This window comes from Sphaeramia orbicularis, chromosome 24 (genome assembly GCF_902148855.1).
Source record: "Sphaeramia orbicularis chromosome 24, fSphaOr1.1, whole genome shotgun sequence".
Taxonomy (NCBI): Eukaryota; Metazoa; Chordata; class Actinopteri; order Kurtiformes; family Apogonidae; genus Sphaeramia; species Sphaeramia orbicularis.
In genome coordinates, this window is record NC_043979.1 from 34181321 (window position 1) to 34305936 (window position 124616).

Sequence of the window (124616 nt, forward strand, 5' to 3'; positions counted from 1 at the left end):
TTTTTTGGCTTAATTCAAGATTTTTTGCTAAATTTGAGATTTTTTTTGGCTTAACTGAAGATTTTTTTTTACTTAATTGAAGATTTTCTTTTGGCTTAATTCAAGATTTTTTTTCCTTAATTCAAGCTTTTTTTTTTTTTTTTTTTTGCCAAATTCAATTCAAGACTGTGGAATTTTTGCACTTGGCAAAAACATCCCAGGGGCTGAACTGGACCCTTTTTGGCGGGCTGCATTTGGCCCCCAGGCCGCATGTTTGACACCCCTGCCCTAAGCAATACAATGAACAAAAGCTAGGGTTTACTGTTCACATTTGGACAAGAGTTTCACAGCTTTATACAAGCAAACAAAACCAAACAAAACTGTCCACCGCAAACATTCCATAAAAAAAAAAAAAAAAAAAGCATCAGAAAAAATTGCTGCATCATGATGTTTTCAATATAAGCAATTATTTAATTAAAAGTTCAAGTTTTGGCTTTTTTAAATTAAATTTAAAAAAGCCCAAACTTATACTTTCCTGGGTCTCAGGAGGTTAACCCTCTGATGCATGATTTATGAGAACCTTAATCAAGATTTTTTTTTTTTTTTTTTCCGGAGTGTTTTTATTCCTCTTTAGGCATGAAAAAAAAAAAAAAAAAAGGAAAAATGCAATTTAATTTTTTTTCATTAACCTATTTTTCATGGAGTTACAAAAATGCCCACTCGGCTGGACACTTTGTGTTTAATTTTAAAACCAAAGAAACATACATTTACTGATATACTGTGTGAAAACTCTTAAATAAAAACATTTTTAATGCTGCTAATTTGATGTTTTCTCACATTTTAACATACTCTAATACTAGTTATTACTTGCTTCATTGAAATAATATGCAAAAAAAAAAAATTCTTGTTAATTACAATCTAATAACAATTTGCTTTTTTTTTTTTGCACTCAAACATGTTACTGCAGATCAGGTTTATCTAGAACAGTAAAGTTACAGTAATGGTATGAATTACAGTGTATAGGAGGATGCATAAGTGTCCACTGTGTTGGCTGATATGGAACTAAAACAACAAAACCCATGAATATACAAGAGAACAGCTGGAGAATAACTGTCCACCGGAGTGACCAGTATGCATGAAAGGGTTAAATATCTTCTTAATAAAACCATATATTTAGAAAATTTAAAATGCATTTCAACTTTAGCCTAATTTTGAGAAATAAAATCAATCTGAAAAAAAAATCTAGATCCTTTTTTTCCTAATTCATGCATGAAAGGGTTAAACATCATCCTGTGTGTGAACTGTTATTGTTATCATGTGTCTAATGCAGAGCAGCTTTTGAGTATAAGTGTTTTCCTTTTCGACTGTCTTATGTTGTTGTGTGAGCTTGTCTGTACACAAATAAGGCCTAGAAATAATCTAAGCATTTCTTCTTCAAGTACCTCATCTCCCATCCAAGTTTAAAACAAAAATTCAGGGAAAAAAAAAAAAAATTCTACAGAGTTAAGTGTAAAGTATGTAGTATGACGTCTCTATAAACTTAACATACCTTGAATGCTTCTGTTTGGATGATGTGAGATTTACTGCACTGAGCTGCTGGTGTTTTACAGTAGGTGTCATCTGTTCTGTTTTGTTTTGGCTGCTTTTTGTCAAAGGAACAGAGGTCAGATTTAACACTGACTTTTGCCTGTGGAAGCCAGTAGAGTGATTGTGATTTTTTTATGTGTTTTTAATCCTGGGCCCATATGTCCTGTATTGTCCCCACTGCCTTCACAGATATAACCCTCAAAGACCTGAACAGCCACCAAAAGTATCTACTATTCTAAAATGTTTAACCTATAACAACCCAAACATCCATTAGCAACCAAAATATCTCACTGATGTAAACTGTTTAATATCTGTTATTTGTTAATGTGGTCTATATTTGGTCTATAGTTAGTCCACATTTGGTCCATATTTGGTCCACATTTGGTCAATATTTGGTCCACATTTGGCCCATATTTGGTCTACATTCGATCCACATTTGATCTACATTTGGTTCACATTTGGTCCATATTTGGACCAAATTTGGTCCACATTTGGTCAACATTTAGTCCACATTCAGTCCATATTCGATCCATATTTGATCTATATTTGGTCCACATTTGGTCTACATTTGGTGCATATTTGGTCTACATTCGATCCACATTTGGTCTACGTTTGGTCCACATTTAGTCCATATTTAGTCTACATTTGGTGCATATTTGGTCAATATTTAGTCCACATTTGGTCCATATTTAGTCTACATTTGGCGCATATTTGGTCTATATTTAGTCCGCATTTGGTCCATATTTTGTCTACATTTGGTGCATATTTGGTCTACATTCAATCCATATTTGATCTACATTTGGTCCACATTTGGTGCATATTTGATCTACATTTGGTCTGCATTTGGCGCATATTTGATCTACATTTGGTCCGCATTTGGTGCATATTTGGTCTACATTTAGTCCACATTTGGTCCATTTTTGGTCTACATTTGGCACACATTTGGTCTACATTTAGTCCACATTTGGTCCATATTTGATCTACATTTGGTGCATATTTGGTCAACATTTAGTCCACATTTGGTCCATATTTGGTCTACATTTGGTGCATATTTGGTCTATATTTATTCCACATTTGGTCCATATTTGGTCTACATTTGGCGCACATTTGGTCTACATTCGATCCATATTTGATCTACATTTGGTGCATATTTGGTCCACATTTGGTGCATATTTGATCTACATTTGGTCCACATTTGGTGCATATTTGGTCCATATTTGATCCACATTTGGTGCATATTTGGTCTACATTTGGTCCACATTGGTCCACCCTCTGCAGACCTCCACTGTGCTGCTTTGCTCCCCTCCTGCGATGGACACTTGTAGGTACATGTTCCACTGAGCATGCGCAGAGGCTGTATTTGTTCCCAGACATCGCAGGTTGACACATCCTCCACCACAAAGACGCATCTCTTCTTCTTCTTCTTCTTCTTCTTTTTCTTCTTCTTCTTCTGCTGCTGCTGCCACTCGTCTCTTCTTCTTCTTCGCTGGCACGCTGCTGCGGTGTAAAACAACAGCACGGAGGGAGCAGAAGCCATAAGATGAAGAAACGTTATGTGGACGCGAACAGGCTACGGAAAATGAAAAAACTGAAAATAACGGAGAAGCTGTCTGAAAGGTATAGCGTTGCGCTCGCGCTCCTCCTCCTCCGCCGCCGCCGCTCGCGCTCGGCGGAGGCTGCTTTTGTTGTTATGCTCGTCTTTGTGTTCATTTCAGCCGTCGTCATCCTCCTCACCTGTCTGCCTCTCATCCCACCACTTCATCCATTTATTTTTACATAATATATTCACAAGTCTGGAGCGGTGGTGGGCTCCAAAAAAAAAAAAAAAAGAAAAAGAAAAAAAAAAAAAAAAAAAAAGCCCCCTGGTGTAAGCGGAGGCAGGGGCGCAGGTCTGTTATGCTAGTTACTTCATCCTACATTGTTTACAGAAAAACAGAAATAACAAGCTGTGCAACTTAACATCGACCTCCTTCTCATTCCGCTGTCTCTTTTATTAAATTAAAAATGAACACACTGATGCTCTATCAAATTTTTTTTTTTCCATTTTACCTTCAAGAAATCCTGCAAAAATGTCATTTAAAAGCGTCTAGACAGATCGACATTTGCACACAGGAGCAAGAAACCACTTGTTCTATTTGTGCATTTCTTTACATCAACTGTGCAAACTGAAATTAAACAAATGCATTCAAATTATAGAGGGAAAATACCCTTCTTTATGGAGAATTTGCAGGTGTTAAAATGCATAATATGATATTGTATGCTCAGTTTTTAGGAGTTATAATTAAAACACCTATTAGTTATTTAAAAATACACCTTTGGCAGTTACATATTAAGGCACAGCTTTACTTGTGAGGTGAATGCATGATGCTGGAATGTTCTCCCTTCCATCCCTGCTCTTTATGTGAAATATTGCTATTATTATTATTATTATCATTATTATTATTAGTTTAATATCTGTCAGAAAATAAGAGTAAGACTGATAAACATGTGCGCTGTATTCGAAACATTACAAGAAAGATGTGAAGTTGTTTGTGTAAAAGGATGCTGTGGTGCTCCCTCTCTCCTCCAGATGAAATATTGCCATGGTTACCAAACAAAGAAGGGTTGATGTGATAGCAGCCTATGGATGGGCAGAACAAAGGAGAAAACCACAGCTCCTGTTTGGCTCGTGGTCTCTTAATAAAACGCTGAACACTGAATGAGAGAGCAGTCATTGTTCTGGAGCCCGTCTGCTTAAAGGGATGGACTGCGGGTTTTAAAACGCAGCTGCTCAATTATAGGTTTGGCCTTTGCATCTGGTTTTTAAGTCTTGTGTCGGGTTGTAGTTAGTGCCTGGTGGAAGATGGTATTTGACGGGTACATGTGTGTCAGGATTTTTAAGAAAACCACTTTGTTTCACATCAGTCCAAAGTGATTACGTCATTTTACTGTTATTTAATGCTTGAAAATACAGCCTTTTTTTTTTTTTTTTTTTTTTTTTTTTTTTTAATAAAAATGCCTCTAAATGTGCTTTCCAGTGCGTACACCTTCCTGAAGTTTATGGTGATGTGGACACTGGTGCTGCTGGCAGACTTCATACTGGAATTCAGACTGGAGTACCTGTGGCCCTGCTGGCTCTTCTTCGGGAGCGTCTACACCACTTTCCACTGCCATGGGCTGGTGAGAGCTCCCACTGTGTGTGATTCAGATGATGACTTTGTATCAGACTGTTGACATTTTCAGACTGGGAAAAACACTCGGAGAGCGCAGACCTCCACCAAGGCAGATCAGTCCCCTCCCCAATACCACCAAAATTGAATCATTTGTACCTTGTGCCAGTATCAACATTTCCTGAAAATTTCATATAAATCCAACCCCCCATCTCCCCCTCCCCCCAATTACCACCAAAATTTCATCATTTCTTCCTTGTGCCACTATCAACATTTCCTGAGAATTTCATCCAAATCCGTCCATAACTTTTTGAGTTATTTTGCTAACAGACAAACAGAGAGACAGACAAACCCCAATGAAAACACAAGTGTTCAGAGAATGCAAACCTCCACCAAGCACCCCGAATGGTGTGCATGTGTGGATTGACTATTTCTTTTTAAATTAAACAATTTCAAGGTTGTTTCATACAATTTCATACAATTCATAAAATTTGTGGTCAAACATGGTAATACATTTTTATAGGTTTTAAATTTTAGTTGAGTTAAAAATGAAAAATGTGTCGTAAATGGGATTTTCAATGTTAAACTGAAATGTCCACAGAGTCCACATTCCACAGTGGATGTGGACAATATTGTGTCAGATGTAAGATATTGTTATAAGCTATAGGTGGATCAAATTGGAGGCTAATTGGAGTTGTTCTGAATTTTTTCGAAAATTGCTCAATGATGAGAGATAGGAAAAGCTGAGATTTTGTGACCTTGCTGTGACCTTAAACTTTGGCCTACTTGGCCCAAAATTTAATGGGTTGATCCCAGGGCCTAGGCCTATCTGTGGGTAAAATTTGGTGAAGATGGTTGTAATAGTTTTCCCGTAAAGTTGCTAACAAACAAACAAACAAGAAAAGCACTCATAGAGCGCAGACCTCCACCAAGACAGATCAGTGGGTCCCTGTGGCCCCCCACTCCCGATCACCACCAAAATTTAATCATTTCTTTCTTGTGCCAGTATCAACATTTCCTGAAAATTTTATGAAAATCCGTCCATAACTTTTTGAGTTATCTTGCTAACAAACAAACAAACATGCACGCACACATGCACGCAAACACACAAAGCAAAGTGATCACAGTACCTCCTGGTGAAGGTAACTAGAAAAGCACCTGGAGAGCACAGACCTCCGCCAAGGCAGATCAGCCCCCCCCCCCACACACACACACACACATCATCACCAAAATTTAATCATTTGTTCCTTGTGCCAGTATCAACATTTCCTGAAAATTTCATCCAAATCCATCTATTGAACAGGCCAGTAACAGTAAATCTCAAAAACCACAATTAATTTCAGTTATTGAATTCAGATATCTTTATAATTCATACACCAGGTACTCTTTTCGCTTTGCTCTGACTTAAACTGCGTGCCCATGCGAAACACATGACCGCTGGTGTTTCTCCACCTTACTCCAATACTTCCATAAAAATGGCTGTCTGGTTAAATCCGGGCTGCCCCAGAGGGGGGTCACGTAATTTAAATTAACTCACCAGTTATGTTTCGGATGGAAGGACCAAACCAGAAGAAATGAAGAATTCACCAAAAAGAAGGGTTGAGGTTTTAAAAAGTTAAAACAAAACTTGATTTATTGCTTCAGGCATAATAGAAAAAGTTATAAAAAAAAAGAAAGAAGTCCGTTTTCAATTAGTCTAGCATCAAACACACTATTCGTCTCTGACTTTGTCTCTTCTGTCTCATCGACATGAAAATCTTCTTCATCACATTTTATAGTCTTCAGTCACTTGGAAGACTTCCATATTTGGTTCATAATCTCAACATTCACATATTGACAGTTGTTGCTGGGTAAAACATGTCACAGCTTATGTCAATAACTCCATGTAAGCTAATTCTAAGAAAAAACCCATTTGAAAATTCACTTGAGTTAGTCACACCTTGGTTTAACATTTGCACCAACAATTTAGCTTACACTGCATAGTTAAACCACAGAGTTTCCGTAAGTACGTCTAGTTCTTACACTTGTGCCATTCTTGACCACAGAAAGTCCCTTAGTTCATAATCAATATTAACTCTTTTACCACAAAGCTGCAAGATAAGATCTTTTTCTTAGAATCTAACCTTTTCTCCAAGTTCAGCACACACGAACCAAACCTGACACTAACTGTTCAGCACAAATAAGGATGCATCTGCAAAAATAAACGATTCTTCAAGCAAAACAACTTGTAACATTACATTTTTTCTTCTCCATTTTGGTTCATGATGTATGATGTCCATCCGACATTTTAGAACTAGTCAAAGTCACACATTCAACTTCCATTTAACATAGGATACGTTTTACACATCCATAACTTTTTGAGTTATCTTGCTAACAGACAGACGAACAAACAACACCCCCCCCCCCATCACCACCAAAATTTAATCATTACCTCTTCCAGGAGGTATTGTGATCACTTTGCTTTGTGTGTGTGTGTGCGTGCGTGTTTGTTTGTTTGTTTTTTTGTTAGCAAGATAAGTCAAAAAGTTATGGACAGATTTTCATGAAATTTTCAGGAAATATTGATGCTGGCACAAGGAAGAAATGATTAAATTTTGGTGGTGATGGGGGGGGGGGCAGACCCGTCTTGGCGGTGGTCTGCGCTCTCTGAGTGCTTTTCTTGTTTGTTACTTGTGCCACTATCAACATTTCCTAAAAATTTCATAAAAATCCCCCTGTCCCCCCAATCACCACCAAAATATAATAATTTCTTCCTTGTGCCAGTATCAACATTTCCTGAAAATTTCATCCAAATCCATCCATAACTTTTTTAGTTATCTTGCTAACAGACAGACAGACCCAAATGAAAACATAACCTCCGCTGTTACACTTGGCGGAGGTAAAAATACCTTTCTTATATTTTCTGAACAGTGCGTCTTAGTAAAACAAATGCACTCTTTGTTTTGTGTTGCAGGTTATTTGTGTTGTTTTTGTGTGCGCTGCCTTCACTTTGGACATCTTTTGCTTAATTTTTGTACCATTGCACTGGCTGTTCTTTGTGGCGAGCACCTATGTATTATTCAATTACATATGGCACACAGGTGAGTAACCGGTTTATTTTTGTGCTATTTATTCCAGGGTCAAAACACGGTATTTGAAATCTCTCTGACGGGACATTTTAGAGACAATTTGGCAGATTAGTGTTGCTAAATTATCCACATTTTTACTTTTAAATTCATTTTTGCTTTAGCTGGACCATAAGGGATTATTCAAAACAAGGAGCTACTTTATACTGAAATAAATGTTGGAATGACAATCGATTAAAGTTTGCTGTCTGACGGGACATTACTGTGATTTGACCCTCCAGCAGATAAATGCATATGTTTTCAGATGAGTCCCTGTTTGTTGCTTCTTTACTTATATGAATGTCTCCACAGAAAAGGGCATCTGTATATCCACAGTGTCCCTGTGGCTGCTGCTGGTTTACACAGAGGCATCACTTCGACTTAAAGACCTGAAAACCTCTCATGCCAATCTGTCTCATCTTTTTGCTGCGCACTGGTATGCTTATTTTGTACATTTCTTTTAGCCCTCATGAAACAGCTAATTAAATGCTATTTGCTTTTCCAATCCAGTCCAATCCAACTTTGTTTGTAAAGCACTTTAAAATAACCACAGTGAACCAAAGTGCTGTACAGAAAAAAAAACCCAAAAACTAAAATAACAGAGTAAAATACAAGAATAGATTAAAAATAAATAAACAAATATATAGAAGAATAGATAAAACCTGAATAAAAGAATACAATGCAAGAATAGATAAAATACATAAAAAGCTGTACAATTAAAAACAACAACAAATAAGAACAATAAAACAATACCAAATAAAACAACTGAATAAAAATAATACATTCAAACATCTCACGTGGTTTCAAAGGCCAAAGAGAAAAGATGGGTTTTAAGAAGGGATTTAAAAAACAGACAGAGAGGCTTTTGGATATTTTGATGGTGTCTGGCTCACAGGATGCACATTCTCGAATCATCCTTAAGCCATTTTGCAACGACAGTCGTGGAAAAAATTATTAAACCATTAGATGTTGACAGTTCTAGGTCTCAAAGGGTGTAGAGTCTGAACTGGTGACAATAATATTCTCCATGAGTCTGAGTTTGTGAAATAAGCTGATCCATACTGTAGCCATACTGTATATAACAAAAAACAAAACAAAACAAAAAAAAAAACTTGTGGCATGGAATACAGTGTGTCAGCTTTTCATCATCAGATATGATTCACCCATAAAAAGCAATAAAAAAATATAGTTTAACATATTAAAGTGGTTAGAGACACTATTTTTATGCTCACTTAATGATATATTTTACTTAATAGTCACTTTTCCTTCAGTTTTCTCTGTTTTTGATATAACAACTTTGGATTTTACTCTGAGCTTTTAGGAACAGTGAGTTAAATATAGGAAAATACCAAATTTTCACTGAAAAATGCAATTATAATAAATGGCGATAAATCCCTTGGGAATGGTTAAATGTAAAGAAAAATTCAATTGGACATCACCACAAATACAGTTGCGGAAAAAATGGTTAGACCACCCTTGTTTTCTTCAGTTTCTTGTTCATTTTAATGCCTGGTACAACTAAAGGTACGTTTGTTTGGACAAATATAATGATAACAAAAATAGCTCATAAGAGTTTAATTTCAGAGCTGATATCCAGACATTTTCCATGGTTTTCTTGATAATAACCAAAATCACTTTAGTTCTTACATCAGTAGCTGTGGCACTGTACTGACAAAAACAGTGCTTTTAGACATTCCATGTTTACTCTTCTGTCTGTTTTAGTCACATGATACTCACAGGAGTTAGTACTTGATTGAATAACCATTGTTTCTGATGACTTTTGATGGTCTAATAATTTTTCCGCGACTGTATTTCAGTCAGCGTTCTCCTCCCTTATGCTAAGTGGCGCTGTTCTTAAAATCTCCTCAACCTCAGAGTTACTCCTTAAAACATTGAACATGACATTTTGACAGACATCTTTTCATGTGGCATTTTCTTTTGCAAGGATTTAGCTCTCGTATTACCACAGTTTGCTTCCTCACATGCAAATATTCCCAAAAACCAAGTTCTCTCTGACACTGTTTTCCAATGCATCCTGCTCAAAATGAGTGTGATTTCAAGAAATACAAAGTTGCCAGACAAATCCCCAGCACTGGCAAGCACTAACAAAGTGTGAAGATGGGTCTGGCAATGCAAGAGTATTTTTTTCTTAAAAAAAAAAAAAAAAACACACTTTAGGGAGGTTGCCCCCTCCTGATGTCAACTCCACCTGAGGAACATCAACCCGTAATGACTCAGTGACTCATTGGCAATCCCTCCACAGGGGATGTAAGAATTTGAGAAAGTGTTTCATTGGATTCAGAATTGGTTCAGACTCCTGAGTGGAGGATGAGTCATCAGAATTCTTTATTGTTTTCCAGGAAATGACTCAATAATTCAGTCATTTAGAGTACCTACAAAACTAAATAGCTGGTTCAGATACTGGTATATGGAATCAAAGCTCTACAAAATCACATTCATAGGAACTTAATACCAAATTCTTTTTTATTCAATGAACCTGACTATGAAATTCTGAGCTGAGAGACTAGTCGCTTTTCCATTGGACATCTGCGCAAAACTTTACCGATATTTACTAACTGTCGAAAAAACAGAAGTGCGTAATGTCGGTTTTTCCATTAAATCACAAATGCAATGTTTTATTTATTTATTATCGCGAGGTGACACGAGAAGTCATTCCATAAACATGTTGATGAACATAAATATGGTGTTGATTTACAGATATATTCATTATTATTATATATTCCCCCTCTATCTCGTACTAAATTAAAAGATGATTGGGTTTCCTGGTGTGTGCACACATACCGCGACATGTTTCTTCTTCTTTTTCGCATGTTGTAACGAACATCAACATCCAGTTTTTTTAATTCACCTGACTTTAGTTACAAAAAAAGGTCTTTCCATTGCAGTTTTGCGTGATATACCATTTGCACTATGGCTGAAAAACCACCTCTTGCCGACGCAAAAACTTTTAATCAAAAAATGCGACTTTTGGCGAAATTGTCGTTTTTCCATTAGGTACATTTTTATGCGCAAGTTATATTTGCGCAATTTGAGGGTCAAAGAAATAACGACTAATATCTGTTTATTTTATTTTGTTGTTATTTATTCCCCCTTTGCACCAAGGAACAGAGAAATCTCCATTATAAAAGTGAATTTCATATATTCATTCATTCAAATTTATGAAACAACCTTTAACTCTTTATAGGGCACTCATCGAAATACCCTGAAATTAAAATTTTCAACCTTTTTATGTTATTGGAAATCATCGTTTCCCTCCTCTTGCCCTAAAATATTCTGAGCAGCACTTGCTAAAAAGTAAACACATGAAATAAAACAACAGTTATATGGTCATAAACTGACAAAAATCACTCATATTCACTATTTACAGCTTCAAAATGTCTATAAAATCTGTCTGAATCGCGGTATAATGTTAGAAAAACCAACATGCTTCTGGACCTCACTGAGGCATGGGATTGGCCCCACATTTAATGTTTGTGTAAATTACCAAAAATAGTCACTTGCATGATAAAGGGTTAATATAACAGACAGAAGGAGATCATTGTACTTTAATAGCCCTTGATTGGTTCCATAGTTTGACACCAATAACAGAAACACTGATATTTAACGTTTGTTCTTGCTTTACATGTTTCAAACACAAACATTCCTCTTAAAATTATAATTTTCTTCCCTTAACTTAAAAATTTTCTGAACACAAACAAGAAGACTTTTGCTTTTAGCACGAAACATAATTTCCATTGTTTTTAAATACACAATATCAAAAAATTTTAACATACCAGATCCTACAAAAAATGGATTACTTGATTAATAGCCAGCTTAATTTATTACTCTAATAGTTTTTTTTTTTTTTTGGAGTTTCATTATAGGGTCTATGTTAATTTTATACACATTACCCCAAGTTTCCACACAGTATCACACATATATTACAAGTGAACAATACAATATTTGCAAACATTTCTTGTTTAACAAATCTTGAGTTTTATAAAGAATCACAAACAGCCTTGGACATTTTACATTTGATATATTCTATTTGTGGTTTCCAACAGAGTTTATACTCATGTTTCATACACCCTTTTAATTTCAATCCCATTTTCAGTTTTATATCACAATTTGCCTAAACACCACCAAAAATCCTAAATTTTGTTTTATCTTCATTAAATAATAACTTATTTACGTCAAACCATTTTTTTAAAAATTCAAATGTTTATTGCGAACAGTCTTATTAGATATTATACAAGGCATCAACAATACAAAGTACACTGTTCTCTTTTTTTTTTAAAGAAGAAAAAAAAGGGTATCAATAATGATCATTAAAAGGAGGAGTGACAGAGAGAGAAAAAAAAGAAAAGGGTGTATAAGTAAATTAAATAAGTATGTAAAAAATGGATGGTAAAAAATGATATTAACAAGCCTGTACATTTGACCAACCGCACTTTCAGGAAACAAGACAAGAAAAAAAAAAAATTAATAAAAAAAAAAATTAAAATAAATAAATAAATAAAAAAAGAGATGCATAAATACACTTATATGTATACACACAAGGCAAGGCGTCATTCATAGTCATAATACAAAGAGAGAGAGAAAAAAAAAAGAGCCTAACAGTGCACATGTACGTTCAATATTAAGATATTCAGGTGCAAAAGGCAACCACGTAAGAGTAGCACAGAAAAAAAAAAAATACTTGAGGGGAGAGAGTTAGTACCATCCTCTATGTTCGGTCAAAGTCAGATTTGCTAAGGTTATATATGTAATCCAAGGCGCCCAACAATTTTTTAAATTTCTCTTGTTAAAGTCGTAAAGAAAATGTGAGTTTTACCATCATAAAAATTTCGTGGATCACAGTTATTCAGTTTTCGAGTGTAGGAGCTTCAGTAGACGTCAAACCATTTTTGAAACTTGATCAATTCCTTTTCTACAGTTTCTAATGTTTGTTTCATATTTGTTCCCGAATAAAGGAAATTAGTATTATATCGATGCATCTGAGCCCCAGTTAAAGAAGTGAAGGCCCAGACTGTGAAAATATCTTGCCAATACAGTTCTCATATTCAGTTTTTTGTTCTCTGTGTGTTTACCTTCAGCATTGGTTATCCTGTGGTATATCTGGGGTTTGATGCCACCTGCTACTTCACCAACATTTTTAAGCTGCGCATACAGAAAGCAGTGCAGAGTGAGAATGACTTCCACATGCACCTGCTGCAGCACTCCCTCCCTCCAGGCCTGCAGGTTTACCCCAAGACCGGCACAGATGGCAGCAGCAGTAAGTCTGTGCACCTACACCACCCATTTATTTAATCTGGGTACTTTAGCATTCTCACAATCTGCAGGTTTTCAATATATGTAGTCATTTGTCTTTTCGCCAGCAGCACTTTGAGATCATTTAATGTTTAAGAATGATGCATACAAGTAAAACTGGTGGTGATAGAATAGAACATGATGCTGTTTTTAAGCTTAATTTGAATAAAATGCACATAAAGAATAAGCTGTTGACATGCATTGGTGGCGTATGCAAATCCTTTACTGAAGATTGAGAAAAAAAGTCATGAAATATGAAAATAAAACACTATTTCTTGATTCTGTCACAGCAGTTATATTCCAGAAAACACAAACACATGTCTACTTTTGCTAAGTCCTGTAGCCAAAGCATGTTTCCCTATTTCTGCTGTGTGTATTGTTGACAGGTCTGAAAGGTCGGTGAGTATATGTGTGCGGTTTGCCAAAAGTGCTGGAAAACAGATATCACTTTGTGTTTACATTGTTAAAACCTGACACCCTAAAATATCTGACATACAGCAAAAAAAGGGGGTGATTGAAGAGAATTATTATGAATTAATCTATTTTTTAAAAGAAAATGTTATATACTTTGGCTTTAAGTAAAAGTACTGGTATCAAATTTTGAAAATCATCTACTACAAGTAAAAGTGCTGTATTTAAAGTAGAGCCCGACCAATATGGGATTTTTGAGGCCGATGCCGATATTGGGGGCTAAAAAAAAGCAGATATCCAATATCTGATATATCAGTTGATAACCGATATACTGGCCGATATATGAAATAAGAACACTGATATAGACAGAATATAATAGTCTTATATTAGATAATGGTGGACATGTGAACTAACATTTGCATCTTTGTTTCTCTTATTGAACACGCCAGTAACAGTAATTCTCAAAAACCACATTTAATTTCAGTTAATGAATTTACCACGTCAGACATCTTTATAATTTATACACCGGGTACTCTTTTCGCTTTGCTCTGACTTAAACTGTGTGCCCATGCGAAACACATGACTGCTGGTGTTTCTCCACCTTACTCCAATACTCCGTAAAATGGAGTCCGGCTCAAATCTGGACTGCCCCAGAGGGGGGCTGCATTTTTTAAGTTGTTAACTCACCAGTTATGTTTCAGATGGAGGGACCAAACCAGCAGACATGAAGAATTCACCAAAAAAGAAAAAAATGTACAAATATATCAAAATGCAGTGAGCATTCCTTTACTATTGTAGAAACAGTTGTAGATGACTGAATAAGTATCAGCCTGTTTTTATTTCAGATTCAAAGTGGAAGATAAAGCCTGAGTTCAGCCAGTACCAGTGTCAGTTGGTGGCTCATGACGAGGCCCATACCATCGACTGCCTCCAGATTCACAGTGAGGACAGAGCAGCAGAGCGGGGGTCGCAGGAGGTCAGGTCGTCTGACTCCAACCGGCGACCGCCTTCATCCAAACCCAGTGTGGTCGAGTCCAGAGATCAGCTCCACAGCGGGGCGGGAGGACCTGAACCCTCCATGACCCCGGATAATCTACCTCAGGAGGAGCAGGGAAGCAAAGCCACGCGGCCAGCCAAGACCTCCTCGCCAAAGACCCGCAGAGGCAGCCCAAATACTCCTTCACCACCTCCGGGCAGGACGGAGAAAAAACAGAGGTCCAGCTCAAAAACGGTCAGCCCCAACCGGGACATGACGGACAGGAGCGCTGCAGCTGCTCAGAACCACCACATGGAGCAGATGAACAAGTAAGAAGTCACGTACAGCCCAATGTGACCGACCTCGAGTGGGTCAGACCAGTAAAATAACAACATAATAACCTACAAATAATGTCAACTCTGATACCTCCTTTATGTTTCACAGTGAAAAAAGTAAAATTACGTAATGAAAATGTTTACCTTCACAAACTATCCCTTGAAATTTCTTAAGAAACTTCAGTGTAATTTTAACAATATTATGTCTCAACTTATCATTTGTAAAATTTCATATTGTTTTTTTTTTTATCTTATTTTTAGTTTTTGTAGTTTTACATTCGTTCTATTCTTATTTTCTGAAGTTTTTTTTTTTTAAATTGTTGCACTGACTGGAGCAGCACTACTAATTTCATTGTATACCCAATGACAATGAAGGCTATTCTATTCTAGTCTAGTCTAGTCTAGTCTATTTTGTTCTATTCTGTTCTGTTGTATTCTGTTCTATTCTATTCTATTCTGCTCTGTTCTATTATGTTCTGTTCTATTCTGTTCTATGCTGTTCTATTAGGTTCTGTTCTTTTAGGTTCTGTTCTATTAGGTTCTGTTCTGTTCTATTGTATTCTGTTCTATTTTATTCTATTCTATTTTGTTCTATTCTGTTCTGTTGTATTCTATTCTACTGTTCTATTCTGTTCTGTTCTGTTCTGCTCTGTTCTATTAGGTGCTTTTCTGTTCTAATCTATTCTGCTCTCTTCTATTAGGTTTTGTTCTATTCTATTCTATTCTATTCTATTCTATTCTATTCTATTTAAATGTATATTAGAACTTACAGATCACAGTGGATCTACAAAGGTACAAAACATTTAATAACAGGCCTAATATTGTTAAAACTGCACTGACTTCTATTAAAACATTTCAGGTTGTTCATATTTGTTCAGGTTATTCACATTTTTTTGCAAAAGGACAGTTTCATGTCATTTAACTTATTTACACTTAAGCAAAAGCTTTGTAGCTGTCATTATTTAAAGGTTATTATGATACTATTTTTTTCCTGGTCTGACACATTTGGGATCCAATTGGTCTGTATGTGCCCCCCTAAAATAAAATTATTTTGACACCCGTGGCTTAAAATGTCAAATTGGTGCCGAAACACATTTGTCACTCAGGCTGTTTTCCGCTTCAGGCTGGAGCAGGAGCTGAGGAGGCTGAAAGGCGAGTTGCAGACAAGCAGGCAGAGCGAACAGGAGCTGAGAAGTCACATTTGTAATCTGACAAACAGCGAACGGAGCCTAAGACCCGAGGTGTCCCTGCTCAGACAGTCCAACATGCTGCTCCAGAGCAAGTAAGTGAACGCCACATCCTCTGGGAAAAGCTCCTCTTTGGCTCCTCCTATGGGCTACTTTACACATTACACCGGTCTATAAATACATACGAGGCAAGACGTGGATAAACTGGAGCAGAAATGGAGCTGTGAAAGCATCAGGCATGACAGTAGACGTTTTAATCCTCCAAAAGACAACTTGGTTTATTTTTATTATTGGTATTACTCACATTTAGAGCATGTAGTGTTTGGTTATCTGTTGAATTTTGCAGCGTCACATCTTAAATACAATCCAAAATATTTTCTCATGTGTCTTTTTTTTTTTTTTTTAGTGAGGATTGGAAGGGGGATGAACGTGCTGTTTTTATTTCAGTAAATATTAGAAGTGTTATATAATTATCTCCACATTAACACCCATTCTCTCACATCCACCCACTGTCTTTGCCTGCAGATTTATTCGGATATTATTTACCTAGACAGCTAATATAAATAATCTTGCTTTGCATTTGGCTAATATGAGGCTTGGATCAATAGGACAGCTGCAGACATTTGCATACTATTGATCGAAATGTTAATACAGCAGATTTCTTTCCTTTTTGAAGTCTGATTTTTGGCCTGAATGAAGGTTGAAGAAACCAGATGTTTGTTTGTGGTTTTAAACTCTTCTTTATGATCAGAACATTTCATTAATCTAGAGGTAGAGAGTTAACCTTTTATAGGGTACTCATTGAAATACTCTGAAATTCAAATTTTTAACCTTAGTGTGTTATTAGACATCGTCATCTGTCTCCTCTTGCCTTAAAACATCTGAGCAGCACTTGCTAAAAACTAAACACATGAAATAAAACAACTGTTATAAAGTCAAGAACTGACAAAAATCACTCATATTCACTATTTACAGTTTCAGAATGTCTATAAAATCTGTCTGAATTACTGTATAGTGTTATAAAAAACCAACATGCTTCTGCGCCTCACTGAGTCATGGGATTGGCCCCATATTTAACATTTGAGGAAATTACCAAAAATAGTCACTTGCCCAATAAAAGGCCAAGAACAATTGTAATTTTAACCCAGACTCAAACAGTCACAGACAACCAACAGGATCTACTCATCTGTAATGTTTTATACCTGTTGATCCATTAATCCTATCAATACATGTAAATAATTGGTGTAAAATGCAATTTATCATCTTTTCATGGTCATCACATATGACCCATTTGGACGTTCAGAGGCTCCATAGTTACCATGGAAACACCGTGATCTTCTACAACAGGGGTGTCAAACTCATTTTCTGTCAGGGGCCATATTCAGCCCAATTTGATCTCCAGTGGGCCGGAACAGTAAAATAATAACAGAATAGTCTACAAATAATGACAACTCCAAATTTTTTGTGCAAAAAGTAACATTAGATGATGAAGCTATTTCTATCCAAAACAAAAAAGATGTGAATAACTGGAAAAAAACGAAATTTCTGAAGAAGTACAATTTTATCAATATTCTGCCTCAACTTACATTTGCATTACAGATCAGATCTACCAAGGCACAAAACAGGCAGAATATTGTTAAAATTGCACTTATTTTTCTTTAGACATTCCAGGTCGTTCATATTTGTTCAGGTTATTGACATTTTAGTGTTAAAGGATATCAGAATTTAATGTTCTTTGCAATTTGCAAAGAGAAAAAATTGGTGTTGCCATTATTTATAGGCATGATGTCATTTTATTTTTTTCACATTAAACCAAGAAGAAAATTTGGAATCATTATTTCTAGGTTATTATGCTGTTATTTTTGAGTTTGATGCCCTTGACTGTTAACAACTTCAAGGTAATTTTTGCATTTTGCACTTTGTAAATTCATCCCGCGGGCCAGATTGGAACCTTTGGCGGGCCGGTTTTGGCCCCCAGGCCACATGTTTGACACCTGTGTTCTACAGCATTGATTCAGTAAAACCCATGGAGTTGGATCAATAACAGAAGTTGTAGATGCTTGTTTTTTTTTGTTTTGTTTTGTTTTTTGTTTTTTTTATTAAATTCGATGTCCAGAGGCATTTAAAAAAATTAATAAATTTGATGGAAAAAAAAACCCATTGTTATTCATGATGTATTTTGATTATGTAAGCATTTAGTAATTTTGATCAGAAGTATAGTGTGATGATTGACAGGCGGAACCCTTTAATTGCCTATTGTTGGAAAAATGGGAAAATGCAAGTTTCAGCAGAAGTGATTGGAGGAGGAATTATTCAGAACCTATTAAAGCCTGTCGACGATAAACCGACATAAAACTACATATAAAGCTGTATCTGCAGTTAAACATGGGCATTAAATGCATTTAAAGTGGCATTAAAAAGAGCATTAAAAAGCATGAAATTAGATTTGCTGATACCTGCAGAAACCCTGACAGAGCACCTCCTGTCCTAGCACTTTCCTGCACCTCCCTACCCCATGCACTCCTCTATCTCCTTCTGCACTTGCCTCCACTTCTGCACCCTCACCCTTCTGGAACCCCTGCTTTTCCTAACCAGTGGTTTCTTTTCAAGAGTTCCTTTATGTAGCTTAATTGTTAATCCTCCCCTTGTGAGTCGCTTTGGAAAAAAGCGTCTGCCAAATGTATAAATGTTATGTAACATTTTAGCATAACAGAAATGGGAATGAGTGAAGCCTCCAACAGTCATTCATGGCTGGAGGGGTTCAGGTATGAGCAGCAGCATGAACATTAGTCATGGAGAAATGGAAATGGAGTTAAACGTACACTGAGCAAAAATATAAACGCACCACGTGACATTTTAACTTTTTAATAGCAATAGGTGTTGCATAATATATTAAATGGCACACAGTTTATCCTGTTGATCAATGTGGTACAGATTATTGTCCGTTAGAACATGATAGTGGCATCTGGCATTCAGGGACATTCATGTGGACACGGTGGGGGCCGGTTGAAAAAAATCACACCTCCATATCTCATGTGTCCACCATTGGCTTCCTGTAGATCAGTGGTTCCCAACCTTTTTTGGCTGGTGACCCCATTTTAACATCATAAATTTCTGGCAACCCCAGACATTCAAAACAGAAGCTGTTTTTTTTTATTTTTTTTAATTTGTTTTTGATCATGTAATACTTTGCTATACTACGTTGCAAATAAACATTAATTTTAGATGACATTTAGTCTATATAATGTATATTATTATGGACGGAGGCAGAAAAGCCAGGTGTAGATTACTGCACAAAGTGAGAATTTGATTTTCCTTGGTCAGGTTATGTACAGTCAGTCCAGCTTGGATTTACAAGGCTGACAATTAATACTGAACATTCAAGAACTCAAACTATGAATTATGAAAGAGCTGCAGCATCTGAAACCGACCACAGTGAACATTTGAAAGATAAACAGAACCACAGTGCTTTAGTTTCAGACTCACAGTTTGTCTTTTATGTACTGAGATTATCTCTGTCAACTCACCATATATTTTTTATTAGTAAGTTTTTTATTTTTTGTTTTTTATCAATTGCTAGAAATTCCAGGCAACCCCACGTGGGGTCCCGACCCCAAGATTGAAGAACACACACATCGTCTTCTCATCGAATTGACAATATTGTCAACTGTGGCCTGTGGAATGTTATTCCACTCCTCTTTGAGAGCCACACAGAGCTATGGGATATTATCCGGAACCATTCCTACATGATTTGTTAAATCTGTGGCATGGTGACATCTGAGGAAATATAACATTTTGAGGTGTCCTTTTATTGTCCCCAGTATAAGGAGGGTCTGAATACTGTTAATGCTGTTTGAGCAGCATCTGGACATGCTACACCTGTGTTGTGGGTGGAATCACTACACCACTGAGCAAGTGCTCACTCACAGAGATGGACACAAAGTTTGTTTATAAGTCAAGAGAATTAACCATGTCTAACAATTCTAAAACATCTTGAGCTCGTTTTGGGCCGTGCATCTCGAGTTACACAAATAATGTACGTGGAGTGTTTACGTTTTTGCTCAGTATTGTTGAAATATTGGTAAGACTGGTTCACGGAAATAACGATGTGAATATAAGGTCCAAATTTGACCAAAGGCACCTTGAAAAAAGTCTTTAAAAGTCACAAATGTGCCTTCCTCAACCCATCAGATAACCTGTAATCTGAACATGTACTTTATGTCGTATGATGTTCTCTTATTTACTGAACCAGTCCACAAAATGTGACACCTCATTTTTATTAATGGAAAAACTTAAATGAGTTACTCTGAGCAGAATCAGATTAGAAATGTGAAGACGGGGCCGTCCATCTGATCAAACATGAACACGCACATTTATATTTACCACATCAAAGCTCCATCCAGCAGCTGCGGGCTTTAAATCCTGTTTGAGTTGAGCATGTTATGCAAAGTTTTGATAAGACATGCTCCAGTTTTTCGCTCCCTGGTGACTCAACAACTACACGGACCAAGAGACACATTCAGGCTCTTACGTCTATTTTTGACGCCTGCTGAAGTTAATCTCAGACAAGCCTGTTTAGATGTCGCAATAATCCATTTATTTATTATTTTGCATGTTATTTCAAGTGTTTATTGCTGTTCCATTAGGATTCTGTGTCTGAGCAAAACCAAGCAGAGGGACAAACAGACCAGTGCGATGCTGGAGAAGAAAACCAGAGCAGAGACAGAGGCCAGACTCTCCATCGAGAAGCATTTGGCTGAGCTTCAGGCGCAGAAACTGGAGGAGGCGGCGAGTACAGCACGGAGTCTAACAAACAGGTAAAAAATAACACCTAACGCTGGTGTTTTTAAAGTGGATTTGTGCTTGGAAAGTAAATCTGAATCTGCATCAAAGTGAAACGCTTTTTACTCTTTTTAATGTGTAGAACTTAAGTTTTATGATGATGTTTGGACTAGTGATGGGAAGTTCGCTATTTTGGCTCAGATCCCAAAGAAGAGCCGGCTCTTTTGGCTCCCAAATAGCTTTTAATTTACTATCAATTGTAACCTAATATTTTAGCCTAACCTAGCAATTATGAATGGTTTACATGTTAATAAACCCTTTGGCATTCAGTGTTTTTATGAGAAGCCTTATAAATGCATTTATTCTGTCACATAAAAATTCTTACTTTTGTTTAATATTTTAATAAAACTTTTAATTGCACATAAACAAATTAACAAAACACTGCCAACAAATCCACAGAACAGAACCAGAACAGGATCAGACCTAAAAACAGAACCAAACTGTTCTGATGTGTCTGTTTGTGGTTGAACCTGCTCTTGCAGTGAAGGAACATTGCTCTGTTATTTCCAACGTCTTTAAACTGCAGACACATTTAATGATCCATATCCTCACATGTGATTGGCAGCATGGCAGCCATGTTGCCAATCACATGTGATAGGGATCTTAAAGGGGTCATATTTTGCTAAACCCACTTTTATTAGTCTTTGGTACATTTATTTGTGTATTTGGACCCTAATAGTTCATAAAGTTTGAATTTGAACCCTCCAGGTGGATTTCTACAACCTGTTTTAATTCCTGCTTAATTTGTTGCGTCTATAACTAGTTATGTCATGACATTTGCACATATAAGGTCAAGACTTCCGATGAACATTTCTCCAAGTATGGAGAAACAGGACAGAGCAGCATGGTCAACAACCTGGAGGGGGTGGGGTGTGAAGTGGCTCATTTGCATTTAAAGGGCCAGAGCTCAAAACAACCTTTCTGGTGTCATTACTCAGAAACAGGGTTGAAGAAGGACCTGTGGAGTTGAATTAATGGAGAATTCAGACCCAAACATAGCATTTACAGTTTATGTACTACGGTGGCCAACAAGGGCCAAACACACTGCAACAGCCCAATGCATCTCAGTTAAATGAAAACCACTGCAAATACAGAAACAATACAAATTCACAAACTCAAACACAAGTCTAAAAGAGGTACAAAAAGAGGAATGTGGTGCAAGTGAAAAAATGCGCACCAAGAAACAAAAACAAATGCATAACCATCAAATGCTCTGCAAATAAAGAAACAATGCAAAGCAAGAAAACATCAGCAAAGGAAATTGCAATGTATTTGGCCCTTGTCGGCCACTGTAATGTAGACCACAGGGAAATGTTTTAAAATGCATAATTCCATTTAAACTAGAAGCACTCGGAGAGCGCAGACCTCTGCCAAGGCTGATCAGTGGCCCCCCCTGTGGGCCCCCCCCACGCCAAGGAGGTTATGTTTTTGCCAGGGTTTGTTTGTTTGTTTGTTTGTTTGTTTGTCTGTCTGTCTGTCTGTTTGTCTGTCCGTTAATGTGGAACATAACTCAAAAGTTATGGACAGATTTTGATGAAATTTTCAGGGTTTGTTGGAAATGGGCCCCCCCGATCACCACCAAAATTTAATCATTTCTTCCTTATCCCATTTCCAACAAACCCTGAAAATTTCATCAAAATCTGTCCATAACTTTTTGAGTTATGTTGCACACTAACGGACAGACAAACAGACAGACAGACAAACAAACAAACAAACAAACAAACAAACAAACAAACCCTGGCAAAAACATAACCTCCTTGGTGGAGGTAAAAAGCAAAATATCACTGCTTTAACCCTTTCATGTATAGCGGTCACTGCAGAGGACAGTTATTCTCCAGCTGTTCTCTTGTATATTCATGGGTTTTGTTGTTTTAGTTCCATATCAACCAACACAGTGGATACTTATGCACCATCCCATAATACACTGCAGTTCATACTGTTACTGTAACTTTGCAGCTCTTGAGAAACCTGATCTGTAGCAACATATTTGAATGTAAATCAATTGCTAATTGTTATTAGACTGTAATTAACAGTTAAAAAAAAAAAGTTGTTGTGTTTTGTTGTTTTTTTGAATATTATTTGAGTGAGTAATAACTACTATTACAGTATGTTAAAATGTGAGAAAAGATCAGATTAGCGACATTAAAAAAACATTTATTTCATAGTTTTCACACATGCATGTTTCTTTGCTTCAAAAATTAAACGCATGGTGTCCAGCTGAGTGGATATTTTTGTTAATCCATGAAAAATATGTTCATAAAAAAATTAAATTTCAATAACAGTGTTTTTTCATGCCTAAAAAGGAATAAAAACAATCAGGAAAAAAAACTTGATGAAGGTTCTCATAATTCATGCATGAAAGGGTTAACCCTTTGCATAAATGCATAGTGGTTTCTATAGTGGACAGTTATTCTACAGCTGTCCTCTTATATATTTATGGATTTGGTTGTTTTAGTTCCATATCAGCCAACACAGTGGACGCTTATGCATCATCCCAAACACTGTAATTCATACCATAACTGTATCTTTGCTATTCTTGATGAATCTGATCTGCACTAACATGTTTTAGTGTAAATCAATTGTTAGTTGTTATTAGACTGTAATTAACGGTTTTCTTAAACAAAAATGGTTTCTTTGCATATTATCTCCATGAAATGAATAGTAACTAGTCTCAGAGTATGTTAAAATGTGAGAAAACATCAAATTAGCAGCATTAAAAATGTTATTTCATAGTTTTCACACAGTATATCACTTTCTGATATTGCACTTTAAATACATGTTTCTTTGCTTCAGAAATTAAACACATGTTGTCTAGCTGAGTGGACATTTTTATAACTCCATGAAAAATAGTTTATAAAAAAATTCTCAATCTTATTCTTTTTTTCATGTCTAAAAATGAATAAGAACAGTCAGGAAAAAAATCTTGACTAAGGTTCTAGTAATTCATGCATGAAAGGGTTAACTTGAATTTAAATTTAACTTGAAGAAACCTGTAGGAACCATGATGTGAGGATATGGACATGTGACCAATCAAAACAAAGTTCTACAGTGAGCCGTGCTAAGACACTGAGAGCAAGAGAGCTGAGCAGTGACAGGGGGAAACATTGGGGATCTGACTCTTAAGAGAAACGACCCATCACTAGTTTGGACCAATTCTGTGAAATGAAATGTCATGTTTCCTTCTGTGTGAACTGGTCTTCATTTTGATGTAAACCTACTCTCTTACCGCTCAAAAACTCTTATCTTTTCCATCTCCTACACCAGGCAGGAACACTCTGAAACCCAAATGTTAAGGAAAAGAGTTAAAGATCTAGAGACAGAGTACAAACAACTACAGCTGGAGTATCAAGTGAAAGAGAGTCGTGTGGTAGATCTAGAGAGTGATGTTGAGGTATTCTTTTACTCTATTTGGGAATGAAGTGTCTGTGAGTCTGAAGTGGTCCAGTACTTGGTCGTCCTCAGTTTGGTCATGTGGTAGTTTTTACTGTTTGCGTTGTCATTTCTGATTTTTGTCTGTAATGTTTTGTGTCTGTAAGAAAGTTTATAACATGGCAAAAACAAAGCATCTTTTTTTTTTTTTTTTTTTTTCCCCGTTTGGTTTTTTGGCCTGCAGTCGACATATCGTCATCACATGGATATGCAGTATTTTTGTATGGTTCTTTTTGTCTGACATCAGGTTGTAATGTGCACATTGTTGTACTGTGTGGTATTTAATTTCATCTAAGTGGAACTCTACATGAAGCATGCAGAAGCCAGATCTGTCATAAAAACATTACATTACAATGAAAAAAAAACCATCTGACAGCACAGGTGAGCTCACTGAAAATGACTCTTCAGAGTAAATACAAGTTATGTTTTTTGATCGGCTGGCCATTTCATCATCCATGTGTGTTTTCTCTGTGACACTTTGGTTCCCATAGTTCACTAAAATAACCAACAAAACATCATTATCACCAAAACAATTGATTCTGACATATAAAAAAGGAACTTGGGGAACCAAAGTGTGGTCACATCATAAAGTCACAGGGTTGTTTTCTGCTCCAGCTGTTGTTAATGTCGACACGTTCTCCGATTCAGGCTTTGGGAAAGTACCGCTGTGTGGAGAAAGAGACGGACATGCTGCTGTCCACTCTGTCAGCCATGCAGGAGAAAGCTCAGCATCTGGAGTACAACCTGAGCGCTGAGACTCGCATCAAACTGGACCTGTTCTCGGCTCTGGGAGACGCTCGCAGGCAGCTGGAAATCGCTCAAGGTTTGCCTCTTTTTATGAACACGACATGTAGTTTGGATATTTAGTCACTGGTAGAAGTATTAGATCCTCTTAAGTGGGGTACACACATAAGGATTTTCTAAATATGAAGAGATTTTTATGTTACAGACCCCACACATGAAGACAAAAAATCAGGCATTGAACAGTTTTGATCGTACTGTGTGTGATGTGTGGTGTGCTCCGAGTATCTCAACACACCACACACATAACGATTCTGTTCCACCACCGATCTACGGGGTGTATCAAAAAACTATACAGTTTGAAAAATTACCCCCAGTTCCGCATTTGATCATTTTTGGAATTTTCTTTTATGGACGTTGGTAGGTAGAGGATTGGTGGATATTTGTCCAAATTTACAGACCCAGGTTTTCATGCATGAGTGAGCAGGGGCAAATTGTGCAATCCAAGTTAAAACTGGTTTGCGCCAAGTAGCGGTGGGATTTAAATCCAATCAAAGGTCATGGGAGGGGACAATGGGCATCCATCTTGTTTTCCACAACATTGCAAGGTTACAGCATTAACACTTTGGCCACCATGTCATTTTCATTTCTTTACCCATGGCAGCTGTTCCTGCCTTTCAAAGTTAATTCAACTTGTTTAGGCCTGAAAATGTCACTGAGGACAGGACAAGTTAGGGTTAGGGTTAACCTCTGCTCACTCATGCGTGAAAACCAGGGTCTGTAAATTTGGACAAATATCCACCAATCCCCTACCTACTGACGCCCATAAAAGAAAATTCCAAAAATTATCAAATGCAGAACTGGGGGTAATTTTTCAAAATGTATAGTTTTTTTGATACATCCTGTAGAATCGAGTCCTCCAAGCCAGAAATCTCACATGATCAAACGTGATCTAACAAAAACGAAGAAGAAGAAACATAGCGTGACACGGGAGCAGAGTCCTGCATCGGGTTGGGTCGGGTCAGGTACCCCCCCCCCCCCCCCAAAAAAAAAAAAACAAAAAAAAAAAAACAAAAACAAACAAACAAAAACACTAGAAGCACGCGGAGAGCGCAGACCTCCGCCAAGGCAGATCAGTGCCCCGGATTTGGATGAAAATTTCAGGAGATGTTGACACTGGCACAAGGAAGAAATGATTACATTTTGGTGGTGATCGGGGGTGGGGGTGGGGGGGCACTGATCTGCCTTGGCAAAGGTCTGCGCTGTCTTTTCTAGAAAAGCACTCGTAGAGCGCAGACCTCTGCCAAGGCAGATCAGTGGCCCCTCCACCCCCACCCCCGATCACCACCAAAATGTAATCATTTCTTCCTTGTGCCAGTGTCAACATTTCCTGAAATTTTCACCCAATTCTGTCCATAACTTTTTGAGTTATCTTGCACAGACAGACAAACAGACAAACCAGCACTGACAAAAACATAACCTCCTTGGCGGAGGTAAAAAAAAACAAAAAGTGTGGGTGGGTAGCGGGCAAGGAAGTGAAAAAATAAAAATTCGTGGATGAAAATAATTTGCAGGACATTTAATGATGATGATCATCTAATTTCACCATGGCTGATCCACTTGTGGGTTGTTTTATTTTGAAGTGAGCTTCACATCTGTTTACATCTGCCCACAGATGTCATTGAGCAGCACATACTAGAGATTTAATGATGGCATGCATTTTAGGCAAAAATGAAGCCCTTAAAAGTGAGTTACTGTGTAGACAATGTGTTTAATCACGGGTCGGGTCAGGTTGCCGGTCTAATGTACATGGGTATGGGCGGGTGCAGGTTTGGAAAAGTGGACCCGTGCAGGACTCTGTTCTGCTCATAAATATTGAACAAGTTTAATATTTACGATTGTCAGGCCCGACCTGTTTCAGAGCCGATTATCGGGACAAATTCACTCTTAACACACCTCAGACCACAGGAGAATCTGATAGGACAATCTTATAAAACATAAAATAATCTGGTGTTGTGTTTTCCCCCTTCCTGACCAAGGATGGCAAACACCAAAACTTGTAAATAGGTTCATATTTTGCTCTTCATTACTTTACATATTGTCTTATATTTGTACACACATTAAAAAAAAGAACAACTGTTAATCCTTACTTTTAATATTACTATCTTATCTTATCTTATCATGTACAATATTTGCCCCTGTGATGTCTTGGAGTTGAAGTATAAAGCTGCATACAATGGAAAATATTCTAGTAAAATACCTCAAAGTAGTAGTTAAGTTCAGAACTTGAGAAAATTACTTTAAACACTGGATTTATCACAGTATCACAAAAGCAGATCTGACTCAGTTTAGTGTAGCTCTGCTCAACAGCTCCACCATGTGGCCAGAAATCATTTTACACTTGTATCATTTTAAAGGGGTCATATTTTGCTAAACCCACTCTTACTAGTCTGTGGTTCATTTATTTGTGTATTTGGACCCTAGTAGTTCATAAAGTTTGAATTTGAACTCTCCAGGTGCTGCAAAGCTGTCTTTATATTCATTTTGGCAAAAACCGAGTGGATTTCTACAACCTGTTTTAATTCCTGATTAATTAGTTGCATCTATAACTAGTTACATCACAACATTTGCACATATAAGGTCAAGATTTCCGATGAACTCCCTGCCTCTGATTGGCTCCTCAGTCTTCATGCCTAAAGTTAACCAATCTAATCAGTGAAGGTGCCAAGTACTGACCAATTAGAGGCAGAGTAGGGCGGGTCATGGCTTCACCATCCTAGGGGAAAAAATGAGCAATTTGGCTCAGATACTACTGAATGATGCGCATCAGGGGGCTTTAGAAGTGGGTATAGGCGATACTGACTGAAAAATAAGTGGGTATACAGTGGTTCCTCGTTTACGTTCTAAAAATAACCCCCAATAGGCAAAATCCGCGAAGTAGTCAGCTTTATTTTTTACAATTATTATACATGTTTTAAGGCTGTAAAACCCCTCACCACACACTTTAAACACTTTTCTCAGACAGGCATTAATATTTTCTCACGTTTCTCTCTTGTTTAAACACTCTCACAGTTCAAACCTACATAGATTTTAAAAAATAAGTACAGTATTATACAGCTGCGTAACTTCTACCTTCCTTCAGCATGTCCAGAAGTCCAACTTTTTGTGCAAGGGTTAGCATCTTCCTCTGCCTTTTGGGTGCAACCGCAGGTGCCTTTGTCGGCGCAGAAAGTTTCGTCGACATTGTGGGTTTTGTCGAGGAGAAAACTTGCAAACATACAGCACTTCAGAGTCACACTGCTAGCGATCGAACATTCATGTAAATTTGGCAAGCTGAACGCATTCTGTACTGTACAGGAGACACGGCACGGAGGAGACCGACTGACAATGGTTTAATAATAAAATAATAATAATAATACATCGGTTTTATATAGCGCTTTTCTAAGTTCTCAAAGACGCTTTACAATAAACAACCAAGGGACAAACATACATCCAACGGGTAAACAGATACAGTTACAGTCCCTTAGCCAATCAGGGTGCAGAACACAATGCGCGGGTTCTCCCTTAGCCAATCAGGATGCAGAACACAATGCACGTTCATACGCTGTAAAAAAAATGTATGCAAAATTACACAAAAAAAATCCGCAAAACAGCAAGGCCGCGAAAGGTGAACCACGTTATAGTGAGGGACAACTGTACGCCGTATACCCCCGTATACCCTGGACCACACCACTGCTACTGTATCTGGATGATTTTCTTTTGTGAAATGCAAAGATATTTAAAAAAAAAAAAAAAAAAAAGCATAATTCCATTTAAAAAAAAGCTAAATATCACTCTTTTAAAATGAATTTTGTGACTGTATTTCCACAGTGGGTTGCTTCTTATTTTAGGGAACTTAAAAGTTTAATTGAAATATGGCCTTGTTGCTTGTGTTTGTTTGCGTGCACAGATAAGCTGATGAAGCAGGACAGGGAGATCAGTGAGATGAAGCAGAAGATCGCCGAAGTGATGGCGGTCAGTCCCGGGGTTTCCTACATGGCCCCTCGGCCCCCGGTGCCGCAGTATCTCACCAAACTCCTCACCTCCGAGCGTTACGTCCTGAATCCACGAGCGCTCATGTACCAGTGTCTGAAGAAGTAACGGACACCACGTCACCTGATCGCACCTCCAGCGTCAAATACAAAGTAGGAGGAGCTAATGGAAACGAGCTACACGACATCTTCTTCCAGCCATGAGCGAAACAAGACGAGCCTCCACAAGCCGGATGCCTTTTGCCGCACTGTTGGTGCTAATGTTATTCTGAACATTTCCTGTTTCCTCCCACATCGAGGGTGAGAAATTTGGCATCCGACGCCGAGCTGCAGAGGCCAAGTCAGGATGCTCCAGTAAAAGCACAACATTCCTGTACATTATGATCATCTGGTGCTGGAAAAAACAAGGGAAGGAAGGAGGAAAATTAAAAAAAAAAAAAAAGTTTCTGGAAACCAATTCAACCCAAATGTTCTGCCCCGTTTGACTCTTCGGCCCAGATGAGTTGATATTAACGAGGCGTTTACTGACATCAGGTGATTTCCAGACCTGTTGTCGGGTCAGTAAAGCTGATTTTGGCAAGATTTCATTCAGTCTAATTTTTTTTAAAGATCTCTTGGCAAGAATTTTGTCTTAAAATGTTCATATGAAAGAGGTAATCGGCGCATATTACGCATAAATCTCTCTGCTCTATTTATTAAGTTCCACTTGCAAGCGAAGAACGATTCATTTACAATTGTCTCTCTTCAGAATCGGCCATGTTTGAAACTTTTCAGGCAAGTATGCAAACACTAAACATGTTAATGTCTGTGCCTGTAAATAGTGGATTAGAAATGTGATTATTGAGAAGTTCAGATAAACCCTGTGGGCTCAGCAGATTTTTTGTCAGAAGATGCCACTTTGGAGTTTTTTTAGGGAACAGTTTGTGTGACGTTCGTGGACCTGATTGAATAACAGGTGACTCTCACAGCAAACTGAAGTGAAAGAAGTGAGAGGAAATTGACACTGACTTTAGTGGCTCCAGATTTTTTCCATGAGCTCAAGCGGAGTTGTGAATAACTTGGAATGATTTTGACCAAACCTGGTTTCTGAATTTAATTACTGTGCCTATATACATTACTTTCAACTTGGGAAGTAAAACTCTAAATTAATGTTAAAGAGTAATGTGTTTGAATTGAAGTGCTATGTACTGTTTTTGTAGTTTTTTTTTGTTTTTCGTTCTTTTTTTAATCTCACGATGTACAGAATTGAAAAATACCCACGCAGCTGAAAAACACTCATGAAGTGGATGTCGCCATTTTGGTAGCTTTTTATTTAGAGTGTGTTTCTAGGGTGTTTTATATCAAAAAATATTTTTTAGTCTTGCTGTACTTTTATTATACTGCTGTAATTTTGTACGGCATAATGTGTTTGTCAGCATGAAATGTGTTTTATCCAACTGTTATTCGAGCACACATTGTGACTTACGGTATGTACATGAATATATTTGTACAAGGGCTACAATTTCTTAAAAATTTTGATCAAATGATAATTTCAAACACTGATGCTCTAAGGATTGAGAGCGTGTTCCCAGTGTATGGATCTAAAGGTTTTGTATAAATACTTGAAATTTGTTGCATTTGTGCGTCTGTGTGCGTTATTTCATTGAAGCTCGACGAAGAATCCAGTTAGAACTACATTTATTGACAGGAAAATTGAAAAAAGAAATATTTAGGTAGAAATAGGGTCAAAACACAGTAATGTTCCGTCAGAAAGCGAACTTTAATTGACTGTCATTCCAATATTTATTTTAATATAAAGTAGCTCCTTGTTTTGGATAATCCCTTATTAGGGCTGTGTATTCGCAAGAATCGGGCGATACGATACAAATCATGATACTGGGATCATGATACGATATATCATGATACTGTTAAAAAGGCAATTTTTTGTTTGTTTCTTTTTTTAAAATGATTATTTCCTGGAAGAACTTATTTACATCAGAAATATGCACAAATACTAAACACATTTTTATTTGATCAGAACAGGATCTAATGCTATATCACAAAATGTTCCTGCGTTAAAACTTAAATTCTGTTTTACAGACATTACAGTTTAAGATCCTGTTCAAATGTTCATATTCTATTAGTTCAGAAATAACATCAGAACATTATTTTTGTGCAATCGCAACAAAGGAACTGACATTATTTAATAAAAGAGTGTTAAATAATAATAAGGTATAAACAATGAAGAAAAATAAAAAACAAATATGAACCTTCACCATATCTTCATTTGAATAAATACCTAAAAATATTGATACAGTACTTTTTAATATCGATACAGTATTGTGAAATGAAATATCGCGACATATTGCAGAACCGATATTCTCTAACACTTCTATCCCTTATGGTCCAACTAAAGCAAAAATGAATTTAAAAGTAAAAATGTGGGTCATTTAGCAACACTAATCTGTCAAATTGTCTCTAAAATGTCCCATTAGAGAGATTTCGAATAGGTGTTTTGACCCAATACAACTAATTTTCTATAATTAAAAAGATGAAATTGCACTAATTATTATTGTTTTGGTATAGAAAAGTGTTTTTCAACCTTGGGGTCGCCTGAAATTTCTAGTAATTGATAATAAAAAATAAATAAATGAATAAAAATATTTTTTAAGGATTCAATATATATATGTCATTATAATTAAAACACCACACATTTTTCCTAATAAAAATCAAGTTCAAATAAAATGCAGAATATAATATCTGAGAGGGCATATCTTGATTGACTGGATCATGTGACCACGTGCGTTACTACGCTTAAACTTGCCCGGACACAGTCAGTCTGAAAACTGGACCGAACAGAGAATGGAAAAATTTCTTCACCCGCCTAGCCCCGATAAGACATCTTCAAGAGAAAAATGTCTCTGTTTTGAATGTCTGGGGTCACAAGAAATTTGTGACGTTAAAATGGGGCCAAGAGCCAAAAAAGGTTGGGAACCACTGGTATAGAAACAGTTAAAAGTTAATGTAAATGCAGCTTCTTACACAATATGCAAACACCTCCAGGTCTACAATGAAGAAAACAAAAAAAATATTATTGCTGCTACTATTTTCTATAATATAAAAGTGAGGATTTCTAAAAAATAATCATACAATATAAGGAAGTGTTTTATGATGTTTGGAGCTGTGACGTTAACAAACATCTGATAATTATTTGGCAGCATAAAACCATACAGACTCAGAATGAAACTAGAATAGCACTCTGAGAGCACAGACCTCCACCAAGGCAGATCAGCCCCCCGATTACCACCAAAATTTTATCATTTGTTCCTTGTGCCAGTATCAACATTTCCTGAAAATTTCATCCAAATCCATCTATAACTTTTTGAGTTATCTTGCTAACAGACAAACAAATCTGTCCCCAAACCACCCTGCCCCCCCCGATCACCACCAAAATTTAATCATTTGTTCCTTGTGCCAGTATCAACATTACCTGAAGATTTCATCAAAATCTGTCCATAACTTTTTGAATTGTCTTGCTAACAGACAAACAAACCCCGATGAAAAAATAACCTCCTTGGCAGAGGTAAATATATACTGAAAAACACTGACAAAATACCAGAGCCGAAGAAACATATGCTAAACAAAGGGTAGATATACACAACGCCCCCCCCCCCCCCCCCCCCCATCACCACCAAAATGTAATCATTTGTTCCTTGTGCCAGTATCAACATTTCCTGAAAATTTCATCCAAATCAATCTAACTTTTTGAGTTATCTTGCTAACAGACAAACAAATCTGTCCCCAAACCACCCCGCCCCCCTGATCACCATCAAAATTTAATCATTTGTTCCTTGTGACAGTATCAACATTACCTGAAAATTTCATCAAAATCTGTCCATAACTTTTTGAATTATCTTGCTAACAGACAAACCCCCAAGAAAAAATAACCTCCTTGGCAGAGGGAAATATATACTGAAAAATACCAGAGTAGAAGAAACATATGCTAAACATCAAGGGTATATATACACAAGCCCCCCCCCCCCCCCCCCATCACCACCAAAATGTAATAATTTCTTCCTTGTGCCAGTATCAACATTTCCTGAAAATTTCATCCAAATCCATCCATAACTTTTTGAGTAATCTTGCTAACAGACAAACAAACAAACAGACAGACAAACCCCGATGAAAACATAACCTCCGCCGTTACACTTGGCGGAGGTAATAAAGTCTTGAGTATGAAATATGCAGGAAACTAAACTAAATGACCACAACGTCCAATACTTGAAGTGGTGATAGTGTAAATTTTTATTTCAGGAAGTGAAAAAAGGGGGTAAATGCATTGCAGAAACAGAGCACAGTGTCCAGCATACAGTGCACAAGATGTTTACGAGCATGCCGGGCAGTCCCACACTTGTATGTCGCAGTATCTACAGACACCACTGGATCACTGACCGAATTTTAATAACGACGCCAAATCGCTGAAGGTCCTCCTGTTGGTGTGAATGAGCCAAGAGGCTACGGGACATTTCCAACCGGAGTTAAATGATATAAAAGTGTACAGTAGTGCAAACTAGCAGAGAGAGACAGTAAACCGAATGTTTTCGATAGTGGAAACTAATGCTTCACGACTGCAGGACTGAGTACGAACATGCGGATAAACCTTAAGTCAGCGCCTGATAAATGACTCTGATCTATCTGCAGCGTCTTCAAACGAGAACTGAACCACCTCCAGGAGCTTATTGTGTGCATCAGTTTCCAATTTCACGCAGACAGGCAGTTGAAAAAATGCTCCGAGGTGGAAGCACCTTTGCATAAATATGCTGTCTGAATAGAGCTTCTCTTTTCGCCGGTTGCCCTCATCAGTACATGCTGTGACGGGCTGAAACAGAAGCTACAGTAGTAGTTGGACCACAGTCAAGTGACGACACCCTTTTCATAGAAAATAACAGCACGATTTAACGAAGAGCAAGTAGAAGCATACATTCAAACAAACAACCAGCGGCCTTAGTGCTGAAAGTGAAGTACAGCATACACTCGAAAAAGATACACAAATAAATAGCTGATTTTTTTATATTTCATCTGTAGCTGTTACCCCTCAGATTGTTTCACGACTGCATGTTTTATCACTATTTTGTATAATTACAGGGTTTACTTTTTTTGAAGTGACATTGCATGTTGCATTACTAGCTTGACGCATTCAAGAGTCTTCGAAAAACCGATACAAGGAGGATGCTTCACTCGCTGCTCAGGAGGAAGTAAAAAGGACCAGACAACCAGACTTAACCTTACAACACCAGAATACACACACACCTCAGTATGCTGGGACAGATTTCTTTCCATACAGACAACTATTAAACAGTTTTAAGTAAAAATATTTAAAATACAGTTTTAATACTGACTTAAGGAAAATACTGCTGTTATCCAGTTTTATTCTGCTTGAATCCAACAATTCATCACTACCTCAGAACTGACAGAATTAAGCCAAAAGTGAAAACATTTGTATTTTCCTTGAAGTTGCGACTAGATTTCCTCTTTTAAAAGAGAAGCAGATGGCTGTATTGGGTGGGAGGGAAAAAAATAATAGAAAGCGATGACCACTTAGTGGCAGCTTTTCCCACCAGAAGAAAGGAGGACAGGATGCAGGATCTGCAATCAGACCAAGGCTTCCTCCTCTGTCCCCGCAAAGCTTTCCTGCAACTTGGAGGCGGAGCCAAAGCTAGTCCTGTCGTAGAGGACGAGGAGTGCTGGCAGAAGGCCTGGGGGAGTCCTCCGCTACGAAGAAACTGTAACTGGATTCAGAGAACCGTTACGGCTGTAGAACTTTGAGAAGGCCTCTTCAAGAACGGATGTGAGTCTGGGCTGGTCACCCTGAAAAAAATGGACACAGGCGGGTTAAAAGGTTATCTCTGAGTTGGATTTACAGAAAATGTCGTCACCGCTGAGATCAGTGGAGAGCGAACGCTTCGTACCTCACTGATGAATCCCAGCTGAACGAGCTCTACAGCCAACTCCTGCACGTTCTCATCTGCACAAAAACACAAGCGTGACGTTCAGATTCTGATGCAGATTATCATCATGTATGTGAACATTAAGAAAATAAAGCTTCATTGTCACTGTTACAGGAACAATGAAAATCTGTTCTGTTTGGATCATTCCATATAATTTCATCAAGTGGTCCCCACCTGACCCTCTCAGATTTTTCTAAATTTTTACATACTTCTACTACATTATATATGATGGAAAAATCCAAAATTTTAAGGCTTAATTGTAAATAGTTCCAAAGTTATGACCATTTGAAGTAGGTAGGGGGTACCCTAAAATTGCAACCAAAATTAAGACTTGAAATTTTTGGCTATTTTCAGCCTTCTATAACTTCTGAACAACAAGACCTAGAGGTCTGAAATCCCCCCCCGATCACCACCAAAATTTAATCATTTGCTCCTTGTGCCAGTATCAACATTTCCTCAAAATTTCATCCAAATCCTTCCATAACTTTTTGAATTATCTTGCTAAAAGACAAACAAACCCCGATGAAAACATAACCTCCTCTGCAGAGGTACACATATATATATATATACATATATATACATATATATATATATATACATATATATATATATATATATATATATATATACACACACACACACTAAAAAATACCCCAGAGTAGGAGAAACATATGCTAAATATAAAGGGTATATACACACAAGGCTAAACATAAATGATGATAAACTCCAGAAAGGTCAGAATGGGGCTGCTACACTGGCTCTTGGGTGTCCGTTTGGAACTAATATCAATGCAATGCATCAAAGACTGTCATGAATGAAAGTTCAGGACAGATTGGCATTTAGTTCTGTGTTGTCTTTGCATAAAATCTAGACCTCACACAAACCCCTTAGCCTGTTCTCTAAACTACAGTACACCTGTTACAGACATGGGCTGAACATGAGACTAGCCTCTAATGCTGCTTTTACTTTGCCTTTGCCAAGAACTAATGCACTTAAAAAAATGTTTACAGAGCCATTTCATATTGGAATGTTACCTCCAGAAATGATGTTAATAAGTAATGTTTTTAAAAGACACCTAAGAAATCTATAATCAATAATGAAACAATGCTATAGTAGTAGTAGTGGTAGTAGTAGTAGTAGTAGTTTTATTTTGAGCACACAGAATCATCAGATAACACAGAACCATACCACATGGTCAAACAAAATTTTCTGCGCTCGAAAAGGAGTGGGAAGAAGGATAACTTATTGACTCCCACCCCTTTTTACAAACTAATAATTAAATTAAATCCGCTTCCTTTGCTTTGTTAACACACTTTTTTTCTGTATATTTTTATAACAACACAAAACCTCCATTCAAACCATTCACATACACTTTTTTGGTCACCTCACACACAATCAGATTTGCATAATCAACCATTTTTAATATAAACTATAATATTTATATGCACTTTAAATATTTACAAATACAGTGATCAATAAATGTGATCATATCTTCTTATCATGATAAATAATTAATTACAATAATATCTTATTTGATGCGTCCCTCTATGTTATAACTCGATATTCACTTACTCAGATAATGTTCTATATTTTGTTATTTTGTTATTATGTCTTGTTTTCAGTCTATGTGCTTTGTAAATGTAAAAATTGTAATACTTTAATATTGGGAATGGATCCCAGGAAGAATAGTTTCTACTTTGGTAGAGATTAATGGGGATCCTTAAATAAAGAAAGAAAGAAATACAAGATAAAGACAAAAGTAACAGTAGCATTTAAGCACTTGTATGCAGATTCAACTTTCAATACATTTCCACAAATTTCCACTCCATCCCTTCAAACACAGAATAGAAGAGAATAAAGACACTCACTTGGTAACAAATCACAGCTCAAATGCCTGTTCAGTTTATCCTCAAGTTTCAACAGCAAGGTCAACTGGGAAGAGACGTTTGAAGCAAAAGTGTCAAAGCAAACTTCCAAACAGGAGCAGAATAACACGTCTAAATATTGATCAGACAGACAGAGAAGACCCTTACATGATGCTTGGTGCCTTCGTCCACAGGCTCAATATTACACTGCATCTGAAGGACCTGAGCAGACCATATTAGAATTAGCAAATGAAAGGAACATTCAGTATGTGGTATTTCTGTTTTCTATTTCAGCGCAGTGAGCTCGTACCTTCCTGGTCTCGAGCTCTGCAGGTTCAGGGGTCGGGGTTTTGACTGAGGGGGGCACTATGGGTGACTTCACAGCCTCCTGCTGAGGTTGTTGAGGACAGGGTATCCCGAATGCAGTCAGTGGATAGATCCCATTCCTGATTAGAAAAAATACAACAAACGAGAAGCATTACACAACCCATTTTCTCTTCATCCAAATGTATTATTGGTCTTGTACTCAAATAACAATGGTTTTTATTTTACTTTTCTATTGCAAACTCCAAGGCTTTGGTTTAAATCTTGTCACTTTAGCCACTTTAACAAACTTGTTTATATTTTTATCTCTTCAATTTTCTATTGTATTGATGCATACTGTCTTGCACTGCTGTACACACTTGAATTTCCCCCTTGGATGATCAATAAAGTATATTCAGTTCAATTTACTAAATTCTAGGACGAGCGTTTCCTTCATCCTTCAAGCTATTGGTGTCACATCAAACTTTAATCAATGCACAAAAACGAATTCAGGGTGTTTGCTCTTTATCCAAATAAAAATTCCAGACTTTTAAAAACCTTCCTGTTTCCCAAGACCTTGACTGTATATACTTTTATACTTGTGTGCCTACTTTTTTGGTTGAGATTGTTGTGTGTAGTAGAAAAGTTCATTTTAATACATATATGAATGAATGAATGCATAATTCGCAGTAAACTATGTTCTACTGACAGAAACCTTTTCAAAACATATGAAAACCACAGTGCATGGATATGAGGAAGAAAATATGTATCCTGGTCTGATTTATTGATTTATTTTGCACATACATAACATTGATCAAAGTCATAATTATACAGTAAAGGTGCAGGGAGAGGCAGAAAGCCTAAAATGGCTTGTTTTAAAGCCTCCACCTTATAAATACATAAACATTGTAAAAGTTGTGACTTCCATCGTCCACACACATTCAGAATTCATTAAAAAAGGAAAGACAATATAAATATATACAAACATATCAATTCGCTATCATAATTGATTTCCTTATATATTTCTTAAAGGATATCTCTGATGTGCTGTTTCCAAGAACATGTGAAAATTGGCTCCACAATTTACACCCTCTATACCTAACACAAAACTGAGCTCTTTATGCGACACATTTAGGCAAATGAAAATGTTAATTTCGACGAGTATTGCATCCATGAACTGCAGCACTGGTTGCAAAATACAAAATGAAATGCTCAGGCTAGGTACTTTGATTATACTGAATTTTATACATAAAAATACAAATTTGGTAGATATTAATATCAAAAATATTAAGTGAATTTAGTCTGAAGAATAAATTAGCAGAAGAAGTCAGTGGCTTAGAGTAGGTTGCAATTTGAACGAAGCGCTTTTGTAAGATAAATATTTTATTTAAGCACAAAAGACCCCCTTTTGTATGCTGTTCCCTGCTGAGTTGACCTGTTTAGCATTAACCACTGATGCTTTGATGACATGTTAAAGTGCCTCCACCAGGTCCGAAAAACTTACCCTCCCCCTGGGTGTGAATCCCTTCCCCCTTCCTTTTCCCCTGAATGTGAACTCCCTGGCTCCTTCCTGGAGTACAACCCTTTTTCTTTATCTCTTTCTTTGCTTTTTGTTTTCAGTTCACTGCTTTGAAGTAACTGTATAAATACCATCTGAAAACGTAGATTTGGGGAACACTGAAATAAAGCCACATTCATTGCAGCAAACTTTGAACCAGGATTTGAGATTTTCTTCAACAGATATCACACAAACAAGTTTCACTAGAATCATTCCAGTACCAACCGGTTAGTGAAATCATATCAAGTTTTTTTTAATATGCAATGCTCATGTGTTTCTCATCTTAAAAGATTATGTCCCTTTGAGCATACTCTAAACTTTGACTATAAGAGAAACTTTTGCCATACTTTAATAAGACTTTCACACAAAATTCCAGACTTTTAAAGGTATGGAAAACAGCATTTCAGAATTCCATACTTTTTAAGACTTTCAAGACCTGTGAAGCTTAGCTGCATATTCAAGCTGTTGTAAAAACATGTCCTTACCTGACATCTTCCAGGAACTTGTCCAACTCAAGAGCAGGAAACTGGGAGAGCCTGAAGCAAAAGACAAGGTGTTATACAAGCTAAATATTTTATCTCTAATCCTGTAATTAGTTCAAATTAATCTCCATCCTGTTGAAAAGCTGAGTTAGAAATGGTACAAATCAAATGTCAAACCACTACATAGAATATGTAAAACTTCTAAGTGTAAATATTAATGTTACAGTATGAAGAACAGAGAACATTAATAAACATTTCATCGCCCTATCCCACTTACTTCATCTGAACTCCTTCCTTCCCTTCAACAATCACCAAGTTGGGGTCCATGTTCTTCGTCATCTCTTCTAAAGCATTTTCTGGAATCATGTCTAAAAATAAACAGAAGACAACATCAGAAACAAGCATATTGGTTATTTTTCTGCTGGTGCTAGCCAAGTTGGAGAGTTTTAAAACATAATAAGTGCAATCTATGATATGCATAGATGTGGAGAAAGCTGTTGTATGTCTATGCGACAGCCTCGGATCAAACTGAGGCAGTAATTGGTTGAACTTACGCTGGTGGCTGACGATGCAGTGAGCAGCCAGCAGCTTAAGTAAGGGCACCTCGAACAAGGCCTGGTGAAACAACAGCTCCTTCGCTGTGGGTCGCTTACTGGGATCGACCTCCAAACACTTCTGAATAAACTCCTGAAAAACATTGGTGGGGAAAAAAGACACGTTAGGGCATTGATCTCTCCCACTGTGAGGCGTACAGGCTTTAGATGCACTTTTCAGATGCTCACCCGCTGCAGTGGGTCCTCTAGTGACTGAATGGCACTGTTTATGGCTTCTTGGGACACATAAGACGAATCTCCATTACTCTGGATTTCCAACACAGCCATCTGAGGAAGTGTTTAGACAAGACGGTAAGAGGAGTGATTCACTCATAAAAGAAAACTACCAAATTGGGTCATGGAATTATTGGGTCAACAATTGTCAGTGAAAAATATATACAATAATATGAATTGCCAAATCATGTTCCTAAATAAATAGAAGACAAGCAACCTCTGCGAGAATCAGGTCACAAAGGTCATGTAAAAGGATATGATATGATGATGTACAAAATGAAATTTTAACATAAACACAACAAAGAATAACAGGAAAGATGTAAGAAGGCAAAAAAGATATAGAAGAAACACGATGATGATGTAAAACCAAGAAGAAGCAAACAAAAACCTTGAAAAATGTGTGGGATTCACTGCAACAAAAACATTTAACAACATCTGCTTCAGTATTAACTAGGGATGTTACAGTTATTAAACTAACACTACATCTGTAATGTCACTCTCTTAAGGAAAACACCAAGTATTCCTCAAAGTTTTGGCGGGAACAGTTTTCCTTGAAACCCTCAGCAGGCCACGAGGATGAGGAGCCTCAACTGCAATCATGTTCTCATTTAACACAACAAGATTATTATTCTATTTAAAGTTAGGGCAAGCTGTCTAGTAAATCTTAAATATGACATTACAGTCATACGATGCACACCAGTTTTCATATTCACTTCCTTAAACAAAACAAAACAAAAAAACTGTGGCTTGAAAATTGAGGTCGCTGGTAAATACTGGTTTCACATCCAAAACAAGCAAATGATTAAAATATTTCCACATTTCCTCTCTTGCATTAGGCCAGGAAACCAACATCCTGTTTTCTATTTAAAAACACATAAAAACAGACTGTATTCATCAATATGTGAATTAAAAACCCAGAGGAGAACAGTGTCCTCTCACCTCTAAGGCGCACATTCCAAAGGAATAGATATCCACGGCTGTGGTCACATTGGCAACGGCTAAAAGAGACATAAACTAATTAGAATTAAAGAAAAATTTAATTGATGTACAGGTGAGACATGTAAAAAAAATAGAGCAGGATTTTACCTCCATACTCTGGAGCAAAGAAATGAAGGCTCTTCTGCTCTTCCCGGCAAGTTTTCACATGGTTGTTGATGGTGTCTGGAGCAACTGAAACAAGTGGAAAAGATTTGATAAGCTTCTATAACAGTGAAAAAACCTTAACCCATAAAGACCCGAACATCCATCATTGCCCAAAAGCATCTACTGATGTAAACTGTTTAATACCTGTTGATCCACTAATACTTTCAACACATGTAAATAATTGGTGTAAAATGCAGTTTTTCATCTTTTCATGGTCATCAGATATGACCCATTTGGATGTTCAGAGGCTCTGTAGTGAACATGGAAACACCGTCATCTTCTACAACACTGATTCCCCAGTAAAACCCATGGAGTTGGATTGATGACAGTGGATGGACACACTGGGTTTATGTTCAGTTAATGATAAATTTTGTTGAAAAAGTCACATTTTCTTTAATTTTCTGTTTCTGATATTATGAGAATTAATCTTAATCTGAGCTTTTATGAACATCTACATGATCAGTCAGTTAAATACAGGAAAATACCTGATTTATACTGGTAAAATGTAAAATACAGAGGATAATATTATAATGAATGGTGATAAATCACTTAAGGGAGGTTAGATATAGAGAAACTTTCATTTGGGAACTGACACAAAAGTAGCACTGGGTCTTTATGGGTTAATGCTACCAGGTTTACATCGGCCTGACCCTTTTTGTCTTTTACAGTCATGTGGATCCTACCTGAGCCGATCTTGATGAGTCCGTTGTGCTGGATGAAGATGGTGTCACATGTCAGGTTTCCATGGATGATGGGGGGTTCACATGAGTGAAGGTAGCTGGAGACGCATACACATGTGTAAAATACTTCATATAATAGAACCACACGGCCACAAATAACCGGTTTATTATCTGACAGAAGCAGCCAGTGATTTATTTATTCTGACACTTTGATGGATTTCATGTAAACATAAATGTCAGTAGTTGAGCAGTGAGGATCATCAATGCAGATACAGTAAAAAATATCTCTAAGAATTGGGTTAATGTCTTATTCATGCATTCATAAATACTGAGCAGCTGACTGTCATACTGACCTGAGAGCAGACAGTATTTGTGTGCACCAGCGCTTCCAGGCCTGACAAGAAAAAAATATAGGTCAACAAAAACTCATGTAAACATGTAAAAATAAAGAATAAAACAGGTTAACCAAGACGTTATGAGGTGCTACTGTGAGTAAGGAGGTGATTTTTACCTTTTCATTCATTGTCTTGTGGTTTTTCTTTGTCTTCTTTAAAAACTGTTTGAGACTTCCTGAGGACATGTACTCAGTAATGAAAATAACCTGCAAAAAACCAATGCATCCACATTAAAACTGTAAAAGTTGGTGAAATCTGTAAAAGTTAACACTGATTTAACAAGTAAAGGATTTCTGTGACTATCTCTTACCCTCGCTCTATTCTCTTTCACATCAGCCCAGTATTTATGGAACTTCACAATGTTCAAATGCTCCAGCTGGATCAGATTGTCAAAGACAGCTTTGACCTTTTCCTGTAGGAAAAAAAACAGAGAAAAACAGATTAACTCTTCAGAGATTATAATTCATCCAAGGATTTTTCAACTGTTTTTGAGACCTGTTATTATATCTTATGTGTTATTATGATAGAACATTATTATCAGATCAGTTTTAATAACATGGTCCAATGTTAGTTAATATTTTGGCAGGTTGTAGTGGGTATTGGCAGGATTTTTACAGCAGCTTTTCTCCCATGATACTTTAATGCCTTTAATGCCTTTATGCCTACACTTCGTGGTTTAAGCTTGATTTTGCACAAGGTTCAGCTATTTTCAACACGTTTCAACTAAAACCCTAAATCCAATCAATCCAATCAACCAGTGAAAATCACAATTAAGACATTTAAGGGACAACTGACACCCTGCATTTTAAAGGAGCACAAAAGTTTGATAAAACTGCTTCTGTGAACGCTCTATCTTTCCTTATAATGTGAAATTTCAATTCCAAATTTAACAAAATACAAGTTTGCTCATCATTATATCATGACATTTCAATCCAAAAGACAGCCTTGTATGAGAAAGAATTAAGAAATAAATGCTCATTAAACATCCAGTCTTATTTTTTCTCCATGCAAACAGCCATGTGCACAACCACATTTGTCTTGCAGCCATACACATGTTTAGAGTAAAACACTTCCTATTGTGGAGCAGCTAAACCTGCAGCAGCTGTGGGTTTACAAGCCCCCTACGCCCAGCACAGTTAAATAAAAGAATAATTGAAACATTTGACAATTATTGCCATTTCTGAAACAACAACACGAGTGAGAAAGTGGAAGCTCCGAAAGGGTAAAGGATAAAACATCAAACTAAATGCCTAAAATACCAAAACATGAATGCAAACACAAGCTTTAAATACCACTTGTACAGTTCTTTTGTTCTGCTTACTAACTGAACTCCCTGAATTTCTGTGTGTACTTTGCCACAGTGCTGGCAGCAACAAGTCCGACCACTTGCCTAAGGAGCTTAAAGCCAAAGGGGAAACAGAAACAGTATGCTTCCACATTTTTACAGCGATAAGAGGAATGACACACACACACACACACATAAAAAAAAACAACTCCTTAACGCTCGACAAGAAATCAGAAAGAACTGCCTCGAACAGATATGTTGGTTTATGACTTCACTCACCTCCTGGAGCTTGAAATTTTTCCTTTCCGAAAACATGACCTCATTCCAAACCACCTCCACTCCTTCCTCAGTGTCCATGGCCAAGTAAGCATTATCGATCCCGGGGACATTGCGCTGATTCACCTGAAGGATGACAGACAATTCAGTGCATCCCATTTCCTAAGCTTTACTAAAGACATATCTGAGCAGTGACAGTCAGTGTCCTCTACCTCTTCTCTGCGTTTCTGCCAGCGTCCACAAGGGCTTTCCTCTAAAATCTCTGACTCATCTTCACTCTCCTCTTCCTCATCCTCTGTGGCAGCAGTAGCAGGAGGCTGGGTCACCACGGAAACAGGGGGGGACACAGATGATACCCCTTGACCTGTGGGTGGTGATGCAGCAGCAGCAGCAGCCATGGACTCCGGCTTCACTTCCTGGACCGTGTCCGGGGCCTGCTTGGTCTCTCCCTCAGACATCTTTAGTGCTGTCAGGCCCAGCAGCCGGCTGAGAGACACACAAACGTCCCTACATCAACACACACAACACTGGCCTCTACACACAGATGCACAGATCAAACACAAAGCTCATCGATTGCAGCTCAGGCATATTAGCTTTACATCATTACTATGTGTTAGCATACGCTGCAGGTTACATAGACTTTGTAGGGAAGAAGTTAGCTTGTTAGCATTGAGTTAGAGCTACAATAAACTGCATCAAACAAAAGATAGGTGACGTATTGGCTGCAACATACGAGTTAAAGTTGAGATATGTGCCGATGCCAGCTCCAGTTTAACAGCCTCCCACCGTAGCAGAGCAGTCCGAGTTGGTTGTTTAGCTCAGTTAGCTTAAAATCTTCCTCCGGTCCCTCGGCGGAGTTGCCGTTAGCTCTGCGACGCTGCCAGCTCCTTGGCTCCGGCTACTCCTCTACAAAAGGCAGCGGCTAGCATGCAACAGCGTCCACCTCCGCAGCTTGATCCACCGTGATGTTAAATGTCAGTCGACGTGTTACTCGCTTGCCAGCTAACTAACTAACTAGCTAGCTAGTGCGCTGCTAGCTAGCGACTATTTTAGCAGCCCCACCGCCCCTTGCTGCTTCTCAAGACTCCAGCCCTGCTAATGTGCCCTGAAAATTAGCCACTGCTAATGTGAGTCAACTACACAATACTGCAACAGCACAAAGCACATTTACTGATTAAGAGCATCACAACGTTTAATCGAAACTCGACAAAACAAACGGAGAGAGGTAAATGGTCTCATTAACTTTTTATCTTCGAGGGTTGCGGCTGACTGACTTGGAGCTAGGTTAACATTTAGCCAGATATGATGGCGACAACTTCCAGATGCACACTGCACTACGAGCTCCGCACGTCAGAGCCAGGGGAGGGTTGCCATGTCTGGAACACAGGATCCCCCTTTTATAGATAGATAGATAGATAGATAGATAGATAGATAGATAGATAGATAGATAGATAGATAGATAGATAGATAGATAGATAGATAGATAGATAGATAGATAGATAGATAGATAGATAGATAGATAGATAGATAGATAGATAGATAGATAGATAGATAGATAGATAGATTTGACCCATTTAGACGTTCAGAGGCTCCATAGTGAATGTGGAGACGCTGAGATCTTCTGCAAAATTAATTCACCAGTAAAACCCATGGAGTTTTACAGAAAACAGTGGTTAAAGACAACTGGTTTTTGTTCTGTTAATGATGTATTTTGCTCAAAAAAAAAATCACTTTTTCTTCAGGTTTTCTATTTGATATAATAACCTTTACATTTACTCTGAGCTTTAATGAACGTATACATAGTCGGCAAAAATAAATACATGAAAAGACTTGATTTGCCTAAAAAAATATAGATGATAATGTGATAATAAATAATGATAAATCACTTGATAGATAGATAGATAGATAGATAGATAGATAGATAGATAGATAGATAGATAGATAGATAGATAGATAGATAGATAGATAGATAGATAGATAGATAGATAGATAGATAGAACTTGTTGTCGTTAGGGAATTGTTTTTAATCATCTAATGCAGGGGTGTCAGACTCATTTTAGTTCAGTTCCATATTCAGCTAAATTTGATCTGCAGTGGGCCGGACCAGAAAAATAATAACATAATAACCTATAAATAATGACAACTCCAAATTTTTGTCTTTGTTTTAGTGTAAAAAAAAAAAAAAACATTAAGTTATGAAAATACTTACTTTTATAAACTATCACAAAAAAAAAAAAAAAAAAAACCTGAAAAAATTGAAATTTAATCACTACACTAATTATACAACGGAAGGATTTGAAATTTTCACACATCACATCATCACGTTGTTTCCAGTAACAATTTGTGCGGCTGCTTTCTTTTTCAAACCTGGCAACCTGGCCTCTGTCAGCCTCCTTTTTCTTATTTGATGAGCACAGACTGACAGAGGACTGAACCAACTGATCCCTGTAATATGACAAATGGTCGATGATGTCACCACCAGAACTTACTGGCAAGGAAATTATCATCAAGTCGTTTGTTTTACCACTAGGTGTCAACATAACTGATATTATGTATGCTGTATTTATGGAGCAAATGTAATTCGGCTAAAATTTACTTAGAGGGTCAAATGAGTGGGCATTTTTGTCAAAAAAAAGTTGTAAGAAATGCATAGAACTGTGTTGAAATAATGCTAATACATTTGTGCACAGACTACTGACATTATTTGACAGTGGAAGCTATATTTTCAGAAATATTGGATTTTGAATAGCACGTGTATGTGAAAACTTTTGCTGGTGGATGGACATGACATTACCGATGATGCTCTGGTCACTACCAGTACTTTATTAGGAATAAACTTATATACTTACTATTGCTAATTCTCCTCTTATTCATAAATGTTAGCATTGTGGATCTAAAACAATAACAGATGACACAAAAACACAAAATGTGGCAGTGGACGGATGTGACATGGTTGTTACAGATCCCATCATACTGATGCTCGGCAGCCATGTCACCGTTTCCACAAATGATCCCTGTGCAAAAACTAGGATCAGAATTATTTATTGTATAGTTTATCATCATACTAAAGAGGAAATAACAATATAGAATTGTTATTTCTTTATAAAAATGCTTATTATTAGAAAACTGTTGATTTAAAAAGTGATGTGTGACATTCTTAATGTATGTATTGGCGTAACATATGCAGGATGGATCAGCACCATACTCCATATTGAACCTGTAAAAATAGAACATGTGATATGTAGGATAGAATCTTGTAAGAAAAAAATGGGGAATCTAAAAGAACAGAATATTTGTTTTTCAGGTAAATTCAGTTAAAATATAACTTGGCCATTTGTGACATGAAAATATAGCATTAATTGTGACGAAATTGGACATTTTTGAGCTGAAAACATAGTTCATATGACCATCAACATGCTGCAACAGAACTGAAATCCTGTCAATTTGCAGAACTTGCATTTACCAACACAAAGTTCCTTTGGAGATTCACTTATATTGATTTCTTATGCACAAAGACATAAATAAGACCTCTAAGCAAATTTTAGCCGAATTACAATCCTGGCAGTAATACACAAATATTTCATCAGTGCATTAAATCAGTAGAGTCAACTTGATTTTATATAAAATAATCAAAGCTGATCTACATTTCTAATAAGTGCTGCACTGACCTCATTCAAAGCAATGGTAGAAGAAATAGTCCGATTCTTTAATTATGTGAACGTGACAAATACAGTCGCGGAAAAAATTAGTAGACCCACCTTGTTTTCTTGAATTTCTTGTTCATTTTACTGCCTGGTACAACTAAAAGTACATTTGTTTGGACAAATATAATGATAACAACAAAAATAGCTCATAAGAGTTTAATTTCAGAGCTGATATCTAGCCATTTTCCATGTTTTCTTAATAATAACCAAAATCACTTCAGTTCTTACATCAATATCTATGGCATTGTACTGACAAAAACAGTGCTTTTAGGCATTCCATGTTTTCTTTTGTGTCTGTTTTAGTCACATGATACACACAGGAGTTAGTACTTGATTGCATAACCATTGTTTTTGATGACTTTTGATGGTCGAATAATTTTTTCCGTGACTGTATAGTAATGTAAAATCATGAAATTGCAAAAGATGGCAGAAAAATAGCTAAAGTCTTCAAGTAAAAGTACTGGTTATAACTGACATCATTATATTATTGATGGAGAAGCATCACTGTTGACACAACTTGTTGTTTTCTGCAGGAGGTGGAGCTAGATTGATTTACTTTATTATCACTTTTATAAACAGAGATGGGTGTAATTATTAAGAAAATAAAGGAGAAAAAAAATGTTTCTGGTTCTGTTGTTTTTTTTTTTGTTTTTTTTTTCTCAAATGAAGCCATGTGTAAGGTTTAGAGGTTAAAAAAAATCACCTGTGGAAAATCTTATATTGAAAAAATAGCTGACTTTTCATCAAAGACAAAAAGGACGATTTTTCACAATGTGTATTCTTATATGCATTTAAAAAAGAAAAAAGTGCAATTTTAACAATATTCTGCCTGTTCCTAAATGTTTTGTGTCTGTAGAACTACTCTGATCTGTAAGTTTAATGCGCATGTGTTTATGAGAAGCTGAGGCATACACTGTAAGCCTGAATAATTTCAGTTTAATTCAAAAAATTGAGAAAAGTGGTTGCCTTAAAAAATTTAAGTAATGATTAATGAACTTTTTAAGTACATTTAACTTCAAACCTTTTTCAATATTCACTGCTTTGCATAGTTATTACACTTAACTTAATTTCAATGCATTAAATTCCAAGTTGATTTAACTAAAATATTAAAAGATTTCAAGTTAAATGTATTTTAAAAAGTTCATTAATCATTACTTTTTTTTTTTTAAGGTAACCACTTTTCTCATTTTTTTTTTTTTTTTTTTCAAGTAAACTCAACTTATCTGGGCTTACAGTGTAATATTATTAAAATTGCACTTATTTTTCTTAAGAAATTTCATTCGTGGTTGTTCATGTTATTCACATTTTTAAAGGATAGTTTGCACATGTAAACATTTTCATTATAAGTATTCTTTTTTCACTGTATTTTACTGATCCAGCCCAGTTAAGATCAAATTGGGCTGTTTGTGACCTCTGAATTAACCCATAAGTGTTACTTTTCTGGCAGCTCTCTCTATTTAACCTTTCTGCAGCAATTTATCACCATTTATTACAATATTATCCTCTATATTGTGCGTGTCTTCAATAAAAGTCAGGTATCTTCCCAGATTTAATTGACTGATCATGTAGATGTTCATAAAAGCTCAGATTCAAGTGAATTCTCATAATATCAGAAACAGAGAAAAATGAAGAAAATGTGACTTTTTCAACAAATTTTATCATTAACTGAACATAAACCAAGTGTGTCCATTTGCTGTCATCGATCCAACTCCATGGGTTTTACTGATGAATCAATGTTGTAGAACACAGGTGTCAAACATGCGGTCCGGGGGCCAAATGCGACCCCACAAGGGGTCCAGTTCAGCCCCTGGGATGTTTTTGCCAAGTGCAAAAGTTCCAGTCTTGAATTGAATTAAGCAAAAAATAAATTAGCTTGAATTCAGGAAAAAATCTTGAATTAAGCAAAAAAATCTTCAATTAAGTAAAAAAAATCTTCAATTAAGCAAAAAAAAAAAAAAATCTTCAATTAAGTTAAAAAAAATCTTCAATTAAGCAAAAAAAAAATCTTGAATTAAGCAAAAAAAAAATTTTCAAAGAAGTTAAAAAAAAAAATCTTGAATTAAGCTAAAAAAAATCTTCAATTGAGTTAAAAAAAAATCTTGAATTAAGCCAAAAAAAAAAAAAAATCTAGAATTAGCAACTTATTTTTTTCTTTGTTTTAGTGCAAAAAATAACATTAGATTATGAAAATATTCACATTTCCAAACTATCCGCACGCAGCGACCAGCAGTAAGCGATAGCTTGCTGCAAAACAAATCTACCCACGGGTACAAATAAAGTTACCTTGAACCTTGAACCTTGAACCTTGAACACTAAAATGTGAATAACCTGAACAAATCTGAAGAACCTGAAATGTCTAAAGAAAATTCAACACAATTTGAACTCCTTTCTTCCTGTTCCTCAGTGTTTAGTGTCTTTGTAGATCTGATCCATAATGCACATGGACAAATGAGAAGTGGAGGAATAATATTGTTAAAATTGTACTAAATTTTCTTACATTTTTTAAATTTAAATTACAGTTTTTTTCTGTTTTTTTCTTTTTTTTTGGATAGTTTATAAAAGTAAGTATTTTTATAATTTAATGTTGTTTTTTTTTACACTAAAACAAAGACAAAAATTTGGAGTTGTCATTATTTATAGGTAATTATGTTATTATTTTACTGGTCCAGCCCACTGCAGATCAAATTCGGCATAATGTGGCCCCTGAACTAAAATGAGTTTGGCACCCCTGTTGTAGAAGATGATAGTGTTTCCATGGTAACTATAGAGCCTCTGAACATCCAAATGGGTCATATCTGATGACCATGAAAATATGACGAACTGCATTTTACACCAATTATTTACATGTGTTGATAGGATTAATGGATCAGAAGTTATTAAACGTTTTATATTGTTGGTTATTAAACATTTTATATTGGTAAATGATCTTGGCGGCCTGTGGTTGTTTGGGTCTTTATGGGTTAACATGAGTTCGACACCCCTGCTTTTGACAGTCCTGCCCGAGTTGCAGCCTATGACCTGAAATCTTGGGACTGGGTCAGGGTCTCTCTTTGAGAAGCCTCCTCCCCTCTCCTTTAAAGTGGCCTATATTTAGGTCCAGCACCAGGGACACAACAGTGAAAGTGTGACCGTTGGTGTGAGAGAGTTGGGTTGGTGACCGTCTATGAGCAGTGACAGTATTTTCAGCAGATAAAGGAAGTGAAAGTTCATCAGAATCAGGGAGGACACAGGAAGTTTCTTTGGACTGTTTTGCAAGTTCATGCTCTGTTTCTTGAAATAAGGACGGACTTCTCATTTTCTTTTTGTACCTCATATGCTGGTTGATCTCTGAAACTGGACTTAAAGCTGCAGTGCACACAGATAAAAATGGAGGACGAGAAATACAAAGATCAGGTGCCTGTTGTTGAAGAAACAAAAGTGAAAGTCCTGCTAGAAATTGAAGCATCATATGGACCTGATGAGAAAAGTGATTATCCTCCTGCTGGGACAAACTCCATCTACTCGGCCATTTTAAGCAGAAATGAGGCTGTCAAAGATGCCAAGCGCCTTAAGAGTTTTTTGGAGCTACGTGATAAATATGTGAAGCAGAACGTGGTGTTTGAAGACCCGATGTTTCCTGCCAGTGATGCTTCGCTCTTCTACAGTCGCAAATTCCCTATGAAATTTGAATGGAAACGTCCCTCGGTGAGTGTCAGGTTTTTTTCCTCATTAACCCTTTCATGCATACTGGTCACTACAGTGGACAGATATTCCACAGCTGCTGTATTGTATATTCATGGGTTTTGTTGTTTTAGTTCCATATCAGCCAACATAGAGGACGCTTATGCACCATCCCAAACACTGCAGTTCATACAATTATGGTAACTTTGCCGCTCATGATAAACCTCACAGGTGTCAAACATGTGGCCCAGGGGCCAAATCTGGCCCGCCAAAGGTTCCATTTCTGAAAGTGCAAAAATGAACCTGAACAGTCCAGGTTGTCCAAATCATTTTGGTTCAGGTTCCACATACAGACCAATTTGATCTCCAGTAAAAATAACAACACAATAACCCATAAATAATGACAACAACAAATTTTCTTTGTGAAAAATTATGTGGAAAAAATTTAAGTGAAAGAAATAACATTATACTGTGAAAATATTTACATCTACAAAACTATTCTTTCACAATAAAATGCAAATAAATACATAAATAAAAACAAAGATGAACAACCCAAAATGTGCAATTTTAACAATATTCCACCTGTTACTAAATGTTTGGTGCATTTATGGATCCACTATGATCTGTAGTTGTGTTAATGATAAGAGATGTAATATTGTAGAAATTGTTCTAATTTTAGTTCCAAACTCCAAAATTTTAACAATATTCTGCCTGTTACCAAATGTTTATGTAACACTGTGTGTAAATGTACATGTATAAATAATAATTCCAGGCATAATATTGTTAAAATTGCACTTATTTTTCAAATGAAATTTCTGTTTTTTCCAAGTTATTCACATCTTTTTTGTAAAATGTAAATATTTTCATAATTTAATTGGATTTTTGTTGTACTAAAACAAAAAGAAAAACTTAGATTTGTCATTATTTATAGATTATTAAGTCATTATTTTACTGGTCTGGCCCGCTTGAGCTCAAATTGGGCTAAATATGGCCCCTGAACCAAAATGAGTTTGACAGCCCTGATAAACCTGATCATGTTTTAGTGTAAATCAGTTGCTACTTATTATTAGACTGTAATTAACAGTTTTCTGAAACAATTTTTTTTTTTTCATATCATTACAAAGGACATTCCATTAACAAATCAATCAATAAATAAAAATTATTTTAAAAATGTATCTGAAAAAAACAAACAAACTGTTGCATTATGCAGTTTCCAATCAAGACATTTTTTTTAATGTAAAAAAGCTAAAGCTGTCAAATTCCTGGGAGGATATTATCTCCATGAAATGAGTAATAACTAATATTAGAGTACGATAAAAATGTGAGAAAACATTAGCGATTTAGCAATTAAATTTGTTTGGCATTTATGTGGCATTAAAAATGTGTTTATTTCATAGTTTTCACACAGTATATCACTTTCTGAGGAGGAGTTTTAAATACATGTTTCTTTGCTTCAAAAATTAAATGCATGGTGTCCGGCTGAGTGGACTTTTTTGTGACTCCATGAAAAATAGGTTCATAAAAAGAAAATTCATTTGCATTGTTTTTTTCATGCCTAAAGAGGAATAAAAACACTCAAGAAAAAAAAAATTGACTAAGGTTCTCATAATTCATGCATGAAAGGGTTAAAATCTCAGTATGAAAGTGGCTCTTCACAAGCTCTTCTCTAAAGTCCTTGTGTGTCTCATCACCAGCTTTACAGCTGCGTGGGTGGGGTGTCAAAGTTGATATGGCTGCATGTTTGTGGGTGCATAGCTGTAGGTTATCACCTTCTTCAGTCCTAGACAGCTGACACAGGAGCAGTACTGGCAGAAGACGCACTCCGACACTGCCGGGAAACATAGCGGCAACTCAGAGTTGGCTTTGGCCTTCAGTTTTTTGTCTGATATACATAAGAGTTTGATAGGCGTCCAGCTCTGGGCTTTGGCATCGAGGGGTTCTGACTTGTAGTCCTGAAGTGGACTTTTGGCAGAAGACACTGGGCTTATCTCGGCATGAGGAGACTCATGTCCTCGACTCATGACATCTGCCAGTAGACCCACACAGATATAAACACAGATATAAACAGAGCAGCATGCAGAAACAGACACCACCAAAGACACAAACCTTTACTGGAAGCACAATCATAAATACATTTATGCATGAAAATGATTCTAATTTACAAATTAAACTATAGTAAAACACACAGAATATCAAAAAAGGGTAACACTTTATAATAAGTACACACTATGAAGCATTAGTTAAGCATAAATAAATACTGAATTCATCATTTATAAAGTATATTTCTGACATGAATACTCATTAGTATATGGTTTATAAGCACAGTTATAATGGTTTTACTCATCATTAATAAGCTCATCTACAATATGCTTAATGATTGTATTTTCATACTTTATAAATTATGGATTCAGCATTTAAAAATTTAGTATTGCATCACTTACAAACCAGTTACGATGTGCATTTATGCTCGCACATACACTTTTCAGACATGTACTAATAGTTAGTGAATATTTTAGTGGGAATTTTATACTAACTCACAAATCTAATTTTCCAAAACATTTCTAACTGTGCTTATAAACCATATACTAATGAGTATTCATGTCAGAAATATGCTTTATAAATGATGAATTCAGTATTTATTAATGCTTAACTAATGCTTCATAGTGTGTACTTATTATAAAGTCTTACCCAAAAAAGTTCTGAAATTACACTCAAGAAAGACGTCAGAAAAGTACAAAGCCCAGTAGAATTATTATTAATGCAAATATGAATACAGATATGGATAAGTCAATATCTATAAACTCAAGGAAAAGAAAAAAGCAAACTACAAATTAAAAAAATAATAAGAGTACAGCATTAAACTTATGTATGGGCTATATATTTGACAGCTTCTTTTAGTTTTACAGGTTAGATAGGTTTATTTTGTCACATCCACTTTTACACATAGATGAAGGTGTAGCTATAATTTATTCATTCATTTATTCATTCATTCATTCATTCATTCATTCATTCATTCATGCATTTTCTGAACCCACTTTATCCTCACTAGGGTCATGGGGGTCGCTTGGAGCCTTTCCCAGCTACATAGGGTCGAAGGTGGGGTACACCCTGGGCGATTCGCCAGTTCATCGCAGGGCTGACATAGCTATAATGTCTATTATATATATATATATATATATATATATATATATATATATATATATATATATATATATGTATATATGTATATAATGCTATAATTTATTTATTTAGTTTTATTATATCGAGTATCTTGCATTGTGTTGTAATACATAGCATAGAATCTAAGCTGAGGAAAAAGACATTTATACTAAGATTTCCCTACCGCTCCGGAGATTAAAAAAAACAACAAAAAAACATTTATATTTATACACCATAGAAAAGGGTTTTCTAAATATTGAGTTGTATGTTATTCAGATATTTTCAATAATATGTTGATTTTATCATTGAGTGCATATTTGCATCTCTTTTAGCTATTTCATAAATATTGTAGTAATACAGTAAGTGAAGCAAAAACACAGAATTTTTAATTAAATACCACCTACAAAAAAGCTTTCCAAAAAAAACCCTAATTGTATTTATTATATTAGCTAATATTATTTATTATTCTGTTTCTTATTTTCTGAAGTAATTTTTTTTCAATAGAATAATAGATAGTTGTAAAATCTTTCTCCAAAGTCCAATAGGATCATTTTAAATAGTTTCTTTTCTTTCTTTTTTTAAATATCAAAACCCAAAGGTATTTAATTTAAATGCATTTAGAAAAGAACACATTACATTTGAGCAGATTTGTGACACTGTGATGAATTAAATCTAAAAATAGTTCCCTAAACTTTGTACCTGGTATTTATTACAAGCTGTAACTTTGCGCTGGCAAAGTTCATTTAAATCAAAATTCTATTTTAAAATTTAGTGTCAGTTCATAACTTGAAATAGTTTTATTTACTCATTTAATTCTGTACATTATAAAGCTTAAAATAAAAGCCATGTAATATGATGTTATGTACTATAATGTATGGTATGTATGTAATGCATTATGCACACTAAAGCACATGCACATGTATGTTTATGTTACACATATGCACATATAATTTAATACGTATACCTTTCTACTGTAGGTATGTGTGGTAAGTGACACATCTAAAGTAATAGATCTGAAGTCATTTAAATACAGCTTCGAACGTTTAGCTGAGATTAGTGATACATGAATCCCACCCGGGGTCAGCAGTCAAGCAAACTAAATTTGGATCATGAGGCTGCACATTTACCGTCATGCAGCCACCGGTATGATGAGCAGAGTCCGGAGCTGGTCTGAATGATTAGATTTACAACTGTCAAAATGTTTCTATAGGGAAAACAAATTCCCTCTGGTTCCAAGAACAAAAAATAATAGGTTAGATGTAAGTGGGTGCTTTTATGAAACTGGGTTTATTTTGGTATCTGGCACTTACCAGCTTTTTAGACCCAATAATAAAAGAGAAATTTAGACATATGTCCCCCCAGGATGTACCTAATGATGATCTCAGATAAATGCAAAAAAAAAAAAAAAAAAAAATACTCTTCCTCTGAGCCATCCCAGAAATAATGAATTTTTAATTAAATATTAGGGTCAAAAATAGGACGAAAATTGGGACAGGAAAAGCTACCTAGGTGTCAGTGTGTTTGATCTGGAAAACATGGCTTGAAATGGTCTTATAATAAATAAATAAAGACACTATGTTAAATTTGATGATCCTAGTGTTTTTTTTCTAATCCAGACATGCAGGTTTTTCAAGAATCTCAGTCTCATTCGAGGTTTTGTGTGTAGCTTATCGTGTCCACTGGCGTTACATACAGAACCTGCCCATTTAAACACAAATAAATCATGAGTGATTTTGCAACAGTGGTCATTTTTGACAAACACTGCCTTGCATAATTAGTTCAATTCCCAAAATGTATCTGTGAGACAGTGGCGGCTCCTTGTCTTTCAGACAGGGGAAGCTCATGGTCGGCTTACATTAAAAAAAAAAAGTCAAGTTATTTAAACATAAATTCAGCCCTCCGTTCCTTTTTAAGAAAATGGTCAGTGACCTTATCGTACCAACTAAACAAGAAAGTGTTGAAATTATGTTAAATTGAAACAAAGAAGTACAATGAGTGTGTTTTATTTACAGTGCAAGAAATGAACAAGTAATTTCGTAGTGGTTTCTCTGATTTCACAGCAGAATGTGCGACGGTATTAAACTGAACTGTGTCAGTGAAGGAGGAGATCTCAAAATAGCTGTCAATCAAATGGGATTCAGCCTTTCGACTGATCCTCCAATCAGCACGTGGACGCCTGGTGTCCAGCCAAGCTCCGCCCACAGCTCCATTCACCCCCAGAGACACTGGGCGTCTGGGGGCGGGACAACATCGTGGCATTTATCCAATTACCGTCCAGTTTTGAGGCAATGAAAAAAACTGTTCCGCTCAGTCCCATTGAAGTGCATGGACGCTGAACGTCTACGGGCAAATGCACTGAGCAGAGATTGAATGAGAAAACAGCGCAACGGGAATGTATGAGAAGTGAACAACATCGAGTCTGTTTGTTTGTGATAAAGCTGATTCTGAACGAACTCGTCTGTGAGATGAACGTGTTCTAACACATTTGTAGTCAATGAAATGTCAACACAAGCGTACATATCTAACCATTTAATTTTCATAATTTTAGGGGAAGCTGAGCTTCCCTTGCAGTCTATGAGAAATCGCCACTGCTGTGAGAGAATAAAGAGATGTTAAAAAAAAATAGTACCGTGTAATTTTCGTGTCTTTTTTACCACGTTACATACAGATTTTTGTATAAAAAATAATATTAAAAAAGATAAAAATGTGTTTTATCTGAAATATAGTTTCTCTTTTATTTTTAAAATAGACCCAAAGTGCTTCCAAACTTGCTTTATAACATCAGTCTACATCTGGTTTGAATTTTTAGCCCCAGGTCCTGTTTTTAGGGACTAGTTTCATAGAAGCACTCTTGTCATAATCAAATACCAAAACACACTGCTTTGCAAAAACTGAGCGAACCTTTAATAAATGAGCTTAACCTTATCTTTAACTGATTTAAAGTTGAAACATACAGGTGTTACACCCTTTTATTTTAGACTTTTACATTTTTGCAAAACATTATGAACATTATTTTCTTTCTTAAAAGCCTCATGTGTAATATCCTGATTATTTATACTGCAAAAAGTGTTTTTGGTTTTTTTGTAGTTTTATCCAAAGGGATTTCAAAAGCTTTAAGGTCAAGTTCAATAATCCTACTAATAATAAGCTGATGACTGGAAACACTGAGAAGAATAACTTATTAATTGATATGATCAGTAGTTCTTTACAACATTTGCATCCATGGTTTAAGTCGCTGCAGTGTCAGAGGCACAGAGTTATGAGCTGGTTATTCATCACAACGTTATCACTTGTTCGGAGCACTCCAAGGTCAAGAATAGGTCACGTCCTGCAGCTGCTTTCTCATAAATATGTTAGGGTTTCTTCATGGTCCCAGGTCCGACCCGGCCAGCTGGACTTTATCCAAAAGGGCTTGGGTTTCAGGGTCACGTCAAGTGTAAAATGTCTGATTTATAAACACAGTTCAGGTCACGGAGGTCTGGAGTGCACACACACGAAGACTAAAATATCCACATTTGAAAAGTTACATTTGTATATTTGATTATTTATTATCTCGGACTGATTTTCAACCACAGTGTTTAGTATTTATTTGATAATGAATAGTGGATAATTCAGTGGGAATCCACACTGTGACCAACAAAAAGCTGACAAAGTTGTGAGCAGACAGTCAAAGAATATATATTTATTCTTCTTTTTTAGTCTTAAAAACTTCATCATGTTTCATTTTTATACTTGGCACTTACTGGTACCATCTACATTTCCTTTTCCTTTTATTTTCTGTGACAGGAAATTTGTGAAAACCCCCAGTTCATCATAGATGGAGCCAACAGGACAGACATCTGTCAAGGAGAATTGGGTAATATTAAAGTGTGTCTGTTCAGAGCTATTGAAGTGCATGATGCAGAATAGACCACAATTTCACGTCTTTACGTTCCAAGCTTGTCCAGACCTTAGCATCAACATTTTATAGCACAGGTGTCAAACATATGAACAATAAATAAACAAAACAAAACATTTACCTCCTACGACCCAGGAAATGTCAGCAGAGTACAAGCTTTTTTGTTTTTTATTAAATAAGATAGATAGATAGATAGATAGATAGATAGATAGATAGATAGATAGATAGATAGATAGATAGATAGATAGATAGATAGATAGATAGATAGATAGATAGATAGATAGATAGATAGATAGATAGATAGATAGATAGATAGATAGATAGATAGATAGATAGATAGATAGATAGATAGATAGATAGAAGCTTTGTTGTCATTGCATAGTGAATGCAACGAAATTGCATGTGCCCCCCATATAAAAGAAACACAAATAACATTCAAACTACACTCTTCCCACACATAAATACATTCATCAAGCACACCAAACACATCAGTATTAAAATATTTCTGTATAAAAGTGTAACTATATATATATAAAAAATAAATAAAAATAAGTGCCTATATTGGAAACATCATGATGCAACAATTTTTCCAGATGCAGTTTTTAAATTTTTTATGGAATGTCCTTTGTGGTGGACAGTTTTCTTTTCTTTTCTTTTCTTTTTTTTTCCTTTTTTTGAATAAAGTTGTGAAACTCTTGTCCACAAATGTAGACAGTGGGTCTTAGGAGGTTAAACATAAGACATATAAAACATATTCTGAAAGGAGTGAGAAGAAGTATAAGTTATAAACTCCCACCCCTTCTCCTTAAATAATTGATAACAATAATAAACTTCCTAGCCTAAACATATCTATCCTCTTAGATCAGTAGATGGTTTTGGTTGCCAGTGGCTGTTTGGGTCTTTATGAGTCTTTATAATCACAGGTGTCAAACATGCGGCCTGGGGGCCAAATCCAGCCCCCGAAAAGGGTCCAGTCCGGCCTGTGAGATGAATTTATGAAATGCAAAAATTACACTGAAGATATTAATCATTTTAGTTCAGGTTCCACATACAGACCAATTTAATCTCAAGTGGGTCAGATCAGTAAAATACTATCATAATAACCTATAAATACTCACAACTCTAAAATTTTTTCTTTGTAAATGTAAACTTTTCATGTCATTTTACTGTATTTACACTAAAACAAACTATCATTTCACAAAAACACAAATAACCTCAACAAGTATGAACATTTAGTGTTCTGTCTGAAGTGCAAGTTCACCAATATTCTGCCTGTTATTAAATGTTTTATGTGTTTGTAGATCCACTGTGATCTGTAAGTTGTAATTTATATGTTTAAATGATAAACTGAGACATAATATTGTTAAAATTGTGCTTAGTTTCCTTAAGAAATTTCAGTTTGTTCATGTTATTCACATTGGTTTAAAGGATAGTTGGTAGATGTAAACATCTTCATCACATAATTTTACTTTTTTGTGCTAAAAATAAGGTGTCAAACATGCGGCCCGGGGGCCAAATCCGGCCCGCCAAAGGGTCCACTCTGGCCCGTGGGATGAATTTATAAAATGCAAAAATTACACTGAAGATATTAACAATCCTTTTGTTTCAGGTTCCACATTCAGACCAATTCAATCTCAAGTGGGCAGGACCAGTCAAATACTGTCATAATAACATATAAATAATGACAATTCCAATTTTTTCTGCTTTGTAAATGTAAATATTTTCATGTATTTACACTAAAACAAAGATTAATTTTGCAAGAAATGTGAACAACCTGAAATGTCTTAAGAGAAGTAAGTACAATTTTAACAAGATTCTGTCTGTTATTAAGTGTTTTGTTTGTTTGTAGATCCACTGTGATCTGTAAGTTATATATAATGTTCATGTGTAAATGATAAACTGAGGCAGAATATTGTTAATATTACACTTTTTTTTCAGTTTGTTCGTGTTATTCACATCTTTTGAAAGGATAGTTTGCAGATGTAAACCTTTTCATAAAATAAATTTACTTCTTTCGCTCTAAAACATAGAGAAAAGTTCCGAGTTGACATTATTTATATATTTTTATGTTATTATTTTACTGGTCCGGCCCACTGCAGATTAAATTCAGCTGAATGTGGCCCCTGAACTAAAATGAATTTGACACCCCTGCGCTAAAACATAGAAAAAAGTTTGGAGTTGACATTATTTATATATTATTATGTTATTATTTCACTGGTCCGGCCCACTTCAGATCAAATTTGGTTTAATGTGGCCCCTGAACTAGAATGAGTTTGACACCCCTGGGTTAAAGAATGCAACAAGACTGAAAAATATAAGAACAATCACATCATATTGGAAATGAAACCCTCAAATATCCACAATAACCATTTACATGGAATGAGCTCAGTTACATCATTGACGCCTGCAGTGATGAGGCTTTAATGTGTGATCAGATATTTTTACGGCTCTTCAATCCTCTGTTGACAGGCGACTGCTGGCTGCTGGCCGCCATCGCCTGCCTGACTCTGAATGAGAAGCTGCTCTACAGAGTGATTCCTCCTGATCAGAGCTTCACGGAGAACTACGCCGGCATCTTCCATTTCCAGGTTTTATACTCACACTGAGATCCAGAAACAAGGGAAATTCCATTTTTGTCAAAGTTAAACCGTAGATTTGATTTAAGACTTTATCCTCCTAAGACCCAGGAAATGTCAGCAAAGTACAAGCTTTTTTTTTTTTTTTTAAATTAAATAAGTGCCTATATTGGAAATGTCAGATGCAGTTTTTAAATTTTTTATGGAATGTCCTTTGTGGTGGACAGTTATCTTTTTTTTTTATTTTATTTTTTTTTATAAAGTTGTGAAACTCTTGTCCACAAATGTGTTCCACAGCTGTTCTCTTGTATATTCATGGATTTTGTTGTTCTCTTTTTTTTTTTTTTTTTTTTTTTTTTTTTACACATATCTTTATTAAAGTTTTAAAACACTACATATCTTTTCTGACATGAATTGGTAACATTATGTAGATCTCTCCTGAGCATAAACCCCCCAGAATCATAAGTCCTCCCCATAGTTTTCACACAATTTATCAGTAAATACATATTTCTGTGCATCAAAAATTAACCCTTTCATGCATAGTGGTCACTACAGTGGGCATCTATTCTACAGCTGTTCTCTTACATATTCACGGATTTTGTTGTTTTAGTTCCATGTCAGTCAACACAGTGGATGCTTATGCACCACCCCATATACTGCAATTCATTGTTCTTGATAAACCTAATCTGCAGTAACCTGTTTGAGTGTAAATCAATTGCTTGTTATTGTTATTAGACTGTAATTAACTGTTGTTTTTTTTTTTGTTTTTTTTTTGTTTTTTTGACAAATAGTTGTTTTTTTCCATATTATCTCCATGAAGTGAGTTGTGACTAGTGTTAGAGTATGTTAAAATGTGAGAAAATGTCAGATTAGCTCCATTAAATAAATAAATAAATAAATAAATAAATAAATAAATAAATATATATATATATATATATATATATATATATATATTTCATAGTTTTCACACAGTATATCAGTAAATATGTTTCTTTGCTTCAAAAATTAAATGCATGGTGTCCAGTTGAGTGGACCTTTTTGCAACTCAAATAGGTTCATAAAAAAAATTCAATCGCATTGTTTTTTTTAATGCCTAGAGGAATTAAAACACTCAGTAAAAAAAATCTTGATTAAGGCTCTCATAATTCATGCATGAAAGGGTTAAACACATGGTGTCCAGTTGAGTGGACATTTTTGAAACTTCATGAAAAATAGGTTCATAAGAATGTTATTTTTTTTCATTATTGTTTTTTATGTATTTTTTTAAAATATTTGTTTGATTATTTTAATTTAATTTATTTATTTTAATTTATTTTTCAGAAGAAAATTTTCAATCGCATTGTTTTTTTCATGCCTACAGAGGAATAAAAACACTCAGGAAAAATTTTTGATTACGGTTCGTGCATGAAAGGGTTAATGACAGATTTTACTGAAAAAGTTACTTTTTCTTCAGTTTTCTCTGTTTCTAATATAATAACCATCAACATTAATATGAACTTTAATGAGCGTCTACATGATCAGGAAATTAAATATACGAAACACCTGTTTTTTACAGAAAAAAAAAAACTAAAATACAGAGGATAATATTACAATAAATGGTTCAGTTTTTTCTGTTTTGATAAAATAACCTTTGACTTTATTCTGAGTTTTATGAACATCTACATGATCAGTCAATTAAACTTAGGAAAATAGATGATTGTCACTGGAAGAAACGCAAAATTGAGAGGATAATATTATATAAATCGTGATAAATCACTTAGGAAAGGTTAGATAGAGAGAAAAATGAATTTGGGAACTGGCATAAAAGTCACACTCTTTCTTTATGGGTTAAAATTCCACTTCTAATTTCAATTGCTTACACTTATTTTATTGGTCCTTTTTTATTTCAATGATTAAAACTCCTCTAACCTGTTTAAAGAAACGAACTAACACATAAAACAAGGACACTTCTTGGGTTGGTAATAAATTATTTCTGTCTTAAACTTCTTTTTTCCTTTCCTCAGTTTTGGCGTTATGGCGAGTGGGTGGATGTGATAGTGGACGATCAAATCCCCACCAACAAAAATCAGCTGGTGTTCACCAAATCTTTCAGAAAGAATGAGTTCTGGAGCGCTCTTTTGGAAAAGGCTTATGCAAAGTAAGAATACATGACTTATAATATCGTCATCTCCTTGTCTTGATTTCCTTGATTTTCCTTACACATGCTGTTAAAAAGAGCTACAATGTTTATTTTCTTGCAAAGCAGGTACAATGTTTGCAAAGGAAATGAGTTATTTTCGATTTCTGAAATGTAAATTCACCTGTTATGAGTAATGGGACACCTGTACTCAGTTTAACGGAATTATGTCAAACTAGATACATTACCCTGAAATGATTAACCCAGGGGTGTCAAACTCATGTTAGTTCAGGGGCCACATTAAGCCGAATTTGATCTAAAGTAGGTCTGACCAGTGAAATAATAACATAATAATATATAAATAATGTCAACTCCAAACTTTCCTCCATGTTTTAGAGGAAAAAAGTAAAATTATCTTATGAAAATGTTTCCATCTACCAACTATTCTTTAAAACATGGGTGTCAAACTCATTTTAGTTCAGAGGCCAAATTCAGCCAAATTTGGTCTGAGGTGGGCAGGACCAGTGAAATAATAACATAATTATATATAAATAATGTCAACTCCAAACTTTCCTGTATGTTTTAGATCAAAAAAGTAAAATTATCTGATGAAAATGTTTACATCTACCAACGATCCTTTGAAACATGAATGTCAAACTCATTTTAGTTCAGGGGACAAATTCAGCTGAATTTGGTCTGAAATGTACGGAGGCCCAGAGGTGCAACAGCCCAAAAAATTATCCACTACAAAACAAAAAAAAAAGAGAACAGCCCAAAAAAATTATCCACTATAAGAAAAAAAAGAGAACGGCCCAAAAAATTATCCACTATAAGAAAAAAAGAAAACGGCACCAAAAAATTATCCACTATAAGAAAAAAAAAGAGAACAACCCAAAAAATTATCCACTATAAGGAAAAAAAAAAAGAGAACAGCCCAAAAAATTATCCACTACAAAAAAAAAAAGAGAACGGCCCAAAAAATTATCCACTCTAAGAAAAAAATAAGAGAATGGCCCAAAAAATTATCCACTATAAGAAAAAAAAGAGAACAGCCCAAAAAATTATCCACTATATGAAAAAAAGAAAATGGCCCAAAAAATTAGCCACTATAAGAAAAAAAAGAGAACAGCCCAAAAAATTATCCACTATAAGAAAAAAAAGAGAACAGCCCAAAAAAGTATCCACCATAAGGAAAAAAAAAAAAAAAAAGAGAACGGCCCAAAAAATTATCCACTATATATTTTTAAAATAACTTTATTTTTTATTTTTCACCAACCTCCACTTCCGGTGGGCTACTTCCTTAGCATTAGCCACATTAGCTGAAGGCCTTAAAAATTTTCAGCCTTTGCTTTTATTTTTTCTGATGGCCTTAATTTTAAAGCAAGAGACCTTTTCGGTAAACAGCGCCCCCTTAGTTGAAAAGGTGGATGATGTTTTTTTGTCTTATTTGGGTTATTCTCTTTTTTTTTTCTTATAGTGGATAATTTTTTGGGCTGTTGCACCTCTGGGCCACTGCAGAAATGGGCCGTACCAGTGAAATAATAACATAATTATATATAAATAATGTCAACTCCAAACGTTCCTTACATGATGAAAAAGTTGACATCCATAAACTGTTCTTTAAAACAATGTGAACAACATGAACAACCTAAAATTTGTTAAGTAAATAAGTGCAATTTTAACAATATTCTGCCTCAGCTTATCATTGACGTCATGTTCATTACAACTGACAGATCACAGTGGATCTACAAATACACTAAATATTCAGTAACAGGCAGAATATTATTAAAATTACACTTGCGTCTCTTCAGACATTTCAGGTTTTTCATGTTTACGTTTTCTGTGAAATTATAGTTTGTTTTAGTGTAAATACAGAAAAATTACATGAAAATATTTACATTTACAAAAAGAAAAAATTGGAGTTGTAAGAATTTATAGGTTAATATGATAATATTTTTCCCGGTCTGTATGCGGAACCACAACCAAATTTTCTGTGATCATCGTAAGTGTAATTTTCGCATTTCACAAATTCATCCTAAGGGCCAGATTGGAACCTTTGGCGGGCCACATTTGGTCCCCGGGCCACATGTTTGACACCCCTGAATTAACCTCTGACCTCACAGGTGCCAGATTTGAACTAAAACCCTTATGAAGTGATCTGCCAGATTAAGTCCTCATGTTTCCTAAACTGGCAGGACACAGTGAAATATCTGCATAGACATGTCAGCGCATTGCCCAGAATGATCGACCTCTCTCTCAGGTTGCACGGTTCTTACGAGGCTCTGAAAGGAGGAAACACTCTGGAAGCGATGGAGGATTTCACAGGAGGAGTAACCGAGTTCTTTGAGTTGTCTGAGGCACCGAAAGAGCTTTTCATGATTATGAAGAAAGCCATGCAGAGAGGCTCACTGATGGGCTGCTCCATAGACGTGAGTGTCAGAAAAAACGATCAAATAAAGACCAGAGAATTCATCCAAAAAAGCTGGGACACAAATAAAAAACAGAATGGAACAAGAAAAGCACTCGGAGAGCGCAGACCTCTGCCAAGAGAGATCTGCCCCCCCCTCCTTCATTTTGTTCATTATTTTCTTCATTTTTCTTCATTTTGTTTTTATATTTTCTTCGTTTTTGTTCATTTTGTTCATTATTTTCTTCATTTTTCTTCATTTTGTTTTTAAATTTTCTTCATTTTTGATCATTTTGTTCATTGTTTTCTTCATTTTGTTTTTATATTTTATTCATTTTTCTTCATTGTTTTCTTCATTTTTCTTAATTTTGTTTTATATTCATTTTTGTTCATTTTGTTTAATATTTTCTTCATATTTGGTCATTTTGTTTTTATATTTTCTTCATTTTTCTCCATTTTCTTCATTATTTTCTTAATTTTTCTTCATTGTGTTTTTATACTCATTTTTCTTAATTTTGTTCAATATTTGTATTTTCTTCATTTTTGTGCATTTTGTTCATTATTTTCTTCATTTGTGTACATTTTATTTTATATTTTCTTCATTTTTGTGCATTTTGTTCATTATCTTCTTCATTTGTGTTCATTTTTGTATATTTTCTTCATTTTTGTGCATTTTGTTCATTATTTCCTTCATTTGTGTTCATGATGTGAGTCCACTCCTCCTTCTGATTGGACCAAACCCCACCCCCGATCACCACCAAAATTTAATCATTTCTTCCTTGTGCTAGTATCAACATTTCCTGAAAATTTCATGAAAATCCGTCCATAACTTTTTGAGTTATCTTGCTAACAAACAAACACGCACGCACGCATGCACATAAAGCAAAGCGATCACAATACTTCCTGGCGGAGGTAAATACAGTGATTAAAATGATCACTATTGCATGATGTACTCTCTTAAAGTGAGTATGTTTGGGTGTGATATGTTGTATCTTTTAGGTTTTTTCAGCCAGTGAAATGGAGAGTCGGACTGACCAAGGGCTGATCAGGGGTCACGCTTACTCCATCATCGCCCTGGAAGAGGTACCGTAACACCACTGACAAGAAAATATGGTGTTATGTGTAAGACATGACCTTATAGGAATGACATTTAGTTTGTTTCCAGTGTGATGAAAATGGAAAAGACACCAAAATTCGTCTGATTCGCCTGCGTAATCCCTGGGGGTTTGTGCTGTGGAAGGGTCCGTGGTGTGCAAAGTAAGATGGACTTCAAGACTGTGTGTTAGGAGGTTTCCCCATCACCAGTATGAGGAATGCTCTATTATAAAAGGTTCATATGCTGCTACTATTTCTACTCACTCACTGACTGTGCGTTGTGTATGTGCCATATTTCCATAGTTCAAAGGAATGGTCGACCATTTCCATCGCAGACAGAGAAAACCTGAAGAAACAAACAATAGAACAGAGTGAGTTCTGGTGAGTGAAACCTCTAACGTATCGCCTTCATCACATTCTCCAGATTAATCACCACATCACCAGTGTAACTGCAGAAGAACATTACAGTTGCGGAAAAAATTATTAGACCATCAAAAGTCATCAGAAACAATGGTTATGCAATCAAGTACTAACTCCTGTGTGTATCATGTCTCATTATCTGTCTATTGCATGTATCTAATTGTATACGTCAGGAAAAAAGAAAAAAAATATCACACTGATCATGTAGAGGGCTTTGATTGATTGATGTATTTATTTTGAACTTGAATGTCAAAACAGAAGAAAATGAATAAACAAAACACTTAAACGTAACACATATAATACATATTCAAAAAGGAGTGAGAAGAAGTATAACAAACTCCCACCCTTTCTCCTTATATAATTAATAACAATAATAACCTTCCTAGTCTGAGCATATCTATACTATATACTATAATATGACTGATACATACATACATACATATTCATACACAGATCTATACACACACACATATACACATACACACACATATACCTACATATATATATATATATACACACACACACGCACATGTACACACCTATACATACATATACATCAGTGGCGGCTGCTCGTCTTTCAAAGAGGGGAAGCTCATTGTCGGCTTACATTAAAAAAATTGTCAAGTTATTTAAACATAAATTCGTCCCTCTGTTCCTTGTGATTTGTATATTTGTGTATTTACAGTGCAAGAAATGAACATGTAATTTCGTAGTGGTTTCTCTCTAGATTTCACAGCAGAATGCGCAACGGTATTAAACTGAACTGTGTCAGTGAAGGAGTAGATCTCAAAATAGCTGTCAATCAAACCGGATTCAGCCTTTCAATTGATCCTCCAATCAGCATGTGGAAGCCTAGCATCCAGCCCAGCCAAGCTCCACCCACAGCTCCATTCACCCCCAGAGATGCCAAATGTCTGGGGACGGGACAACATTGTGGCATTTATCTAATTACCGTCCAGTTTTGAGGCGATGAAAAAACTGTTCCACTCAGTCCCATTGAAGTGCATGGACGTCTATGAGAAAACAGCGCAACGGGAATGGATGAGAAGTGAACAACATCAAGTCTGTTGATTTGTGATAAAGCTGATTCTGAACGAACTCGTCTGTGAGATGAACGTGTTCTAACACATTTGTAGTCAATGAAATGTCAACACAACTGTACATATTTAACCATTTAATTTTCATAATTTTAGGGGAACACGAGCTTCCCATGCAGTCTGTGAGAAATCACCCCTGATATACATACACATACCACATACTTGTCCATCTTGATAACACCCAGTGATACCCAACACCTCTCTAATCCCTGTACCTGTGAAAAATTTTGTCTTTGTACCTCCTTTTAAATTCTTTCATGCCTGGACATGGCTTCAAACTCATGTATCTAATATGATACGTATGGTGTTATAGGGTCAAAGTTGCCTCTGTTCACACTTTCCCTCTTCTGAGCTTCCTCTTTCATGTCCTCATCCAGGATGTCCTTCAATGACTTCAAGAGGAACTTCACCAAACTGGAGATCTGTAACCTGACCCCCGACACGCTGCAGGGCGACGAGAGACTCAGCTGGACGGTGTCGGTCAACCAGGGTCGATGGGTGAGAGGCAGCTCTGCAGGCGGCTGCAGGAACTTCCCAGGTCAGGATCCGCTTTTACACACTGTAAAAAAAAACAAAAAACAAAAGCAGTTATGTTAGATTGTTTGACTTGTTTTAAGCGTTTTGGTTCTAAATTATCTCAATTAGGTATTACGGCTTGCTACTAAGATTTTATGACCAATTCTGAGTAATGCATGTTTGAAACTAGAATGTCAACAGTAACAAAAGCCATTTCAACAACATGGGTCCTATATTTTCTTTTCTCTATGTATTATCATCCTAGACTCGCAGGTTTACATACATTATGCGTTTTACAGACACGTTCTGGACGAACCCTCAGTATCGTCTGCAGCTGTTTGAGCAGGATGACGACTCAGAGGACGGGGAAGTTCTCTGCACTGTGGTGGTGGCTCTGATGCAGAAAGGTCGCAGGATGCAACGCAATCAGGGGGCCAGGTACCTCACCATCGGGTTCTCCATCTACGAGGTACTTAACATGGTGACACATGGATGAACTCCACAGATTAGATCACTTTTTTACATACACATATATATTTTTATTGATTTTCCATTTTAATGAACACACGATCATAAACAACAATACAACACTCCAAACAAACAAAAAAAAACTTCTAACCCCCCTCCTACCACCCTCAATAAGATCTACAGTGAATAAAATCAAATATTGATAATATCATCACTATGTGCATTACAAATCGAGCATACACACATTTAAGTGGATTAGATCACATTTAACCTCTAGAACAGGGGTGTCAAACTCATTTTAGTTCAGGGTCCACATTCAGCTAAATTTGATCTGCAGTGGGCCGGACCAGAAAAATAATAACATAATAACCTATAAATAATGACAACTCCAAATTTTTGTCTTTGTTTTAGTGTAAAAAACCTCCACTAAATTATGAAAATACTTACTTTTATAAACTATCAAAAAAAAAAAAAAAAAAAAAAACCTGAAAAAACTGAAATTTAAATAAAAAAAATACAAGAAAATTTAGTGCAATTTTAACAATATTATTCCTCAACTTATCATTTCAACATGTGCATCATGGATCAGATCTACAAAGACACTAAACACTGAGGAACAGGAAGAAAAGAGTTCAAATTGTGCTTAATTTTCTTTAGACATTTCAGGTTGTTTGTATTTGTTCAGGTTATTCACATTTTAGTGTTTCAGGATAGTTTGTAAATGTAAATATTTTCATAATTTAATGTTATTTTTTGCACTAAAACAAAGAAAAAAAATTAAGTTGTTAATTCTAGATTTTCTTTTTTTGGCTTAATTCAAGAGTTTTTTATTTAATTGAAGATTTTTTTTTGTCTTAATTCAAGATTTTTTGTTTTTTACTTAATTGAAGATTTTTTTTGGCTTAATTCAAGATTTTTTGCTAAATTTGAGATTTTTTTGGCTTAATTGAAGACTTTTTTTTTTTTTACTTAATTGAAGATTTTTTTTTTTTTTGGCTTAATTCAAGATTTTTTCCTTAATTCAAGCTAAATTTTTTTCTTGCTTAATTCAATTCAAGACTGTGAAATTTTTGCACTTGGCAAAAACATCCCAGGGGCCGAACTGGACCCTTTGGCATGTTTGACACCCCTGCTCTGGATAGAAAGATAGTAAAACCAAGGTTAAAACAATGCAGTGAAATGTCAGACCATGCTCTAATAAATTACACATATACACGCACATATACACACATGTACAGTCACGGAAAAAATTATTAGACCATCAAAAGTCATCAGAAACAATGGTTATGCAATCAAGTGCTAACTTGAGTGTGTATCATGTGACTAAAACAGACAGAAAAGAAAACATGGAATGCCTAAAAGCACTGTTTTTGTCAGTACAATGCCATAGATATAGATGTAAGAACTGGTTATTATCAAGAAAACATGGAAAATGGATAGATATCAGCTCTGAAATTAAACTCTTATGAGCTATTTTTGTTGTTATCATTATATTTGTCCAAACAAATGTACCTTTAGTTGTACCAGGCATTAAAATGAACAAGAAATTGAAGAAAACAAGGGTGGTCTAATAAGTTTTTCCGTGACTGTATATATACATACATATATGCCTGCATGTGCCCGTGCATACACACACACACACGAATAAGAATACAAATATACATAATAAGGAGGTTAAAAATCTAATTACACATCATTAAAACTTCATCTGCTCTTCTTATTTATTTATTTTAAAAAGGAAAAAAAACAAAAAATAAAACTGCATCTGCCCCATGTGATGCTCATGCCACTTGTGTTTGTGTCTCTGCAGGTTCCAAAGGAGGTATGACTGTCTCACAGAAGGATATCAGCTCGATGAAATCAGAGCGCTGTGTGTTTTCTAGTATAAATGCTATGGTTGTATCATACGATACTGCTACCTCCCTAAATCGGAAGAAAGTTGGGATATCACAACATCACATTTCACATTTTAGCAGATGTGTCCGAACCTTGAGAGTCTGAGCCTCACAGCTGGTATCTGTAGATATAACTACATGTAAAAGCATTTATCAAAGACTTGGCAGAGTAATCCTGAGCCCATGTGTTCTATCACTTCCAGATAAATGGCAGTCGTAAGTGCAGTGAAGAGTAAAATCTGTTGCATTGAGGAACACTGTTTTAAACAATTTAATGTTTTTCTTGTGCAATTCAGGTCAGTTTATTTGATCATTTGCCCATTTTTATCCTGAAGGATGAGGCCTTTCCTGATTATCATAATTAAACTCACCTTCTGATAGGTTTTACCACATTAAGAGTGGATATGTGTTTAATACAGTCATGGAAAAAATTATTAGACCATCACAAGTCACCAAAAATAATGGTTATGCAATCAAGTACTAACTCCTGTGTGTATCATGTGACTAAAACAGACAGAAAAGAAAACATGGAATGCCTAAAAGCACTGTATTTGTCAGTACAATGCCATAGATATAGATGTAAGAACTGAAGTGATTTTGGTTATTATCAAGAAAACATGGAAAATGGATAGATATCAGCTCTGAAATTAAACTGTTATGAGCTATTTTTGTTGTTATCGTTATATTTATCCAAACAGATGTACCTTTAGTTGTACCAGGCATTAAAATGAACAAGAAATTAAAGAAAACAAGGGTGGTCTAATAATTATTTCCACGACTGTACATGCATATGGATTGGACTAACTCTGTTTCATCTGTAGATGCGGGGAGAAAATCAACATCTACAGAAGGACTTCTTCCTGTACACAGCCTCCAAAGCCAAATGCAAGACCTACATTAATCTACGAGAGGTAACGGAGCGCTTCCGTCTGCCTCCAGGAGAGTATGTCATCATCCCTTCGACCTTTGAACCCCATCAAGACGGAGAGTTCATTCTGAGGGTCTTCTCTGAGAAAAGCAGCACATCAGAGTAAGGAGCACTCAAAGCCTCTGAAACATGATACTGGTGTGATTTACGGTTGTTGACAGTAACAATTTGTCTGTAAAATCACAAAAATGAGTGAGTTGGTCAACAATGATTTTACCACCAAGGGAAAAATATAACAATTTAATCTTAATTGAATCAGAAATTCTCAGTGCATCAGGTTTTTAAATTATGCACAAGTCAATATAAAACTAATAGAAGGATATCACAATAGTACGATGGTGTATTAGGGCCACATAAGAAAATAAATACACTTGTCACTACGAGAATAAAGTTATTTAACGAGAATACAGTCGTAGTTTTAAAAAAGTCATTATTTAATGAGAATAAAGTCTTTATTTAATGAGAATAAAGTCATTAATTAACGAGAATAAAGTCGTAGTTTTAAAAAAAACTCATTATTTAACGAGAATAAAGTTGTTAATTAACGAGAATAATGTCATTATGGTAACACTTGAAGGTCTAGTTTATAATGCATTAAGTGCACATTCATTAGACATTATAATGCATTTATAATGCATTATAAAAGTCATTACAACAGTTTATGATCATGTACAACAACTTATACCAAGGTTAATAAAGTATTATAAGTGTAGGCATCATGTATTATAAATTCAGCTTTCATTTTGTTTTATACATCCATACCAAAGCAGTGTGAAGGAATTTATTTTTTTAGGTGGGGAACTTTTGTTAGGTTTTGTCACTGGTCCCTATACCCATCTATTTTAGGGATTTCATATTTATTTAAAAAAAAAAAAAAAAAAAAAAAAAAGTATGTGTTTGAATTAACAAAGATTTAGAGCTGCCACATTATTTTTTATTTATGTACAAAGCAACATGTGGCACTTCTATTTACTGTCTCTGTTCTTTTAATGTTTTTTTTTGTTTTTGCAAAATAAAAAGTTATTCAGAACACTTTGATGTATAATTTTTGACTTACACTTTCCTTAGAGCCAGCAGATACTGCTCATACGTCATCATACTTGTGTTATAATATCATACAATTGCTAATAACCTTAGACAGTGTTGTCACTTTACTAAAAGCTTTTAAAGTCACCCTGTAACTTATTATTGATGTTTCTAAGGCATTATTCCGTTTCAGAAACTACATGTCAGAGCAGTTCTGTGTGTCTTTATAAGTGGCTAGAGTTCTGATGGTTAGAATGTGTTCTGTAACCCAGGACTGGAGATTCTTCCTTCAAACACTGTTGTCACTTTGGTATGGATGTAGAAAACATAATGAAAGCCGAATTTATAATACATGATGCCTACACTTATAATACTTTATTAACCTTGGTATAAGTTGTTGTACATGATCATAAACTGTTGTAATGACTTTTATAATGCATTATAAATGCATTATAATGTCTTATGAATGTACGCTTAATGCATTATAAACTAGAGCTTCAAGTAAAGTGTTACGGTCATTATTTATCACATATTATGTTCAGATTGTGAATACATGATGAAAGGTACCGGCACATGATTGGAAATTTATGTTGTTGTTGTTTTTTTAATGTTCATGTAACACACAATCCTGACATGCTGGAAAAACACTGATTTAGTTAATTTAGTCAAGATCAGATATTTTTCCTCCACTAAAATGATAGACATTAATGCTGATTGGCTGGAGTTCTATTTATAAAGTGTGTTTCTTCTTTCACAGGGAAGCAGAGACGACAATCGAATCAGACCAAATACAGGTTTGCAACACCAACTCAGAATAAATCAAATCAAATAATAATAATATTTGATCATATTTTACTGATGGATAATGTGAAAATTAAATGACTTGATATAGACGTATAGTTTAAAACATTTGCTTTAAACTCGCCTTCTATTCTCACCTTTTTACGGTCACATAAAGTCTATCTGTACAGTGCTTGGCAGTGAATTTGATATACTTTCATTTAACTTTCATCCATATCATGCCTCCTTTCAGATCTTCTTCTTACTGTTTCTTCCACTGTAGTAACTAACAGATTTACAGTTTCCTTCTATTTCATCCCATTTCATTCTTTTCATCCTTGTTTTACTGATCTTCAGCAAGACAAGACAGTGAAATACAAGGTAAAGCATGCATTTGACTAATGTAGATTTAGCGTTTAACCCAGTGTTTTTCAACCTTGGGGTCCAGTAATTGATAAAAATAAAAACTAACTAATGAAAAATATACAGTGAGTTGACAGAGACAGTCACAATACATAAAAGACCTGACAAAGTGTGAAGCTGAAACTGAAGCACTGTGGTTCTGTTTATCTGTCAAATGTTCATTGTGGTCGGTTTCAGATGCTGCAGCTCTTTCATAATTCATAGTTTGAGTTATAGGTTATCATTTTACTGGTCCGGCCCTCTTAAGATCACATTGGGCTGTATGTGACCCTTGAACTAAAATGAGTTTGACAACTCTGACAAACACCCATAGATATATCCACAGATGGCTACAGAAACAGAGCTTCCCCTGAACTTTGAGTCCAAACCACAAAAACAGCCCGCGTCCAAAAGTATGTGGACGATAGCTGGCAATAGAGCAGTGTTTTTCAACCTTGAGGTCGGAACCCCACGTAGGGTCGCCTGGAATTCAAATGGGGTCGCCTGAAATCTCTAGTAATTGATAAAAAATTCAAAAAAAAAATATTAATAAAAAATATACAGTGAGTTGATAGAGACAATCACAATACATAAAAGACATGACAAACTGTGAAGCTGAAACTGGTACTGTTTGTCTGTCAAATGTTCATTGTGGTCAGTTTCAGATGCTGCAGCTCTTTCATAATTCATAGTTTGAGTTCCTGTTTGTTCAGTATTAATTGTCAGCCTTGTAAATCCAAGCTGGACTGACTGTACATATCCTGACCAAGGAAAATGAAATTCTCACTTTGTGCAGTAATCTTCACCTGGATTTACTATCTCTGTCCATAATAACACTATTCTACAAGTAAAATGCTTCCATAATAAAAGTAGTTAAACTTTACCAAATTTGAGTCACTAATATAGAAAAATTAAGTCAAAAGTGGTAGTTGGTTGTAGTTTCTAAGACACAGTCTTGGACCAAAATGTGAAATTCTGAGAATTAATAAGAGAATGGGTTTTACTCAAAAGGAATGTTTGTCTCAGAGCTAGCAGATCTACCTCAAAACAGTGTCTGCACATGAAAATACATTCACTTTTCAGGTTCTTTCGAGTGGAACATTTATAAATCCATTGTATAAATGTACATAAACCAACATATATGTGTAATAACACACCATCATATATATTGAAAACATGAGCTAACCAGCACTTTTGTAATTTGTTTTCTGATTCGTCTTTTTAAGGTATATAATATTTAGCACATTTAATGTCTGAAGCAGGTATTTTCTGAGAAATTGTAGAGCAGTGTAATATACATAATAATATAGCCTATACCCTGGTTTCAGATGCTGCAGCTCTTTCATAATTCATAGTTTGAGTTCTTGTTTGTTCAGTATTAATTGTCAGCCTTGGAAATCCAAGCTGGACTGACTGTACATATCCTGACCAAGGAAAATCAAATTCTCACTTTGTGCAGTAATCTACACCTGGATTTACTGCTTCCATCCATAATAATATACATTATATAGACTAAATATCATCTAAAATTAATGTTTATTTGCAACATAGTATAGCAAACTATTACATGATCAAAAAGAAATTAATTTTAGCACAAAAAAGTCTCTGTTTTGAATGTCTGGGGTTGCCAGAAACTTGTGATGTTAAAATGGGGTCATGAGCCAAAAAAGGTTGGAAACCACTGGTTGAACCTGTGTTTTCCTCTGTTTGGCAGTGATAGTATGTGCTATCATTGATTCTAAGGATTATGACCAGACCGTACATTAACCTTCTGTTCTCTTCTGTGTTTTTCATAACCCTCTCTGTCCCCTCTCCTCTTACCAACACTGCCGTTATCTACATACCAGCCTATTGTATTTGTGTCAGACAGAGCGCGTGCCAACAAAGAAATCGAGCATGATGGCATTCAGGGAGAAAAGAGGAAGAAACGAAAGGTAATTTCTTTGTGTAACAGCACATCACACTGTTATAGTTCAACCACAAAATGCTGCTACTACTGCTGCTGCCGCTTCAGCGAAAAGCTCCGTCTGACCTTTGCCCTGTCATAATTCTGGGAGACTGACCGATATGAAATGCAATCTGGACCAGGTCAAATGACATCCATGGGAATAAAACATCGCATCTGATGCCTCAAATGACCTCATGTACTTTGGTTGCACCTGTTTTAGCGCGAGGCCTGGGGGTGTAACAGCCAAGTCCTTCATACTGGTATTTTGGTCATGTGCTGCTCTCCTGTGGCGCTGGAAGAAAACACATCATGTAGTTATTAATCATAAAACATAGACATGATTAGGGGCGTTAGAAAATATCGGTTCTGCAATATATCGCAATATTTCATTTCACAATACTGTATCGATATTTAAAAGTGCTATATCGATATTTTTAGGTATTTATTTAAATGCAGATATGGCAGAGGTTCATTTTTGTTTTTTGGTTTTCTTTATTGTTTTTATCTTATTTATTATAATTTAACACTGTTTTATTAAATAATGGTTATTTGAAGCATCCTAAAAGCACTTTTTACTGTTTGAGAAGCAGATGTTAGTTCCTTTGTAGGGACTGAACAAAAATAATGTTATGATGTTAGATATGAACTAATAGAATATGAACATTTGAACAGGATCTTAAACTGTAATGTCTGTAAAATATAATTTAAGTTTTAACACAGGAAGATTTTGTGATATAGCATTAGATCCTGTTGTGATCAAATAAAAATGTGTTTAGTATTTGCGCATATTTCTAGTGTAATTCAATTCTTCCAGGAAAAAAAATCTTAAAAAAAACAAACAAAAACCAATAAAAAAAAAAAGTCTTTTTAACAGTATCATGATATATCATAATATATTGTGATATATTGCTTCGTGATCCTAGTATTGTGATTTGTATCATATTGCCAGATTCTTGCCAATGCACGACTCGACATGATCATATGTAATAGAGAAGCTGTAATGTCTTTATTACATGCAACAGGGATGTTTTACTTTTACTCTCAAACTCTGGACGGTAGTATTTCCATTTTATGCAAATATGTCCAATTTTTTTGATGTATTTTTTTCAATTTTAGCAACTGGAGGAGATTTAGCTGTGATTTAGACAACATACACGCCACAACACAAATACAACAAGAAAAGCACTCAGAAAGAAAAGCACAGACCTCAGCCAAGGCCGACCAGTGGGGCCCCCCTGTGGACCCCCCTACCCCCAATCACCACCAAAATGTAATCATTTCTTCCTTGTGCCAGTATCAACATTTCCTGAAAATTTCATGAAAATCCGTCCATAACTTTGAGTTATCTTGTTAACAAACAAACAAACAGACAAACACGCACGCACACAAAGCAAAGTGATCACAATACCTCCTGGCTGAGGTAACAAATACAAAATACAAAAAACAAGTGGTGCCAGGCACAACAAACCCCGCCCCTCACATGTATTTCACCCATTATAAGTAAATGTGAAGATTAAAAAAAAAAATCATAAAAATGTCAACTTTGACATACCTTTCCCAAAATATAATAGCATCTATTCTGGGTCACTGGCAATCTATAAACCTAATTTGGTATGAATTCAAGTTACTGCTTTGCTGCTAGAGACATTTGAAATTTCGTCCATTATAAGAAAATGGGGGGGGGGGGGGGGGGGGTTAAAATTCATTAAAAATTTGAACTTCAACCTTCTGTTCCTATTCTGGGTCACTAGCAATCTATAAACCAAATTTGGTATGAATTCAACCAATAGTTTTGCTGCTACAGACATGTGAAATTTTGCACATTAACAGTAAATTGGGGAAAAAAAAAAGATTTTAAAAATTCATTAAAAATTTTTACTTTGACTTACTTTTTCCTAAAATGTAATAACATGTATTCTGGGTCACTGGCAAGCTATAAACTTAATTTGGTATGAACTCAACCAATAGTTTTGCTGCTACGGATATGTGAAATTTCGTCCATTAAATGTAAATGGGGAAAAAAAATATTTTAAAATTTCATTAAAATTGGAACATTGACCTACTTTTCCCAAAATCTAATCAGATCTATTCTGGGTCACTGGCAATTTATAAACCCAAATTAGTATGAATTCAACCAATAGTTTTGCTGCTACAGATGTGAATTTTCATGCATTATGAGTAAATTGGGGGAAAAAAAAAAGATTTTAAAAATTCATTAAAATGTTTTACTTTGACTTACTTTTTCCTAAAATGTAATGACATCTATTCTGGGTCACTGGCAATCTATAAACTTAATTTGGTACAAATTCAACCAATAGTTTTGCTGCTAGAGACATTTGAAATTTCACCCTTTATGGGGGAAAAAAAAGATTTTAAAAATTCGTAAAAAATTGAAACTTTGACATATTTTTCCCAAAATGTAATGGCATCTATTCTGCATTACTGGCAATCTATAAACCTAATTTGGTATGAATTGAAGCAATAGTTTTGCTGCTACAGATATGTGAAATTTTGTCCATTATATGTAAGTGGGGAAAAAAAGTATTTAAAAAAAAATCATAAAAATATGAACATTGACCTATTCTGGGTCACTGGCAATTTCTAAACCCAAATTGGTATGAATTCAACCAACAGTTTTGCTGCTAGAGTGTTAACAACCAAAGAAACAGTAATGGCAGGTAAGCAAGTTTCTTTGCATGTAACTTGATGGAAAGTGATGAAGTATGACAGAAAAAGATTTGAAGCATGAGTTTTGAATTGTAGCTGAATGTATTTTTCTTCTAGTATTTCTATTTCTATTGCTTTATTTGACAGGGACAGTGCTCATTCATCAACAGAAACATTAGAATTGACCCTCAGATATCCAATAGGACTAATTTTCACCCATTATTCCTGACTTGATGACAAAAGGCAGCCTAAAAGGAGAAAAAAAAGAGAAAAAAAAAGAAAATAGCATATTTAAGAAAAAACAAATACATGCACTTGGCTTTTCCTTGAGTATTACATTGGATGCAGCTTTATACTTTTTTTTTTTTTTTGCCTGTTCCTGTCCAGTGAAACCACGTGTCTCTAAACGTGTTGATACAAATGTCCACAAAGGATTAAATGTTCCGTTATGGGTTGAGAAAATCCTTTGGAAGTTAAATAAACTCTTGAATTAGATGGAAAATACATTGCACAATACTAAAAATACTCAAATGTAATGGTTTTATGGAATATGAGGCATCACTGTAGATTAAACCACCGACAAATTATATAACATGATAAATCAAATGTCTGATACACAGATATAAATGCAACCTTTATTCTAACTCAGAATTTATATTCAAGTGTAAATCTCATTTTCTAATAATGATCATTAAAACCTCTCAGCTTCGATGGAAAAATCTAATAATCTTATGGAATATGTTTATAATGCTGTAAAATAAAATCAACTTCAACATCTACTTTAGTTAAATGGAACATACACCCATAATATAGCAATAAAATAAATGTAAACAATTAACAGGGACTGTTTTACAGCCACATTTCATACTTTTAGTACATTTTACTGATAATACTTATGTGTTTGCCCTTATGTTTTGAGTTTTTATAATGACTGATGGCTCTCTTATTAATGCTTTCATCTTTCAAGGAGCGAAAACCTTACCTAGAGGAGGAGGAGACTGAAGAGGAAAAGCAGTTCAGAGCGATTTACAAGCAGATCGCTGGAGATGTGAGTAAAACATAGTGTTAGGAAGAATATTTGAGCATCATATTTAACCCAGAAAGACCCAGTGCTACTTTTGTGGCAGTTTCCAAATAATTCCAATGTATTTTTAACCTTTCCTAAGTGATTTATCACAGTTTACTCTGCTATTATTCTCTATATTTTGCATTTTTAAGTGAAAATCAGTTATTTTCCTGTATTTAATGTACTGGTCGTGTGGATGTTCATTAACCCTTTCATGCATGAATTATGAGACCCTTAATCAAGATTTTTTTCCTGAGTGTTTTTATTCTTCTTTAGGCATGGAAAAAAAATGTGCCTAAAGAAAATTTTCTCATGAACCTATTTTTCATGGAGTTGCAAAAATGTCCACTCAGCTGGACACCATGCTTTTCATTTTTGAAGCAAAGAAACATGTATTTACTGATATACTGTGTGAAAACTGTGAAATAAAACCATTTTTAATGCTTATTCTAGGTAATTCATTTCTCAGACAGAGGTAGTTGTTTGTTTACCTGCTTTACTAGTTTGTCTGATAAATGAATTATCTACAAAAATTATATGTGGAAGACAGTATGAACCTTTAGCAGACATTTTTAATACTACTAACCTGAAGTTTTGTCATATTGGAACATGCTAATACCAGTCACTACTCACTTCATGGAGATAATATGCAAAAACAAAAAAAGAAAAAAAAAGAAAAAAGGTCGTTTTTGACTAATTTTTAGGTGGTTTTTGGGTCATTTTGGGGTTGTTTTTAGGTAATTTTTGGGTGGTTTTCATGCATGATTTTTAGGTGGTGTTTACATGGATTTTAGCTGTTTTTTGGGTAATTTTTCTGGTGGTTTTTAGGTGGTTTTTGAGTAATTTTTAGTTGGTTTTGGGGTCATTTTTGGGTGATTTTTAGGTGGTATTTACGTGGTTTTTAGCTGTTTTTTGGGTGGTTTTTGGGTAATTTCTGGGTGGTTTTTGGGTGATTTTTAGGTGGTTTTTGGGTGATTTTTAGGTGGTTTTTGTGTAATTTTTGGGTGATTTTAGGTGGTTTCTTGCGTGATTTTTAGGTGGTTTTTTTGCATGATTTTTAGGTGGTGTTTACATGGATTTTAGTTGTTTTGGGGTAATTTTTGGGTGGTTTTTGAGTAATTTTTAGCTGGTTTTGGGGTCATTTTTGGGTGATTTTTAGGTGGTATTTACGTGGGTTTTAGCTGTTTTTTGGGTGGTTTTGGGGTAATTTTTGGGTGGTTTCTGGATGATTTTTAGGTGGTTTTTGTGTAATTTTTGGGTGATTTTTAGGTGGTTTCTTGCGTGATTTTTAGGTGGTTTTTTGCATGATTTTTAGGTGGTGTTTACATGGTTTTTAGCTGTTTTGGGGTAATTTTTGGGTGGTTTTGAGTAATTTTTAGCTGGTTTTGGGGTCATTTTCTGGTGATTTTTTTGGTGGTTTTTGTGTAATTTTTGGGTGATTTTTGGGTGGTTTCTTGCGTGATTTTTAGGTGGTGTTTACATGGTTTTTAGCTGTTTTGGGGTAATTTTTGGGTGGTTTTTGAGTAATTTTTAGCTGGTTTTGGGGTCATTTTCTGGTGATTTTTTTGGTGGTTTTTGTGTAATTTTTGGGTGATTTTTGGGTGGTTTCTTGCGTGATTTTTAGGTGGCATTTACGTGGTTTTTAGCTGTTTTTTGGGTAATTTTTGGGTGGTTTTTAGGTGGTTTTTGTTTAATTTTTAGGTGATTTTTGTGTGATTTTTAGGTGTTTTTTTGTATGATTTTTAGGTGATGTTTACGTGGTTTTTAGCTGTTTTTTGGGTAATTTTTCTGGTGGTTTTTAGGTGGTTTTTGAGTAATTTTTAGTTGGTTTTGGGGTCATTTTTGGGTGATTTTTAGGTGGTATTTACGTGGTTTTTAGCTGTTTTTTGGGTGGTTTTTGGGTAATTTCTGGGTGGTTTTTGGGTGATTTTTAGGTGGTTTTTGGGTGATTTTTAGGTGGTTTTTGTGTAATTTTTGGGTGATTTTAGGTGGTTTCTTGCGTGATTTTTAGGTGGTTTTTTTGCATGATTTTTAGGTGGTGTTTACATGGATTTTAGTTGTTTTGGAGTAATTTTTGGGTGGTTTTTGAGTAATTTTTAGCTGGTTTTGGGGTCATTTTTGAGTGATTTTTAGGTGGTATTTACGTGGGTTTTAGCTGTTTTTTGGGTGGTTTTGGGGTAATTTTTGGGTGGTTTTTGGATGATTTTTAGGTGGTTTTTGTGTAATTTTTGGGTGATTTTTAGGTGGTTTCTTGCGTGATTTTTAGGTGGTTTTTTGCATGATTTTTAGGTGGTGTTTACATGGTTTTTAGCTGTTTTGGGGTAATTTTTGGGTGGTTTTTGAGTAATTTTTAGCTGGTTTTGGGGTCATTTTCTGGTGATTTTTTTGGTGGTTTTTGTGTAATTTTTGGGTGATTTTTGGGTGGTTTCTTGCGTGATTTTTAGGTGGCATTTACGTGGTTTTTAGCTGTTTTTTGGGTAATTTTTGGGTGGTTTTTAGGTGGTTTTTGTTTAATTTTTAGGTGATTTTTGTGTAATTTTTGTGTGATTTTTAGGTGTTTTTTTGTATGATTTTTAGGTGATGTTTACGTGGTTTTTAGCTGTTTTTTGGGTAATTTTTGGGTGGTTTTTAGGTGGTTTTTGAGTAATTTTTAGCTGGTTTTGGTAATTAACAGGTTTTTTTTTTTTTGGTTGTGTTTTTTTTTTTTCATGTACAAATCAAAAGTTACTACTCAAAAATCACCAAATTCACCTAAAAATTACCCTAAAATCCCCTAAAACTTACTCAAAAACCACCTAAAAATCACCCGAAAAGGAAAGGGTTAAAGTTCAGATTAAAGTTGAGGGTTTTTATATCAAAAACACAGAAATCTAAAGAAAAAGACACTTTTTTCTGCAAAATATATAATTAACTGAACATTAAATAAGTGTCTCCATCCACTGTCACTGATCCAACTCCATGGGTTTTACTGGTGAATCAATGTTGTAGAAGATGACGGTGTTTCCACGGTAACTACGGAGCCTCTAAACGTCCAAATGGGTCATATCTGATGACCATGAAAAGATGACAAACTGCATTTTACACCAATTATTTACATGTATTGATAGGATTAATATTAATGGATCAACAGATATTAAACATTTTATATCAGTGAATGATTTTCAGATGTTTTGGTCTTTATGGGTTAATATGAAACACACTCGTCTCCCCCTCCCTCTATTCTTTAGGATATGCAGGTCTGTGCCAACGAGCTGAAAACCATCATGAAGAACGTCCTCTCCAAACGTGAGTCGACTCAGGGTCACATTCAGCTCTTTGTGTTTGAGTCGCTGGTGAATTAAAACACATGTCTGGTCCACAGATAATGAAATAAAGACAGAGGGTTTCAGTCTGGAGACGTGTCGGAGTATGATCGCCTTGATGGACGTATCCTTTACAATTAGAGAAAGTTATGAATGAAGAAGCCTAGTTTTAGATGCACAAAGCTCCCTGCACAGATGTACATTTTATTTTCATTTAACACGGTTTTTTCTAAGTTGCAGTTGTCATCACTTAGATCAGGGGTGTCAAACATGCGGCCTGGGGGCCAAATGCAGCCCGCCAAAGGGTCCAGTTCGGCCCCTGGGATGTTTTTGCCCAGTGCAAAAATTTCACAGTCTTGAATTGAATGAAGCAAAAAAACTTTTATCTTGAATTAAGGAAAAAATCATGAATTAAGCAAAAAAAAAAATCTTTAAGTAAAAAAAAATGAAAAAAATCCTCAATTAAGCCAAAAAAAAAAATCTTCAATTAAGTAAAAAAAATCTTCAATTAAGCCAAAAAAAAAAAAACAATCAAATTTAGCAAAAAATCTTGAATTAAGCAAAAAAAAAAAAGAAAAATCTTCAATTAAATTAAAAAAAATAAAATCTTGAATTAAGCCCAAAAAAACATAAATCTTCAATTAAGTAAAAAAAATCTTCAATTAAGCCAAAAAAATCTCAAATTTAGCAAAAAATCTTGAATTAAGCCAAAAAAAATCTTCAATTAAGCAAAAAATGTTGAATTAAGACAAAAAAATCTTCAATTAAGTAAAAAAAAATCTTAAAATAAGCTAAAAAAAAAAAATTCAATAAACCAAAAAAATCTTGAATTAAGCCAAAAAAAAATCTTCAATTAAGTAAAAAATAATCTTGAATTAAGCCAAAAAAAAAAATAAAAAATAAAAAATCTAGAATTAACAACTTAATTTTTTTCTTTTAGTGCAAAAAATAACATTAAATTATGAAAATATTTACATTTCCAAACTATCCTGTAACACTAAAATGTGAATAACCTGAACAGATATGAACCTGAAATGTCTAAAGAAAATTCAGCACAATTTTAATAATTTTTCTGCCTGTTCACGATATATATACATACATACACACACACATATATATATATATATATATATATATATATATATATATATATATATAGTACAGGCCAAAAGTTTGGACACACCTTCTCATTCTTCGCATTTTCTTCATTTTCATGACTATTTACATTGTAGATTCTCACTGAAGGCAACAAAACTATGAATGAACACATGTGGAATTATGTACTTAACAAAAAAGTGTGAAATAACTGAAAACATCTCTTATATTCTAGTTTCTTCAAAGTAGCCACCCTTAGCTCTGATGACTGTTTTGCACACTCTTGGCATTCTCTTGATGAGCTTCCAGAGGTAGTCACCTGAAATGGTTTCCTAACAGTCTTGAAGAAGTTCCCAGAGATGCTTAGCACTTGTTGGCCCTTTTGCCTTCACTCTGCGGTCCAGCTCACCCCAAACCATCTCGATTGGGTTCAGGTCCGGTGACTGTGGAAGCCAGGTCATCTGGCGCAGCACTCCATCACTCTCCTTCTTGGTCAAATATCCCTCACACAGCCTGGAGGTGTGTTTGGGGTCATTGTCCTGTTGAAACATAAATGATGGTCCAACTAAACGCAAACCGGATGGAATGGCATGTCACTTCAGGATGCTGTGGTAGCCATGCTGATTCAGGTTGCCTTCAATCTTGAATAAATCCCCAACAGCGTCATCAGCAAAGCACCCCCACACCATCACACCTCCCCCTCCATGCTTCACGGTGGGAACCAGGCATGTAGCATCCATCCGTTCACCTTTTCTGCGTCGCACAAAGACACGGCGGTTGGATCCAAAGATCTGAAATTTGGACTCATCAGACCAAAGCACAGATTTCCACTGGTCTAATGTCCATTCCTTGGGTTTCTTGGCCCAAATAAATCTCTTCTGTTTGTTGCTTCTCCTTAGCAGTGGTTTCCTAGCAGCTATTTGACCATGAAGGCCTGATTCATGCAGTCTCCTCTTAACAGTTGTTGTAGAGATGTGTCTGCTGCTAGAGCTCTGTGTGGTATTCATCTGGTCTCTAATCTGAGCTGCTGTTAATTTGCGATTTCTGAGGCTGGTGACTCAGATGAACTTATCTTCAGCATCAGAGGTGACTCTTGGTCTTCCTTTCCTGGGGCGGTCCTCATGTGAGCCAGTTTCGTTGGAGCGCTTGATGGTTTTTGCGACTGCACTTGGGGACACATTCAAAGTTTTTGCAATTTTCCGGAATGACTGACCTTCATTTCTTAAAGTAATGATGGCCACTCGTTTGTCTTTACTTAGCTGATTGGTTCTCGCCATAATATGCATTCTAACAGTTGTCCAATAGGGCTGTCAGCTGTGCATCAACCTGACTTCTGCACAACACAACTGATGGTCCCAACCCCATCAATAAGGCAAGAAATTCCACTAAGTAACCCTGACAAGGCACAGCTATGAAGTGGAAACCATTTCAGGTGACTACCTCTGGAAGCTCATCAAGAGAATGCCAAGAGTGTGCAAGGCAGTCATCAGAGCTAAGGGTGGCTACTTTGAAGAAACTAGAATATAAGAGATGTTTTCAGTTATTTCACACTTTTTTGTTAAGTACATAATTCCACATGTGTTCATTCATAGTTTTGATGCCTTCAGTGAGAATCTACAATGTAAATAGTCATTAAAATAAAGAAAATGCGAAGAATGAGAAGGTGTGTCCAAACTTTTGGCCTGTACTGTATATGATATAATATTTGACAGTCGACAAAAGCTTGGATCACTTATATTCTTGAAAAAACAAGTATTGCTAAGAATTCCCAAACACACCAAAGGCTGTAGGTTGTTTCTTATTATTTCTTTTTTCCATAACGGAGCTGTTCTCAGACCGATGGAACAGGAAAACTGAATCTTCAGGAGTTCAAACACTTGTGGAAAAAGATCAAGCAGTGGCAGGTTTGGCTGTTTTATCCAAACGTTCATTTACTGAACATATTATTTTATCAAATCTTTTACGTCTGACTGTCCGTGTCGTCTTGTTTGCAGGTGATCTTCAAACGTTACGACAAAAACAAATCCTGCAGCATCAGTAGTTTTGAGATGAGGAACGCAGTCAATGATGCAGGTGACACAAATATAAACCCATTCTCACTTTTCTTCCATGTTTTTCCCATTTTTTTTTTCAGTGACGTCTTATACCTGTGTGTATTTTCTAGACCAGGGGTGTCAAACATGTGGCCCGGGGGCCAAATGCGGCCCACCAAAGGGTCCAGTTTGGCCCCTGGGATGAATTTGCCAAGTGCAAAAATTCCACAGTCCTGAATTGAATTAAGCAAAAAAAAAATTTAGCGTGAATTAAGGAAAAAATCTTGAATTAAGCCAAAAACAAATATTCAACTAAGTCAAAAAAAAATCTTCAATTAAGCCAAAAAAAATTTCAATTAAGTTAAAAAAATCTTTAATTAAGCCAAAAAAAATCTCAAATTTAGCAAAAAATCTTGAATTAAGCCAAAAAAATCTTCAGTTAAGTAAAAAAAAAAAATCTTGAATTAAGACAAAAAAAATCTTCAATTAAGTTAAAAACAATCTTGAATTAAGCAAAAAAAAAAAAAATCTTCAATTAAGTAAAAAAAAATCTTGAATTAACCAAAAAAAAAAATCTTCAATTAAGTAAAAAAAATCTTCAATTAAGCCAAAAAAAAATCTCAAATTTAGCAAAAAATCTTGAATTAAGCAAAAAAAACCCAAAAACTTCAATTTAAAAAATCTTGAATTAAGCCAAAAAAAACACAAACAAAAAAAATCTTCAATTACGTAAAAAAAATCTTGAATTAAGCCAAAAAAATCTAGAATTAACAACTTAATTTTTTTTCTCTGTTTTAGTGCAAAAAAAAACATTAAATTATGAAAATATTTACATTTCCAAACTATCCTGTAACACTAAAATGTGAATAACCTGAACAAATATGAACAACCTGAAATGTCTAAAGAAAATTCAGCACAATTTTAACAATTTTATGGCCTGTTCCTCAGTGTTTAGTGTCTTTGTAGATCTGATCCATAATGCACATGGACAAATGAGAAGTGGAGGAATAATATTGTTAAAATTGCACTAAATTTTCTTACGTTTTTAAATTTAAATTTCATTTTTTTTCAGGTTTTTTTTTTTTTTTTTGGATAATTTATAAAAGTAAGTATTTTTATAATTTAAGTTTTTTGTTTTGTTTTTTACACTAAAACAAAGACAAAAATTTGGAGCTGTCATTATTTATAAGTTATTCTGTTATTTTTTCTGGTCCGGCCCACTGCAGATCAAATTTAGTTGAACTGAACCGAAATGAGTTTGACACCCCTGGTCTAGAACCTCTTCCATACAAACTTCAGTGAAATATAATGTATTTTAATTTCTCTCCACTCAGGGTTCCACCTCAACAAACAGTTATACGACATCATAGCCATGCGTTACGCAGACGAACACCTGAACATCGACTTTGACAGTTACATCTGCTGCTTTGTGAGGCTAGAGGGCATGTTTAGTAAGTAAAAACTACAACAGATCCTGTGAAAATAACGTGAAAATACAACCAGACTGACGACATCACACTGTTGTTTCTCTTACAGGAGCTTTTAACGCCTTCGACAAAGACGGAGATGGAATAATTAAACTAAACGTCCTGGAGGTAACTTGGTTTGAGTGTCTTTTAAAGAACGGGCAGATTAATCAATGCTTAAACCACGATTTACAATTTATATCAGCAGAACTCAGCTCTAACTAAGATTATTATCATTAACGAAAACTAACGAAATAACGAAAACTAGAATTGAAAAAACATTTTCGTTAACTGAAATAAATAAAAGCTATAATTAAAAGAAAAAAACGATAACTAACTGAAACTGTATTGTGTGCTTATAAAACTAACTAAAACGGATAAAAATTATGGATAAAATTCCCTTCGTTTTCGTCTTTGTCGGATTGATACGAAATCGCTTTATTTCCCTCAAGCAATTTTAACGGCTAGCACCATATGATATTTAACGATTCGTCACTTGTGGTTTCCAGTCGTCTTCTGGGCCCCACTCTACCTGGAAACATGGAGACTAAAGTTGGGAGAAAGCAGCAGAGTCCTGTCTGGGATTTATGTGAATATGACAGAGAAGAGAAAAGATACGACAAAACTAAAATTAAACTAAAACTAAGCATTTAGAAAATAACAAAAACTAAGAAAAACTAGCAAACCTAAAAAAATCTTGGATAAGCATTTTTTTTATGTGATGTGTAGAAATTGAACTGTACATGTAACAGAAGTTTTGTAAATTGTGCTTTTCCAAATAAACAAAGAATTTAAAACAAAACAAAACAAAAAAAAACCTAGCAAACCTGCTGTAAAAACTAATTAAATAACTGAACTAGAAGCACTCGGAGAGCGCAGACCTCCACCAAGGCTGATCAGTGGCCCCCCCCCCGTGGGCCCCCCCACCCCCGATCACCACCAAAATTTAATCATGTCTTCCTTATCCCATTTCCAACAAACCCTGAAAATTTCATCCAAATCTGTCCGTAACTTTTTGAGTTATGTTGCACACTAACGATCAGTGGCCCCCCCCTCGTGGGCCCCCCCACCCCCGATCACCACCAAAATTTTATCATTTCTTCCTCATCCCATTTCCAACAAACCCTGAAAATTTCATCCAAATCTGTCCATAACTTTTTGAGTTATGTTGCACACTAACGGACAGACAAACAAACAAACAGACAGACAAACAAACAAACCCTGGCAAAAACATAACCTCCTTGGCGGAGGTAATTAGAGAAAAAAAAGTCAAAACTAAATAAAACTAAACTATAATGAAAAATCCAAAACTATTAGAACCTTGGCTCTGACTTTTCAACTGGAATGACTGATTTTGAGAGAAAATAGGTCAAAAATGAAAAGAGAGCTACATTTATTCATTGACATTTCATATTTTGTGTGTGTAAGACAGTGGTTCTCAATCTGTTTCTGTCGGGCCCCCCTTTGGAGCAAGAAAAATCTCCAAGCCCCCCTCAACCCCAACAACATTGTACCTGTGGTGCAATTATTACTTTTATTGAAAGAAACATCAATATCGTAAGAATACTTTTTGCTTTTCCTTGAATAATTTGTAGTGCAAATTAAAAATAACGTAGATTTTTGATTGAACAATACAAATGAACTCAACAAGACTGCTCCCTGAGACATTATTTTTCAAAATAAAAATAGGAAATGTGTAATTATCTTACAACTATGACAATAAGGTATTTTTTTTTTTTAGAACAAACACATTTTGGTAACAATTAAGTAAAAAAAAATCTTGAATTAAGCAAAAAAAAAAAAAAAAAAATAAATCTTCAATTAAGTAAAAAAAATCTTGAATTAAGCCAAAAAAAAAAAAAAAAAATTCAATTAAGTAAAAAAAAAAAATCTTCAATTAAGCCTAAAAAATCTCAAATTTAGCAAAAAAATCTTGAATTTTTGGTAACAAAGATGAACATTTTAACAATATCAGTGGCTGCAATGAGCCTGTTTACGTTGCACATCTGAGAACATCAAAGTGCAAACTGAACAAACTGTGCAAAAACAGAAACATTGCACATTTTTCTTTTCCAGTCCAATCCTTGTCCACTCTCCAAACCTAAACTCTTTGTGTAGTCTAGTGACAGATCACCATGGCAGTAGATTTGTTTGTTGAACGTCCCTAAAATGAGTCCAGAATACTCCAACACTAAAACATTCGCTCCACCTGCTACATGTTCGAACCTGAAGAAAAAATAAACACCTAGGAATGATCCCATGCCCCCCCGGGGGGGCCCGCCCCACTTTTTGAGAAACACTGGTGTAAGATAACGTTATTTACCCAAAATAAAATAACTTATTTGCTGCCTAACATATCCCATCTGCTGACAGGTCCCATTGGAATAAAATAATCAAAATTAATACGTCTCCTATCAGTGATGAGAATATTATTGGTGGAAGTTACTCGCAATATTTAATTAATTTAATTTAGTCCATTACCACTTTTCAGTTCAATATTTCCCCAACATCTAATAACAAATATCTATAATATAATATATTGATATACTGTACATCACAGGCGTCAAACATGCGGCCCAGGGGCCAAATCCGGACCGCCAAAGGGTCCAGTCTGGCCCCTGGGATCAATTTGGGAAATGCAAAAATGATACTGAAGATATGAATCATTTTAGTTCAGGTTCCACATTCCGACCAATTTAATCTCCAGTGGGTCAGATCAGTAAAATTCTATCAAAATAACCTATAAATACTCACAAATCCAATTTTTTTCCTTAATAAATGTAAACATTTTCATGTCATTTTACTGTATCTACACTAAAACAAACTAACATTTCACAAAAATGCAAAAAACCTGAACAAATATGAACATTTTGAAATGTCTGAAGTGTCATTTTACCAATATTCTGTTTGTTATTAAATGTTTCGTGTATTCGTTGATCCACTGTATATTGTAATTTAATGTGTATATGATAAACTGAGACATAATATTGTTAAAACTGCACTTCAGAAATTTCAGTTTGTTCATGTTATTCACATTGTTTTAAAGGACAGTTGGCAGATGTAAACAGTCTCACTGTATAATTTTACTTTTTTCACTCTAAAACATAGAGGAAAGTTTGGAGTTGACATTATTTATATATTATTATGTTATTATTTCACTGGTCCGGCCCACTGCAGATCAAATTTGGCTTAATGTGGCCCCTGAACTAAAATGAGTTTGACACCCCTGCTGTACATCTTCTGCAAAAAAAAAAAAAAAAAAAAAAAACTTTCCTTCAAACACTGTCCTTCACAACCTCCCTCTCTAAGCAGGAAGTGAGGTCAACATTGTGATGTAGTGTTCTGATGGCCACAAGGGGGCTCCAAACAATGAATAAAACACCCAACAGTCTATTGAGTCTAGGACTATTTATTTATTGTCCCTTGTATTATATCATTACATCATGTTTTTATCATGCTTCTACCAGGTTTTATATTGGCATTTTTAGTGATATTTGATGATTTTTTTTTTTTTTTTTTTAATTATTTATTTTTAGTCTGTTTTAACCATGATCAGTGAACTGCTGGGAGTACCTGTTCATGTCTTTTGACTGTGCTGTTTTTAACCCTTTCATGCATAGTGGTCACTACAGTGGACAGCTATTCTACAGCTGTTCTTCTGTATATTCATGGGTTTTGTTGTTTTAGTTCACATCAGCTAACACAGTGGACGCTTATACATAATCCCATAAACTGCAATTCATCCCATTACTGTAACTTTGCTGTTCTTGATAAACCTGATCTGCAGTAACATATTTTAGTGTAAATCAACTGTTATATGTTAGACAAAAAGTTGTTTTTTTTGCATATTATCTCCATGAAGTGAGTAATAACTAGCAGTAGAATATGTTAAAATGTGAGAAAACATCAGATTAGTCGGACTAAAATCTTTTCTTTTGTTTTTATCTCACTTTCTGATATTGGGTTTTAAACACGTTTCTTTACTTCAAAAATTAAACGCATGGACATTTTTGTAACTTCATTAAAAAAAACTCAATTGCTTTTTTTTTCATGCCTAAGGGGGGATAAAAATAAGAAGAAAAAAATCTATGCTATGGTTGTCATAATTCGTGCATGAAAGGGTTAATGTGTCTGGTTTTAATGTTTTTTTTTGTGTATAACGTTTGAGATACCCTCTCCAGACTGCAGAACAAATCTACCAATGGGTATCAAAAGTCACCTTGAAGGCATAACTTTAATGTTTTTTTTTTTGTTTTGTTTTCATTCTAGTGGCTTCAGCTGACCATGTATTCATAACTCCACCTCTGGACGCCTCAGGCCGTGGTTACGAGTCCTGGACCGTCGTCATTCTTCGCTCCTTATTTTAATCTCCTCATGGGGTGAAGACAAAGGGAATGATTTTGCACATATTTTCTTATTAAGTAAAAGTTTGTGGTTTTATGTCACATCATGTCTGTCAGTTCAGATTAACTTCAGGTGACTTATTTTTCAGGTTTTACAAGTGACAGAATCGCTATTATGTCAAATTTCATCAACACTGTAATAAATGTTGAACTTTCTAAAGAATGTGGTTAATCCAGTAAAAAGAAGCATCAACGCCGCAAGAGTTTGAGAAGATGAAGAGACCCGAGTTTTGTTTAAGTATTTGCTTTTAAAATACAGAGAAGGAAAACACTGCAAATTGTGTCGTTTATTTCCGAACATTTACAGTAGGTGTCAAACAAATTAAATATATACTGTACAGTATCACACACACAAATACTGGGATAAGTTTTCAGTCTTATACACACAAGGGAAAATGAACTGATGTATTTGATAAAGTAATTTTCATGAATACGAACTTCAGATTAAAATGTATATGATAATGTATGCATTCAGTCAGTGCCCACTTACTCCAAATATGAGTCTGAATGACAGAAACCTGAAACATATTCTATTCCAAAAATGGAATTTCACTCAAGCAGGTTTAAGTACACGTAAAATTACTTCTGTTAGTACAGTACACAACTAATTTAAGCCCTTTTTATCATTGTCATTTTTCCTATCCTAAGTAACCATGTCCTTTTGAAAGTAAAGTCGGGACAATCTCAGGACTAAAGTTCTTCATATATTTGGTGTTTTGAAGATAATCATATTTGCAATAGACAGTATGTTAATGTCCTTTAATATCTTCCAGAAATAACTGATCTTACGACGATCTCTGAACCTCACGGTCAATGAATATCATAACAAAATGGTGTCGAAGGCAATTCATGTTTACAAAAACGACTTGTAATGTTTGAAATGGAAACCGGCGACCGATGGACTGAACTGAAACCTGAAGCATATATACAAAAACTGATGAGACAAATACTTTATAACAATCAAGATCTTGAATGAAGCACAGAAGGAATCTAAAACAGCAGCATCACATTGTGGTTTGTCACTGAACATCTCAATCCCTTCATAAAAATAGCTTCAGGGATAAATAGGATAATCCACTCACACAAAAAGAAAAAAAAAAAACGTGGAAAATAGAAAAAAAATGAACAGATGAATGAGGGTCGTGTGCACGAACCTCAAACACAAAGCTGAGTTTTTGTGTTAAAATGAATGAACGCTGCTGATGGTGTCAAGGCTGCACTTCACTGTCGCGGTCTACGTGGCTCTGTATGTGTTCAGGCAGCTCCTGCACAAAACACAAAGACAACAGTTCAAACATATTTACGCCCCAAATGGACAAAGTCCGAAGCAATGCCAATGTCTGCGATTAGTAGTGAAGATATAATGACAAAATTTGGTTTTAAGTGGATACCAACGGGAATGAAACATTTAGGAATTAAAATATGTAGGGAGGTGGAAGAAATGCCAAATTTAAACTTTGATCCAATCTTACAAAAAATAAAAAATTAATTTGGACAAGTGGACAAATAAAATAATGTTGACATTGTGGGGAAGAGTGAATGTAATTAAAATGATGGTTTCACCACAGTTCAATTATCCTCTCATGATACTGCCAGTTACAGGGCCCCCTTCCATTTTTAATCAATATGACACACTAGTTAAGGAGTTTTGCTGGGAAGGGAAAAGACTCACGATCAAGTTAACTAAACTGTTTAGCCAGGGACAAGGGTGGACTGGGCTTACCTGACCCAAGACTGTATTATATCTCCTTTGAGATGGTAAACTGTTCCTACATTGGACTGGCCAATATCATTTAGAATGGGCCATTATAGAAGAATCTTTATCTTTCCCTTTCACACCCATAGAGCTCCTTTCTCAAAGTTCAGGTAGAATCTCCAACTCTATTATGTTGCATTCAAAGGAAGTTTGGATGAAGATGCATAAAATGCTAAAATTATCTCATAATAAGCAACTACATTCGTCCTTGTGGCAAAGTCCTATAATTTGTATTGGTAGAAGCCCAATCTACTGAAAGAGCTGGCACAACCATGGAATATGTACACTGGACAGTTTGTATGATGGTGAAGTGTTTATGTCTTATAATGATCTACTGAGTAAATACAAACTAAAAGGAAAAGAACATTTCTGGAAATATCTTCAGATAAGGAACTGTATCATGTCCCTACACTGACAAACTGAAGACTATCATATTTTGGAGTATTTGGTTTTACCACCTCACCATCACAGAGCCTCAATATTTTGTAGAAGAATGAACTACGCACTCAGTTCTGATCTGAACAGTTTGAAGGGTTTATGGGAAAAAGACACTGGGGTTGTTTTCAGGAATGAGGAATGGATGAAAATAATTTCACAATGTGGAAAATTTTTAAGGGAAGGTAAAGGCAAATTCACACAATATAAGACATTACAAAGATATTACTGGACTCCTGTAAGACTGAACAGATTAGGTTTGATGAATAAGTCACTGTGCTGGAAAAGTCAAAATAATCATGGCACTCTGATCCACTGTAGGAATGTCCAATCAAACGTTTCTGGATGGTTGTTGTTCACACTAAGTAACTGGCTGGACCGAACTGTCCCACTTTGCCCAAGGCTGTGTTTACTGGGGGAAAAAGGACAGATAACTAATGTATAAAACGGAAGATTCTCCGTTATCATGGTTGAGGTCTTAGTAGCAGTTAGGATTATTCTTAAACACTGGAAAACCCCTAAAGCTCCACAGTTTAAAGAATGGGTCAACATGATGATAAAGACTGCTTCATATGAATGTGTGCTTTATAAGTTTAACAATAGGGATGGAACCACAGCACCAGTTTGGGAGCCATTCTGGTCTTACATAACTATGATTGACAGTCAGCAGGATGACAGCTGAACTACTTCCCTCTTGCATTTATTTATTTACCTAATTATTTATCTGGTTTATTATAACTTTTTTTTCTCTTTGAGAACTTCCAAGCTTTGTAGCATTTTTTTCAGGTACTTTTCATGTATGTACAGAAGCCCTCATTGTTAACATCAAGCAACACTGTATGAATGTTGTGTACCATGTGAAAACTAATAAAAACTTGAATTATAAAACATATTCACGCCCTGAGACAGTTGGTCTTTACTACGACTCAAAGTTGATCAAGCAGCTCAAAAATCAACCAAACAGAAGAAAAATGCATTCCTTGTCAGTGCAATGTAGGAGTGTAGTGAGAATATACAGTAACTAAGCACTGGTTAGTTAGCCAATTTTACTAATCACATTTTCAAGGTCAAATTCAAGTACTTGTTAAGCACTGTTAAGGGTCATTTTCACATTTTTCCAGCACAGCACCTTATCGCTAGGGTAAAATACATACACTCATGACTATTTTTTCACTTTGTACCACAATGATGTACATTGTATTATGCTACAAATATCTAAAATGATGTTTTATATGAGCAAAAAGTTTAGGAGTAAAAGGAAAATACAAAGTTTTTTCCAAAAAAGGGAAGGCACTTTGTGTTCTTCAGGCACTGTGTTCAAGATTAAGATAAAAATGTACCTGGAATCTAACCGAGAGCGCCTGGTAATTTTATTTTATTAATTTTATGTATCACCTCTTTGTAAGTAGCTTTGGCTTGCCATCTAACCTGGCAGAGTTAATATTAAAAATAAATAATAAATCACATCACAGTTACAATTGCAGGGACTTAAACTAAAATTCAAGCGCTTTTCAGATCTTGAAAAAAAAACCCATTGAAATTCAAGCATTTTCAAGGATTTCAAGCACTCCTACGAACCTTTATGAAAATTAGTCATAGCAGACAATAAGAGAATACCATGTGTAGCAAAAGAAACATGTTTGTATGTAGGAAATCATCATTTAGCGACCAAATGAGTATCAAGGCTTTAAATAGGTTTACAAATTAACATTAAAAATTATAAATGAAGATAATGTAACAAAGTAAAATTGTGACCGTAAATGTTTCTATAGTCATACATGAGTGTCTTCTTTGTGGTTCAGTATTACATAAAATACTGAAGTGCAAATGTCAATAGATAAAACAAGTGAGGAGACACATCCTGATATGTTCAGATCTACTCCACTAACGCAGAGGTCAAATTGTCGGTAATAATAAAGAAAGGATTACCTGGCAAACCGACTGCTGCGTTCCAAAAAAAGCCGAGCAGCCTTTCCAGCGACATTTGACCGTCTGCAGGTTGGGGTTTGTGTGGTCGTGAACAAGGTGCTGCACAAGGTGCTCCGCCATGCCGAAGATCAGAGAGCAGTTCTGCCACTGGAGGGCAAAGGTCAGAATTAGTTTATGACGAGTGACCAACGGAATATGACAAATAATAAACAATGAGGTGATTCTTTCATTATTCATTACAGTGAATTGAAGTGAAGGTTGTGTAAACTTACCCAGCAGCGGAAGTTCTTCATCAGGTTGAGTTTAACAGCTTGAACGCTGCCGTCATAACATCCTGTGTAAATCTGTGACGGACAAGCAGCATTAAACACATGAATGTAGTGTTTATGCAAGATAAGTATGTGAATTTATCAGGTCCATTTCAGATTTAAACCTAATTACAGTTAAAAAAAACTCACCAAACTCTTATGGATGGCCATGCACATAACCATATCAGAGTGACCTCCATACACCTGCAAACGGTCATGAGACTAGAAAGAAAAAACAGAGGTCATAGTTTAATTAGTATTTCTTAATGGACCTAAATGTGATATATCTATATAAAAATATTTAAAACTGACCTAAAATTAACATTAGAATGTTGAGAATAAAGAGTTCTGAATTCATGAAGATGCCAATGTACTGTATACAGGGTTTGTACAAGTTAAATTTAAGATTTTAAGACTACTTGGAACAGAATTTAACACCCATTTCACAGCCATACTGACAAAAATTTGTGACTCCTAGAATTTAGGAAAATGTACTTATTTACTCCAATGCCTTGATTGCCACCATTCCAAGTCATTTCTCACCAGTAGCTGCAAAGTTAGTGATAACTGGCTCCTAATTTCAATACAATTTGTCGGGTTGGAATGGGTGGAACTGAGTTAACTAACGTTACTTTCTTTGCAGTTTGGACACATTTAAACATAATACAGCCAACAAGTTTATGGCAACATAACTTAAGACCTACAATAACAAATTTAATACCTTTTAAAGACTTTTTCAAACTATTAAGTGCAGATTTGTAAATTCAAGACTTTTAAGACTTTAAGACCCTGCGGGAACCCTGCGTATAAATGTTCATTAGGTAGACTCATAATGACAGGTTGTGGATTTACGTGACCACAAAAGGGAGTAGAGAGTCACTCTGCTGGTCTCCCATAGTATTGAAAATCAACACGGAAAAGTCTTTGACCAAAGCGTCAAAGTGACCAGATGGGATGACAACTGCTAAGAAACAACTTTATCAGTCAAAGAACATGACAAAGTGATAAAAATTTAAAGCGTTGTTGTCGTTTCCACCACTGGACACAGCTCAAAGAATGGAGTTTGATCTTCTGTACAGCTGTCGACAACACAGACTGCGGAGCTGATTTGTGGTTTTACTGTGGCTGTTTTCCTTCTACATTACCTTGGCTAATGTTAGCTTAGCTGACACAGTTGACACAATAACCTATGCGCAGATTATAAAACAGTGTTATTTTGACCGAATATCAACATATGAGTTTTTGTTTGAAGAAAAAAACTTGATTCCACAAACACAGGTGTGTGTAAACAATGAGCTTCACATATTAAGTGGGTGATAAATTCGTGAAATATGCAGTTAACTAATTTGTGGTTTTTGTAGCCATGAATGTATTCTGGTTCATGACTTCCCTCCACTACTGATAGTTTGGAATATCAATACTACAAAAAACACTTTAATTAATGTCTGTTGTTCAGTTTCAGCACTAAATACCTGTAGCTCATAAACTCGAACCAGCTTGTCCAGACAGGCAGTGACCATCACTTTCCCTAAAATGGCTATTGATGTGACGGCGTGACCGTGACCCTTGTAGATACGGACCAACTCCCCCGTCTACGAACAAAGATGGAGGACAAAAGTAAAGCTGAAGACATGAACAAACCAAGCATCAACAGGAAAGTGTACAAATTATCATTAATATTTGGCTCATTGTCGACATTATTCAGTGACATAATCTGGATTTTCATCAATTTAGTATTTTAGCAACTGTTTTGGTTGATAATTCCATCATCTTTAACACTTACGTGGATGTTATGCGCATGAACGGACGTGTCACTGGAGCCACTGAAGACGAGGTCATTCACCACCTGATGGCAACAAATGATGCATCATTTCATAAGTTTATACACAGGTTAAAATTTTGATCTACATTTAATGAAACAAATTAGAGTAGCAACTAACAAATTCTTTAATCACTGAAGTGTTGATTCAGAGTCATTTTCTTAGTTTGTGTTTAGACGAGAAACAAAAAGTGAAGGCATTCAGTTTCTGATTATATATGTAGAACTAATAAAAACCCTAACTTTTCACTGGACTGAGTAGGATTATATAAAACATTTTGCATCAATATTTGAAAGTCACTTGTATGAGTGTTTGAGAATTCTACATGTCTTAAAAACATTGAGATGTTAATTTCATGGCTCTATTATAAATGATCTGCAATAGGGGTGTGTATTGGCAAGAATCTGGCAATACGATACAAATCACAACATTAGGATCACGATACGATATATCACTTTTTTTTTTTAATGATTATTTCCTTCAAGAATTGAATTACACCAGAAATATGCATACATTTTTATTTGATTAGAACAGGATCTAATGCTATACCACAAGATTTTCCTGTGTTAAAACTTAAATTATGTTTTACAGACATTACAGATTAAGATCCTGTTCAAATGTTCATATTCTATTAGTTCATAACTAACATCATAACATTATTTTTGTGCAATCCCACCAAAGGAACTAACATTATTTAATAAAAGAGTGTTAAATAATAAATGAAATATAAACAAAAAAGGAAAACAAAAATGAACCTCCACAATATCTGCATTTGAATAAATACCTAAAAATATCAATACAGTACTTTTTAAAATCGATACAGTATTGTGAAATTAAATATCGCAATATATTGTAGAACCGATATTTTCTTACACCCCTAATCTGCGAGTAAATTATGACTTACAAATATCTGTTAAAAGTGTAAGTAAAATGGCAGAGTGTCCTCACCTTCATGCACAGTACAGTTTTGGTGTGACCCTGCAGCGAGCGCAGCAGGAGGCCGCTCCTGGCATCACGTACGCTGATGGTGCTGTCGTAGGAGCCGACCAGCAGCACCCTGCGGGCACCTTCCTGCGCTGTGGCCAGACAGCTCACGCCTCGTGGCCCGTGGCACTCAAACACATCCAACTCCTTCAAAGTCTGAGAGGATGAGCAAAGAGATGTCATGAAGGAGAAAGCACTATAAGTCAACAGGGTGTAGGAGTTAAAATAAACTCCTTTGCTCACCTTTAAATCAAAGCTGGTGACTGATCCATTGGCGAGCCCAGCGTACAAAATGTTCCAGCCAATGTGCAAACACAGAACCCGGTCTGGTAGAGAGATCTGCTCCAGACACTTCTTAGACTGAATGTGAAAAGATTTGATAAAAAGAAAAGAAGTATTGATAAAATGGAAAAACACAAAACAAAACATATTGACAGTAAGACAAGAAACAAGGGCTGTCATTGACACAAAATTACACCTCTATAAAAAGGTTGAACACATCGTTAATAACAAGAAAGCATGTTAGTTGTCTTTCTTCTGCAGAGGTTAATTTAACTTTTTTACCCTTATGCTGAAACAGCGTATGGTTTGGTCACTAGATCCCGTGTAGAGACGTGGCAGGTTGTTTTGGTAGGACGCCACCAGCAAACAGTTGACTTTGTTAGTGTGACCGTCAAATACAGACTGGCACTCCCTGGTCTGAAAACAAAGAAATGTACCGCTTTGAAAAGAGGCCTGGCTATTTATGGCATTTCTTTGTAAAAACTGATATATTATGGAAATCTACGACAATACTTGATTGTAAATACATACCCTGTTTAAAGTAATCTATAAGTATGCTTTAGATCTGAATACTGTACCACCAGATTGTAGGCTCGAGCTGTGTTGTCCCCTGAGCATGTGTACAACAGGCCCTCGTGAACCTGCAGACCATGAACCGGTCCGGTGTGACTTGAAAATTCTCCGACAGACGGTTCCTCATCTTCCACCGCGTTGCCAGACCCTGAGGAAACTACAGTTAATCTACATCCGTATCATCAACTACAGTGTTGTAAATTACTGTTTTGCTATAAACCCATAATGCAGCGCGTCTGCTGCCTGTGCTGAACTGTAAGTTGAGGTTCCATGCATCTTTTATGTGCATTCCAAATAAATAAAACCTAGTGGAATCTGAACCTAGATTGAGGAGAAATGTTACTGACCTGAAGGAACATTGCCATCTTTTGCTGACACATCTGGAACCAGAACTTTTCTGAAGGGTATAAGAGAAAAAAAGTCATTTCACATGTACTTCCAAGTCATTCATGTAAAATTATTTCCTGTGAACGTGTAGGACTTCCCCCGTGATAGTCAAGGACTCAAATCCATCCTTTTATCAACCATAGTGTTACGTCAAGCATTTGTGCGTTTTTTTTCCTCATCTGTGTATGAAAGCCTACCAGGACTTCTTCACAACTTTTGACTTGCAGAGGCTTACAAGAGCTGTCTGTAACAGGCAGATAAGGTTGTTCCTCTGGTTGAGACATTAATATGGACCGTCCAAAAGCTCCTGATGTGTACAAACTAGTCCATGTAAGTTATGAGCCTCATGTCCTGGGTGGATCTTCTCACTAATGTCATTAAACTCACACCACTCATGCACTGTTGCTCACACTTAACTGTCTGTTCTCAACTGTACATTCCTATGACGGCATTTGCTTTTAACATGGTTGAAATTATCATCAAAACTAACTCAGATTAATAGGTAAGAAAACTAAATGGACACCCCCCCCCCCACCACCACCACCACCCCCACACACAAATCTTGATACTGAATAGCCAAATTTGATTCTGATAGACTCTGGGGACAGTCCTTCAAACATAATCCTATGACTAAAGCTCACTTCTCATCTTCTTTCTGCTGAGATGTCTGTGTGCCTGCAGAACTGAAGTCCACGCTGACGGAGTTCTGAGGAAGTTCCTGCTGGACTGGGACATTTTGGGCTGCCTCAGCTGAGCCCTCATTGTCGGATTCATCGATATTGATGACCTCCTGGTTGGAGGGCTCCATCAGTTCTACGGAGTTATCGCTCTCATTCCCTGTATCTTCATCTGAAGCTGGAGTAGATCTGTTTTTATCTGTGGAGACAGATGTCTCTGCTGCTCTTTCGGGGCCATTTTTATCTTCTGTTTGTGTCTCACCACTTTCAATGACCTTACTGACAGATGATTCAACAGAAGGTGGCACGTTTGCGGGAGCTGTGCATTCTGCTGGGAGTTGTTTAGCAGGAGGTATGGGAGCAGCAGGTGTGGGAGCAGAGGGAACCATGGGCATAAGTTGGTTTTGAGGTACTTGGGAAGCCAGTTCGTCTAATGCTTTTTGGTGCATTTCTTGTTTTATTGATGCAGCTGGCACAGGGTGAGGTTGGCTGATGGAAGACACTTGGTGTGGAAGAGGCTGGTGACTGAAGGAGGGGTAGGCACTGCAGGAGGGAAGAGATGAGGGTATGGCCCCAAATGATGAAGTGGTGGCTTTTTCTTCTGCAGGAGATACTCCAGAGTACCCCTCTAAAAGAGCAGGAAATAAGAGGTCATCTACATATATATTAGAGATACGCATACTAGCAAGCTATATAAACTCAAGAGCCATTTTCCACCTCAAAGAGGAAAAAAAAGAAAAAAAAACATCTGAGTGGAGCAAATGATGCATCTTTGGTGACCCCCCCCCGGTATAACGGTAGGGGAAACACTGCAATATTTATGCGGTCTAGAGATAAAAAGTTTTATCGTAACCGAGTATCTACCATACCTTGCATCCCCTGCAGGATCTGGATGCGCTTGGCTCTGAGACTGTTTATTTCAGTAATATACTAAAAATAGCAGAAGCAAGAAGTGTTAGTATTCACACAGTAGGTGACACACAGTGAATGTTAATTCTTGAAAATCTTATCCACATTAATAGTGCCACCTTTTCCCTCAGTAGCATGAAGGTTTGTAGGGCATTCCGGGCCTGGATTATTGATTTGTCCACATCATGCAACATGTGGTTCAGCTGCTCCTCTTTCAGAGAAACAGCATAGAGCTGGTCCAACTGATCTTGGTCTATACGGAAGAAAAAGATAAAAACATTCAATAGTTTTATCAACTTGTGGACAATCCACAAATGATGACAACTGAGGAATTGTTGCACAATCTGTTACAACTTGCAAAATGAAATGCACATGTAACAGTTTCGTTCAGTCAGTACGTAATGTTTCACACTTACCTTTGTCTGACTTTTTCTTCTTTTTGACATTTGGCTCTTCATCTGAAACCTCATCAGCCTGTAAGAGCATAAAAAGATACCAACATTACAGAAATGTAAACACTTTGGGAAACTGGATGTTTCAGCCCTATGTTATAAGTTCAGTGTCCTCACTCTTGTAACATTACAGCTCCTCCTCCTGGCACTGGAGGTTTCTCCATTCTCCCTGTGCTCCATATTTTGTTCCACCTTTACAGGAACTGTTGGTCCACTGTGACTTCTCCTGCCCTCCTGTGCTAAAGCCGACTCCTCTAAAGGCTCCTGCATCCTAGAACTCTGTTCAGTCTCTGTGTGAGAGTCATTATTCACAGATTCTTGTGGTGGAGGAGATAAGTGCGGAACAGGATGACAGTCTGGGATTGATTCCCAGTGGAAGCCCTGTGAAAGAGGCAAAGCATTGTCCTCTGACTGCAGGAACGTTTCGGAATTAGATGAAGAGCTTGACAGCTCAGCTCCAAACCTGTAACCAAGAATGAGAAAAAGATAAATCATATTTGTCAATATCCCTTTAAGAGTTAACATAACGTGCTGCACACTTTTAATATCGGTCAACCAAATATAGTGCAAGATTCTGTTGAAAGTTACTGCCCTATAGGTGACCTATTTTCAATAGGCTTCTGCTCCATGCCAAGATGCATTCACAGTATAATTTTGGTGCCAATATCTCAATGCATTCTTCAGATAATGTGATTAAGTTGATGTGAATACCCTTCTGGCCAGAGTTGGCCGAGGGGTAATAAAACTAAGCAGGTAATGCATTTAAAATAATGAATTTTAAGATTTATAAAATAGCACAAACATTAAACAAAATTCTTCCTCTTAATTGTACTGAATCTGCTCTTAATAAGGAGTTTTTTCTTCTAGTATGACTCCCTCACCTGGGAATGCTTTCATTTGTCTTCTTATTCCTCTTGGAACTCTCATAAATCGTTCTCCAGTCTGGCTTACTCCTGATCCCCGACATGCTGAGCAACTTCTGCAGGCTATGATTGAGCCCAGTCTCCTTATCCCTCTGGGCTGTCCTGTGTGGTTTGTGGGCAATGCGAACCTTCTGAGTGTTGCTTGGGTTGAGATCTCTGGATGTACTTGGAAAAACAGTTCCTGCCTGCAAACCACTGTCCCAGGCATTTGACTGCTGGGTACTTCCTTGTGTCATTTTGAGTGTACTGATGTTAGATGTTGGGTGAATGCCTGAATGAGGTGCAGGACCAGTGATGGTGACGTGTGGAGACTGCCAAGAGGTAGATGCAGAGGTGCTGGTATGAGGTGTCGTTTCCTTGGTGCTGCTCCTTACAGAAGCCCCAGCTGGCTGCACTGTAACACTTCCAGTCTGCTGGGCAGTGCTTTGATTGGTCAGGTTCACCTGTTTTTCAGCGTTCTTCCTTCGGGCTTCACGATCTGCTCGACAGGGCTCCCTTACACCCAGCGCTCTCCTGACCTGCCTTATCATTACACTGACATCTACTTCCCCTACAGTAGCTGCAATGACAGGTCTGCCTTTGTCAGTATTACCAAAAGGTGCAGCTTGTTTTTGTTCCAGATAAGAAGTTTGAGGACACCGCTTGTCACCATTGTCAAAGGTAAAAGCTTCAGTATGAGGATAATAATCCATGGTAAAGTCTACACCTGCTGAACTATCATCTGGCCAATAACTGTTATAACGACTTGTTGATTGTCCTTGCATATTTGCACTAGCTCCTTCAGTGCCATATGGTTCATTAAATAGAGCATTTGTTTCAATGCTTCCGCCTATATTTTTTCTCTCCAGAGTGTTATAGCCAGTGTTGCTAAAATGCCCCATTTGGTAGCCCGATTGGTTGAACTGGTCCATTCTTACGCTTTCACTCTTCAGAGGCCTTTGCATGAGCAATGCTTTATTTTCCTTGTTTTGATAAACAGCACTGTTGCTTCCTATTATATGGGCTTGCTGAAGCTGTTGAGGTATTTTCGCAATTGGATGCTTGGAATTTCCCTGTTTCACTACTTTAGACATCATTTTACTTTTTCTGTTGAGTTCTACACGTTTTTGACCAGCCATCTGCTTTCTTTTCTTCCTCTTCTTTTTCATAGCTTTCTTCCTGTGATAAAAACAAACAGACAGTTATTCATGTGAGTTACAGTACAACAGGCCCTGTTTACAGTCACAAATAAATTCACACACAATCCACACTGCCACACCTACGAAAATGAAAAGAACAAAGACAATAAAATGTTACAGCAGACGAAAATAGAAATTGTCTAAGTTAATACAAATATGACCAAATAACAGATGAAGAGCTGAAAGTCTTACTCCTTGGTCTTTAATTTCTTGTTTCTCTCCAGGAGCATGGTCATCGTCTCACTGCTTAGAGTCTTTTCTAAAGAAGGGGGCTTTATATTCTTACACATCAATATTTTTAACTTGGCTTTGTGCTGAGTAGTGGAGATGTGTTGGGCATATTCATTTAAACCCATGGCAGAGGCCTTACAAGCCTGGCATTCATGAAATGAAGCCCTGTTTGTGAAAAGACAAAAGAGGTTACATGACACTGTAAAGCAACTGATTTCAATATGTGAGACACAAACGTGACCAAGAGAGTCATGTGTTGGCACTACAGCAGAAATATTACAGTCTATACTAAAAGGTTTCAATTGGGTTTCTAAATTGTGCCTCTTTAATGTTTTAACATAGCAAACTGTCAAGTACAAACTATATTCAACATGTTTTGGTGCAATACAAAATAAACACAAAACCTTAACATGTCAAAACATTTACTTACTTTCCCAACACAGCTTCCAGTTCTCTATGATGCAGCATGCCATGCAAGTGCTCTTGCGCTTCCTGTAATTGAGATATTTTGTCATAATCAAAGAGGATATAATACAACTTTGAAAGAATAGTTCTAACAGTTATATCAACTTACATGCTTCAAATATTGTGTGCGACACACGAGACAATAGGTTTTTTTGGCGTTCTTGAAGTATGGCGATTTGTTTTCCATCTTCACTGTGCGTTTAACCTCCTCTGAAGGGACCTGAACCGTTTCCATATTTACACAGCTGAATTAAGAATAGACAATGACAATAAAATAAGAAGACAATTTCAGATGACCTCAGTGCCTCAACGTCTTGACAGATGAGATTTACGATTACAGCATGATTTAATGTGTCATTCACATTCTAGAGAAGTTAGTGTAAACTCACTACCTATACTATAACTAGTACTACAATGCATTCTTATATTATTTTTATATTCTGCTTAGAGAGCAGCTCAACGTGGTTTCTCGTAAGCTAAATTGGTGAACTAGCTAACTAGCAAACAGCGTCTGCTTAACATTACATTACAAAACAGGCCGTTACCTTATTTGACAATTTTACAGACAACAAATATTTAACAAAAGTTTTTAACTGATTATACTGAATAAAAACGAGACTGAAACTAGAAGAAGACTATAGTTACCTCAAACATTCACATGGTAACAAGGCTTCCACCACTGTTCAACCGCCATGTTTGTCAACGTAACTTACGTCCGACGTTAAGTCCTCCTCGCGGCCAATCGTTTGCTCAGGAACTCACCGGAAGTTTAATGGCGGCCATTTTTATAGATCTATAAAAGATAGGACAAGCGCGCTGTATAAGAACCTCAATGTACAATGGTTTAGAGCTCTGAGCTCATGCAGGCACCGCTGTTCAATGCGGAACGGAAGGGGAGTGTTGCATCGTTTGTTGGATGTTTTTATGGTTAGAAAGTCAAAATGTGTAACGGCTGCGTGCAAAAAGAGTACCCGGACCGGGTAAGTTGAATAATTGGGAAGTACTTTTTCAATTCTTGATTTGGGACGCGAAATTTAACTGTATTTATAACCGGATATGTAACCTTTACTGATGTGGTAGCCTAGTAAGCTAACTGTTAAGACGTACTGGTGTCAGAAAGTTTTGCTGTGCTCTGGTCCTCAGGGGAACACATGCCTGGAAAATGGATCTTACCTGATGAACTACCTGGGCTGTGCCAACTGCCACCAGAGGGACTTCGTACTCATCAGTAACAAAGCCACGGAGGATGAGGATGGAGAGGAGATTGTCACATATGACCGTAAATCTTTACTCTATTGCAGTGGTTCCCAACCTGTTTTGTCTCCTGACCCATTTTAACATCACAAACTTCTGGCGACCCCAGACTTTTTTTTTTGTTGTTGCTAAAATTAATTTGTTTTTGATCATGTAATAGTTTACTGTACTATGTTGCAAATAAACATTCATTTTAGATGACATTTAGGCTAAATTATTATGTATATTACACTGCTCTACAATTTCTTAGAAAATACCTGCTTCAGACATTAAATGTGCTAAATATTATATACTTTAAAAAGACGAATCAGAAAACAAATTACAAAAGTGCTGGTTAGCTCATGTTTTCAATATATATGATGGTGTGTTATTACACATATATGTTGGTTTATGTACATTTATACAATGGATTTATAAATGTTCCACTCGAAAGAACCTGAAAAGTGAATGTATTTTCATGTGCAGACACTGTTTTGAGGTAGATCTGCTAGCTCTGAGACAAACATTCCTTTTGAGTAAAACCCATTCTCTTATTAATTCTCAGAATTTCACATTTTGGTCCAAGACTGTGTCTTAGAAACTACAACCAACTACCACTTTTGACTTAATTTTTCTATATTAGTGACTCAAATTTGGTAAAGTTTAACTACTTTTATTATGCAAGCATTTTACTTGTAGAATAGTGTTATTATGGACAGAGATAGTAAATCCAGGTGAAGATTACTGCACAAAGTGAGAATTTGATTTTCCTTGGTCAGGATATGTACAGTCAGTCCAGCTTGGATTTCCAAGGCTGACAATTAATACTGAACAAACAGGAACTCAAACTATGAATTATGAAAGAGCTGCAGCATCTGAAACTGACCACAATGAACATTTGACAGACAAACAGTACCACAGTGCTTCAGTTTCAGCTTCACAGTTTGTCATGTCTTTTATGGATTGGGATTGTCTCTCTCAACTCACCATATATTTTTTATTAATACATTTTTTTTGTAATTTTTTATCAATCACTAGAAATTTCAGGTGACCCCATTTGAATTCCAGGCAACCCCATGTGGGGTCCTGACCCCAAGGTTGAAAAACACTGCTCTATTGCCAGCTATCGTCCACATACTTTTGGACGGGGGCTGTTTTTGTGGTTTAGACTCGAAGTTCAGAGGAAGCTCTGTTTCTGTAGCCATCTGTGGATATATCTATGGGTGTCTGTCAGAGTTGTCAAACTCATTTTAGTTCAAGGGTCACATACAGCCCAATGTGATCTTAAGAGGGCCGGACCAGTAAAATGATAACCTATAAATCAGGGGTGTCAAACTCATTTTCTTTCAGGGGCCACATTCAGCCCAATTTGACCTCCAGTGGGCCGAACCAGTCAAATAATAGCAAAATAGCCTATAAATAATGACGACTCCAAATTTTTTATATGCAAAAAATAAGATTAAATTATGAAATAATTTTCATTTTACAAACTATCCAAACAAAAAAGATGTGAATAACCTGAAAAAACTGAAATTTCTGAGGAAAAATAAGAAGAAATAGTAAGAAAAATTTGATCAATATTCTGCCTCAACTTATGATTTATACATGTGCATTATAGTTCAGATCTACCAAGGCACAAAACAGGCAGAATATTGTTAAAATTATACATATTTTTCTTTAGACATTTCAGGTTGTTCATATTTGTTCAGGTTATTGATGTTTAACTATTAAAAGATATCAGAGTTTAATGTTTGTTGCAATAAATTAAAGAGAAGAAATTGGACTTGCCATTATTTATAGGCATAACGTCATATTATTTTTTTCACATTAAACCAAGAAGAACATTTGGAGTCATTATTTCTAGGTTATTATGCTATTAATTTCGAGTTCGACGCCCTTGACTGTTAATATCTTCTGCGCTTTGCAAAGTCATCCCACGGGCCGGTTTTGGACCCTGGGCCGCATATTTGACACCTGTGCAATAAATGATGATAACCCCAAATTTGTTTCTGAAAAAATTAAATTACATGATGAAAATATTTTCACAATAAAATGTGAATAACATGAACAACTAGAAAATTAATTGAAATTTCAACAATGTTGTATTATTATTCAAGAAGGGGGAAAAGAAATATGATGCATTTTAGGTAAAATGTCTTGAATTGTTTTTCTTAGTTTAACCAACTTAATCCCCCACCCTTCCCACGTACATACAAACTACCATTAAACATGAATAAAAAAAAAAGGGGGGGGGGGGCAGTAATATAAATAATGATGTGGGTAAATAAATAAGGGACACTTTCACATGTTGTTTATAGTTTACAGGGTATATGATGTTATGGAAGGGTTGTGAGCCTATCAAAATACAAAAATAAGGGGTCTTATAACTTATGGAACTTTCTAATTGATCCCCTGGTGAAATACTTTTTTTTTCTTTATAATTTTAGGAAACATATCAGATTGCTTAAAATTTTTCTTTTTGTTTTAGTGTGAAAAAAGTAAAATTACATGATGAAAATATTTTCACAATAAAATGTGAATAACATGAACAACTAGAACATTAGTTGCAATTTGAACAATGTTAAGTCTCATCATTTACTCATGTGCATTCCAACCCACAGTGGATCTGTGAAAGCAAAAAGCATGTAATAACAGGGATAGGCCTAATACTGTTTTTTTGTAAGACAATTCTTGTTCATATTCTTTCAGGTTATTCAGAATTGTTGTGAAAGGATAGCTTGTAAATGTAAATATTTTCATAATGCATTAGTCAAGTTGTCATTATTTACAGGTTATTATGCAATTATATTACTAGTTTATTTGGTCTAAACATTGTAGTTAGAAATTCCACCTACCCTTATTTTGTTAGTCTCATAGCATAAGTTATATTTTTGGCCAAATTGTGATTTCTGCACAACTTCACACTCCTACCACTGCTGCTTCATTTTATGCAGATATCACAATTTGGCCAAAAATATGACTTTGGCTAATATGCTATGAGGCTAATAATTTATAATTCATCATTATTTACTAGCCCACCCTCTAAAAACCATCATCAAAGCTAATCCAAAATTCTTATTTGTCCTTCCAGATGTTTGCAAAAACTGTGATCATGTCATCGCCAGGCATGAATATACTTTTTCTGTTGTTGATGAATATCAGGTAAGGATCTTTTTTTTCTTTTAAATCTTATCTTTTACTTCTCTCAGTCACTTAAATTTTCATATGAAGTGTTCATATCCAGTTGTCTACTTCCTCTTGTAACATGCATGTCTTTTTATTGTTCAGGAGTACACTATGCTCTGCATGCTGTGTGGGAAGGCAGAAGACTCCATCAGTGTGTTACCAGACGACCCCAGACAATCTGCACCCCTCTTCTAGACCTCAGATGTAACTTCTTAGACCAACAACCAGGACTGACTCAGTTACTGTGTTGCTGACTGCTTGCATTATACAGATTCTATTAAGTACCCCATAATTAAGGGTCTCAGTTGTTTACAAACTACTACAATTTGATGATAACTGTTAAGCAGAAACTATGTTTTTTAATGAGAGTAAGTTTATAGCTGGAGGTTCCCCATAAAGACAATTAACAATCTACTGTAAATAAATTTTTTTACTCCTCAGAATTGTTACACTTTTCTGCTTTCTAAACACTTCACAAAAGCGTTACAAATGGTGTCTTCTTGGTTTGTTCACAGATGTCTTGAGTAAATGGCTGCTTCAGCTACATTTGACAAGTGATTTCTCTAGGAGTATCGAACGGTTTGACCTTAGACTTAGTGTCTACTTGTTCGGAATTTTAAAGTGGCACTGAATTATCCAGATCAACAGGAATGCTGCTTCTGAGGAAAAATATGTGCAACTGTGTATTAAAAGAAATACTCCTAAAAGCCTGACAAAAGATTATCTGTTTTTGCAAGGTTGACTATTATAACATTAAGAGGGACCATGGAGTTGTAAGTTTGGCATTGAATAATTTTTTTTTTTTTCTATCTTAAACACACTTTCTTCTCAGAATGCATTCATTAACATTTCTTTATGTAGGAAATGAAAACACATCCTTGCTGGTCTACATTGTAATGTATTTTGATCAGAAGCATTTCAATAAAAATACAGATGTTTCAGCGGATTGTACAAATGAATAAAAAAAAAACATTTGCAATGATACTCATGCATTTTTACAATACTTAAGTATGAGTGCACTTACATGTACATTCTAATATGCTGATGCTGTTTGCATGACAAATATTTTCTAGCAAAGGAAAGCACACTACTACATGGTGATATGCAAAATTAGCAATTCATTGATACATATTATAATAAATCTATCAGTTAAACAGGAGTGAGGTCAATATGGGACAGCATGCCCTGACGGTATGAATGCTGATGTTGGTATACTGCTTGTAGTGTTATTTACTATCATAGTGTTCTTTAGTGAATACATAATTTCTATTAGTGTATACCATTTTTCTAATGGTACATATCTACATTTAGCGCCGTTTTTACATCCCTCAAGTATTAAACAGAATCTTTTTGGTCTCATATTAGGCCTACATGGAGTGTTAAGAGGAGTGAAATGAGAGGTAAGTTGGCAATCTCAAGGTTTTCTCAACCTTTTTCTTTCCGTTTTTAAGCCACATTATCAAGTATTTTGAGACATATCCAACAAATGAATAAATAAATAAATACACTTTATCATACATTTTACATTACATACAGTACATTCCCTTGAGTAAATACCGTATTTACACATGCTATCAGCGTCTGGATGTTAGACAGTCTAGCGCTACAATTGGGATCAGGATTCAGTCATCGACTCGCTTTGCAGGAGCCTTTTCCATCGTGGATCAGGCCCCTCCCCCTGGAGCTGTGACCCCACTGACCCGGCCCGCTGGATCTGTCTTGTGGGTAAGCGTGGCGAGGAGGAGACCCGGAGAAGCTGGATGGAGAGCGGCTGCGTCCCTGGAGAACCCCGCCCTCACGGAGCTCCTGGCGGGAAGGGGAGGAACTGAGCGAGCGCTGCAGGGAGGAAGAAGAGCTGCGAGGGCGAGGAGGGGGGCTGAAGAGCATCCCACTGCGGTCCTGCATCAGCTGGGTCAGACTGGCCAGGAAGTCTGCGTCACTAGTGCTGCTGGCACGCACTCTTAACCGCCGCCGTCTGCAGAAGAAATACAGTCCATTAAGACTTTTAAAACCATTACCAATGCAATTTACAACAAATACATCCAGTATGGTGGTGAAATAAGTAAAGCACCTGATGTGGATATGGAAAAATATTAAGTGATGGTAAGCTTTTGCTGGGGGTGTTTTTCTGGTTTTTCAATTTGGCTCTAACGCCTTTATATTTATTTTGCAAATTGAGCTTTTTCTTGTATGAGGTGCAGAAAGTTTGATATTTTTTCCTTTTTTTAAATATTGGTTGCATGTTTGTTTTGCATTTTTCTTTTGTTACTGTGAGGCACAATAAAAAAAAAATGTCCCGTAACCACATTTAAAAGTGAGATAACTTATTTAGAATTTAGAAAAGTAACAGTAACTTCATAACTGAATCCAATCCTATAAAATTTTAGGAATTGTAATCAAAAACCAGCACATTTTAAGGCTTGACATGTAGACATTTTAAAGCGGTAACTGGCAGGAATGAGATGAAATTATCAATACAACACACTGAAAGGTTAAAGTGGAATTTTTGCTTAATCCTAAAAAAAATAATACTGCCTACGTAAGCTTTAAGAACCGGAGGAAAACCTGCAATACAGCCTAATTCGAAGCAGAAAAGTGAAATTTGCAGAATGTAACTCGTACCTGTTGTCCACACATGGGCGGATGGGAGGTTTACCAGGAGGAGGTCGAGGCAGAAACCTGCTCGTGAGCTGCTCAGGTAGAAAGGATGCACTCACAGGTCGGGGGATTTTACTTTTACTACCTGAAGAGGAGGACAGAGAGAGAGGATCTTCTCCTGCTCCGTCAGACCTGGAGCCCCGTTCTGAGGACAGCCTGTCTCTGGGTAAAGCAGACGGCAGGTTGTCACAGGACAGAGATGGGGAGGGTGAGTGGGTGGGGGAGCCGGGGACGGGGCTGCTCCAGCGGTGGCGTCTCTCTATGTTAAGGTCCCTGCTAGGAGAGTCCAGAGGGGTGCTGGGGTCTCGAACCGGGATTCTGCTCAGTCTCGGGGATGAGGGAGAGTCTCTTCTTCTGAGGAGAACCGGAGGTGGAGAGGAGGAGACGGTCACAGTGCTCTCCACAGCGCCTCCCGCTGTGTCACCATGAGGCTGCTGATTGGGCTCTGAGGAGCGGTCGGGCAGCCCAGAATCGCTCTCCGGGTCTCTGTCGTTTGTGAGATGAGCTGCGGGGCCTTTTGTCATGCTTGGCACTGGTGCTAATTCCAACCTCCTCCCTCCGTCCTTCAAGATTTCCTCTGGAAGCTCGTCAGATTTGCCGGATGGGGCTTCGAGTGGAATTACATCACTCTTCTCCTGTACAGGGGACTGTAACGCACCACTGGAAGACTGAGAAGAGTTGATTAAAAAAAAGAAAGAAAAAAAAAAAAGAGGATGAACAAGCTTGTAAGTCTGAGATAAATATTATGAAATGACTGTTTAGGAGAAGGTCGTTTAGGATTAGGTCTAATCAGAGAGCGAATCCATATTTAAAATGACTAAAACAAAAACTCTACTTAGCACCTCTGTTTAGTAACTGTATTTATTAAACTAAAATCAAATTGAATTTAATCAGTGTAGAGATACCTGCTTGGGATCTCATAAAACAAGAGGGAAAACTGTTAACCTTTGGCTGTTCTGTAATCCAGGTACACAGTGGGCAGAGTTTTCAGCAGCCATAATAGTGTCTTACATGTTTAAATATAGTTTGATGGCATAGAGTTCAATTTAACCTAAATCAGGGGTGTCAAACTCATTTTAGTTCAGGGGTCACATTAAGCCAAATTTGATCTGAAGTGGGCCGCACCAGTGAAATAATAATATAATAATATATAAATAATGTTAGCTCCAAATTTTCCTTAGAGCGAAAAAAGTAAAATTATGTGATGAAAGTGTTTGCATCCACCGACTATCCTTTAAAACAATGGAAATAACATGAATAAACTGAAATTTCTTAAGAAAAATAAGTGCAATTTTGACAATATTATGTCTCAGCTTATCATTTACACATGTACAGTATAACTTACAGATCACAGTGGATCAACAAATACGCAAAACATTTAATAACAGACAGAATCTTGTTAAAATTGTACTTACTTCTCTTAAGACATTTCAGGTTGTTCACATTTGTTCAGGTTATTCACATTTTTTGCGAAATAATACTTTGTTTTAGTGTAAATACATGAAAAAATTGACATTGACAAAGAGAAAAATTTTGTAGTTGTCATTATTTCTATGTTATTATGATAATATTTTACTGGTCCTGCCCACTTGAGATTGAATTGGTCTGAATGTGGAACCTGAACTAAAAGGATTGATAATATCCTAGTGTAATTTTTGCATTTCACAAATTCATCCCAAGGGCCGGACTGGACCCTTTGGCGGGCCGGATTTGGCCCCTGGGCAGGATGTTTGACATCTGTGACCTAAATTTAGAGTAAGAAATAGACTTAAGTTTAAGAAGTTGCCAGTCAATGAAATTATTTTGTACCAAACTTTAAAAGTAGCTCAAAATTAATTTTAAGTTGAACTAAGTTTCCAATCTGCTGCTTTCACTTTACCAATGACTAAATAATCGGATTCTCCTACCTGTTCCATCTGGGATCTCCCCATAATGACTGATGGCATTTGTCCCAGCATCCCCGGCAGCCTCCTGTGGCCCAGTAACCACGTGCCAGGCATGTTCATCTGCGACAGCACGGGGCTGCTGGGTACGGCTGTGGACTGTCCATCCTGTGGATCAGACGAGTGGTTCTCAGTTTCAGCAGGTGTGTGAGTTCCAGGCTTGTCCTCATGTGAGGCTTCAGCTGGAGGTTTAGTGGCTCCAGAACCACTCCCTTGCTCCAATTCCAGCATCACCCATTCCTGGGAATCTCCCTCCTGAGGAACGGGACTCAGGTTGACTGCGACAAAACCACTGCTGGCTGCGCCCTCCTCCGGGTCCGGCGTCGCCGTGCCAGAGTGTTCCTCGTTGGGCGTCCGATGTCCCCTCTCAGGGATGGTTTTCTCTCCAACATGAGAAAGGACAGGCCGCTGTTTGCCCAGGCTGCCAAAACAAAACACTAGTGTTACATCATGTTCTGCCTGTTTTATTAAAATACTACCAATAATTCATAGGTACAGAGTACTAACTAGGCCTCCAGGAAGCGTTCAATGGTGGGCTTTGGTTCAGGTGCAAGCCTCTTTTCAAAGGCTAGGCTCTGACTGTGCCTCATCCTTCGGAGCAGCGGTGCAGCTCGTTCCAAGAACATGGTCTCCGATCGCACTCTTCTCGGAGAACTCTGCATGGAGCCAGTGTTGGGACTCTGGTTCCCCTGATTCTGACTGTGCTCATCTTCACTCACCACCTGAAAGAAGACAAAAGTGTTGCAGTAGGACAGAGGTAGTTCTTGCACCACAACAGGTGCTTCTAGACCAAAGGAGCTCTCTCATGGTTCCAAAACTGCTGGAGGATGTTTGATGTCTGTGTGGAGAATAATGACTGAGCAAGACTTCAGTTCTTAGGCCATTGTCTGAAGGGTCCTTTTAGCTCCACACAGCGCAGGTACTTTCCCATCATAAGAAGAACCTCGAGTGATTTAAATGTGAAGTCCAGGGTATGTTCAATGCAGCAAGATTTTCATTTCTAAAACTCCTCTGTAACTCGTCAAAACATTAAATGTGTTGAAAATGAATGAAAACAGAAATGGGGCGCTATTAAGGTCCAAGCTTTACTGAGCCTATACATGTGGGAGGAAGTACAACACAATTTGAACTTCCTGAAACAACATATAAAAGTCTTCTCGAACACTTCCTCAGGCATCCACCACACAGAGAAGGAATTATTTATTAAATTTATGTTGCTATTTATGGAGTGAAGGCAAACAAAAGAAAGTCCTTAGGGAGCTATCCTCAGGGAGTTACCAGAACTATGTGGCCAGAATGTGTAGTTAACGATAGAAAGATAGAGGAGTGAACAAGTACAAAGTTGAAAAGGTCCTAGAGTCATTGTGTTCTAAGTCAGGAGAATAGGAGGTTCTTATTATGAATATCATATGTCTGAATCTAGCCTTAAATTACGTTTATGTTAAAAATCGAAAGAAATTATAGCTGTAATAAGTGTCCTTTATGCATTACAATACCTAAAAACAACTTGGCTTGTGTTTTTGTCCAATGAAATGGCTCATTTCATTTGGTCACATGTTGATGGTGTCATATATTACAAATGTTTCTTGTAGGTATTGTATTTCTAAAGATTTATAGAATTCGCTGACATAGCATGAATACATTATGAAACGTAGTTGAATTAATCCATTAATTTGTCTATAAACATGATTTCTCCCTTAGTCAAGGTTTTCATTGGCAATGCTTATGAAAACAACTCCTCCCATGATTCCACAGTGCTTCATAATGCATTAAACTACATCTTTTGTTATTGTTTTCAGTGAGGGAACCTAGCACCGGAAATTGAACAATGCAAATAACATTAAATGATGACCCGAACCTTTCTGATCACTGGCTGAGTGTGTTTGTGGTTTCGGTTGCGGTCCATCTCTTCCCACACATCTCCACCAGGTGTTGTCGGTGTGGGAATCGGGGGGCAGTTGTCAGCATCACTGAGGCGCTCCCCTTGCAGGACATCCTCAGTATTTTCCCTCTGTAGCTCGCCTGGCAGCACCGAAGCATTGGCCATGCTGTAGAGGAGAGGCAAGGTCATCCTGCAGCACTGACAGCTCAATTTAGAGCAGAGATTTCTCAGGGAACTGACTGTGCAGTTTCTAGACTAAAAAAAGCTTGTGGGTATATATTGAGCTCATATCCACCAGTGTGTGAAGGAAGTTTAATAGTAGAGCAACAATGAGCTTAAAGAAATTAAAAAAAAAATAGCTTTCTACCAAAAGTGACAAGGGTTTATTTACCCCAAGTATGCTGGTGTGAGGCGAGTGAGCTGCTGAGCTGTGGTTGCTGCGGCAGTGATGGTCAGCATATCCTCTGAATCACATTTCTCCCAGTCATAGGGGTCATTCTCCAGCACGTTGTGGCTCTTCATAGCATTGTCAAATACTGACATCAGAAGCTGTCACAGACAAAAGCAAAAAAAACCAAAAACTATGCGTCAGCATTTGACAGACAAACACTGCATACAAATGAAGCCAAATAGGACATTTCCAACCTGATAGTCAGGCTTAGTGAAGTAGTCCAAGGTCAAGATATGATCCAGGAAAGTGCTAAACTCTGAGGGAAGGTGTTTAAGCATGAGGCGATGGTCGTATGTCTCCTTCAGATTTCCTACTTGTTCCTATGTGAAAAGAAAGAAAGGAAGAAATGTAAGTTTTAAGATATACTATGATTTAGAAGAAGAAGAGGAAGCACATACTTTGTCTTTGATTTTCCTCCAGGGCAGCTGACCGACCATAAACTCAACCAGCATGTAGAAGAGAGACCAGAGGTCATCATGACGACCCATTTCCTGCAGATTCAGACAAATAAATTTGAGCAACACAGCAGATTATACATTCGTGGGAACAATATGCACTGAGTTCACACTCACCTTATTCTTATGAGCATTGATTGAAGCATATCTCACAGTTCCTCTAAAGCCTGCGACAGGACGAGGCTAAAGACAAGAAAAGAGTTTAGACAAATTACACTCTTCGTCCCAGGGTTAAATGATACAAAGCAAGGTTAAATATCCTTAATGATAAAGGTTACTATAACTATTTGAGTTGAAGGCATTTTAGCTCTGACTAATGAGAAACTATGCATTTAATCTTCATGGGATTTCATACATTAATGTCACACCGAGGTCACTGAGGTCATGCAGACATTATGCGATTCTGTCTGATGTACTGTTAAACACGTATAAATTACCTTTTAATATTCTATGAAAGATGTGATTTTTTGTGTCTTTATCTTAGTATTTCTACAAATCTTTGCCTGTGGTCCCTGTAGTGTTTGACGCTACCTAAACTGAACTCATGTTCACTGGTCAGACTAATGAGTCCAACACTGAAATTAGCATTAGCAAAAAGGGAAGAATTATTGTTAAGGCATTCCTTAGACTGCATTCATGAAAAAGGGGCAAGTTAAAACCATAATACCTCTGCCCATGGCTGTCACTGGCACAGAGACTCAGTAAACAGATAATCATGTTTTAAAATACTAGAACAACCTTGGCTTGCACAGTAAAAACAATGCTTTAGGGAAGCTGTTCACAGTGTACTTACTGGACGGACTTCTTGGCTTGAGTTGGTAAACTGTCGGGCCAAACCAAAATCAAGCATATAGCAGCATCTGCAGGTACTGGCCAGTCTTCCCATTGCAAAGTTAGACTGTAATGTATATAACAAAGATAAACAGGTTCAAGTATGTTACTAATAAAACATTTGTTATAAGAAAGGTAAAAATTCATGCATTAGGGAATATTCATGACATTGTGCTCTACACGTCCACTTACAGGTTTGATGTCACGATGCAAAAAGCCTACAGAATGGATGCTTTCAATGGCCTCTAAAATCTGCTTCCCAAGCCTCAAAGTTGTGGAAACAGAAAATGTGCCACGGGTCATGGTTCTGCGCAGATCTGCAAGGTTCCTCCCCTTCAACAGCAAAGAAGCACTGAATGTCACAACAATGATTCAGAGTGATGTGATAAATTTATCAAGTAGCAACGATGTGTTAAAATCTTACCTGAAGTTCCATCACCACATAATTAAACCGATCGTTTCTCCCACAGCCCACAAAGCGGCACACATGGTCTTTGCCTGTTTAATAGAAAACAGACATATCAGCTGTATTCCCAAATAATGTTTGTTTCTCAGCAGCAGATATAATATGATATAATACTATCTACTGAGTCTTATTACAGCGTTAGCAAGGACACATCATACATCACAGATCAGATTTTCCATCAGGTGTAACTCTATTATTACTACAACAAATCTGTAAACAAAGTTTTGAGTGACCAAAATTAAAATGTATTAAAAGCGATTAAACAGACATTCAAATAGTTTCTATCCAAAGCTGAGCAACACAGCATTAGTTCCATTTATCAAGTTTTTGCATCATGAAAAATACCTAGGTCATAAAATTGACACTGGTTCAAATGACTATCTTTCTTACTCAGGAAAAAAATGCAGCTTGGCGTTTGTTGTATTTTATTTATTGTGTGTCTCAAATCATTGCTTACCAGTAGTGCTAATTTGATTCTACTTGAAACTTTTTAGTCAAATAGAGCACACTGACACCCTTGTAAGTGTTGTTTTTCATTCTGCCCAAATACAGTGTATCGTTTTAATAAAACATTACCTCTGAAACATGTTTTATCTTGAGTTCATGTCAACAGAAGACAATATTTCAGCCTCTGCTCTCTTTGTCACTAACCTTGAAGTTTCTTCAGCACAGCTACCTCCATCTTCAGCACCTGCTTAGGTTGCTGAGCTGACTCCACCTTTAAGGCCACAGTGGCCTGGCTCAGCTGATCCAGAACCTCATAGATCTCCCCAAACCCACCACCACCTATCTTCCTCACCTGCAGATGGACATCATAGTGGAAGAGAAAGTTAGTAACACAGTCAACTTGAAGGTCTGGGGTCTTCCTCTTACTGCACTTCTGAAAGATACCAGTGTTGCTGCAAATGATTCGATTGGGAGATTTTTTTGCTCCTTCAGCAAACTTACCACTTTCCATCTGTCCCTCACTACGTCTGCCACTGACAGGATGTCTGTGTGCTCTCCAGCCCCACTCATCCTGAGTGCTCTCAGCTACACCCTGCACCTGGCATCAGTGACGCAAGCCTTTTGCTGGAAAGAGGAAACAAATTTACAAATGCATGTCAAATTGACACTCAACCATTTCACACCGCATGTTAATGTGCGTGCAGAGATGAACCCATACTTCTCATTATACTTACAGTTCCTGACAAAGTTGTTATGGATGCATTGAACAAGCTATTCAAACAAATTGGCTAGCAACTCTACTCGTAACCAAGGCTCATGTGAGACGTTAACAAACCCTATCTATTGCCATGCGATGGGAAGTGCTAGCATGGCATGGTTTACCCACAACCTAAACATAAACATTTATGTATCGTAGCGACAAGCACTAGTCCGACAGGGGTCAGCCTGTAAGCCTTCAGGAAGCTAATCCAGCTAACTAAATGACGGTGTTCAATGCGGCTCCGGTGGTCTATAAACAAGCTAACTAGCATGTTTACTAATGAATAACCACTATGTTACAAACCTCTCTCACCTCTTACCTTGCTTAGCTGCGACATTGCAATTCCGGTTAGTGTGTGCAAAAGTAAACCGTCTCCATGTTCTCGGTGTATTCTTAGCCGGTTAGGTCATTCTGTGATAATTTTAGAGAAGAGACATAGCCGACGTTAGCTTCGCAGAGCTAAGTTAGCCTGCTAATGGGGAGTGATGCCCCTCAAATGCCTCACAGTAGCGGTGGTGACGTCACACGGATAACCCCATCTGATTGGTCGACAAACTCCTGCATCCCCGACAGTGTGGGAATGCAGGAGTACTACTATGTAATAAGACAGAGGAAAGAGAGGGCACCGGTGACATCAAGATAATCACCATGTTTATATATTTAAGAGGCCAGCAAAGGATCACTGCATTTTACTGTCCAGTCATTCCAGATGCAGACTGTCACATGGTAAATAAAAGGACACTGGGGTCCTCAGATGTGTTTTATAGGGGGTGAATCCAAGTACATACCTTTAAAAACACATAAAGGTCGACTTTAAACTGCACATAAAACATTTCTGCATTTCTTGTTAAGGCTGACATGTGCTGACTTGGATTAGAACACACAGTTTAGCTGCACGTCATGTAAAAATTTATTCTGTAGTTAACCCTTTCGTGCATGAATTATGAGAGTCTTAATCAAGATTCTTTTTTTTCCTGAGTGTTTTTCTTCCTCTAGGCATTAAAAAAACAATGCGATTAAAAAAATTTTGTGAACCTATTTTTCATGGAGTTGCAAAAATGTCCACTCAGCTGGAAACCTTTCTTTTAATTTTTGATGTAAAGAAACATATTTACTGATATACTGTGTGAAAACTATGAAAGAAAAACATTTTTAATGCAGCTAATCTGTTTTCTCACATTTTAACAGATAATATGCAAAAAAAATCCTTTTTGTATAAAAAAAAAAAAAAAAAATGTTAATTACAGTCTAATAATAATAATAATAAAAAGCAACTGATTTCCACTCAAACATGTTACTGCAGATGAGGTTTATGAAGAACAGCAAAGTTACAGTAACGGTATGAACTACATTGTATGGGATGATACATGTTGGCTGATATGGAACTAAAACAACAAAACCCATGAATATACAAAAGAACAGTTGTAGAATAACTGTCCACTGGAGTGACCACTATGCATGAAAGGGTTAAATAGCCCATTGTAAACATTAAGGTTGTGTGTGCACCATTTAATACTTTAAAGCAGGGGAGTCAAACGCATTTTAGTTCAGGGACCACATACAGTCCAATATAATCTCAAGTGCACTGGATCAGTAAAATAATAACTTAATAACATACGGGATAAATAATGACAACTCCAAATTTTTCTCTTTGATTTAGTGCAACAAAATAAAATTAAATAATGATTTTTTTTCATTTACACAGTAATAATAATAATAAAAAAATTAATAATAATAATAATAAAATAACAATAATAATAATAGATTACATTCCTATAGTGCTTTTCAAGGCACCCAAAGCACTTTACATTATTGATCCATTATTCATTTACTCTCACATTCTCACTATCCTTTCGCTAAAAAATATGAATAACCTGAAAAACCCTACACAACCTGACATTTCCTCAGGAAAAAAAGTGTAATTTTAACAATATTATGTCTCAATCTGTCATTTATACAATTGCAATGCATTTTTCAGTAGATCTACAAAGGCTCACAACATTTAATAAGAGGCACAATAGGCTATTGTTAAAAATTTGGGGTGTGGACTTTGGAGTTGTCATTATTTATAGGTTATTACAGTGTTTTTCAACCTTGGGGTAGGGACCCCATGTGGGGTCGCCTGAAACTTCTACTAATTGATAAAAAAAAATCAAAACTTATCAATAAAAAATATTTGGTGAGTTGACAGAGACAATCACAATCCATAAAAGACATAAACTGTGAAGCTGAAACTGAAGCACTGTGGTACTGTTTATCTGTCAAATGTTCATTGTGGTCAGTTTCAGATGCTGCAGCTCTTTCATAATTAATAGTTTGAGTTATTGTTTGTTCAGTATTAATTGTCAGCCTTGTAAATCCAAGCTGGACTGACTGTACATATCCTGACCAAGGAAAATGAAATTTTCACTTTGTGCAGTAATCTACACCTGGCTTTTCTGCCTCCGTCCATAGTAATATACATTATATAGACTAAATGTCATCTAAAATTAACATTTATTTGCAACATAGTATAGCAAACTATTACAGGATCAACAACAAATTAATTTTGGCAAAAAAAAAAAAAGTCTCTGTTTTGAATGTCTGGGGTCGCCAGAAATTTGTGATGTTAAATAGGGTCAAGAGACAAAAAAGGTTGGGAACCACTGGGTTATTATATTATTATTACGTATACTGGTCTGACCCACTTGAAATCATATTGGCCTGTATGTGGCCCCTAAACTAAAATGAGTTCGACACCCTTGATTGTTAACGCTTTAAAACCTGACATGTCACCGCTAATGCACCCTGAGCACATGCAGTTTGGATGGCTGTAACTCTTTACAACAGTTTCTGAAACCTGAGATGTTGCGTTTTATAGGTTTTACCGGGCCATTATCATGATTTCACTCATGTCTGTACTAGAAGCTGGAGAAGAAGCTAATTTAGCAGTATTATAACATGCAGTAAATTGCAAATGACTGCTAGATTTTGAAAGTTCTCTGGAAAAATGGCAAAAGGACTCACTCACAGTATATTTTCTAACCTTTTCATGGCCAAAATGAGAAAAAAAAGTACAGATGGACCATTTTAGACTTAGCGTTTTAAAGGGTTAACATCTTCAGTATAGTATTTGCACTTTGAAAATTCATTCCATGAGCCAGATCGATACCTTTGGCAGGCCTGTTCTGGCCCACGGGCTGTATGTTTGACACACCAAGTCAGTATAATTATTTCCATACTTGCATTTCACATCATTATTTTATTTAATGGACTCATTTAGATGAAGACAGATATGACCTGTGACAGTATAAAACTTTTTTTTTTCTTTTAAATAGTCTATTTTGGGAGAAATAAAATGATGTCAGGGTTATGTCCTTCAGAAATAGTTGAAATTTTTACTTGTTTTAATGTTTGTTGTCAATGTACAGAAACAGCAGTGTAATAATAGTTGTTATGACTGTTTAAGAAAAAAGTTACTCATGAAAAAAAAACAATATTTTACAGATCACAGGTCAAACTAACTGCAGGCACATGATGATTTATGTGTTGGTTATATGTAAAGCACAGGTGTCAAACATGCGGCCCGGGGGCCAAATCCAGCCCGCCAAAGGGTCCAGTCCGGCCCTTGGGATCAATTTGTGAAATGCAAAAATTACACTAAGATATTAACAATCCTTTTATTTTAGGTTACACTTTCAGACCAATTCAATCTCAAGTGGGCAGGACCAGTCAAATATTATCATAATAACATAGAAATAATGACAACTCCCATTTTTTCTCTTTGTAAATATCAATATTTTCATGTATTTACACTAAAACAAAGTATAATTTCGCAAAAAATGTGAATAACCTGAACAAATATGAACATGAAACCTGAAAGAGAAATACAATTTTAACAAGATTCTGTCTGTTATTAAATATTTTGTGTATTTGTAGGTCCACTGTGATCTGTACGTTATAATGTACATGTGTAAATGATAAACTGAGGCTTAATATTGGTATAATTACACTTATTTTTTCAGTTTGTTCATGTTATTCACATCTTTTGTTTGAAAAGATAGTTTGCAGATGTAAATCTTTTCATAATGTTCATTTACTTTTTCGCTCTAAAACACAGAGAAAAGTTTGGAGTTGACATTTATATATTATTATGTTATTATTTTACTGGTTCAACCCATTCCACATCAAAACGTGGCCCCTGAACTAAAATGAGTTTGACACGCATGTTTTAAAGGATAGTTGGTAGATGGAAACATTTTCATTGCATAATTTTTTTTTTTTCACTCTAAAACAGAGAAGAAATTTGGAGTTGACATTATTTATATATTATTATGTTATTATTTTACTGGTTCGACCCATTTCACATCAAATTTAGCTGCACGTGGCCCCTGAACTAAAAAGAGTTTGACACCTATGTTTTAAAGGATAGTTGGTAGATGTAAACATTTTCATCAGATAATTTCACTGTTTTCACTCTAAAACATAGAGGAAAGTTTGGAGTTGACATTATTTATATATTATGTTATTATTTTACTGGTTTGGCCCATTTAACATCAAATTTAGCTGAATGTGTCCCCTGAACTAAAATGAGTTTGACATGCATGTTTTAAAGGATAGTTGGTAGATGTAAACATTTTCATCAGATAATTTCACTTTTTTCGCTCTAAAACATAGAGGAAAGTTTGGGGTTGACATTATTTATATATAACTATGTTATTATTTTACTGGTCCGGCCCACTTCAGACCAAATTTAGCTGAATTTGTCCCCTGAACTAAAATGAGTTTGACATGCATGTTTTAAAGGATAGTTGGTAGATGTAAACATTTTTATCAGATAATTAAACTTTTTTCGCTCTAAAACATAGAGGAAAGTTTGGAGTTGACATTATTTATATATTTTTATGTTATTATTTTACTGGTCCGGCCCACTGCAGATTAAATTTAGCTGAATGTGGCCCTTGAACTAAAATGAATTTGACACCCCTGTGCTAAAACATAGAAAAA

At 36.0% G+C, this 124616-nt stretch overlaps 6 protein-coding genes across 10 annotated transcripts; 3 read left to right on the plus strand and 3 right to left on the minus strand.

The window, feature by feature from the left end:
- Window positions 1-2931: 2931 nt before the first annotated feature.
- On the plus strand, window positions 2932-30697 carry LOC115414830 (macoilin-1). Its single transcript, XM_030128176.1, has 12 exons — window positions 2932-2982; window positions 3031-3183; window positions 4584-4725; window positions 7669-7795; window positions 8132-8255; window positions 12916-13094; window positions 14386-14845; window positions 15975-16133; window positions 20685-20855; window positions 24145-24271; window positions 24958-25132; window positions 29000-30697. Exons 2-12 carry the CDS (start codon window positions 3107-3109, stop codon window positions 29188-29190), a joined length of 1932 nt encoding a protein of 643 aa, XP_029984036.1. The 5' UTR covers window positions 2932-2982; window positions 3031-3106; the 3' UTR covers window positions 29191-30697.
- Window positions 30698-33347: 2650 nt separating this feature from the next.
- On the minus strand, window positions 33348-45214 carry nrbp1 (nuclear receptor binding protein 1). 2 transcript variants are annotated; one of them, XM_030128177.1, is made up of 18 exons: window positions 44616-45214; window positions 44095-44368; window positions 43886-44008; window positions 42632-42733; window positions 42438-42527; window positions 42280-42320; window positions 41930-42024; window positions 41190-41273; window positions 41043-41101; window positions 40059-40157; window positions 39831-39963; window positions 39554-39644; window positions 39280-39330; window positions 37244-37379; window positions 37102-37155; window positions 36937-37000; window positions 35030-35085; window positions 33348-34928 (listed from the first exon to the last, which is right to left on the minus strand). In XM_030128177.1, the coding sequence occupies exons 2-18, from the start codon at window positions 44338-44340 to the stop codon at window positions 34833-34835; spliced, it is 1620 nt and encodes a 539-aa protein (XP_029984037.1). In that variant the 5' UTR covers window positions 44341-44368; window positions 44616-45214; the 3' UTR covers window positions 33348-34832. The 2 variants fall into 2 exon arrangements, with proteins under 2 accessions (XP_029984037.1, XP_029984038.1); XM_030128178.1 differs by having other exon boundaries at window positions 44095-44416.
- A 5429-nt stretch (window positions 45215-50643) lies between these two features.
- On the plus strand, window positions 50644-93058 carry capn3b (calpain 3b). 2 transcript variants are annotated; one of them, XM_030128174.1, is made up of 23 exons: window positions 50644-51270; window positions 58192-58261; window positions 60773-60891; window positions 62883-63016; window positions 65256-65424; window positions 66402-66485; window positions 66568-66659; window positions 66801-66878; window positions 68392-68552; window positions 68830-68999; window positions 70809-70820; window positions 71715-71923; window positions 73605-73641; window positions 73985-74008; window positions 75877-75963; window positions 79612-79692; window positions 82938-82995; window positions 83072-83136; window positions 85943-86011; window positions 86102-86180; window positions 87475-87591; window positions 87677-87735; window positions 91876-93058. In XM_030128174.1, exons 1-23 carry the CDS (start codon window positions 50953-50955, stop codon window positions 91900-91902), a joined length of 2319 nt encoding a protein of 772 aa, XP_029984034.1. In that variant the 5' UTR covers window positions 50644-50952; the 3' UTR covers window positions 91903-93058. The 2 variants fall into 2 exon arrangements, with proteins under 2 accessions (XP_029984034.1, XP_029984035.1); XM_030128175.1 differs by lacking the exon at window positions 73985-74008 and having other exon boundaries at window positions 50645-51270.
- znf106b (zinc finger protein 106b) lies at window positions 92282-106027 on the minus strand. Of its 3 annotated transcripts, none has more exons than XM_030128168.1 (22): window positions 105964-106027; window positions 105428-105563; window positions 105284-105345; window positions 104815-105018; window positions 104251-104602; window positions 103403-104220; window positions 102639-102984; window positions 102486-102543; window positions 102189-102322; window positions 102030-102090; window positions 101125-101788; window positions 100444-100493; window positions 100102-100244; window positions 99806-99940; window positions 99485-99601; window positions 99206-99397; window positions 98221-98283; window positions 97910-98029; window positions 96588-96659; window positions 96402-96473; window positions 96130-96276; window positions 92282-93274 (listed from the first exon to the last, which is right to left on the minus strand). In XM_030128168.1, the coding sequence occupies exons 2-22, from the start codon at window positions 105551-105553 to the stop codon at window positions 93218-93220; spliced, it is 3993 nt and encodes a 1330-aa protein (XP_029984028.1). In that variant the 5' UTR covers window positions 105554-105563; window positions 105964-106027; the 3' UTR covers window positions 92282-93217. The 3 variants fall into 3 exon arrangements, with proteins under 3 accessions (XP_029984028.1, XP_029984029.1, XP_029984027.1); XM_030128169.1 differs by having other exon boundaries at window positions 103403-103696; window positions 103745-104602; XM_030128167.1 differs by having other exon boundaries at window positions 103403-104602.
- A 132-nt stretch (window positions 106028-106159) lies between these two features.
- churc1 (churchill domain containing 1) lies at window positions 106160-110219 on the plus strand. The gene is made up of 4 exons (XM_030128186.1): window positions 106160-106298; window positions 106462-106597; window positions 109643-109713; window positions 109840-110219. Exons 1-4 carry the CDS (start codon window positions 106260-106262, stop codon window positions 109930-109932), a joined length of 339 nt encoding a protein of 112 aa, XP_029984046.1. The 5' UTR covers window positions 106160-106259; the 3' UTR covers window positions 109933-110219.
- A 396-nt stretch (window positions 110220-110615) lies between these two features.
- ttbk2b (tau tubulin kinase 2b) lies at window positions 110616-120142 on the minus strand. The gene is made up of 15 exons (XM_030128173.1): window positions 119950-120142; window positions 119372-119494; window positions 119075-119222; window positions 118382-118455; window positions 118150-118290; window positions 117920-118024; window positions 117244-117309; window positions 117070-117162; window positions 116866-116991; window positions 116612-116769; window positions 116197-116386; window positions 114846-115060; window positions 114303-114759; window positions 112360-113063; window positions 110616-111712 (listed from the first exon to the last, which is right to left on the minus strand). Exons 2-15 carry the CDS (start codon window positions 119438-119440, stop codon window positions 111364-111366), a joined length of 2895 nt encoding a protein of 964 aa, XP_029984033.1. The 5' UTR covers window positions 119441-119494; window positions 119950-120142; the 3' UTR covers window positions 110616-111363.
- Window positions 120143-124616: the final 4474 nt, after the last annotated feature.

Excerpts from the sequence above, each read along its gene's own strand:
- LOC115414830 (XM_030128176.1), top strand. The coding sequence starts at position 3,107 with ATGAAGAAACGTTATGTGGACGCGAACAGGCTACGGAAAATGAAAAAA. Across the intron at positions 7,796-8,131 it reads CAATTACATATGGCACACAG|AAAAGGGCATCTGTATATCC; the intron begins GTGAGTAACCGG and ends ATGTCTCCACAG. Across the intron at positions 8,256-12,915 it reads CATCTTTTTGCTGCGCACTG|CATTGGTTATCCTGTGGTAT; the intron begins GTATGCTTATTT and ends GTTTACCTTCAG.
- nrbp1 (XM_030128177.1), bottom strand. The coding sequence starts at position 44,340 with ATGTCTGAGGGAGAGACCAAGCAGGCCCCGGACACGGTCCAGGAAGTG. Across the intron at positions 42,528-42,631 it reads TGAAAGAGAATAGAGCGAGG|GTTATTTTCATTACTGAGTA; the intron begins GTAAGAGATAGT and ends GGTTTTTTGCAG. Across the intron at positions 34,929-35,029 it reads AGCTGGGATTCATCAGTGAG|GGTGACCAGCCCAGACTCAC; the intron begins GTACGAAGCGTT and ends CATTTTTTTCAG.
- capn3b (XM_030128174.1), top strand. The coding sequence starts at position 50,953 with ATGGAGGACGAGAAATACAAAGATCAGGTGCCTGTTGTTGAAGAAACA. Across the intron at positions 65,425-66,401 it reads TGATGGGCTGCTCCATAGAC|GTTTTTTCAGCCAGTGAAAT; the intron begins GTGAGTGTCAGA and ends TGTATCTTTTAG. Across the intron at positions 66,660-66,800 it reads AAGGGTCCGTGGTGTGCAAA|TTCAAAGGAATGGTCGACCA; the intron begins GTAAGATGGACT and ends ATATTTCCATAG.
- znf106b (XM_030128167.1), bottom strand. The coding sequence starts at position 105,553 with ATGGAAACGGTTCAGGTCCCTTCAGAGGAGGTTAAACGCACAGTGAAG. Across the intron at positions 99,602-99,805 it reads TACGCTGTTTCAGCATAAGG|TCTAAGAAGTGTCTGGAGCA; the intron begins GTAAAAAAGTTA and ends TTTCACATTCAG. Across the intron at positions 99,398-99,484 it reads TCACCAGCTTTGATTTAAAG|ACTTTGAAGGAGTTGGATGT; the intron begins GTGAGCAAAGGA and ends TCATCCTCTCAG.
- churc1 (XM_030128186.1), top strand. The coding sequence starts at position 106,260 with ATGTGTAACGGCTGCGTGCAAAAAGAGTACCCGGACCGG. Across the intron at positions 106,299-106,461 it reads AAAAAGAGTACCCGGACCGG|GGGAACACATGCCTGGAAAA; the intron begins GTAAGTTGAATA and ends TCTGGTCCTCAG. Across the intron at positions 109,714-109,839 it reads CTGTTGTTGATGAATATCAG|GAGTACACTATGCTCTGCAT; the intron begins GTAAGGATCTTT and ends TTTATTGTTCAG.
- ttbk2b (XM_030128173.1), bottom strand. The coding sequence starts at position 119,440 with ATGAGTGGGGCTGGAGAGCACACAGACATCCTGTCAGTGGCAGACGTA. Across the intron at positions 118,025-118,149 it reads TGCATCGTGACATCAAACCT|TCTAACTTTGCAATGGGAAG; the intron begins GTAAGTGGACGT and ends TATACATTACAG. Across the intron at positions 116,770-116,865 it reads TCACTAAGCCTGACTATCAG|CTTCTGATGTCAGTATTTGA; the intron begins GTTGGAAATGTC and ends TGTCTGTGACAG.